Genomic DNA, 143,777 nt, shown 5'->3' on the forward strand with positions numbered 1-143,777 from the left:
ATGGAATGACCCCAAGCCATGCAGCATGTCAACCAGGTCACACACAGTCCTGCTGGCTGCTGGAGCTGCCAATCCCCCCCCCCCCTTGAAAGCCAGACCTCCTGGGTTCTTCCAAGCAGTTGCATCCACCCTCTGTCCAGCCCCACCTGCTTTCCATGCCATTGGCCATATGGCTCTTGGGTCAGTGCCCTCTTCCCACCAGGCCTCAGCAGAGACTTGGCCCAGTCAGTTCTACAAACTGACCTCTCGGCTCCACTCTGTCTGTGGGGGCTGACGGGTCTGGACTGAGAAAGAGCCGGCACAGGTCTGATTGACCCATTCGGGCAATGGAGGCTTACCCCAGGACTGCCCCCCCCCCGCAGGATGCAGTGGATGCTCCCATTTCACTGATGCATCATCAGTGGGGAAGAATTTAGTTAGGACTGGACTGCCAGGGAGCAAAGTCCCTAAATGGCCATTGCAGCAATTAACTCCAGGATTCCATGGAATATGTAGAGAAGCTCCTTGGTCGGGTGGTTAATTATCATTTTAGGAGGTGATATTAATTATTGTTCAAAACTAGTTTTTCCTGCTGTTGGTGCAGCCCACGCTTGAAGGCCAAGCTCGAGAGAAGAGCTTTGCAGCCACTCAGTTCCACGCCATTTCTGAGCCTGGTGGGCGGGGTCTCCTTCCCATTTCTGCAGGGCGGAGAGACCCATTTCCCAGCTCTGTGCCAACTACAGTGGCACCTACACCTTTTCTGTCTCAGATGCCTGCCTTCTGTGCTGGTGGCTTGGCACAGAATGACTTTATAATAGGACTTTCTCCAGTTCCAAACTTTTTGCCAGAACTGGAGGCAAGAGACTGCAAGGTGGAACAGGTGCCTGCGAGTCAATCGGAGAGAGGACTTCCTCAGCCCAGGGAGTCCGACCAGCAGCCACAGTTTGCAGCGGGGCACCAGCAGAGGATCCACTGAAGACCAGTGGCAGGCAGCTGGGAGACACCTGCAGCGCTGCACCCATTTGCAAATAGGAACGTTCCTCAGAGAGCAAAGCCTGGAGGAGGAGGAGATGCTGTCCCCTGCAGCTGGCAAGTGTGTGGGGCCCAGGCTGGGCTTTGCCCCAGAGCCTGCAGCAACAAACCACCAGCACAGTCAGGGAGGCTGGGCTGGCACCTGCAGTAGCCCTCTCTGACTGTCACCTGCAGGGGTGGCGCTGACATGCAGTGTAGAGCAAACCAGGCCCTCCCTCCACCTACAAGGCGTCACAGGCAGCAAAACGCCTGAGCAGCAGGCCTCCCCCCTTCCCGCAAAAGGCCTGGTGCCTGACCCTCAGAAGGGCCTCAGTGCGAGGCTGAGAAATGTCTCTGCCAAAGTTAGGAAGACTGGAGCCCACACAAGGCCCGCTTAGTCCAGCATCTTGCTCCCCACAGTGGCCCAAGCCCTCAAGCAGGTCATGGTCTCAGCATCTGGTAGACTGCTTCTTCATAAGGAAGTTTAGGGAAGCCATCATGATTAATAGCTAGCCATTGCTAGACCCGTTCCCCATGAATTTGTCTTTGAAGGTCATCTATGCTAGTGGCCATTATTGTTGGTGTTGTTATTTCAAATTACATGAAACACAATCAGCGATGAACAAAAAACCGAAAATATTGTTGACTATTGTTGAGTAATCGATACACGTCTAAGCCTGAGACCAAAGTATCAAGTAGATATCAGCACAGTGTGTATGAGGTTCCTAAAAGTGCCATTTTTTGCAGATCGGATTGTGTTATTTCCGTTTGCTGCAGTTGTTTAAAATAATTGACAAAATATTTTGAAATTGTTGCCCCAATGTCAGTGGGGAGCACTTTAGTTTGTTTTGACCATAGTTGTGTGATTTCGATTGCCAGGTCTCAGTCATCATTGGCATCCTTCAGTCTTGGGAGACTCTGGTATCGTGCTCTGAATGGTGGTTCTGGAACAGCGTCTAGTGTGGCTGAAAAGGCCGATTCGGGAGTGACAATCCCTTCCACACTGGGAGCAAGTGCAGTCTGTCCCTGGTCTGTCTCCCTGGCTATGGGCCTTCCTTCTTTGCCTCTTAGCCTCAGACTGTAGGCAAAGTGTCTCTTCAAGTGTCTCTTCAAACTGGGAAAGGCCATGCTGCACAGCCTGCCTCCACTCCTAAGGCCTTCAGATCCCTCTTGCAGATGTCCTTGTATCGCAGCTGTGGTTTACCTGTAAGGCGCTTTCCTTGCACGAGTTCTCCATAGAGGAGATCCTTTGGGATCCAGCCATCATCCATTCTCACAACATGACCAAGCCAACGCAGGCATCTCTGTTTCAGCAGTGCATACATGCTAGGGATTCCAGCTCGCTCCAGGACTGTGTTGTTTGGAACTTTGTCCTGCCAGGTGATACTGAGGATGCATCGGAGGCAGTGCACAGCGCATGTGGAAAGCATTCAGTTTCCTCTCCTGTTGTGAGCAAAGAGTCCATGACTCGCTGCAGTACAGAAGTGTACTCAAGATGCAAGCTCTGTAGACCTGGATCTTGGTATGTTCCGTCGGCTTCTTGTTGGACCAGACTCTCTTTGAGTCTGGAAATGTGGTAGCTGCTTTACCGATGCGTTTGTTTAGCTAGGTATCGAGAGAAAGAGTGTCGGAGATCGTTGAGCCAAGGTACACAAAGTCAAGGACAACCTCCAGTTCATGCACAGAGACTGTGTCCATATACAGGGAGGTGAGTCCATATCCTGAACCATGACCTGTGTTTTCTTCAGGTTGATCGTCAGTCCAAAATCTTGGCAGGCCTTGCTAAAACGATCCATGAGCTGCTGGAGATCTTTGGCAGAGTGGGTAGTGACAGCTGCATCGTCAGCAAGGAGGAAGTCACAGAGACATTTCAGCTGAACTTTGGACTTTACTCTCAGTCTGGAGAGGTTGAAGAGCTTTCCGTCTGATCTGGTCCGGAGATAGATGCCTTCTGTTGCAGTTCCAAAGGCATGCTTCAGCAGGACAGCGAACAAAATCCCAAACAAGGTTGGTGCAAAAACACAGTCCTGCTTCACTCTGCTTCGGATGTCAAAGGGGTCTGATGTGGAGCCATCAAAGACAACAATGCCCTTCATGTCCTTGTGGAAAGACCTGATGATGCTGAGGAACCTGGGTGGACATCCAGTCTTGGGGAGAATCTTGAAGAGGCCATCCCTGCTGACCAGATCAAACGCCTTTGTGAGATCTATAAAGGCTATAAAGAGTGGCTGTCGTTGTTCCCTGCATTTCTCCTACAGTTGTCTAAGGGAGAATACCATATCGGTGGTGGACCTGTTGGCTCGGAATCTGCACTGCGATTCTGGATAGACACTCTCTGCAAGTACCTGCAGCCTCTTTAGTGCAACTGGGGCAAACAGCTTTCCTACAACGCTAAGGAGAGAGATGCCATGGTAGTTATTGCAGTTGCCCCTGTCGCCTTTGTTCTTGTACAGCGTGACGATGTTTGCATCCCTCATGTCCTGTGGTACTCCACCTTCTCTCCAGCAGAGACAGAGGATTTCATGCAGCTCAGTGGTGTGATCTCTTTGCAGTACTTTAGGACCTCAGCAGGGATGCTGTCTTTCCCAGGTGCCTTGCCAGAGGCAAGGGAGTCCAGGGCCACATTAGGTTCTTCTAGGGTGGTTCACTGTCAAGGTCCTCCAACACAGGCAGGCACTCAATGTTGTTCAGCGCTTCTTCGGGAACTACATTTTCTCTGGAATATCGCTCAGAGTAGTGCTGCACCCAGCGTTCCATCTGCTGCGCCCAATCCTGGATGACCTCACCTGTGGCAGACTTCAGAGGGGCAATTCTCTTCTGTGTTGAACCTAGGGCCTGCTTGATACCATCATACATCCCTTGATGTTGCCCGTGTCAGCTGCTATCTGTATCTGGGAACAGAGTTGGAGCCAGTAGTCATTAGAACATCTCCTGGCAATCTGCTGGACTTTGCTACGAGCAGCTCAGAGGTTGCGCTCACTGGGACAGGCCTTGTATGCTGCTTGAGCTCTCCTCTTTTCCTCAATGACTGGTGTCAACTCCTCAGAGTGGGCTTCAAACCAGTCTGTCGTCTTGTTGGTCTTCTTGCCGAATACGGACAAGGCAGTGTTATAAATGGCATTCTTGAAATCTTCCCATCTATTGAATGCATCTGCATCGGCCAGGCCTTGAAGAGATTCCTCAAGCGCTTGTGCAAATTCCTCCACTTTTCCCTGATCCTGGGTCTTGCTGGTGTCAATGCAAGGTCTGCCTTCCTTGTTCGTGTGACATGGATCTCAGGTCTCAGTATTTTGTCACATTTTCTAGTTCTTTTTCATAGTTTCTGGCAACTCCAGGAATTTTCGATTTTGTGTAATTGTTACATCAGATTATTATGTTTGAGGTATTGGTCCATTTGAATTTTAAAGTTCCTCAGGACTGTGACTTGTTCATTCTCCAGCACCTTCTTGATCTGATGTCCTCAAGTGTTTTTCGATGCTGGCAAACTATACTTTTTACATAATGACCAGTGGATTAATTTTGCAACTCTGTCATGGTGTTCCTTCGAAGTGCCTTCATGCAGCAAAAACCAGGCCTTCCGTTTCCTTCTTTCTGTGCTGTGCTGTGCTGGTGCTAGGTTGCTGCAGGCTCTGGGGCAAAGCCCTGCATGGGGCCAGTCTCATCCCAAGGCCTGTTGGGCTCACCTTTTAAAGAGGCTACAATTTAAGGCAACCTCACCACACATTGAAGCAGTGAATCCCACAAATTAGTTACAAGAACAGATAATAACATACCTTTAGATCCTGACCAGAGTCACCTGATGATAAAGGGCCAGGAAGATAAATCATACAAAAAATGCTGAAGGAACTCTGGCTGAAGGCCAAAGAAAAGATTAAGGAAGGGATTAAGGAAGATGTGTTGACAAACCTCAGATGTTTAATGGTATGTCAGAAAGAAGAGACGAGACAGTCGCTCGTCCTGTTGACTGAGAATAGGATAAGTTATCATGGGTTGTTATTTATGGACCATCAATGTGCCTGGGACTTTGCAGAACACAGAAGCAACAAGGACAGGTCCCTGCCCTTGAGAAGCTTACAGTTTTACCAATAGAAAGGCAACAGGGAGAAGGGTAACACAGGTGAGACACAAATAACAAAGGATGAATAGGAACAATGCTCATTCCATTCACTTACATCTACTCTCACGCAAGAGCGTGGCCTCCTGATGTCTGGAAATCATGCAGTGGAGTATTTAGTGTCTCCACTTCGCAAACAAGGTACCCCAAGAAAGTATTGAGCGCACAATTGATGCATTTTGCATGATGCTGAAAGCAAAACTGTTGGAATCTGGTCATGTGCTATATATACGTACTTGGTCAACACCAGGACACGGTAAATCTCGCAGGTTTATGGTTTCACGTGAAGAGCAGGAGGAATTCAGGCCGTAGCACAGCTGGGGGGGGGAGTGCAGCAGGTGCTGCAATGTGCCATGTCAGTGGCCCCTCCCTCGCTTTCACTGCCCCAAATGGCTCCAGTGGCGAATGGCAGGGGCCACTGACACAGTGTGTTGAGGTAACTGTTGTACTTACCGTTCCGCCCCCCCTTTGGTTATGCTACTGAGTTCAGGTGGGTTTTGGCTAAATTATATTAATTAGTTATGCTTATTGGGTTGTCTGACTTACGTTTAATGTTTTGCTCATCATTCTATGCTCAGTCATTGACCTGATGTATTTGCATGTAAGGAGTTTATGTTGGCTGTTTTATTCCTGAGTTACATATTTATTTGCAACGTAATCATATGTGCCACTTAGAGCATCAGGCAAAGCGGTACAGAAATATTTTAAATACATAAATATTTTATGAATATTTTAAATACATGAGGAGAAGGCAAGTGGACCTCTGAGTTTTGGAGAACAAGAGGGAGGACTCTTTGAGTTGTGAAGAGGAGAGGAGGAGGACGACGAGAAGGAGAAGTTAAATGTACTCTTTCTAACTCTTTGTCTTTCTCTTTGTCTTCTAACTTTAAATCAACCTTAAATCAACATTGAAATTTAGCTTTGCCTTTAGTTTAGCTTTACCTAAGCTTTACCTAAATTAGCACCTAATCTAACCTGAGGGAGGGAATCTAAGGTCCAGCAAGTTGGGGCACAGGAGCTAGGTGAGGGCAATAAAAATAAATACGCAAGTGTGTACATCAGTCTACTCTGAGTAGGAGCATAGTCCAAGGGTCAGGCACTTGGAAAAATAAATAAATAAAAGGAGGATAAAGTGGAAAGCAAGTTTTTCTACTTTATTTAAATTAACCTTATTCTTAATCCAAGTTAAACTTAATCTAAATTAGAACATAATCTAAAAGGTTCAGTAAATTGGGACACAGGATCTAGGTGACGGCAATAAATAAATAAATAAATAAACTCAAATGAAAACTAGCGTGAGGTTAAAAAACAGTCCAGCCTAAGAGAACTGGATTAGGAGGGTAAGAACCTAGGAAGGGCCAGTTCCCAACCAGACAGGGCAATTTAGCATAGTCATTGTCCTTTAGGAGTTGATAAGAGCCCCATCAGGCAAATCCAAGCACCCCATTCAGGAGCCTGCAGAGTGGATTAAGCCCCTCAGCAGCCTACTGTCTTACTGATCTTTTGTAATCTCTCCTGGGAAGACCAGCCCCCTTTCAATCAGCAAGGAGGGAGGGAGGAGGAGCCAGCTAGGGGTATAAAGCTAGTGCCTGCCACTGTGTGAGCCTCTTTGCAGAAGCACGCGTGGCCTCTGGAAAACCCAGTGCCTCAGGAACAAACTGCCAGGTAAGGTACTGCGAGTTTAGCCTGGCTTGCCTCAAGTCCTACTGCCTCAAGCCTGCCTGCCTGCCTCAGGTCCTCAGGGAATTTGGAACAAGGTCATTTTGATTTGTTTGGTTCAGGTTCCATTCCTCCTAATAAAAACCTTAAAGTTAGCTTGGTGTCAGCCGTCTCTTTCGAACCTGTAGAACACTATACTGTGCAAGTTGCTGCCTCTGGAATCCATCCCTCCCCCTCCTTGTCCACCACACATCTCCAGAGCCCCCTTACCAACACTAACAGAGGCTGTTTTCAGCAGCAGCTGAGGGAGTGTCCACTTTTGCACCACCAGAAAGCACCCTGGGTTGCTTTCCAGCAGCACAGGGGCAGCCACAGGACTGGGCCCTCGGACTCTCTTTGTTCAATAGGTACATTTTAAGAAAACGTAGACCAAGAAGAAACGGTTTGTTAAAGAAACACAGATTGCCTGTGATCCATCAGACTCTGTTGGAAGGAAATGGATTGGGGGGAAAGCCTTTTGCCCTGGAACCAGAACGCCCTTGGCACGGGTGGATGTGGTGTGCACATCCAACACATCTTGATTGATCTGGCAAAGCAGCCAAATGGCAGCACTGATACATTAACCCAAAGTCCCAGAATGTATCAGTCATTTAAAATGGAAGAAATACATTGAGTCATTTCCAAGGATCTGAAAGAAAATCTCACAAACAAACATACAAGGCCATCCTGTGAGGGTTGCAGCAGCTCAGAATGCAGGTGGTGACCATGTTTTGAATGCCGCTACATGCAGGCCTTCCTGTATGTAGACAGAGAATGTGCCAGAAACAAGGATTCTAGCCTAAGCTCTTCCCTGACACGCTAACTTTGTGCATGCAGGAAGACTTGGATGCGAATGAGCATTTATCATACAGTGGACCTTTTCCATCCGTGGGTCCAGTATCTGTGGATTTAACCACCCACTGATGCAGAGGATCCACACATGTGCTTCTAGAATCTGCCTGCAATTACTTAGAGGCAACTTCCAGTTTGCTTCTGAAAACTGGAAGTAGCTTCTGCAGGCCATTCTGAGACCCATGGAGGCAAATAGAGTGGGTCGCTGGCCTGGCACAACCCAGGCCTCGGAGGCTCCAGGTGAGTAATTGCGCGAGCTTTTGTGCAGCTCCAGCATCCACAGAATTTCTTATCCACTGGGGGGTCTGGAACCAAAACCCTGCCGATAAGGACGGCCCATGATACTCAATTCCCTCACCTGCATTATTTTATTATTGGTTGAATTATTTGTCTCCATTGCGAACTGCCTCTCAGGGGAAGAAAGATGTCATACAGCTACAACTATAAGCATAGATTCGTGGAAAACTCCAAGAAGGAGCAAAGTGCCCACCTGGCCTGGCCTGGAGCCCCATGCTTGGAAGTGGTGCTGGCGTCTAGCCTAGACGCCTTTAAAAGGGGATTGGACGAGTTTCTGGAGGAAAAATCCATTATGGGGTACAAGCCATGATGTGTATGCGCAACCTCCTGATTTTAGGAATGGGTTAAGTCAGAATGCCAGATGTAGGGGAGAGCACCAGGATGAGGTCTCTTGTTATCTGGTGTGCTCCCTGGGGCATTTGGTGGGCCGCTGTGAGATACAGGAAGCTGGACTAGATGGGCCTATGGCCTGATCCAGTGGGGCTGTTCTTATGTTCTTAAGTGGCTCTGCTGAGTCTCAGTGGTGAACCCGGTCACTCGGCACCCTTCACGGACAGTGCCAGGGACCTTCTATAGCCTGTGCTCTCTTCCTCACCCTCAGCCATGGAGCGTTCTAATACCACACAATCATCTGCCAGTGGGTGGCATATAGTGGCCTACCCAGTGAGAAAAACCGATGCTGTTGTGAGAAGCAGCTGGAAAATGATTGCTGGGGGGGGGGGTACACCCCAAACTGGGATTTCTGGGCAAAGTCATTTTTTCTTTGGACAAATGTCTTTGCAAGGATGACCCTGGTGGCGTTCACAGGGAAAGCCTCACCGTGGCCACATCATAAGAACATAAGAACAGCCCCACTGGATCAGGCCATAGGCCCATCTAGTCCAGCTTCCTGTATCTCACAGCGGCCCACCAAATGCCCCAGGGAGCACACCAGATAACAAGAGACCTCGTCCTGGTGCTCTCCCCTACATCTGGCATTCTGACTTAACCCATTCCTAAAATCAGGAGGTTGCGCATACACATCATGGCTTGTACCCCATAATGGATTTTTCCTCCAGAAACTCGTCCAATCCCCTTTTAAAGGCGTCTAGGCTAGACGCCAGCACCACATCCTGTGGCAAGGAGTTCCACAGACCGACCACGCGCTGAGTAAAGAAATATTTTCTTTTGTCTGTCCTAACCCGCCCAACACTCAATTTTAGTGGATGTCCCCTGGTTCTGGTATTATGTGAGAGTGTAAAGAGCATCTCCCTATCCACTCTGTCCATCCCCTGCATAATTTTGTATGTCTCAATCATGTCCCCCCTCAAGCGTCTCTTTTCTAGGCTGAAGAGGCCCAAACGCCGTAGCCTTTCCTCATAAGGAAGGTGCCCCAGCCCCATAATCAGCTTAGTCGCTCTCTTTTGCACCTTTTCCATTTCCACTATGTCTTTTTTGAGATGCGGCGACCAGAACTGGACACAATACTCCAGGTGTGGCCTTACCATCGATTTGTACAACGGCATTATAATATTAGCCGTTTTGTTCTCAATACCCTTCCTAATGATCCCAAGCATAGAATTGGCCTTCTTCACTGCCGCCGCACATTGGGTCGACACTTTCATCGACCTGTCCACCACCACCCCAAGATCTCTCTCCTGATCTGTCACAGACACCTCAGAACCCATCAGCCTATATCTAAAGTTTTGATTTTTTGCCCCAATGTGCATGACTTTACACTTACTGACATTGAAGCGCATCTGCCATTTTGCTGCCCATTCTGCCAGTCTGGAGAGATCCTTCTGGAGCTCCTCACAATCACTTCTGGTCTTTACCACTCGGAAAAGTTTGGTGTCGTCTGCAAACTTAGCCACTTCACTGCTCAACCCTGTCTCCAGGTCATTTATGAAGAGGTTGAAAAGCACCGGTCCCAGGACAGATCCTTGGGGCACACCGCTTTTCACCTCTCTCCATTGTGAAAATTGCCCATTGACACCCACTCTCTGCTTCCTGGCCTCCAACCAGTTCTCAATCCACGAGAGGACCTGTCCTCTAATTCCCTGACTGTGGAGTTTTTTCAGTAGCCTTTGGTGAGGGACCGTGTCAAATGCCTTCTGAAAGTCCAGATATATAATGTCCACGGGTTCTCCCGCATCCACATGCCTGTTGACCTTTTCAAAGAATGTTGACCTTTTCAAAGAAAGGTCAACATCCACCCTGCACAGTGTCCCTGTGCTTTTCACATGCTTTGGTTCAGCCTGGAAATACTTTCTTCAACCTGGAAAGTCACTACTGATCTTCTTAACCCTTTCAGAGTGGTCCTAAAGTTGTCAACAAAATGGTTGGCAACCTTAAGTCTCGAAAGAGTATGGTATAAGCCTACAGCACCCAGTATTCCCAGACGGTCTCCCATCCAAGTACTAACCAGGGCTGACCCTGCTTAGCTTCCGAGATCTTGGTATAAGCCTACAGCACCCGGTATTCCCAGGCGGTCTCCCATCCAAGTACTAACCAGGCCTGACCCTGCTTAGCTTCCAAGATCAGACGAGATTGGGCATCTACAAAACTAAATCCCTGACTGGTTTGTTTTCCTTTACGACTCCTCTTTGCCAGGGGAGGCCACCCTGGAGCTGCAGCTCATATCCAGAGTCTTTTGGACGGCAACCCTATCAAGTCACTGGAGGAAGGGAATCTGCAACATGGAATGGGACTTCTGGTAAGAGGTGAAACCTGGACCAGACACTCATGGCAACTCCTGATAAATGCTCAGGATAAATCAGAGTTCCCTTTGATTGGAACCAAGGAGCTGGCTGATGGGGAACTGGCGAAGAAAAAACACCATGGTAAATGCCTAATTGTGCCACAAGTTGCTTAACCTTTAGGGTGTCAGAAAGAAAGGACTTTGTTGGGGCAGGAGAGAGAGAGAGAGAGAGAGAGAGAGAGAGAGAGAGAGATTTCTCTGGTCTCTTGATGGGCGAATTCTTTCCAAGGAGACCAAGAACTGTATAAGAAGTTGTGTGTGTTTCTTCCTTGCAAAGCTGGGGGACTGATTAATCTTAATGCCATTTCATTACTGATTAATAACTCTTGCTGAGACCAGTTATCTGATATCATCACCATTATTAATGCGTCAGGGAGTCTGATGCGTGACTTCATTTCTCCAAGGGCAGAAGACAGGCGGGTCTCGGTCTGCTCATTCGTGGCCCAGTCGTGTGGTCACTCCTGGGTGGCTGAACCATGCAGATGCCAGCCAAGACTCCCATTCACAGTGATCAGATGGTCAAACTCACAAGTCCCTCATGTGATCTGCTTAATTCACAACAGAGCCTGGCCAAAGTTGGAGGGGGCAAGCAGTTAAGAAGGAGTGGGAGAGGATGTGTGGGACTCCAAGACCAGCAATGCCCACAAGAGGGGACTTCTCTTGCTGCAGCTACAAAGTCACCTTCCCCCCACCTGCCTCTCCATTCACAGGGACAAGTGGAGACAGCTGCGACATCTTCAGCCTGCCAAAACTCCTCATCTGGGCTGGGCCAGCTGGCTGACATGTTTCCTCCCCCCCCCCCAACCTGGGAAAAACCCTTCTGCCCTTGTTGCCTCCTGCTGTCTGTGAACAGCCACCATGCTACCCTCTGCGGGAATGAGCTCCTGGCTGTTGGGAGGACAATGACCCCCCCTCTTGCACTGGAACAATTTGCGTTGTGAGCGGACAGCCTGGACTCTAGCTGGAGGGGGCTGGGCGCCTTTGCATGGCAGTGAGACTTTCACAGGGCCCTTCCTTCCCTGCTCATTCTCAGTTCCTCTTTTCATTGCAGCTTCCCTAATCATAACACACACAGTAGAGGCAAACCTGTCATTTCACTTTCTGCCTCCTCAGCTTCCTTCCCATACAGATTCAGCTCAGGCACCTGAACAGAAGTCCCGCTGATGACAATGGAGCCATCCAGGCAGGCTGTGTTCACTTCTCAGTACTCTGAGAGCAGCAGCTGGAGTGGCGAAGATAATTATCACCCAGGATCATGGCCGGTGGGGAGCAAGAGCAAGGGGGCTTTGAATGTTGGCAAGAGACTCTTTTCCAACATGAGAACAGCCCTGCTGGATCAGGCCATAGGCCCATCTAGTCCAGCTTCCTGTATCTCACAGCGGCCCACCAAATGCCCCAGGGAGCACACCAGATGACACCTGATGAAGAGACCTGCATCCTGGTGCCCTCCCTTGCATCTGGCATAGCCCACTTCTAAAATCAGGAGGTGGCACATACACATCATGGCTTGTAACCCGGTATGGACTTTTCCTCCAGAAACTTGTCCAATTCCTTTTTAAAGGCATCCAGGCCAGATGCCGTCACCACATCCTGTGGCAAGGAGTTCCACAGACCAAACACACGCTAAGTAAAGAAATATTTTCTTCTGTCTGTCCTAACTCTCCCAACACTCAACTTTCGTGGATGTCCCCTGGTTCTGGTGTTATGCGAGAAGGAAAAGAGCATCTCGCTATCCACTCTAGCCTTCCCCTGCATGATTTTGTATGTCTCAATCATGTCCCCCCTCAGGCGCCTCCTTTCTAGGCTGAAGAGGCCCAAACGCCGTAGCCTTTTCTCATAAGGAAGGTGCCCCAGCCCCGTAATCATCTCAGTTGCTCTCTTTTGCACCTTTTCCATTTCCACTATGTCTTTTTTGAGATGCTGTGACCAGAACTGGACATAATACTCCAGGTGTGGCCTTACCATCGATTTGTACAACGGCATTATAATATGAGCCGTTTTGTTCTCAATACCTTTTCTAATGATTCCAAGCACAGAATTGGCCTTCTTCACTGTTGCCACACTTTGTGTCGACACTTTCATCGAGCTGTCCACAAGCACCCCATGGTCCCTCTTCTGATCTGTCATGGACAGGTCAGAACCCATTAGCCTATATGTGAAGTTTTGATTTTTTGCCCCAACGTGCATGACTTTACACTTACTTACATTGAAATGTATCTGCCGTTTTGCTGCCTATTCTGCCAGTCTGGAGAGATCCTTCTGGAGCTCCTCACAATCACTTCTGGTCTTCACCACTCAAAGAGTTTGGTGTCATCTGCAAACTTGGCCACCTCACTGCTCACCCCTGTCTCCAGGTCATTTATGAAGAGGCTGAAAAGCACCGGTCCCAGGACAGATCCTTGGGGCACACCGCTTTCCACCTCTCACCATTGTGAAAACTGCAGAATGCAGCAAATGCAGAATGCTATTACTGGACAGTGAAGAGTCCCAGGGCCAGTGTGCTTCCTTGGCTTGGCTTGGCTTTCTTGGGATCCCTGACTCAGCTGCTCCTTTTGCAGGCAAACATCCCTCTGCTTGTGGGGGAGGGGCAGTCACTTCTTCCAAGCTCCAGTGGCTTTCCACATTCCAGAGAGATCTCTGAATATCTGCCAGTCTACTTGCCATTCAAGGATGGTGGCCATGCTTCCTGGATTTTGAACTAGAAATCTCTCCTTTTAAAATAAATGGCCAGCCAGCAGCCCAGAATAGTATTAGGTCTGGTAAGGCACAACCACCCTGGGCAGCTGGGCTCTGTACTCAAGGAAGGCCATGGTTGCCACTGTACAAAGAGCTGGCTTCACTGGGAGTCAACCTGGCCCTGCAGAGTCTGCCTTCATCCAGCCTTTTCCTAACGCCCCAGCATGGGAAGGGGACAGGTAGCAGATCCCCAGATGCAAGGGAGGGCACCAGGATGCAGGTCTCTTGTTGTCTTGTGTGCTCCCTGAGGCACCTGGTAGGCCACTGTGAGATACAGGATGGTGGACTAGTTGGGCTTTTGGCCTGATTCAGTGGGACTCTTCTTATGTTCCTGTGTTCCTGGATCTCTCCACAGCATGTTCTCTTGTGCCAGAAAAGTTTCTGGTCAGCTGATCCAGCCACCTACCCTTTTTGCACAGCTTCAAAGTAGCTGGTTGAAATTGTTCCCTAAGCAAGCTGGGGTTGGGGAGAAGCCGGGGAAAAAACTGGAAGCCAAGTATGGGGGTGATGTGAGTGTAAAAGGGGCGAGCCACAACCAACCTGGATGGGAGAATTTTCTGAGCTGGCTGATGGGCTTCAAGCTTTGTTCCTGTAATGAATGTTCTTAACAGGGCTGTCCAAATGCATGATCACAATTGTTAATGAGCACTAATTAATATTTGCCATTATGCTTGTGCTTGCAAGGTCTTGCAAGTCCCCTCCCACCCATGACAATGCAGATAACGAGGTCCCAGTCCTTTCCTGCCACAGTGTCCTCATGGGACTGAATGTCAATGCTGTGTTCTCTGGTAGGTAGAAAAGGGGGACATACAGGAATGCACGGGAGGAGGCTGGGGCTAAGCTCCTGGTGGTTCCTGGTGGTTCCACTCCTTGAAGGCTGTGCCTCTCTGCCTCCTTCCTTCATCTGCACAGCCCTGGTCTTGGTCACTAGGGCATCTGGTAAGTTGTTGGAAACTGCTCTGAGGCCCCAATCATATCTGGTGCATGCTGGTTCCACAAAGATTCCCCTCCTCCTCCCTGTCTCACCCCACCTCCTGCCCTTCCCCAATCTGTTCTGAAACTCTCCCCGCCCTCCCCACCCCCAACACACCTCTGCTCTCTGCAATGCAGACAGAGGAGTCACTGTCCAGAGCTGTTGCTGCGTGTGCCACCCCTCTGCTTGTTAATTGCCCAGACTTTGTGCTGCCAAAAAGCACCCTGCATTGCTGAAACAGAAGTTCTGCCAGCACTGGGCGACCATGGGATTGGGCCCTATACTTGAAACAACTGGGCCTCCCCCTGCTTGCAGCTTGCGTGGGTGGGACATCAGAAGCAAGGAGCCAGGGAAGTGAACCTGGAATCTAGATTTATGACCACTGTCAATTTAACTGATGCATGTTGCTTTCTTTTGCCAGAACTGCACGGTATGCCAAGATTGCACCTGCCTTTCCATGGGGAAGATTGTGCAGGGTCAGGTGCTCAGCCTCTGGTCCTGGCTTTCTCTGCCAGCATATGGGACCCCACTGCTGGCCCACATTTTCATCTCCAGTGTCCATGACGAAAATACAACATGGGCTTTTACTTTTCTACTGATTGCTGCATGTTGTGAGATCAACTACCTGCTTCTATGCAAACAAATCCTGACCTGGGTCAGATCAGGGCTTCTTTGTTGGGTGCGTCTCTTGTTTAGCTTAGGGACAGGGAACTGTCATTTCCTTTACTTTGCTGCATAAACCACTTCAAGAGTCATTACGCTCAAAAGTGAGCTTTCTGTGTGTATAGGATATACTAAAACACTATATAATTAGCGTTCAGACCTTTTGACTGAGAAGCCCTTCCCATTAATGAAGCAGATGTGGGCTGGTTGTGATTGCTGAGAAACACGCTTTGTGCACGCAGAACCTTCCCTCTGTTCCCCAGCTGAGACAGCTGTCCTGGCTACAGCAAGGAAAGGGTCACCTCTCTTTCCTAGGAGCAAAAGCTCTCTAGATCAGGGGTGTCAAACTCATTTCATACATAGGGCCGAAGTTAGCATTCAGGGCACCTGCTGAGGTTCAGAAGTGATGTAATTAACCAGAAAGTGACATCATTAAGCAGCTGATGGCCAAAAATCAGCACTTAGTTCTCATTAACTGCAAATGACAGCAGAGAAAATACCCACATCTTGATCATATTTCAAGATATGGAAAAGCCCAACTTTCATGTGGACTTCTGTTTCAGCATTAGTTCAGCACTGCTCAGCAGCTGAGAGCCTGAAGGCTGGATAAAAAGGTTCCTGGGGCCACATCCGGCCCCCGGGCCTTATGTTTGACACCCATGCTCTAGACAGTAGCTTCATAGTTTCTGGGTTAAAAAGTAATCCCTATGCTCTATAGAGATTATCCAGACAGACTTCCCCTTTCCTCCCACACCCCAAAGTGAGGGATTATCAAGGGTCAGCAGAAAGAAATGAAGTGGGTGGTACATTTTGGTCTGGGAACAATGAAGAGATTCATAAGGCTGTCAGGTTCTGTTGATGAGTGTCCCAGTGAGAAGCTGTCCTCTTTTTCCAAGCACCCCGTCCTTGTCATTTGGCACAAGTGTGCACACCTGTTCATACACACAAATTGATCTTTCATGTTTGTACTGAACCAGCACCATCTGTAAACATTCCATTGCAGACAAACTCACCTTAAGCACTTAGAAAGTTGGTGAACATTCAGTGATGTTGCAGCTGTTCCATCAACAAGCAGGGGACACAAGAAACAGCCAATTTTTATCATTCTGATAAACCAAAGAGCACTAACGCTTCCCACATTTCTTAATGCAACTGGGTATTACAGCTATCAGTTAACGATGGGGTTTGCTACACACACTTCTCTCTCAGGCACCTGACTTTCAACATTTTGTTATATGCAAACCTGTCCCACAGTTCCACTCCTTTGCCTCTTGCTAAGAACCAGCCCTCAAATCCATGCACCTTCAGTGAGAGCAACTGACCCCACTGAAAAGTGGGGTCACTTTTCACTGACCCCACTGAAAAATCTGCAGTGGCAAAAAGAATTAGCTGTAGCGTTATACGTCGCATGGGGCACTCAGAGTCCAGCTTAACTGGGGTCATCCTTGGTCCCCAGTGCCTTGTCTTCACTTCCTGATCCTGGATCACGTGCTCATAGGCCTGAGGAGAAGGAGGGGGGACAAAATCCCTGCGTCCAGGGAGCCCAGGCCATGACAAAACAAACTGGACAGTACAAAACAAATTTATTCAGGGTTGCATCTCCACTACAGCTTTAATCCACTTTCAATGCACTTCTGTTACCCAATGCATGCTCATCATTCATTGGCATCCTTCAGTCTCCGAAGATTATGGTATCGCGCTCTGAAAAGTGGTTGGAGTCTCCTCTCCAGTGCGCGAAGCCCGGGTAAAGAAGGTATGGAGGATAGGCTGTTACCCATGCAGCAAATCCCCCCTCTCCACGTCGCTGAAATGGTCCAATGGAAAGGCAGAGGCCAATACGGTTGGTTCCAGTGGCGTCGCAGGAGTTGCCAGAACGTGACTGTGTTCAGCCATGAACTGCCTCAGGGACTCCAGATCCTGATTTTGCCTTGAGGTTGACTCCTGAAACGTATTCCATAACTGGATGTAGCCACAAGGCAGTGGAGGTTTGGGATCAGAGTTTTCCTTCTCTTAGATGAGCTGCCTTCCCAGGCTAACCAGTCCCACCAACCCAGTGGCTGTTTAGTCGCCTCTTACAACAAATACAGTCAAACTGAGGGCCTATTCTTATCCCCAGCCTCCAGGGGACATGCATGCTACAGACCAGAGGTGTCCAAACATTTTGGCAGGAGGGCCACATCATCTCTCTGACACTGTGTCAGGGGCGGGGGGGGGGGATGAATTAATTTACATTTAAAATTTGAATAAATTTACATAAATGATTTTTTTAGAGATGGCACTTATATGAATGAATGAAGGTCTTGCAGTAGCTCAAGACCTATAAAAGACCTTGCACAAAGCAAGGCTAGCCTTTCCTTCTCTGCAACTGCTGCATCACAGATGTGAAACTGCAAGTAGTGGAGGAAGCCCTTGTCCCACAGCTCAGGTGAGAGGTCATCTGGCCAGCATGGGCTCCAGCAAGTCTCTGGAGGGCCAGAGGCTCATTGGCAACTGGGGGCTCCCTGAGGGCCTGATTGGGAACACCTGAGGGCCGCAAGTGGCCCCCCGGGCCAGGGTTTGGACACCCCTGCTACAGACTGAAATTTATTAAGAGTAGCTCTAACAGCTCTCAGATATCTTAAGCTATAGTCCCCCCTGAATGCATTAGTACAGGGTGTTAAGAAAGAGCTCATGAGTAACTGGTAACTGTCAATCAATCCCTAACCTGAGTGAAAACTAAGGGCCCAATCCTATCCAACTTTCCAGAGCTGCTGTAGTTGCAATGCAGCCCCAAGGCAAGGGAACAAAAGTTTCCTTACCTTGAGGAGGCCTCAGTGACCCCCCCCCCCCCCATGCAGCACTACCCTGTTGGCTCAGCCCTGGAAAGCTGGGCAGGGTCAGGCTCTGTGTTTCTCAGGTCCAGCAAGAAGGCCTTGCAAAGTCTACAAAAGGCCCTCAGGTCCAGCCTGAGGGGCAGCAGAGTGGCAGATCTTGACAATGCAGCTGAACTAAGAGCTGAAATACTTTCCACCTTGAAGGAAAGAGCCTGAGACCCAGCCTTCTAGCAAGGCTCCTGATGGCCTGAGCTGCAGCACACTATTCCTGGGTCTGCTTGCCTGTTCTACTACTTCATCCCGGGCAGCTGCTGAAGAGAAGGAACTACAGAGGATAGCTTGTAGCTAGTATAGCTGAGACCATCTTTTGAGATTCTATTAGGGGATGTTTATGGGCTCTTTTCCATGTGAAATGACTCAAAAATCTTATTTTTTCCTAGTTAATTAATTTTTCCATCTATTGTTCTGCTCACCTCAGTGCAGTTCTTGTTGTTCTGTCTTTCTCATGGGCCCATCTATTCTGGGATAGCCCACATTTGCCCCCAAGGGTGACCAGCTATGGAACACACTGGCTTGCTCTGCTCTAGATCCCTAAAGTTGAAAGTTTGAGCACCCCTGATCTAGAGCAACTTTAGGGATGCTGGACCTTTAACAAGTGTATAGAAGAGAGAATTGCAGCAGGTGCAACTTGTCAACCCACAGATGATTGCAAAGCAGATGCTACTACATATTTTAAACAAGTTTTTAACTGACAGTTTTAACTAAGCATGAGCAGGATTGAAACTACAGTAAATGAAGACATGCATCTGAATGGGATAATTTCCTTTCTTTGAGCTAGAGGAACCTTGTGGGTGGCTGCCTCAGAACCACACACACCCCACCACCCACCAAAACAAAATTCTGCTCCCCTTTTCTGATCCAAGACACCACAGTCAAGCACAGAGCTGCCTCAGTCTCCTGTGCAGATCAGCACTGAGGCTGGGATAATTGTCAGAGCCATATTTATTTTATTTAAAAATATTTATCGTCAGCCTGCTCATAAAAAAATATCCTAGTGGATGACAGAATTTAAAAACAAAATAAAATCATACAGTCACACTAAACTTTAAGAAAATAAAAAATGTAACAAGAAAACAGCCCAGCAAGAATCCATTCGGGGTGGGGGGGGGACCAGCAATCCCCCTCCAAAGGCCAGCTGAGATATTCTTCCTCACTTTTGAAAAGCCAGGAGGGAGCAGGCAGTCGGAAGTTTGGGAGCATGGGGGTAGTTACCAAAAGGGCCCTGCTCTTGGTGGAAACTAGCCTCTCTACTCTGAGGCAAAGCCTTTTCAGAAGGCACCTGGACAAGGGTCTCATGGGGAAGGAGAGTTCCTTTGAGGCCCGGGCCATGTGGCGCTTGAAGGGTAGGAAACAGCACCTGAAGTTAGGCCTGGAGACGACCCTGCAAGAGCCATCACTGGGTCTTACTGAAGACTCTTAGGACAAGAAGATAAGAACAGCCCCACTGGATCAGGCCATAGGCCCATCTAGTCCAGCTTCCTGTATCTCACAGCGGCCCACCAAACGCCCCAGGGAGCACACCAGATAACAAGAGACCTGCAAGGCATTCTGGGAATTGTAGTTAAGAACATAAGAACAGCCCCACTGGATCAGGCCATAGGCCCATCTAGTCCAGCTTCCTGTATCTCACAGCAGCCCACCAAATGCCCAGGGAGCACACCAGATAACAAGAGACCTGCAAGGCCTCCTGGGAATTGTAGTTAAGAACATAAGAACAGCCCCACTGGATCAGGCCATAGGCCCATCTAGTCCAGCTTCCTGTATCTCACAGCAGCCCACCAAATGCCCAGGGAGCACACCAGATAACAAGAGACCTGCAAGGCCTCCTGGGAATTGTAGTTAAGAACATAAGAACAGCCCCACTGGATCAGGCCATAGGCCCATCTAGTCCAGCTTCCTGTATCTCACAGCAGCCCACCAAATGCCCCAGGGAGCACACCAGATAACAAGAGACCTGCAAGGCCTTCTGGGAATTGTAGTTAAGAACATAAGAACAGCCCCACTGGATCAGGCCATAGGCCCATCTAGTCCAGCTTCCTGTATCTCACAGCGGCCCACCAAATGCCCCAGGGAGCACACCAGATAACAAGAGACCTCATCCTGGTGCCCTCCCCTGCATCTGGCATTCTGACATAGCCCATTTCTAAAATCAGGAGGTTGCTCATACACATCATGGCTTGTACCCCGTGATGGATTTTTCCTCCAGAAACTTGTCCAATCCCCTTTTAAAGGCGTCTAGGCTAGACGCCAGCACCACATCCTGTGGCAAGGAGTTCCACAGACCAATCACACACTGGGTAAAGAAATATTTTTTTTGTCTGTTCTAACTCTTCCAATACTCAATTTTAGTGGATGTCCCCTGGTTCTGGTGTTGTGTGAGAGTGTAAAGAGCATCCCTCTATCCACTCTGTCCATCCCCTGCATAATTTTGTATGTCTCAATCATGTCCCCCCTCAAGCGTCTCTTTTCTAGGCTGAAGAGGCCCAAACGCCGTAGCCTTTCCTCATAAGGGAGGTGCCCCAGCCCAGTCATCATCTTCGTCGCTCTCTTTTGCACCTTTTCCATTTCCACTATGTCTTTTTTGAGATGCGGCGACTAGAACTGGACACAATACTCCAGGTGTGACCTTACCATCGATTTGTACAACGGCATTATAATATTAGCTGTTTTGTTCTCAATACCTTTTCTAATGATCCCAAGCATAGAATTGGCCTTCTTACAAGGGGAGTGCAACATGAGCCTTTGTCACCGGATGCACAGACAAGCCAAGAGCTGACAGCTCCAACACCCTCTTGGACCAGCAGCCATCCCAACCCCAAGGGAACTCCTGCAGGGGCCTGAGGTTTGTGTGACCCAACCAGCAGAAGCACCAGGCTTCCTCTGTGAGCCTTCTGCCTTGGCACAGCTGGCCTTGGGGGAGCTGTTTGGAACTGGGGAGGAAACAAAGGCACACACAGGCACACAGCAGGCAGCACACTCTGGCACTCGCACAGTGGCTTCCACAGCAGAAACCGAGTTCAGACCTCCCAAAGCAAATCTCTTTTATTTTTAAAGATAACACCTTTATTATTATTATTATTTATTACTGTTATTTATTATTGTTAGATAATAATTATTATTTATTATGCAGAGATGAACAATTTTCCCCCCTTGATCACAGAGCAAACAGTTTTGCTGTTTTTAAAATGTTAATGGAGTCCTGATTGAAAATATATATTTTTCCCCTTTGCTTTGTGTGTGTTTTGTATTCGAAAACGTTGCAAGAGGCAAGATCTTCTCATCCTACACAAAAGAAAGGGTTGAGTTCAGAATCTTAGCCACTACTAGAAGCTCCTGCCTTGCTCAGTTTATCGCTGTCTCAGTGAGGGTTTGCTGGGCGGGATGGGCGGGCGGGCGGGCGGGCAGTCAGGTGGCTGAGTGGGGAGAAGTCGGATGCAGAGGTGGGTGGCAGTTCTCTCCGCTATGTTGAGTCCTGGTTGACGACTTTGCCTCCATTCATGGTGGGCGTCCCTGAACTTTTCCTGGAGCGTCCTTGCTTCTCTCCAATTTCATGCAGGGATGGCTCTCTGTACATGCACACTGCAAGAAACAAGAAGTCGTTACACTGAAGGCTCTCACCAGCGGGCAGCAACTACAATGAAGGATGATGAGTCAGCAGTAGAGAAGGTGTTTTCTGGGCATCAAGTCCCAGTTGCCACAAACAAGAGATTGAAATCCCTCACAAGCCAGGCAATTAGCAGGACTGTAAACCCATCAACTCTCAAATTAGCCCAACCAGCTTGGCTTCTGGTTACTGCCAATTGCTCTCTCAATAGAGGGAGCTTACAGACCATACAGCAGGTCAATTTGCAAATGCCCTCAAGCAGCCTAGACTTCCAGCCAGAGTGCCCACTTGGCTTGAAACAGGGAGTCAGGCACAACTTAACAGGGCGTCAGGGTAGCACAAAACCAAGTCACTGGATACCATTGACAACCAGTTCCCCCGTTCTTGTGGTTCCAAATAATCCACACAGCTGTAAGAAAATAGAATTTATTAAAGGATAGGAATAACATAAGACAGGTACTCCATTTAGGCATAGATTTACAAATTTAAGGAGAGCATACAATACACAACAAATAAAAAAAAATAAAAGCTAACTCCTAACCCTAACACTCACCAAAGACTCGCATCAATAAATCTCACTCCATCAGCTGGCCCAGCCGTGGTCAGGGTTGTCCATATTGGAATGGAATGGTCAAAGCTCAGACCCCACAGGCCAGAGAAGAACTAAGACAAAGGAACTTTCCAAAAGGTGGTTCTTATAACAAACTTGAACCCAGCAGCCAACCAGAAATCGGAACCAGCCAAACTTTTCAGAAGCTACATGATTCCCAGCTACATGGTGGTGGGTCCCCCTCCCAACCTAAAAACCTGCAGCTGGAATGGATTCGCAGTCAAGGTGTCCTTGGTGAATCAGCCACTCTGGGAACAGCTGTTTCCAGCAATGAAGACCAGCCACTCCTCTGTATCTCTAAGAAGCAAGCTCCTGTGGAATGCTCTAATTCAGTGGTTCTCATACATTTAGCACCAGGACCCACTTTTTAGGATGAGAATCTGTCAGGACCCACCAGAAGTGATGTCATGACCGGAAGTGACATCATCAAGCAGGAAAATTTTTCACAATCCTATCCACACCTACCCAAGAGTAAGTCCCATTTGCTAACATTGTTAAAGGAATATACATAGTAGCAGGTAGTAAAAGTACAGGTCTGTAACATTTGCCCAAATGCAGTCACAGACCATGGCAGCATCAAGTCTAATAAATTAAAAATAAAATATTGAAATGAATGGGGACCTGCCTGAAATTGACTCGCGACCCACCTAGTGGGTCCCAACCCAGTTTGAGAAACACTGCTCTAATCATTGAGCAACTTTCTCACAGCTGTTTCTAACTAACATGGCTTCAGGCAGAGGACTAAGCTTTGCTTTTACCCAACTTTGGCTTTTCTGTCTCACCAGGTTCAATTCCTGGAATCTCCAGTGAAAAGCATCTCTGGTGACAGTGCTGGGAAAGAACTTCTGCCCCCCCCCCCCAGAGGGGGGGATGAGGGAGCTACAGGGAGCCATGGCTTGACATGAGGGTGGCCAACTCTGACAGAAACTATTCCTGGAGATTTCTTCCCCTGTGATGTGATGATGCAAATTCTGGGTGGGGAGGGTGCTCAAAATCACCAGGATGGCTTTCAGTAGTCCCCTGGAGACTGATGCAGATACCTAGAGACTCCAGGTCAATCTCAGAGGATTCGCAATCCTACCTAACAGGAACTGAGGCAGCTTTTGGATTTGCAAGACAAATGGCCCAATCCCATCCAAGACCTGCAGGCTGCCATAAAAGCGCCATAATGCACTTTTTGGCAGTGCAGGCAGCCGGTGTGAAGGGCGGGAAGGCCAGTGTCTCCCCACATGTGAAGGAGGAGCAATGGAGGCCCACTGGAGCAGGTAAGCCCAGTGTAGGGAGTGGAACGGGGCAGGGGGAGGGCAGAGAGACGGATGAATGAGGCAGGGGGAGGCAGAGCAGGGAGTGGGTTGATCAGGCCAAGGGGGGGGGGAAAGTACAGCAGTGGTGGCGTCCGCCAAATCCAAACCCGTTCCCAGGCCTGATCCGCCTGCATGGATCAATGGTACATGTCCAAGTTGACCCATAACAGGTGCGGGGGCTTATCCCGGGGCAAGGGAACAAATGTCCCCTTTCCCAAAGGAGACCTTCAGCAGCTGAAAATATGCTACAGGATGCAACTGAGGTTGTGCCGGCACTGATGCAACACCACATGGTTGGGCTGAAAGACTGCAACCCAATGCCTATTTACCAGGGAGTAGGTCCCACTAAACTCAATGCGATTTACTTCTGAGTGGACCCCCCTAGGATTGTGTTGCAGTTCTCCCACTCCTTATTCTCTGTTATGGATGCTGTGAGGTTGGCCAGCCAAGCACCTCCTTGGAATCACTGGCAAAAGGGAAGATTTGAGTTTTTAAGTGTATCTCTCAAAGCTCAGTCTGAAAAGCAAAACTGAAATTCTGCTTCAAATTCGAGACGTCTGCCAAACTTCCATCTCAGTTCCAGTGTAGGCACAACTGCCATCAACTTGTGCAGCAGAAATGAGCCCAAAGGCTGTGAATCCCTCTTCCAAGACAGGCCTCCTGCAGCAATTACAGGTAACGAGAGAAAGATGATTCCAAAGGGAACGAGCCAGCCAAGGGGAGCTTAGAATAATCTGGCCAAGTGCAAGACTTCTGGTCAACCTCGCCACAGCCAGAGAGTCAAACCCTTCCTTCCTCTCCAGTTCAGGGATATTTGTAACGTTTGACACTCCAGTTCAGGCTAACTTTAAAAAGAGGTTCAGACACTCGTAACCAGTTTGGAACCACTTTCTACACACTGCATGCAGAAGGCTGCACTTTGTATGCCCCTTTCCCCACAGCCAGGGCCAGCATCAGCATGCCACAGCCCTGGGCGAATGCGAAAACCTCAGGGTGCCAGGAGGGCTGCCACCTGCTCTGCCACTGCAGCCTCACTGCAGTTCTGCGAGGAATGATGGCACTGCCGGAAAATGGAAGTGGCACTTCAGGGAGGGAAACAGCCCTTGCTAAGGAGCAAAACCTGCAGGATGAGCCCACAGGTAGTTGGTCTTGCTGGGCACAGACGGCAAGGAGCAGGAATGCCAGCTGGCAGCACCTGTCTCAGCACTGGGGTGACGGGGGTGCCATTTCGGTCGCTCCACACTGCCCTGCTGCCTGGCTCTGGATTGAGTCTACACAGGATCTTGGGGGATTAAATGGCATTTCCAGGCTTTCTTACTTTCATACCATTTCCTTGACCCTCACCTCTCTGAGGGCTCCCTTTTCTCCCACTACCTCCACTAACTCTGCCAAAGAAACGGAGTTGTCCTCCTGGGATGACTGGCAGCAAGGAGGAACTGCAGTGCCAAGGGCAGGCCAGGAGCCTGCATGCCCTGCGAGGTCCTAGGAGCCTGCACGCTGAGGCCTCCCTTTGGACAAGGGCAGTCTGGGGCTGGGCAATGAGCCTTCACCTGACCCCCCCCCCAGCCTGCCTGCCAGGCTTCTCCGCGGAAAAGTGGCTTCTCCAAATGCAGCTGGAGCCTGCCACCCCTTAAAAAAATCTCAAGCTCTCTATTCATTTTTTTATTTTTACTATTTAGTATGTTATTTATTTTGTATTATATTAATTTATTATTGAACCAGTTTTGAACAGTCATCGCTTTTGTTTTTTTGGGATCACTTCCGGTTTCAGACAACTAAGGGTGCAATCCTATCTTGAGCTGGAACAGGCTTGTGCTGTATCCAGTGCAGGATAGGGGCCCAAAGTGGCTTAGCCAGAGATAAGGGTAAGTCACTCCAGGTAAGTCACTGCAGCCCCTATGGGTTTCCTCGACTTGCGCCACCTCCTGAGGTGGCACAAGTTTGAAGAAAGCTGAGCGTATTGAAGCCAGATCCCAGCCCCACCTCCCGCACCTGCAACAGCCCTCTGCCTGCCTTCCCCTGCCCCAGAACGCCTCCCTCCGGCCTCCTCCCAAACCCCCAGATCCCTGCATCAGCCAACACAACTTATCTGGGGGAAGCTGCCACAGAAGCTGGATGCAACCTCGGTGCGCCGGCACAGCTTCCTCCTGAGAAGGTGCTAATGTGCTTTACAGAACGTTTGCGACCCTCCTAGGCTGGCGCAAGGGAGTTGCATGCAGTTAGGACTGCGCTGCACAAGTCTGCAGGCTTGGGTTCCATTCCAGTTAACTGGGAAAAGCCCTTCTCTGAACCAGTTTTGAGGTCTGGGTTTGGTTCAACCAGACCAGAGCAAAGGAAAAATTTGCAAGGACTAAGGAGTAGCCACAAGAAAAATAGTCCGGGTCCGATCGCAATCTCTGAACTACGAAGCTGAAGGTCTGAAGCGACTGGACAGCTGGCAGGACAGCAGAAGCCACCAAGGGACTGAGCAGCTGTGGAAGTGAGCAAGAAGACCCCCTTGAGGGGTGAAACAGAGCCAGGAACAGGGCGGGGGCCTGGTGCAAAGGAGCTCTGGATTTGGCGGTAAGCAGCTCATCTGGTTAAACCCAGGACCGGCCACTGCTCTTAGTACATCTCATCGCAGAGCTAACACAGGAACAGCCCCAGGTTGCCAGAGGAACTGGATCCAGGCTTGCAGGCAGCAGAGCAGCTGCCCAATGATCTGGAAGTCTGCCTGGTCAGGGGATCCCACTGTTTGAATTCCAGCACCTGCTGTGCACAGAGTGGTTGTCTGGTAGCCTGACTAACTAAGGGTGCAATCCTCACCCACTTTCCAGCACCAACATAATGGCAATGAAACAAACATTCCCTCACCTTGAGGAGGCCTGCGTGACTAGCCCCCAACTGCAGGATGCAGCACATGCCCCACTGGCACTGCTATGTCAGTGCTGGAAAGTTGGTTAGGGTTTGGGTCTAAAGGGCTGACGCACTTCATTGGCAGTCAGCTCATTCTTTCACCACCCTGGCTCGTTGACAAGCAAGGCTCAGCAAGGGAGGATGCTGAGCTCCTCGCCCCGGGGAGAGGGACACGAGAGTAACGTCCCCCAACTTGCCCATTAGCTTGCCACGGATTTTGACACACTCACCCACTTGCACTGTTCTGGAAGTAAAAAAGAGGCACTGGAAAGATGCTCGGTGTCAATGTCCGGCTGGTTCATGGTGCCGCTGAGTGAGTATTGTAGATGGTTTCAGCAAATGAGTCAAGCTGCACATCACAGAAGAAACTGCCCCCCCCTTCACAGGATTGCAAGTCAGTTTTGAAAAAGAAATTCTTTCCTAATATTTTGTGAAGTGTTTTAATTGTGTTTTTAATTGTGTTTATGTTTCTGTCTTCTTTTATTTATGTTGTAAGCAGCCTTGGGTCCCTTTGGGAAGGAAAGTGGGATATAAATGCAGTAAGTAAGTAAGTAAGTAAGTAAGTAAGTAAATAAATAAATAAATAAAATGATAATAATAAGATGCATCTCTAATATGAAGCAAAACTGGGACTCAATCTGAGCCAGGGCGGAGTGTTCCAGAGTTCCTCCAAGCACCTGCACACTTTCTTTCTGGGCAGGACGTCTGGTCTACAGGGTTGAGCCTCCATTTGCCTGAAGATAATATCCGAAGGTCGCTGGTTCGAGGCCACCGGCACCGTGCGACCTTGAAGCAGCTGAGCCGAGATATTCCATCTGCTCTGAGCGTGGGAGGATGGAGGCCAGAATGTGCGACCAGATCAAGAAAGAAACATCTGAATGTTGTGGTTTCTTGAAAGATAGAAACCTTCTTTCAAATTGTAAAAATCCCTATGGGGATTTAATTTGCCTGCCTATGTAAACCGCCTTGAATGAAGTCTAAGGAGAAATCTGGGGACCAAGAAAGGTGGTACAGAAATACCTGTATTATTATTATTATTATTATTATTATTATTATTATTATTCTTTCCCCCACCACTCAGTGAACACTGCCTGACAGACGGTGGTTTCTAAGGTGCCCAGAGCTTTTCAGAAAACCACCAGTGAGGAAAATACATTTGCCCAAAATGGACTTGACAAAACTTTCTTGCAAGTGGAACAGCCACTTGGAAGTGCTCAGCGTCTGGAAAGCTGCTTTCATCGCCTTGGCAGGTGGCTCTGCCTGCTCCCCCGCCCCCCGCTCACAGCCGCTTTCAAGTCCAGGCCTCCCCTCGGCAGAGTGGTGCAGACAGGGGCTCTGGTCTCTAACAGATAAGGCTCCTTAAGTCCTCTTGTGCTATGCTTGGACTTAAGAGCTTCGGCTGCAGGGCAAACAAAGGAGGAATCCCAGCCCGCAGCACTCTTTGCTTTTGAAATACATTCAGCAGGCTATTAAGAGATCAGGAAGGCGACTCTTCCCTGGGCCTCCGTTTCTTATCAGCCCCAAACATTTAAGGACACAGGCTGTGGGACCAGTGGGCTTGGTGCCCCCAAATGACCCAAACTGCCAGGGTCTTTCATCTGGATTATCTGCAGCTAAGACACAAAGTCATCCCCTTGCCACTTGGAGCCAAAGTCTAAAGACTTCCCTCTGGCTTAAGAACATAAGAGCCCTGCTGGATCAGGTCAAAGGCCAGCTTCCATCATCTCACAGTGGCCCACCAAATGCCTCAGGGAGCACACAAGACAACAAGAGACCTGCATCCTGATGCCCTCCCTGCACCTGGCATTCTGAGGTTTCAGGTGAAAGCACAACAGCAGGTCCAGGTCCAGCACAACAGCAGAAGGAACTGTGGCAGAAGGCCGCGGGTTCCATCCCTGGCTCCATCTCTGGTGAAAAACAGCTGCTTTGGGGGTAGGGAGAAAAAACCTTGCTGCTGTGGCTGCTGCTGACCCAGATGGCTGGTCTTCAGCTTTCACTGTCATCCAGCTGGGCTAAGAGAAAAGGGATGGGCAAAGGTGGAGTCAATCCCTGTTCATGAATGGCCACACCTGGCTTGTAAGAGTTTTAATCACAGGATGTCCACAGCATCCACTAGCTAGGCCCTAAGGGAGGTCATGACAGACATGCTGGCAACCTTCAGTCTCGAAAGACTATGGTATCGCGCTCTGAAAGGTGGTTCTGGAACAGCATATAGTGTGGCTGAAAAGGCCAATCTGGGAGTGACAGTCCCTTCCACACTGGGAGCAAGTGCAGTCTGTCCCTGGTCTGTCTCCCTTGCTGTGGGCCTTCCTTCTTTGCCTCTTAGCCTCAGACTGTTGGCCAAGTGTCTCTTCAAACTGGGAAAGGCCATGCTGCACAGCCCGCCTCCAAGCAGGTCGCTCAGAGGCCAGGGTTTCCCACTTGTTGAGGTCCACTCCTAAGGCCTTCAGATCCCTCTTGCAGATGTCCTTGTATCACAGCTGTGGTCTACCTGTAGGGCGCTTTCCTTGCACGAGTTCTCCATAGAGGAGATCCTTTGGGGTCCGGCCATCATCCATTCTCACGACATGACCGAGCCAACGCAGGCGTCTCTGTTTCAGCAGTGCATACATGCTAGGGATTCCAGCATGTTCCAGGACTGTGTTGTTTGGAACTTTGTCCTGCCAGGTGATGACGAGAATGCGTTGGAGGCAGCGCACGTGGAAAGCGTTCAGTTTCCTCTCCTGTTGTGAGCGAAGAGTCCAAGACTCGATGGGCTGATTGTACAGTTACCAGCCTTTTCTGACTCACCCCACCCACCTGCTTTGAGCTTCACTCCTCACTCTCACCTGGAGACTCACAAACAGAAAACTGGATGTGACCATAAGGTGATGCATACTCCTACCCCAGCACAGAGCACTCTGTAATTAAGCTTCCTTGACCCCCATGGGCCCAACCACCTGTCTTCCTCTGTGGCATGCAGCCTGGCTTACTTACTTGAGTAGTCCAGAGCCCTCTAAACGGTCAACTTTTATAAACAGAGTTCATCAGTCAAATGCATGCCTGGTCACTTCAAAGTCACTCTGGAAGTTGGCTCCAGCAGCCTCCCAACTCCTTGGTTCCCTGGCCCAAACTCCACTGCTCTGGGGCCTTTCTTGTCAGCAACAGATCTTGTCAGCAGCTCAGAGTGCTTCCTGTCCCTCTTGTTGGGCATCCACAGGTGCACTTACCCATGGGGGGTGGGGGTGAGCCAGACTCCCAAGAAGTGCCTGAGTGATATGACATGGAAAGAAGGAGCCCTCTGTGTGTGTGTGGGGGGGGGGGCATGCGTACACCCATGCTGTCTTGTCCCTTTTTGCTTCTGGCTCCATGGGTCTGGCACAGTTGTGGGCCAGACCACCAGCATCTTCCTCTTGGTTCCAGCCACTACACTGACTGTGCCCCCCTATGCTGGTGCTCTGTGTGAAAAATAGCCAGGGGAGTCCTGGAAGTCTGCGTGTGCAGCAAAGAGCATGCGCTCAGTGACAACCAGTGGGTGCCTCTGGGCAAGTGTGGCTGTTGGCAGTCAACCTCCCATGGGCACCCTTCATCACTGCAGAAAGATGGGTCTTGACAACAAGGCCAAAGCATTCAGTGGCGTCTTAGAGGAAGCCTGGCTAGTCCCCTCCTAAGGGCATCAGAATGGCTGCAGCAGTTCTGTAACAGCAGGGAAGCCGAAAGGGGCACACAAACAGTCCAACACACCAGAACCACTAGGACACACAGGATGCCTCTGGGCTGTTTTGAGGGAGGGCACGGTCAAACTGCAGAGCCCTTTGAAGAGCCAAAGTGAAGAGTGGGGGGTGGCTCAGTCCTGGGAAGCACAAGGGCCAAGGCGGGGCCTCTCAGTCAAGGTACCACACCCTCCAAGGGGAATGTGCTGCCATCACAAAACAGCAGAGGAGCACAGGGCGTCAGGACCACCAGAGAGGATCACAGGGGTCTGCTGCACTCTCCAGAGGCCGTGAGCTCCCTACTGCCTCCCCATCTGGAGCACTGGCTGCAACTGACAGCTGCATTCAGCAGGCTCCAGGGTAGGAGGCAGGACTGTCTGGGTATGGCAACGACCTTGAGGATGCAGCTCAAGGAGGGTTTATGTAGGCCAGTCTGCAGACAGCCTGGAAGCTGCTCTCCACCCCCCCACCACCATCTGTCTGAGGGGATTTCACCAGAGACCTTGTAGCTGCCTCCAGGACAGACGCCTGTGGCCTACTTCTCACAGCTGCTGGGGCAAGAGGGAACCCGAGAGAGGGGTCAGCTTCCCAGAAAAGAGGATGTGGTGTTATTCAGAGCAGAGCAGGGGCCAGGCAGCACCCGAGGCAAAATGAGGCCCCTTATCCTGCTCGTGAAGAAACTCTCCCTGACAACAGGCACAGGTGCCTCTCCACAGCACTGCTGGAGTCCTCTTCCCCCTGCCCTGGGCAACATCCACCCAGAGCTTTCCCTGCCACTACAGACTTACTTCTTGGTGGTGCGTGAATTAACTACCACCTACAGCTGTGATGACCTTCAGCAGGTGCATGGAAGCTCTGGAAGAGCACTAGTCTGCGCATGAAGGCAGGCGAAGTAGGGGTGGGGGTGTTCCAGAACAGCGGATTTCTTCATCCTCTCTCCTCTGGGCTGTGCTGTTCATCTTGCTGCCCCACCTGCAACTGAACGTGCAGCCTGTGGTGTTCGGGTGCCCCCCAGGCCAGTTGGGAGAGACAAGTGTAGCAGCAGCTGCACATGCTCAGTGCGTGGTGAAAAAGCAGACCAAGCACAGCGGATGACACTGAGCTGGGACCGGAGTGAGACAAGCCCACTGACACAGAACCGCCTTACGGATATTGTCCCTGCATTAGCCCTTTGCGAACTCTTTCAAAACAAACCCTGAAAGTCTCAGCTCAGGCTCACTGGCACCAGCTGGCTCCAATGTCCTTCTTATGCCCTTTGGCGCCAGAGTTCTCACCCACCCACAGGAGGGAAGAGACAGAGGTGCCCACAGGTGGTTTAACAAAATGGTTTCGGTTATTTGAAAAGGTCAATTGTGCTATTTTAGAGCGACCTCTGTCGGGATCCTTCTAGATCAAAAGGTGGAGTGGAAATGTGGAAACCTCAGTGGAAACATTTGAAGAGACTTTGTACCAAGTCAGGCTGTTCTGCCTAGTGCTGAGTTCTGGGACTGCACCAGAAATTCTCACAAAATAACTTCTGGCTCAGCGTATGGGTGCCAAGGTCGAAAGGTCTCCTGATATTCCTCTTCACCCTTTTTCTCTGCTGCCATTTCCTTTCCCAGCATCCTCCTCACAATGCATCCAGGCAGTCATGGCGTAGGGACTTCTGAGTAAAAATGGCTGCCACCAGCATTGTCACCTGGCAATAACGTAGTCACCTGGCTCTTGCTGGCCATATTCCCAACATGACTGTTCCCCAATTTTGCTGCCTGGGAACAGGGTGGACCAATGGGGATGAGAATTTCAGTTTGGTCCCTCCAAGGTCTCTGGTGAGATCTTTCTCCGCCCATTCCCAAAGGCACTTGTGCAGATGCTGGAGCGCAAATGGAATTCATATTCCTCCCCCTTGCCCCCCATACATTCCAGCCTGCCCTCTTAGGTCACCTGAGGGGGCTCTTCTACAAGTGCCACCTCTGTCCCAAATGAGAGGGGTGACAGCTCGAGGGCAAGTCTTCTCTATAGTGGCACCACAGCTATGGAATTCTCTTCCAGGGGAACTGAGAACTACTTCCTCCCTAGTGGCTTTTTGCCAAGGGCTCAAAACACACCTGTTTTGTCTGGCATTTGGTTGCTGAGTGGATATTGACCCTCTGCGCCTCTGAAATACTGTTGTGACTTGACTGCCTCCCTGGACTCAATGATATTGGTTATATTTTGCTTTATGTTTCACTGTTTAATATTAAAATTAATGTTTTTATTGCCTTGTTTGATGTTTTTTTCTTTTTACCTGCTATGATACATTGTACTTTATTATGGAGCTTTGTAAGGCACCTTGGGCATTTGCTTCAGCTTGGGAAAAGCGGGACAGAAATTTCTCAAATGAATGAATGAAATAAAATGAACTTTCAAAAGAGTGATCCCCAGGAATACATAGGATGAGACATCATCAGTGACATCCAGCCCCTTCCTTCTAAGGACAGGAGGGCCCCCTTTGCAATCGTATAATTCAAACCACAAACCAAGAGAACTAAACAAGATGCAGCCAAAGGCCCTTGAAAAGAAAAGGAGTGCCAGGTGCTTCCATTGCTAAAAGTGTGCAAATGAGTTCAGTCTGTGTGGTACGAAGGAAAGCAAATGAGAGAGGGCCCAGGCCACTAAGCCACAGTCCCAATTTACTCAGGTTTTCCCCAAATTTGTACCAAGCCATTATTCTCCCCACCTCACACAGAGAAGGCAAACTGCAGCACCCCATACCTTCTATGGGTTTCGGTACAAAATGTGATGATGGTTTGGTCTTTTTCACCCGGTTGCCCTTCATAATCTGCCCTTCTTTATTGAGTCCCAAGAACCAGGCTCTCCCAGACACCTGCTGCCGATACAGCGTCGAGGAATAAATAACGTAGTAGTTCTCAAAGACAGACTCCTTGAATTTGCACTCTGGTGTGAAAATGTCCTGCAGGGAGCAAGAAAGAGAACAAAAGGAAGGAAGGGATTAATCGGAAGTCACTTTAAAGTAGGCAACAGCAGAGAGATAATCAGTGTTCCTCTTAGTATAATCCCTTTCACAAAAAGGAAATAAAATTAAAGGGGACAATCCCAGCCTAGAGGAGATGAAAAGCTATTAAGAAATGCTTGTCTCAAATGGAAGGCTTGAAGAGTCCAGAATATGGAAAGAACCCTCCTAGATGAGTCCAAAGGTTTTGTTTTTGACAGTGGCCAGCTAGAGGCCTCCAGGAGAGAGAGAGAGAGATTCTAAAGTACAAGTTAAAAAGCTGGAAAAGTGCTCTGGGGAGCTAAGGTGGTAACTTCACCACCATCAGCCAATCAGAACGGCACACTTGGCGTTTTTGGTAAACCCACAGTACTGACAATGGAGAGAAGTTGATCCATCTGACCAGAACATGGCAAGTGCACCACAAAGCACAGCAGCTGCTTTTCTTACTCCATCTTCTAATCATTATTTGTACATACCCAAAGAGTGCTCTTTAACCAAAGTGCCAGTTGGTGTGAGCCAGGCCCAGTTCATCACGGGGCTGAAAGAGGAAGTCTACTTGGGAGTGTTCCTGTGGTCTGGCAGTTGGACAGATGTTGGGCTTTGGGCTACTCCAGGCTCAGCAGATGGTCTGGCCCTTTGCCCTCCTCGACTGTGGTGGAATTGTGGCAGTACCGACAGGAAAGCAACACTGCCTGTGCAAAGCCTGATGAGACGAGCCACAGAGCGGTGCTCTCAGGAAGGCTGCCAAGAAAGCTCTGAGGCACAGCTTTGCAGGCTCAGCTACTGCAACAAAACGGGGTAGCCTTATGCTGAAATCAAAGCTCCCACCAAACAAGAGGATGCTCTGTGGGGCTTTCCAGGCACAGGGGAGGGAGTGGTCGATTCAATGGGGGCTCTATGGAGTATGCAAAGTATTGGAAATCTGATGCACCAGAGAAGGAAGTCAAAGGCAGGAAAGCAGAGAGCTGACCTTTCCTCCCCCTTCCGGGGCATCCAGACCTGATCTGGCTGAGGGTTTGAGAAGTCCCACCTTCCAGAAGACATTCCCCCCAAACATATTCATCCATCGATTTATAACCCAACTCTTTTCACTTTTAAAAGATCAAAACGCCTTTCTCTTTACATTTGTTTAATGGGTTTAGTCAAAACTGCTCCCCGCCCGTTAGAAGAGAAAAATATTCAAAGGTGCTAAAAAATATATACATATATATATACACACACAGGTATGTGTTACTTAACAACAGGGAAGCATTTGTAGATTTAGTCAAAACTGCTCCCTGCTCCCATCACAAGAGAAAAATATTCATTTATTTATACACACACACACACACACATACACAAACAGGTGTGCGCCACTTAACAACGGGGATACCTTCGCCAACCCCAATTGCTATGCGATTAGGTCATTAAGTGAACATTCAGTCCAATCTATTGCCTTTGTTGTGTAAACAGACCCTCCCTGCCAGACACTAGCTGGCTGCACAAGCTACTGGAGATAGATTTACTTTTCTTTGCATGAAGAGCGTCTCTGTTGTGTAAACAGACTCTGCTGCAAGCTGTGGGAGATGCCATTGCCTCATTAAGAGCATCTTTATTATGCTTTGACCACCGTCATATATGCAGTCTGTCATTAAGTGGTCAAAGCACAGTGAAGATGCTCTTAATGAATTGGAGAACATAACCCCGTCATTAAGTGACGCACAGCTGTGTGTGTGTGTGCGCAACACCTCTGAATAATTTTCTCTTCTAATGGGGACAAGGAGCAGTTTTAACAATTATTATTAATTGTAGTAACAACAATTATTTGTGATGAGTAATATTAGTAATACTTTATAATTATTATAATTATAATTTATATATTTATAATTAAATTATATATAAATTATATATTTAATTAAATATATTTAATTTATATATATATATATATATATATATATTATAATAATTTATTATAATAATATTTGTAATTATAATTGTTTTAGAATGCAACCCAACTGGTCAAGCTTACAGCAATTTTTACAACAGAATAACCATATAAAAATGCAAACAGTTCCATTAAGATGGAGCAAATGTTTCCCTGGGCATCATTCTCTCCAAGGCTCTACAGACATGCAATGCACACAAATTTTTATCTTTCTTCAGTAGTTTGCACTGCTACTTTCACCTAGGATAACATGCCTTAAATACAACAGAAGTGTGAGAAACGGCTCCCTCTTATTGAGCGGAAAGTTTGCATAGCAGCACACTGGAGACAGGAACTGTCCAGCTTCAAGAGTGTCAGACCACTTGCTAGAAGCAAAACCAGTTTTCTGCAGTGCAACTGGATATTTTGAATTCCAGCCTTTGACTCTCATGTCCAGATTTCGATATTCCTCTTAACAGAACAGAGTCTGAGTATTAGAAACTCACAGAAAAGCTACCATTGATTCAGTGCAGAGTGACTGATCAAGGCCGCAGGCCTGACATATTTTATTTAAAATATGCATTTTAAAAAATAAATTTTATAAATATTTTTATTTAAAATATAAATCATTTTCAAATGATTTATATTTTAATTGTCGTGATCCTGGGTGTTAGCTTCAGGACACAATACAGAGAGCGGTCCTTGGGCCGACGCAAGTTCCTTGTGCAGGCCCATGACATAAGAACATAAGAACAGCCCCACTGGATCAGGCCATAGGCCCATCTAGCCCAGCTTCCTGTATCTCACAGCGGCCCACCAAATGCCCCAGGGAGCACACCAGGTAACAAGAGACCTCACCCTGGTGCCCTCCCTTGCATCTGGCATTCTGACATAGCCCATTTCTAAAATCAGGAGGTTGCACATACACATCATGGCTTGTAACACGTCATGGATTTTTCCTCCAGAAACTTGTCCAATCCCCTTTTAAAGGCATCCAGGCCAGATGCCATCACCACATCCTGCGGCAAGGAGTTCCACAGACTGACCACACGCTGAGCAAAGAAATATTTTCTTTTGTCTGTCCTAACCCTCCCAACACTCAATTTTAGTGGATGTCCCCTGGTTCTGGTGTTATGTGAGAGTGTAAAGAGTATCCACTTCATCCATCTCCTGCATAATTTTGTATGTCTCAAACATGTTCCTCCTCAGATGTCTCTTTTTTAGGCTGAAGAGACCCAAACACTGTAGCCTTCCACCATCTTACCTGGTATAGATGTTAGGCTGACCGGCCTATAGTTTCCCGGGTCCCCCCTCCTTCCCTTTTTAAAGATTGGTGTGGCATTTGCTATCCTCCAATTCTCTGGCACCGTGGCCATTTTAAGGGACAAGTTGTATATTTTAGTCAAGAGATCTACAACTTCATTCTTCAATTCCTTAATAACTCTTGGGTGGATGTCATCAGGGCCCAGTGACTTATTGATCTTTAATTTATCAATGAGGTCTGAAACATCTTCTCTTTTAACCTCTATCTGACTTAATTCCTTGGTCAGGAGGGGCCGTTCGGGCAGCGGTATCTGCCCGAGGTCTTCTGCCGTGAATACAGATGCAAAGAACTCACTTAATTTCTCTGCCATCTCTAAGTCTCCTTTTATCTCCCCTTTCCCTCCCTCACCATCCAGAGGGCCAACCGCTTCTCTGGCGGGTTTCCTGCTTCTAACATATTTGAAGAAGCTTTTATTATTCCCCTGAATGTTGCTGGCCATGCGTTCCTCATAGTCTGTCTTGGCCTCCCGTATCACCTTCTTACATTTCTTTTGCCACAGTTTATATTCCTTTTTATTCTCCTCATTAGGGCAAGACTTCCATTTACGGAAGGAAGCTTCCTTGCTCTTTATATCCTCTCTAACTTGACTAGTTAGCCATGCTGGCACCCTCCTGGACTTAGTCGAGCCCTTCTTCCTTTGCAGTATACACTTCCGCTAGGCCTCTATTACCTTCCCTTTCAAACTCCCTCTAACCAGCCTCCTCATTTGAGGGAAGTCCGCTCGTTGGAAGTCAAGGGTGTTTGTGAGAGATTTGCCCAGTATTCTTCCCCCGACGTGCATGTCGAAACGGATCGCAGTATGATCACTGCTCCCCAACGGCTCCGTAACATTGACATCTCTAACCAGGTCCTGAGTACTGCACAATATTAAATCCAGAGTCACCTGTCCTCTGGTGGACTCCATGACTAGCTGCTCTAAAGCACAGTCATTTAGCACGTCAAGGAATCCAGTCTCCTTTTCGTTCAGAGGTGGTGCAGGTCCGAGGAGACCCATTGGGGAGTGCAGCCCTTACCCAGGGGTAAGGGGAAGAGCTTCCCCTTGCCTCTGGCTGAGCCGCTGCAGCCAACGAACCTGCATTGGATGCAGCACAAGCCTCCTGGCTTGCCTGCTCCAGCGCAGGCGTGGATTGCACCCTAATTGTTTTAAATACGTATTGTATTTATGGTTCACATTGTTAGCCACCTTGAGACCCCTTTGGTGTGGGAGAAAGAGGGGATTAAACCTCCCCTACTTCATATACATAAAGTATGTACACTGATACCCTTCCCTGAAAAGGCCTGTCCTGTATGTGGTGCAGCAATTGCACTGGATCTAAGACCCCATCCTGCAGGAGCCCCAAGTGTTCACGTCTCAGGATGCTGAAGATGCTCCGCCCACCATCGCTCCCCCTTCCCCTTCCAATCGAGGGGGGTGGGCAAACATTTTGGCAGGAGGGCCGCATCATCTCTCTGACACTGGGAAAAATTTACACTTCAAATCTGAATAAATTTACATCAGTGAATACGTTCGAGATGTAACTCACATGAATGAATGAATTTTACTGAACTTACTTATAATACGCATGAGAACCATAATACAGGCAAGTAGAACCACATGAGAACTATGAACTGTTTGCCACACACCTCTTGCACAGTGAAAACATACAGACCAAGCCAGACGAAACCAGAAGCACATGGTGACATGTTGTTCAGAGGCAATGGGGGAGGGGTTAAAATAATGTCCAGGGAAAAGCAGAAAATGCATGGGGACTAGAAAAGGCCTTGCTCTGACTCGGCCCGCAGCTCACGTCTGGCAGTCACAACCAGAAGTCATGGGCCAGCGTGGGCTCCAACACTCTCTGATGGACCAGAGGCTCATTGGAGACAGGGGGCTCCCTGCAGGCCGGATTGGGGGTCCCTGAGGGCTGCAAATGGTCCCGAGGTGGGGTTTGCCCACCCTTGCAATAGAGTAGTCTTGCCACAGGCACATGCGTGGAGGAAACCCGCTCACACAGACAGCGCAGTCTGATCACGAAGTGCCCTTGTTGACGCTAAGCAGGTCAGTTCTGCCTGCAAGCCTCCCGCCTGCTGCCTTGAATTCCAGCATGGAAGAAGCTGGGACAGGAATGGAATCAGTCAAACCCAGTGGCAATCCCATAATTGCTTACTGGAAGGAAATCCCACTGAACGCGGTGAGTCCTCCTTCTGCACAGACATGCACAGACTTGCACTGCCCAGTATGAAATGGGAACTGGTCGAAGGGTGACAGCTGGAGCCCCGGTCCCTGAGTTGACCTCCTGGAGGAGACCCCTGTATGCTTAACATGCAAATCTGTTCTATCTTCTGACAGTGCAGGCCAACCGGAGTTTCAAACCCTTTCTTCAGAATGGGAGGTGAAGCACAGAAAGACTGACTGGCCCAAGGCCACCCAGGAAGCGGTGTGGCTGGACATGGGTCTCCCCAGCCGACACCAGGCACATGGCCAGCTCCCCACCACAGACCAGCCTCCTCCCCATGCAGGATCTGGTGAGAGTCCAGGCTGCTCAGTTCCAAGCAAATAATCGCCACTGGGACGCTTGAGCTCCTCTTACTTATTTTGTATTCCTTGATATAAAGGATGCAGTTTGCAGTTAAATTTAATTAGCAGAGATAGTTTGGAAATTGGTACTATTTAAAATACCTCTTCCTGGGGATGAAAAGGTCCCAACCAGCACCTCTCTCTCTTTCCCTCTCACTCATTTAAGACCACAAGCTGTTTTGTTTGCAACCCCAGGAGGAATCTGGCTGTTGTCTGAGTGGCAAATGCATTGTTAACATTTGCAACCCAGCAAGCGAGGAGTTTGGAAGCCTGCGGTTCCCAATTACTGCACAGGTGTCTGGAAGGAAATCAGATGAGTCTATTGAGGATGAAATTTGCTCCCAAGGTGGTCCTCCTGAGGCCTTCACGCACTCCACAAGCTGCTTTGCAGAAATCAGCTCCAAATTCCTGGGGTGGGAAGAAATGGAGATCCCTGAGACTGCCCACAGGGTTGGGAGCCAGTCTTGCTTCTACTACTCCTTTCTTACATTCCTTGCTGGATGTTGTGGAAAATGGCTTTGGGTTTCTGCAGGATGCCTGCTGCTGTGGCCCAAGAGCCTGCGAACGCAACGCTGCTGCAACACTAGTCTCTTTTGGAGCAACTGCTATCCTTTGTTCATGTGCCTTTTAGAGAGCACCTAGAATAGATGATGGTGGCATTGTCAGACTACTGCAGTCTGGCATTTTAGCATTTTGTCATCCCACATCTTTTTTTATGTCTTCAGTTGTGAAAGGTTTTTTTGGGGGGAGGGGGTCATAAAACACAATTGCAAGCCTAAGCTTGTTGAGCGTGGATGGGTAGAGTACTACTGAAGCTCCTAACAGCGCAAACTTAACTTGCGCTGGAAAAAGGCAGGCCACCAGGCCTGTGCTGGATCCAGCGCAAGTTTCGGGCGCTTAGTGGCTCAGCCCGGGGCAAGAGGAATCGCTTCACCTGACCCCAGGGAGAGCCACTGCAGCCCCAACAGGGCTACTTGGATCTGCATCACCTCAGGAGGTAGTGCAAATCCAAGCAGCCCAGGGCTGGCCCAGGCTGCCTGGGAATGGGGTTAGGATCTGGCATAACAGCTGAATCCTGGCCTCGCCCACCCACTCCCAGGACTACCCGCTGCCCACCCTCCCCCACCCCAAAATGCCTTCTCCCCACCCTCCCCAGACCCATGTTGGCTGAGCTCAGACGATGCAAACTCACTGTCCCTGGGGCCTGCGATGGCGCAGTTTAGCTGGCGCAAGACTTGCGCCGGCTTAACTGCCTCCAGGGTTGTGCAAAAGCGCTTTACGGCACTTTCGCAACACCCCTGGGTCAATAACCGTAAGTACCAGTTAGGATTGAGCCCTAAGATTCCTTTGGCTGTCGGTGAAACCCTTCCTGCTTGCAGGTTCAGCCTGCTTTATTGTTTCCTAGTGACTGTGGGTTGGGGAATGAGTGGTGAACAGTCTCTTAATGATGCTGTGAATGGCCCTGTGGCAGGTTCGGATCCCACAAGTGGTGGGGAGAGCCTTTAAGTGGTGATAGTTGAAACAATCAGCAGGGGGTTGGGGAGAGATCACATTTGCTGCAGTTCCTGCGTGTATCAAGCACTCGGGTGACAAACTCCTGCAAAGCAATTGTGTGTCGTGACACTCCAGGGCATCACGGGCTGCCTCCTGGCTGGAGGACTCTACAAACAGTGATAGAAGGCTTAGCCGTGGGCTGAGCTCCTGCATGCAGTTTCTGTGCACTGGGAAAGGCCCTCCCACCCTGACCATCTGATCTCCATTTGTTGTGTCCTGCACAGTCTCCGAACCTGGAAGTAACTGGCAAAGATGTCATCAACAGTCACTTCTGGGAGCCGTGTGCTGCATTTGCAGTGCATGGAGGCATCACAGGACACCAGAGATTGGGAGGCACTGCTGCGTTCCCAAACAAAGCCCCAGGAGCGCACCAGACCCATTATGTCCAGCTGCTTTGGATCAACTGGAGGTGATCTGCTGGAGTCCAGTCCTTAAATCGGAACCATGCAGGTCAGAGAAGAGCCTGCAAGGCTGAAGTCCCTCATTCTTTTCCCTGCCAGCAGAGACTCCTCGCCTCAAAGTCCAATTTCAGAGTTGGGAATTCAATTTTCCCGCTCACAAGAACTTTCACCCACCAGCCTCCTTTGCAACGTTTGCATTATGGCATTCTTGACAACCTGCTGACAGACTGGCTGGTCAGCCAATCAGCTTTGGGTGGAAAGGCCAGGCCAGGGGAAGCTCCTTCCGGACTGGCTGTGGGGGGTATGGAATCAAGGGGCAGTGCCAGCGTTTGGACAGCTGGTGTCTATGTACGCTGCAGGCCATGGCAGGCAGGTTCCTTCTGCAGGACTGCTGTGCTGTCCATACACACTGCAAGGCGGAGAGACAGACTGGCGCCATGTTCCTTCTCATACAGGACAGCATCTCAATCGAGAGCAAATGCAGTGCTGGGTGAGATGTTTAGGGGTTCCATGTGCTCTTTGACCACAAGGTCCATCTTTGGCTGAATCAGAGCAGAGGTCTTTCCAGCACAAGGCCCCTAAGGGTGGCTGACCAGGTGCTGAAACCTTTACTGCAGCCTTATAATGCAGGCTACTGTATCCATAGCATAGATTGGGGGGGGGGGGGCTGAGGATGAGAGAAAGAGAAAAATGCCTAAGGCTGCAATCCTAACCACACTTTCCTGAGAGTAAGCTCCACTGAACAAAATAGGACTTACTTCTGAGTAGCCCTGAGTAGGACTGTGCCCTAAGACACCCTAATGAGCTCAAGGCAGAAACAATATCAAAGCCTGATACCTTCTGATTCACATAGTTCAGCCACTTGGTCACTGTTCTAGACCAGCATTTATGACTTACTGGGTCCTCATGGCAGAGGCAAGATTTGAAGCAGGGACTTACCACAGCACTACACCGAACCAGCTCTCAGGTATCACAAATCTGCAGTGCTGGCCTCAGACATGGGAGGGCTGAGTACAAATTCTGCTATCTACTCACTGAGTGATTTTTGGGAAAACCTTCAAATCTTGGTCCCTCATCTGTCTCAATGGCCTACACTGCAGGGTTGTTAGAAGGGTGGGTTGTGCCAGAACTCTGCAGTACTAGACATACAAAAAGTGATAAAGAAATGACAAAATGTGCATCCCGGGGAAACATCCTTGCTGTACACAAACTGTGCCATGACAGCCCTCAGTAAGGAGCAAAGGAGCTGCTTCATCCTTCCCCCACTCTCTTCTCTACCAAATCCCCCCAGCTACATTCCTGCTGCAGGGTTCCAGGTGAGTGTTTCTGAGGGTGAACCTGTGATGGGAGAAAGCAGCCAAGGTTGGGGCTGATGAGTGGGAAGAGACACGAGGAAAGGGCCGAGCAGCCCCCCTTCCGCCCGCCTGCCACTCTCTCTTCAAAGCCTGCTTCTCGTTCAAAACAAAATTCCTGCTGGGGCCTCATTACGTGCACTTGTGTGCACTTTGCAGCTTGCTCCAATCAAGACTGAAAAGTGGGGTTAACTTGTGGGCTGCCCTTAATCTGGTTCCCACCCACCCCCTGGCTGAGCAAGCTAATTGCTGAGAGGGTTCGGGTCAGCAGTCAGTGGCTAAGTCCTTCTTCAGTTCAGCAGCAGCGTGCCCTCAATACCAGCTGCAGGAGAGCAAGGGCAGTGGGAGGGAAGGCTGCCTCTCTCTGCTCTCGGGGGTTTCCCCAAGGGGGCAGCAGGTGGGCCACCGCTGCTAGTGGGAAGCCACAGATGGACTAGGCGGTGCCCCTTTTGCCTGATCCAGCAGGGCGGTTCTTACAGGGCTGAACAAATAGTGGCAGCTGATCTTCTCCATTCAGAAAAAGCAAGTCTTACTACCTCGTTTGTATCAGGCCTCACTGCCTCTGAGGGAAACCAGCATCTAAACTACCAGGTGCTGCTGCTGCTGCTGCTACATTCCTTCCAGAGAAGAAGCTCTTCAGAATGCCGGTGGGAGAATTACCTGATATATCAAGGAAAAGCAACCATGTCAGAGAGAGAGAGAGAGAGAGAGAGAGAGAGATCTTCTTAAGGTTGCCCCTTCTTCTCGCTGATTCCTGGGATGCCCCACAGAACTCAGAGGGGGCACTGAGAACTAAGTTCTGCTTCTGGCTTGGTGCATGGAAACACTTTTACAAAGAGAGCAACAACTCTGGATGGGAATATCACACCTCCCCAATCACAATGCGCTGCAGAAAATGCCCTTTACCTCTGCAAGGAAAGCAGCTTCTGGAAGAAAGTCATCATTCAACAAGTGAATAACAACTGCCCATTTCCCTCTGCAAATCCATGCCTGTCCTTCCAGGCCCTGGAGGCGAAGGTCTCTCATATAAGCTCCATGGAAATGGACAGAAGCTGGGCACATGCACCAGAACCTCCTGGTGGGCTGTGCTCTTGGTTTGGATCACACAGCAGTAGGGCCGATGGGGGCGGGGGGGGGGTGTACTGAACAATGAACTGAGTGCCGGCAAGGTCCTAAATTCCAAACTGTACTGGTAGCAATAAGAGAAGAAGACAGATGTTGACTGGGGGTTCCAAACCATCAAAAAAAAGGGCAGACAAAGGTGACTGGATGTGCTCTGTTTCAAGGACCACCTTGCTGCTGCTCTGCAGAATCTGCCTGATAAAGAATGCCTGAAGTACTTAGGGCACCAGACACTAGAGAAAAAGGCCATGGCAGTGCAACCTGGCCAGAGAAAAGCACTTCTCCTTCACAGGACTAGAACACAGGCTCATCTGTTGAGCAGGAGAGATTTGGGACACTTTGCAGCACATGCTGGGGGTCTGGCATTTACTACTGCAGGAGGGGAGGGGGCCACTTGCTTAGACAAGTTCACAAAAGAGGATGAGACATATCAGTGGAGAAGAAGCAGAGCTTGGTCAGGGCTGCTACTGGTCAATGGAGGCTCCTTGTTGAGAGGCAACATGGTGCTGAATGCAGTTGTGGTGGGTTGTCTTGTGGCTGCCTTCAGGCTGTCACAGGGAAATGCAAGTCTGGGCACAAAATCCTAAGTCGGCTCCCCCACGCACCACATTGAGACAACCGTATATAATGCTTGGATCGCTCAAAAAGAATCAGGCACTGAAAGACCCTAAGAGCTTTATTTTCTTGGTGGGAGGACAGACCCCCCCAACTGGGTCACAGTGGAACAGCATCAGCACCTCCTCCGCCAGGCCCACATCTGGGGAACATTTGTGCCAGGGGAGGCTGTGCAGTTACCCTGAAGGCTCAGCTGGGGGCCAGTGAGCCGATTCCACGCGGCAGAGCATCTGCCTCTTGTGCAGGGCCTGGCTCGCTGGCGCTGATGAATGCAGGGCACTCTCAGGGCTGACGCAGAACATTTATAAGCCCTCCCCCCATCTCACCCCACACAGCAATTAAGATGGGCCACGAGCTGCCAGGAAGGTCTTCTGCACAAACTCACAGAAATGAGCAGCAGCTTCCCAAGTCACTCTGGAGCACTCCCGTCCACTACAAGGAGACCTGTACAGTAGCGCCTTCTGCCTGATGAATCCTGCCCATGATGGGTCACATGCACTCCTCTCTCAGAATCCTTATGGTGCCCTGAATCCAGCTCCTGAGCTGCTTTTCAAGGAAGGGCCATCTCTGGCAAACAGCAAGTGGTAAAGATAAACATTAATGGAATTCAGAAATGGTAATTAACTGCAATACAAATGAACAGGAAAGCTCTCACAATGCACCCCTCCCCCCAGAGATGCTTTTGATTTCCTAATGCAACTTTTGATCCTGGAAATAGATGGGCTTGGTTAGCCCAGAGCTGATTGCTATTCCAGATTCCACCCACTTGCTGCAAGTGTGTCTCCCTCTCCTCCTCAGCCCCCTCCCGGTTCCTCTGGGTTTGTCGATCAAGTTTTTGCAGCTGCAGCATCAGCCGAAAGATGAAAGGATCCTCTCCCAGGGCAGAGCCGCCTTGTGTCTGGAGGATGGGTTGGAAAGAAGATGGGAAACCCTCAATTTTCTAAAGTGGCATTTATCCAACGGCTGAATTGTTCTGTGCTAGCAGGAGGGGAGAAATCACACCGAGCCAGCAAGCAGTGAGAGCTGTGGCCCAAATCCCTGGCTGCACTTTAGACATGCCTCATTTCATTCAGCCAGGCACAGAAGGTGCTTGGCAAGGCTGCGGGGGGGGGGGGGGGCTGTTGGGTGTGCCTTGCTTCCTTCCTCCAGACTCCCTGGAGGTGCAAGCAAAGCAGACAGCACCTTCCCACTGGGCAAAAGGCACCCCTTATCCCCACTCCCTATCTATAGGCTTTACCAATCTTTGCATTTTCAAATGTGTGAAAAAGCACAGTGCCAAAAAAGAACAGGCTCTGGGTTTCTGTTATTTACCAATTACCCTGTGAAAATGTCAGGAAGAGCCTGTCTGGCGGGATCAGATCAGAGCCACCTCCAGTTCAAAACTGGGGACGAGGTTCTGTGACCTGAACTTCCATATCCTTACAGTCTTCAAACAGCAGAACAGAAGCAAAACCTATCCTGCAACTTTTCCAAAAGGGCATTTCCAAAGAGCCGAGCAAGTTGCACAAGGCTCATGCTGGACTGATTCATAAATAAATCAACCAAGCGACCCCTCCCTCCCATTAGGAAACAGCTTGCTTGATTTTGGAACCAGTGCTAGCTCAGAGCCTTAAGCTCCAGGCAGTCCAGTCCGACCCAACTCCCTCCCCGCTGATGCAGCTGCACCAACAGAATACATGCTGTATCTATGGGAGAGGGGAGATTGGAAAGGTCTCCTCAGGGTGCGTAACCGTTTGCTCACTTACCCCAGGGGAAGCTTCCACTGCCTTGGATCTGCCTGCTTTGCCCTGGCAGCAGGCCTCCAGTGCTGCCTCTGAGTGCAGCAGCGCACCTAAAATGACCAGTGGCGCTATGCTGTCCACACCACCAAAAGCCATTTTATGACAGTGGAACATGCCCCCATCTAGGGGCCTGTTCAGCAGCCTTTCAGCTCCAAGTGTCTGCTTCTGAAGCCAGGTGCTTGCGATAGGGTGGGGGTTTTGCTGGGGTGCTACCCAACACCATCCTGCCTTAGCTGCCCAGGATTGTACTGGCTATGTCATGGGTGTCAGCACTGGGAGACTTCTGTGTCCGCACTAAGACCCTAGTCCTTCGTGTGCAGATCCCAGAAGGCAGTGCTGGGAGGTTCCTGCTCTGTGCCCCAGTGGTGTACAAATGGGAAGGCTGTGGGCCCCAGCCGCCAAGCTGCAGGGGGGTGACAAAGGCTGCCTCCCCATTTTTAAAATCTTGGTATTTTTAAATAATAACATCATGTTATATATCATTTGATGCACAATTTCATGCAGAATGCAATGAATCAAACAGCATTCAAATATCTCCATTCTATCAAATGTTATAGCCAAAAAACCAGAAAAGGAAAACACAACTGCCTTATGTAACAAAAAATGGATTACACTGGAATTACCGTTGGGAATAAATAGCATGTTGCAAGGATTCCAGAAAACCAAATGTATTCTTTCATAAATCTATGTATGTTTTGCCTTTCTTCTGTACTACAACACAACTGCTTTTGTATGTACGACATACCACAAGCCCACTCCATATTATCATATTATCTATTATATTATCTTCCTTCCCTGTTTTGTTTTGGTTTATGATCTCTCATGTTAATTACATATGTGAAACCTACTATATAGAAGTTCAATAAAAGAAAATGTTCACTGTCTGCACTTCTACTCTGACCATTATTAATATTCATTTCATATAATGACTATTACCAAAAATAATTTTGTCGTGGGGAAAGTACCAAAAATTTATTGACCCTGGGTGCCAAATGACCTTTTTACGCCACTGCTAGTATGCCCCGGCCTCTGGCTCAAGGTGTCCCACAGAAGTCCATCTTGTCCCTTATTTGACTTAACGTGCTCATGAAACAACTGGGGGAGACATCCAGACATTTAATGTGAGGCGTAATCTGTATGCAAACTACAGACGTACTTCTCTCTCTCCATCTCTAGATGGAGAGATGATATGATGTCTGGAGTCAGTGAAGGACTGAATGAGGGCTGGTGTGCTCGCTGAGTCTCTTTCAAAAAGACCCAGGCATGGTTTGGAGCTTTGGGATGCTAACTCTGCACTTCTCCAGCCGGGAAGCTCCCAACTTCACAGATTTTTCCTGCTGCTTTGATGTCTAGTTTGTGCTTTAGTTGTTGCATGTTGCTTCGAGTTCTCTGACACTTCTTGGTTGCAAGCTGCCTGCGGTGTTGGGGGCAGGTTGCTGTCACCCCCATCATCTGCAAGCAGGAGTCAGGACAATGCTTCTTAGGCCACTGGGATGCTCACTGTTGCTCTGAATCAAAACGGCAGGCACGCTCTGAAACAGGTACAAGTTCACCTTTTTGCATCATCATGGCAAGTTAAGAGTGTTCTGGCGAACCAGCTGGGAACCAGGGGCACATGTCTGGAGCTCCAGGTCTGCTGCTTTACGGAAAATGAATGGCTGACTCCGTCCTGGGCACAAGCAAGTGACTGCTGTGCCATCTGCTTCTCTATGAAAGGGCTTCTCCTTTCAGTGGCTTCTTGGCACCTCCCCTCGATGCCAGGATAGCAATTTCCTGGTCCTGGGGAATGCCAGAGGCACCCTCAGAGCTGGAAGCAACACTTGGCTCCTTCCCCGGGTTTCTCAGATTATCATTTTCACAATCTGGGGACTGGTCTTAAGCTGTCATTTGAAGAGGCCAGACCATGGCTTCCTTTTCCCAACTTCCCCTCGCCACTCTGCTCTCTGGCTGAAAGCAGTGGTAGTGGTGATGGGGGGGAGAACATGGCTCAGACTTCACCGTGTGAGAAGAGAACTGAGTTCCCATCACGACTTCCTTCAAAACTGTCAGGGGGTGAATTGACACTGTCAGGCGCAATGAGAGGAAGTCATTCCCAAAGGTTTCTTCCAGGGAGCTAACAGCAAGAACTCCTCCGGGCATGGAGGTGAGAAACCCACTGCAAAGCTCTCCTACGCAGGCCCCACTGTGCAGAAGAACCAAGGCGGTTCCCGAATTCTGCTTCCAGCAATGGCAAACCGGGGCACTGAGGACATTCACATGGGCCTGAAGGCAAGAGCCCCTCCCGCTTGTATTCATCTCAGCACACACGACTTCGTGGCCCTGCACGGAATGCTCTCCCTGGCCTGCGGCCGGTCAAAATGCACAAGAAGCTGGATGAGCCCCACCCTTTCAGCACAGGTGCTGGAATTCACCTCATTACTGATTTCCAAGCCAAGACACAGTCCAGGATTCTGCCTTAATTAATCGGAGGCGAGTGCCACCCCCAGTCCTGTTCCCAGAGTCGTGAACGTGGACCAGAGAATCACCCTCACTTCGTGCTCAAAGTTTCCGAGACAAACACAGAGAAGCCCATTAACTCCGCTGCCCACCTGCGCCACCCGTGGCCTTGGCAGCTCCCCAGCTGACTCCTCCTCCTCCACCGCGGAAAGGGCTGCTGGATTATTGATGACCCTTTTCTGTCTCGTCTAACAGGAAGGAAAGAGCACCACCAAGGAGCTGGGAAGCTGATGAAATGGCCTCTTTGGACAGGTGACAAGCTCACCTTCTGCTCTGCTTATATAACTCACTGACCCCCCCACCCCCACCCCAAAATCAGGAGCTTTGCAAGCAAACCATCAGAAGAACGCAGTGAACCACGCTTTGGACTCAAGCAGCAAGCACACTTCGTGGCAGGACCAGCCCCCAACCTTACCAAGTGTTACCCCCCTCCCCACACACACACTTCGTGCATTGAATAACACGGGGCAGCAGCCACCAGTAGTTTCCCTGGTGCAAGTTTCACAGCAGTGAACAGAAAGGGGTATCAGAGCAGCCCCACGAGAGCGCGCCAAAGCCAGCTCCTGCTTCCCACCAAGGCCGGCCAGGTGCCCCTGCACAGCCCATCATCTCTCTGTGCTGGTTCCCAGCAGTTGGTGCCGGGAGGTTCGCTGCCCTGGAAACAGCCAAGGAACAGCTCCTGTCGCCTGGCCTTTCTGCACAGGGACTGGACACCCCAGAGACACACTGGGCCCTTTCACAGCTACCCATGACACACTGGGTGGTGATTTCACAGAGCTTTTGCACCACAGCATGAAGGGGAGCAGTGAGCATGCAGGATTTCCTGGGGTTCCCTGGCCGATGAGCTGCTGTGGGTGGTGGTTCCTTGCCAGAAAAAAGGCTGGGAGTCAGCCGCTCTCCTGAGCCCTCAAGGAGAAGACAGGATGACTTGGCAGGTGGACTTTGCTCCTGCTCTGGGAAGGACACCTTTCCCCCAGGTCCGGATTGCCCAGGGTGGGCTTCCTGTTTGGATTGCTGGTGGCACTTGGAGCTCTTTCTGCCTTGCAGAGCAGCATCGTCTCCAATGGGTGGCTGTAGGGAAGGGAGTGGGCCTGGCGAATGGGTGGTCCACCAACCTCACAGCAAGAGTGTTTGTGTGTGGAGGGGCTCAACCTTCCCCACCAAACCCATCGCTCCCCATTCCAGAGTTAGTTCTGGGGGGGGGGGCATTCAGTTCAGGCAGCATTATGTAAAACACATCAATATTCATGCGCAGGCCAAGGAGTCCCATTTCGGCTGCCTCCACCGGCCTCAGCACGGATGCTTTTTTGTCAGCAAACCCAAATTGATTCTTGGCTCAGTTTTCAGCCTTTGAGGGAAATGCCACAGCAGCAAATGTGGACGGACAGGGTGAGAAAGCAGCAGATGGTTTTAAAGAAACATGACACCCCATACAAGAAAGGCCTTGGAGAGCTGAAGTCATTGAGGCAGGTCGCCAGACATGATGAGTGCTGAAGACAGCCCTACCCTGCAGTTATACCACTACTCACCAGCCCCTGTTCTGCCCTTCTCTTTCCAAGCATATCCCACTGCCTGGCATCTTAGTGCCTGACTTCTAGACCAGAGGCAGTAGTGTAGCTAGAGGGGGTGCAAAGCACTAAGTTTTGTATTGCGCCTTACTGCGGCATGTAAGCAGCCCCTTGAAGTTTCCTTTGTTTTGCTCTAGCGGCCCAGAACGGCTCCGAAGGGGAGGGGGCCACGTGCATGCTGTGGTGAGGTGCCATGAAAAACTTAGTGTTTGCACCCCCTCTAGCTACACTACTGCCCAAAGTTGTGCAGAGCAGTGCTCCTCAGGACCACAGAGGTCCTGCACATGTCGTTGCACACTTCTTTTGTGCCTTCCAAACCCTTCTCAACCTCCTTTCCCCATGCAGTTCTTCCACTTCCCTCTGCCCTTCACCCCACTGAAACTAAACCTAACAGATCGAACCCAAGTCACCCGCCCCCCCCCACCAATGCAGCCATGGTGTGTGCTGCATCCCGCCTCAAGCTATGGGAATATTTTTCCCCATGACCTGGGGCAAGCCTCCACTGCCCCAATGGGTCTACTCAGACTGTGCCAGCTACCTTGCTGGTGCAAGTCTGAGTGGACCCGGGGAGGTGGATCAAGGTCAGAAAAGGAGGGCAGGATATCGGGGTGCTCAGTTCCTCATCGTTACTCAGCAAACAGATGGTGCTCTGTCAGTGAAGACGACATGGTGACACTTTCCTGGAGACATACGCTGGAGACTGCCTTGGGGGACTGGGCCGACCAGCCCTTAAAAGGAGAGGCTGTAGCCATTATTTCTCCTTTAGACACTCAGTGGAGTGCCTTGAAGGTGCCACAGGACTCTCGACTGGCTCTACTACAACAGCTAGCTAATGAAATGACAGCCCAATCCCATGCATGTCTACTCAAAAATTTCACTAAGTTCAATGGAACTTACTCCCAAGTAAAAGTGTATAGGACTGAAACCTGGCAGCCCAATATTAACTAACCCCCCACCCCACCGCGATGCAGCCAGGCCAAAGGAGAGTTGAAGAGATCTCGTTGGGGTAAGTGAACTTTAGTTCCCTTACTCTGGGGAAAGCCTCCACTGCTGGCATGAGACTCCTCTGCCCACCCGCACCACTAGTTTACCAGTCCCTGCAGGCACAGCAGACTCCAGTGGCGAGGCTGCAGTGCCCGCAAAATGGCTGCCGACACAGCAATGCGCGTGCCATCAGCAGCCATTTTACAACAGTGAAAGAGCTTTCCATGCCATAAATCCCTCCTCCCAACAGCCCAGTGCTAGTTAGGCTGTGAGAGTGTCGCCCCGGAATTTAGCTTAGGGACCTAGAAGAGAAAAAGATGACCAAAGAAAGACGCAATAGAGATGAAATCAGGAACAGGGCAAAAGCAAACAAGGAAAAATGATTCTCTCTCTCCCCCTCCCTCATCTCAAAATACAAAATCTGGTGCCATTAAAGATTTAGTGCCACTGAACCAGACAAGGAGCATACTTATAAGCACATATAAGGGGACACTTATGCATGCAATGCAATTAGCCAGGGGATGCTCTAACAGCAATCAGCACTTGGGGTTTTCCAGCAGGGATTCAATGAACTAGCTCGGGGCAGTTCCTTGAATCCTGACCGTCAGGCTGGATTCAGGCATTTCGGGATGCTCCCCCGTTGTCCCCCCTTTCTCTAAGTTTTATCTGCAGTGGGAACTTGAAACATCTGATGCGCCAGTCACAAGGACGACCACGTTGCGCCAGTAGAGATCGGGCCCAATTCATAATCTTGGGTTACTTCCAGGAAAAGAAAAGGCCTCCTCGTGTTTCAGTCACCTTGTCTTGGAAAACATCATAAGAAGAGGTACAAGACAGAAAGGATGGCGAAGGAGGAGGAATGCTCTGGGCGTACACTCTGTCCTTTGCCCAGGCCACTGCCACAAGCCTTGGGAAGCCCAGGAGGCACATGGGCATCCCACAAGACCTGGGTCCTTGTCATGACAGAGACAGCTGCCTTCATCTCCTTGTGCTCATTCTAAATGAGGCAGCCACCCAGCAGTGGCGTGTGCAAGTGCCACCTTCACAGGCACTGCTGCTCCTTCTCAGAGACACACCACCCACAGGGCTCCTGTTTCTTCAGTATTAGCATTTCATGGCAGTGACAGGTGGAGAAACCTTCATGCAGGATGCAGAGCTCTCTTGCATGCAGCAGGCAAGCAAAGCTGCGCCCACGTGCTTCTGAGCCACGCTGAAGGCCTCCCCCACATCCCCAACTGCTAAGCATGGATGATTTAAAGTGCAACTCGTGAAGCTGCCAAGACAGGCAAAAGATACCAGTCAACTGTGGGTGTAGGAACAGGAGCCTGGCAGAAGATTGTTGACCTGCCCTCCACAACTTAGAGTGGAGCTGCAGGTTGGCTTTCTAGGTTGAAAGCAGGGGATTAGGCAGGTTCATGGAGGAGGGGGAGGCCATTCTGCTGAGGCCTTCCCAGAGGCTCCTGGCTGGCCAGCCACATCAGACACTGGATGCTGAATCAGCTGGACATTTGGTCGGATCCAGCACCCAGGCTCTCCTTACGTGCAGTAGTCGGGGGGCTCATCCGGTTGTGTTACAGAAAGCTGGGGTGATGGCCGCAGCCTGGTTTGGGGAGAGGCAGGGAACTGGTTCATCAACAGCGGTTTCCAGGCTCAGCCTCTGCCGCTCCAGTCAAGAGGATCACTGGAGTTAGAGTTGAGAAGCTTCTGCTCTGCCTGAGAAGCCCAGTGAACCCCAGTCAGCCCCAGAGGTGGCACTAAACCAAGGGGACCAAAGCTCTGACTCAGGCTGGTTCAGCATTCCCAGGCTTGCAACATCGTTGCACAACTGGAAATTCCCACATAAAGAGAAGAAAGTTCTCTGGCCTCTCTAAGGGTGGGCACAGTGGTCAAGCCCTTCCATTCCCAGGTCCATCCCATTTGCCAGCAGAGACAAGCACGGTTTGCAGGGGCGCGATCCTGCTCATGACGGTCTGGGAGTATGCTGAGAGAGTGCATGGACTGAGAACATAAGAGCCCCAGTGGATCAGGCAAAAACCCCATCTAGCCCAGCTTCCTGAATCTCACAGTGGATCACCACATGCCTCCGGGAGCACTCAAGACAGTAAGAGACCTGCATCCTGGTGCCCTCCCTTGCATCTGGCATTCTGAGGTAGCCTAAAATCAGGAGGTTGCACATACCCATCACAGCTTGTAACCTGTGATGGACTTTACCTCCAGAAATTTATCCAATCCCCTTTTAAAGGCATCCAGGCAGTGGAGACACTAGGGTTTGTCACCTGGTGTGGGAGGCCAGCATGTCACCCCCATGATGGACCTCCTCTTATGCAGAGGGTGGGGCAAAACCCCTGGTGGTGGGCGTGGTGATCTACCATCACCCCACCTCCGCTGGTTTTTTGGCCACATCTTTTAATAGAATAGAGATATTTCAAAGAGATGCCATCACTACATCCTGTGGCAAGGAGTTCCACAGACTAACTACATGCTGGGTAAAGAAACATATTCTTTTTTTCTGCCCTAACTCTCCCAACACTCAATTTTAGTGGATGTCCCCTGGTTGTGGTGTGTGAGAGGGAAAAGAACATCCCTCTATCCTACCCCTGCATAATATTCTATGTCTCAATCACGTCCCCCCTCAGGCGCCTGAACATAAGAACAGCCCCACTGGCTCAGGCCAGAGGCCCATCTAGTCCAGCTTCCTGTATCTCACAGCGGCCCACCAAATACCCCAGGGAGCACACAAGACAAAAAGAAACCTGCATCCTGGTGCCCTCCCTTGCATTGGCATTCTGACATAGCCCATTTCTAAAATCAGGAGGTTGCACATACACATCATGGCTTGTACCCCGTAATGGATTTTTCCTCCAGAAACTTGTCCAATCCCATTTTAAAGGCATCCAGGCCAGATGCCGTCACCACATCCTGTGGCAAGGAGTTCCACAGACCAACCACACACTGAGGAAAGAAATATTTTCTTTTGTCTGTCCTAACTTTCCCAACACTCAATTTTAGTGGATGTCCCCTGGCTCTGGTGTTGTGCAAGAGGAAAAATAGCATCTCCCTATCCACTCTGTCCATCCCCTGCATAATTTTGTATGTCTCAATCATGTCCCCCCTCAGGCGCCTCTTTTCTTGGCTGAAGAGGCCCAAACGCCGTAGCCTTTCCTTATAAGGAAGGTGCCCCAGCCCAGTCATCATCTTTGCACCTTTTCCATTTCCACTATGTCCTTTTTGAGATGTGGCAACCATGTCACAATACTTCAGGTGTGGCCTTGCCGTCAATATGTACAAGGGCATTATAATATTAACCATTTTATGCTAACATGCTGGTGTGGGGGGGGGGCGCAAGGTGAGGCTTTCAGAACCCTCCTGTGGATGACTGAGATAAAGCCAAACAGGATTAGTGTCTCATGTAGAACTTAAAGTTGCACTTGCTGGGGGGGGGGGGGCATGTGCCTCATTACCTGTCAAGAGGTTACTATTCTCAGGAACACAAGAATGCAAGGAAAGCCCATCTAGCCCAGCATTTTGCTTCCCACAGTGTCACACCAGCTGCCTCTGGGAAGCCCAAAAGGCATCTCCTTCTCCTACCGTTGCTCTTATGCAACTGTGACTCCAAGGCAGACTGCCATTCAGTGGCATAGCTAGAAGGGGTGCGAAGCCCAAAGGAGCTCCCGAGCCCTCCTGCATGATCTTGCTGCAAGGGACTGGCCTGGAGACCCTCCCTTTGCCCCGAGAGCTCCAGCACCCACTGCTATTTCTTACTATCCCACAATGCTCGCACCAGTTGAGACCAACTCCTCCCTTGGCTACCTGGCTCCCAGAACAGCCCAGCAGAGACACTGCCACAGTTCCTGGTGCCAACTCTCGCCCTGTGAGACAGAATGTGGAATGACAGGATGTGTAGACTGGTCACAGCACCAGGGGCACATCCCCTTGTTCCTTCTCCAGTGTGATCTGGCAGCCACCTGCTGTGGTGGTCTCCTGGTTCCTGACCTGGGACCTGAGAGACGCTGCCCTGTCTGCCCCCCAGTCCCTCACTTGCTCTTTGTGAGTTCTCAAGCCCTGAGTTCAGCTCACCCTCTGGTCACCTGGGGTTCTGCCAGAACTTAGAGCAAAAGAAACACAGCTCTTCAGACCAAACTAGCCTTGCTGATAAGGACTACTTTGGCAGCAAGGGTGAGTGGATGTGTTTTTTGGACCTGCATTATTAACATGCGTGCATGCACTGGGGAGATCTATTTCATGCATTGGTCCCTGAGCAGAGGCTGATGGCACAGCCCAGGGTTGGTGGGGAAGGCAGAGGGAGGCCAGACTGGAGGTAGAACAAGGAGGACTTTATGGTGGGGATAATGGTGCGCATGCAGAGAAGGAGAAGAAAAAGAAGTGTAATGTTCCTTCGCCAGCCATAAGAAGGGCTCTACATGTCAACAGTTACCATGCAGAACAAGGAGGGGAAGAAAGAGGAAATCCTTAGCAAGGAAAAGGGGCAGGAAGGGACCCGGGGAGCTGCCTGGGGGAACTGTGGACCTGACTGCTGTGGGGTGGGAAGCAGAAAACCTGGAGGGGGGGAAAGAAGCAGGGGAGCGTCCCAAGGGTTTGGATCTGGCACAGCAAAGGTAGAAAAACTGCTGTGCAGCACCTGAAAGGTGAACTTGCATTCACTCCCACAGAAGCTTTTGAGGCCTACTACAGAGCACCTGGTGCATCTGAGGAAGAGACAGTCTTAGGCAACAGGCTTATATATGCACCTGGGGGTTGAGAAAAAGGGGGCTACCAGCAGCCACTGGTATGTCCAGCCCTGGAGGCGCTGGGTGAATTGCCTCGAGAACTGGGGCCGGGCTAAGCGGTTCCTATTTCAGCCCGCAAATGAAGCTGCCAAATGGCCAGGGGACACGAGAACTACAGTGGCCGGTCCCTCCTGGGAGACGGTGAGTGCAGCGCAAACTCTCTGGCTGAACTGCGCTGTTTAGCAACCTCGCGAGGCGAGGCCTTTCTGCTTGCTCAAGCCACGTCCAGTCACAAATCAAACATTCGAACCAGTTCTACTTCCTTTGTTCCTTCCTTTGTAATTCCTTTGCCGTGGAATGGGGCCTTCCAGGTCAGCACTACCAGAGCATTCTGGGCTGAAATATGCTCTCCCTGGTTCCTGATTGTTTTGCTGCCCGACCTGTGCCCAGTGGAGACTGACCAGCTGGACCTTAAGCCTGATCTAGCAAGGCAGGTCTGACGTTGAAGTCAGGAATGGAACCTCCGTGTTTGCAAGCACTCTACCTCTGAACACCAGCTGCTGGGAAGAGAGATGGGGTGCTCCCTCCATAGCCTGCTTGTGCATGTTCCAGTGGGCTTCTGGGTGCTGAGTGCAAAAGCTGGACTACAGGGACCATTGGTCTGGTCCTGTAAGACACTTCTAATACTCTTGACTGGCTTTCAAAATTAGGAGTGGCCCCTGCCTAATCAAAGACAGCCTGCCCTGAAGTCCTGGGGATAGCAGAGGGCTGGTGCCTTCACACATGATCAACCTTGGAGGCATCTGTAGGAGAAAACGGGAATGAGTGGGAGGCCTGAGAGTGAGTGATCTGTCTTCCAGTTTGCTTGCCTTGGTTGTCCTCCTTGTGCTGTGACTAAGCCCAGCTGTTTAAGTAATTTGCTTTGCATGGATTTTGATATCTGTCAATGTTTGCCTTTATTTACAAAAACAAAAAAGGCTTGGCTCAGTTCCTTGAAGGACCTGTTTTGCATGGATCTTTTAGTTCTCTTCATGTTCCCTTAATCTGTTTACAAAAAAAAAGAATTTTTTTTTAAAGACTTGGCTCACTTCCTTGAGTGACACCCTAACCCTAAGTTACAGAAAGCCTCTGGAAAATTGCTGAACTACCTGGCAGAGATTGTGCTGTCCCGTGGATTATAAGGGATATCACAGCTTTAAGTTAGAAATTCTTTTTGGTTGGAATGTCAAATGAAGACCAGCGTTCCCTGCAAGCTGCGCAGCTCCAAGCAGAGCTCCGTGAAGCATGGAGCTCAGCAACCCAGAAGGCTGGCAGTGGTGCATGACATCATCACTGAGTGCACAGGGATGGTGTTGCAACATAGTCATGACATCACATGCCAGGAGAAGGGTCTGCACACCAGTGTGGACCCCTTAGAGGGAGTATGATCTAGGTCAGTTCCATGAAGATCTGGGTTCAAACACATATTCAGCTGCAGTTGCTCAGTCTAATGCTTAAAGAAGCACCTAACTGGCTGCCACTGAAAGCAAGCAAAATACTGGACTAGGTGGGACTTTGGTCTGATCCAGGCAGGCAGGCAGACAGTCCTGGCACTCTCACTAGCAGCTATTTGACTTAGGAATAAAAGCTCCACGTTCAGAAGCAGTCTGAATACCTGATGGAGACAGAGGGCTGCCTTCCGGTTCTGCTTCACAGCATGCCGTAGGCACCTGACTGTTGGAAGCTGAAGGTCAGACTACCCGGCCCTTGGATTAATGGGACCCATTTACTACCACTATTTAATTTTGACAATCCCTTGCAACAGTTGCATTCGGGAGTATGACAAACTTCTGTGCACGCTGAACAAGTTGCTAGAGATGGATTTGATGCGCAAGTCACGCCTTTCCTCTGCAATATGTAACATGCCAGTGCTGCAATATGCAACATCCCACAATTCCAGCGTTGCACCCAAGCAGAAATTCCCCAACCACTTGCTAGAGATACTCCTCATGAACGTTTGCTAGCGGTTCTCTGCAAGGCTCTGCGCTTCCCCAAAATGCCCAGGCTGCATCCACAATCATTTGCCCCAGACTGCTGAGAGAATGTGCCATCAACTCAGGCAGCATGTGTGGATGCCTACAACATCCAGCCACGGTCCTCAAAGGCACCATCAACCCTGGAAAGCGGTCCAGGTTGAGACCAATTGGTGTCACTTCAGCAAAAAGTGGTATCAGCAGACACTCCATAGCCCTTGATCTTTATTCTGTCAATTGCTCTCCCTTCTGTTCCTCCTCTGTCAATCAGAGTCGCCACCTAAATTTGTTTTGTTCTCGTTTGTCATCCTATTGTAGGCAACCTTCAGTCTCGAAAGACTCTGGTATCGCGCTCTGAATGGTGGTTCTGGCACAGCGTCTAGTGTGGCCGAAAAGGCCAATTCGGGAGTGACAATCCCTTCCACACCGGGAGCAAGTGCAGTCTGTCCCTGGTCTGTCTCCCTGGCTATGGGCCTTCCTTCTTTGCCTCTTTGCCTCAGACTGTTGGCCAAGTGTCTCTTCAAACTGGGAAAGGCCATGTTGCACAGCCTGCCTCCAAGCAGGCCGCTCAGAGGCCAGGGTTTCCCACCTGTTGAGGTCCACTCCTAAGGCCTTCAGATCCCTCTTGCAGATGTCCTTGTATCGCAGCTGTGGTCTACCTGTAGGGCGCTTTCCTTGCATGAGTTCTCCATAGAGGAGATCCTTTGGGACCCGGCCATCATCCATACTCACGACATGACCAAGCCAACGCAGGCGTCTCTGTTTCAGCAGTGCATACATGCTAGGGATTCCAGCTCGCTCCAGGACTGTGTTGTTTGGAACTTTATCCTGCCAGGTGATGCCAAAAATGCTTCGGAGGCAGCGCATGTGGAAAGCATTCAGTTTCCTCTCCTGTTGTGAGCGAAGAGTCCATGACTCGCTGCAGTACAGAAGTATATGCAAGACACAAGCTCTGTAGACCTGGATCTTGGTATGTTCCGTCAGCTTCTTGTTGGACCAGACTCTCTTTGTGAGTCTGGAAAACGTGGTAGCTGCTTTACCGATGCGTTTGTTTAGGTTGGTATCGAGAGAAAGAGTGTTGGAGATCGTTGAGCCAAGGTACACAAAGTCATGGACAACCTCCAGTTCATGCGCAGAGATTGCAATGCAGGGAGGTGAGTCCACATCCTGAAACATGACCTGTGTTTTCTTCAGGCTGATCATCAGTCCAAAATCTTGGCAGGCCTTGCTAAAACGATCCATGAGCTGCTGGAGATCTTTGGCAGAGTGGGTGGTGACAGCTGCATCGTCGGCAAAGAGGAAGTCACGCAGACATTTGCCGACGTTTGTCATCCAAATATGCCATTATTGTATCCACTGTCACCGAGTTCCAGAGTTCGGTTTACAAAACAAGCAGTGCTGGCAATGGAGTTTCTTCAATTGGCGGACATGCTACCAACATATAATTTCTGAAAGCGTCTCCCTCCAGCGCCTTGGAGCAGATCAAATCATTGATCCAGCTCTCTACAGCCACTTAGCTCTGGACACCACTGTTGACTGAGACGCAAACAGCAGGTCTCAACCCAGATTACTTTCCAGGGCTGAGGCCAACATTCCATCCATCCATTAGACAAAATGATATCTGGTCCATGGAAGCTTCTACCACAACATATTGTTCCTTCTTATGGGTCACAAAACTCTTTGTTGTTTTCACTGCAGCCATGAACAGGTATGCCCCCCCCCCCCGAATCAGTCATTGGGGAACTACTCCTCTGCAGATGCACAGCCAGCCAGGGTGCTGAAGATTCCATGTCTGCATCTTGGAAGCACAGGTCCTGCTCAGGACACTGGGCAAATTCTCTCACCTGCTGAGAATCTTGCCAGGTGTTGTTTTGTCTGGACCAGGCAGCAATTCAACTGCCAGGTGTGCCTGAGGACAGCCATTCGGAGCAGGACTTTCAAGGCGTCAGCTGGCCAAGTGTCTCAGTGTCCTCTCTAACTACACACAGACCAGCACATTTCATGCAAATCAGAGCCTGGTTTTCTGGGGCACAGTTCCAATTTCTTTTTTGTGGAAACACCATTCTCCTTATGTCCTGCCTGTGGCACAAACCCTGCCATGGATGGTGGGCCAGGGCTGCCGACTCCAACTGAAAGCATTCCTACAGGCCTCTCTCCCACAATGCGATATGATGTCATTAGCCCTGTGAAGTCCTGCTCAAGTCTCTAGGGTTGGTTTCAGTGCCTCCTGGAGGGTGGTGCAGATTCCTGACGATGCCAAGCCAACCCTGGAGAGTGGGCCAGCAGCCTGAAGGCAGCCTGTGGGGGGCCACACACTACTGCACACCATGACTGGTCACTGCCTGGCACAGACTCTGCTGATGTGGTGTGAGCCTGGGTCACGCAGGTCTGGGAGACAGGCCTAGCAGCTTCAGCAACTCCTCCAGGCCGGCTCTGTTCCAGACCAAGGACTGTGGCAGCCCTGACACACTGGACCCTGCATGAGTCAAAGGCTCGTAAAGCAACGGCTGACAATACAGATCGCGGAGGACAAGCCCTTGGAACAAGCTTTGGCTGGATGCACGCAAAAGTCCTTCTAATGGCGCCTCAGGGACGTGAGGGGGTGGGGGTCATGCTTCATTTTAATAGACTGCAGCAGCAAGCTTGGCCTGGAGAAGTGAAGCAACTCCATTCGCTACCTGCCATGCTCAGAAGCCCTTGCAAAAAACTCACTCCTGTGCAGAAAAGGTGCCCACGGGATAGCCACAGGGCACAGTGAGAAGCCAGTCTGCCTTGCTATGCCCAGGAGGCACAGGCGGTTCTCTGAGGTCGGCGAGTCGAGTGAGAGCACAGGCCTCACATGAGGAAGGGCCCAGCTCTGACCACGTTTCTGACTATCTCCTGTACTTGGCCCAGCCTCCCCCAAGTATTGGTTTCACTGGTATGCCTTGTTTGCCACTTCCCTGTCAAGGCCAAAGACACTTAATGCGGGGCAGGCAGGCCTTTTACCATCCTTGCACGCTAGTAGTTTCTGTGGGTATGTTTGTCAGGCTGAACAAAATGAGTTTCTGCCCATCCCCACTCAAGTTCATCTTCCTCTTTTCTGTCTGTCCTTCTAAGAGGCATTGCCAACCTGGATCAGGACCAGCCCCTGGGGAAGGGAGCAGAAGATGCTCACCACACTCCTGAGTGCAAGGCACCTGACGCAACCATCTTGCTGCAGCCAAGCAGGCTGGGGTCTGGGGCGTGGCTGCCGGGGGCCTTGCGCCCACTGCCTTGAACCCCAGTGTAGAAGAAAGGTGGAATCTAAAAAACAGTGGCAGGGAGAATGTGGCAAGTTCTCTTTCAGTGGGAAAGCTTTAGCGGGAATGAGAGGTGGCACAAAACAACTGGTGTGTCAGTCCCGGGGAAGAGACAGGAAGGCTCTGCAAAGGCAGGAGCAAGAGTGTGTTCCACCTGGCATGAGTCGTCCAGGCGGGGTAGGCTGCACCCCTAAATGCAGCATTTGGCAATGAAACTCCTGCGGCTGGCCTCACGTGAATGCTCTGCTCTCAGCAACCCCCCCTCCCCAGTTTGGCAGGTGCCCAGCAAGGTTTTCTCCGGATGGACCACACTCATCTGCTACTGAGGAGTTGGACCCAATGGCAACCTAAAGACAGGGCTTAATCTGCTCCATTCATTCTTCTCAAAGGAAATATGCAGAATCTGCCTTCCTGTGCTGGTTTTTGATGTGTGGGCAATGAAAGGCCCTCCTCCTTGCCTGCCTCTAATTTCACCTGGTACAGTGGGGTGATTAATCACTCACTTGACCTTATCTAAGTTTGCTCCATGCCTCTAAGCCTCTCCACAGAAAAAAAGGATGGCATTTTACTGGGCTCAAGCTCTCCAATTAATACGCAAATCTGCTACAAATTTTACTTTCTGTTCACCCATTTGCAATGGGGTGACTGCAAAAATTTTGGCCAAGTTACCGAATATCTGGACCCACTGAACTTCATCCTATTCAGCAGGAAACCCCAAGTCAATGCTCCTTGGGAACAAATCCTTTCTGTAACAAGCGGAACACTGACTGTTGGGTGAACCCCCCTCACCTTCCTCAGCCATTGGCTGATCTGCTATGATTTCATAAGAACACAACATAAGAACATAAGAAGAGCCCCACTGGATCAGGCCATAGGCCCCTCTAGTCCAGCTTCCTGTATCTCACAGTGGCCCACCAAATGCCCAGGGAGCACACAAGACAAGACAACAAGACACAACATGTAACTGAATGTTATCTAGCTGCTGAGGGAGGTCAGTGCAGGAATGTTTCCAAATTCTACAGCAGTAGAGAAAGAAGTAGGAGGACCATTGAGTAGCAGGAAAATAACACAGTGAAGGGTGTGTTCAATTAAGGGTGCAACCCTAACCAACTTCCCAGCACTGACATAGATGTGCTATTGTGGCGTTCACTGCATCCTGCAGTGGGGAGGCAGTCAAGGGGGTCTCCTCAAGGTAAGGGCATGTTTGTCACCTTAACTTGGGGCTAGGTCACTGCTGGAAAGTTGGTTAGGATTGCACCCGAAAATAGACAGGGTTGTGTGCTGTTGGAGAAAAAGAGGAAGACAAACAAGAGATTAGAAAGCTCAAGAAATGTCTTGTGGGCAGAATGGGTAAGAGAGTATGTGTGTTTGTGTGGGGGGGATAAATTCATGTATTGATTTGAAACAACCAAACAAAGCCTTACAAATTAATGTGCGCATGGCAGGGAGCCACAACATTATTCTGTCCAATCCGTTTTTAAAGGCATCTAGGCCAAACGCCATCACCACATCCTGGGGCAAGGAGTTCCACATTCTAATTACATGCTGGGTCAAGAAATTTCTTTTTTTTGCCTGTTCTAACTCTCCTACCACTCAATTTTAGTGAATGTTCCCTGGTTTTGGTGTTGTGAGAGAGGGAGAAGAAAACCCCTCTATCCACTTTATCCATCCCCTGCATAATTTTATACCTCTCAATCATGTCATCCCTCCGGCACCTTGTTTCTAGAATCTAGATCAAAGAGCCCCAAATGCTGTAGCCTTTCCTCATGAGGGAAGTGCCCCAGCCCTCTTGATGTGCAGAACCAACATGATCACCAAGACCTGGATCCAGTTGGGTCCAATTATTGAGCACATGGGTGAATGGCTCTGGTTCCTGCCTGACCACGAGAGGCTTGCTGGTTTTCTGAATTTTTTACGAGTCCAAATGACCTCTAATTGCCATCTGTGCAAAGAAGTGCTTCTCCTTCCTTGCTTGAGGCACAGCAGAGGTTGATAATTGAACTGATGCAGGTAGAAAATACCCAGGGACACGTTTTGCTTTTTCATTTATTCACCGCCAGGTAAAGGCCAGGTGAAATCAATTCCTGTTTTTCTTGCTGATTCCACAGTTTTCCACTAAAAGAGCTATTCATCGGCTTTGATTGTCCAGATGTCAGCATACCCAACCCTGCCTGGCCAACGACTGTCTCCACCGAGGGTTCATGAAGAAAGTCACCTTCCTGACTGCTTTGCTACCAGGAAACATACTCAAGCTTTCCAAAAGCCCAATCAATGAGGAGAGAAGGGAGGAAAGTGCCTGTCTGTTTGGCAGGGACCTTGCTTGCAACTCCTGGCTTTTTTTTTTTCTTTTTTCCACTTGCATGTACCCATGCAGGCAGTTTCTCTCCATATCCAACTCCTGCACTACAGGTTTTGAGACTCTCCTGCATGTGCCCTTCCAACTCTCTCCCCTGTTCATCCTGCCTGCACATCAACAGCAAGGCTGATTCCAGACAGCTTAATGCTGGCTTCCTCTACTCTTTCCCACTGATGATACCAGGTAATTCAACCCCCCCTCCCCCCCCACACACATACACAATTCCATTCCAAACACACCAGAGAGACAAACAAACAAACAAAAGCAGAACTAGAGGATGAAACATCTTCATGGAAAGTCAAGTGAGATTTTTCTTGCAGATGGAATCAAGAAAACTTCTCTGTGTTGCTGAATGAGAATTGAGTTCTGTGCTGTAAAGTTCCTCACCCCAGGAAAGGGGAGGGGAGATTTTGTATCAACTCTCTCTGTTGTTTTCCCAAGGCTGAGTAAGGTAAGAGGGGAGGGGGGAACCCTTCAAAGACCAAACTGCAGGCACAGAAACCAGGAGATCATCTCTTGGGTGGGGGCTGGATGGTACCCGTCATTTTGGGCACAAATGATGCCTTGTGTCAGGGAGGGGGCAAACGACGGATGACCCCTCGCCTAGGCCAAGAGAGTTGGAGGGTTGGGGGAGGGAGAAAAGCTGCATTTTAATGGTGAAATGATCAATTCATTATTTCATTTAATTGTTATTAAAATTCTCACACATGGTTTCATTATATGTCACTCTGAAGGCCCTTTTTCAAGGGATAAAGCAGCTTTTACAGAAGGAGGAAAGGAAGGGAACGACAAGAAGGAAAGGGTGATTCCAGAGGGGTGAGATTTCTGTGTGACCAGCGCAGAAATAAATTCCTTCATTCAAAGGACTTCATTTGCCTTTAGACACAACTGTACAAAGCTAAATTTCATTGGTTACACAGCACTGGAACACCATCACACCAATGGAGTAATTCCCTAGTGGAAAATAGTGGCAGCACAAACATTCTAAACACTGCACCCCCGCAAAAAAAAAAAAAAATCACTGCTTTGAAGGTGAAAAACACTGGGCTGACTTCCAGCAACTCTGACATTTGCAACCTAAAACCTGAATGCAGCATCCCCTGAAATTTCCCAGTATCTCAATAGATGAGGAAAAGGTTCTCTGAAAGAAGAACTTGTGAAAGTCCGAAAGGTATGAGCCTTGAGAGCTGTAAGGCTGACAGCCTTGGAGATGGGGGAGGGGGATGAGTCTCTCAAGGCACCTGTTTTTATGATCTGAACTCCTGCAAGTCCCATATCATGAGTAAGACTGAAATCCAGGTAAGGAGGGCTTTGGACAGCAGTCCTCATTCTCCCAGGATCTCAGAACCTAACCTCCCCCTCCCCCCCCAGGGTGTGCACCTGCATCACCCTTCACCTGAGATCATCTCAGGACACATGCTTTGCTTACACCATCAAAGGCCCTTGGTTTCCATTTGGTCATGGACTGGCCCTTGATCTGCCAAGTAGGAAATAAAGCAACAAAAAGTCTTCTGACATGTGAAAGGCTAACAAGTTTGGAGTAACCCATGAAACTGAACACAACCTACCTGCCATTTCTTGAGTGCTCAAGAAACCCCCCCCCCATTTCTGCAGTCCCAGGAAGGCTTGGGCTAAGCAGAACATTCTCAGAAGACTTTTGACACTTATTATTATTAACAGTATTTATATACCACTTTTCAACAAAAAGTTCACAAAGCGGTTTGCGCTTGCAGGAAGAGGAGAGTTTGGGGGCGGGGCAAAACCAAGTTTATTGACCATCAGCAGCTGGCTCATGGGGTGGCCATGAGTTTCCTTCAGTTCCTGGTCACTGTTCCTCCCTAGAACCTCCTCTCCAAGCAGCACAACCTCATTACATCCCCACTTACCATGGGAGCTTCTGGACAACAAAGCTGTTTCCCACTGGCAGCTGACTATTTTTCCAAAACATAGTAACTGGAGGTGCTCAAAGAGGAGCATTTGGGGAAAGAAATTTTGGAGATCAAGAGGAGCAGAGTTGACACTGGAGGCTCATATGCACACGTCAATTCCATGCCTCCCAAAAGCCAACTAGGTAGGAGAAATTCCAACACAGCCTTTTTAAAGAAAAGTTTATTGAACCTGGTGGGCGGCATTCGACTTTGTAGATTGCAGAGCACTTTCCAATATATATATAAATATATATAATTTATTTTAGCCATTTATATCCCGCTTTTCTGTGGCAAAATCTAATGTCCATGGCAGCTCACCACAATCTAAAATCATAAATATAAAACAAAAGTAAAATGTCAGTTAAACAAGACCCAGAAACTTCAAAGTCAGCCATTAGCACAAAAGAAAAGCTGCAGATTAAAAGCTCTGGGGAAATAAGCTGCTCTGAGCCCACCACTCTCAGTACTGCCTTCACAGCAGCCTGACGGGGTGCTCCAACTTTTACAGAGAAGGGTCTTTTCTCACCTGGAAAGGCCACCAGGGACTGACCTGCTGCGTGCAGCGCAGGGCGACTTGGCAGGAACCTTGGAGAGGCTTCACTCACCCTGCCCGACTTGAAGGCAGAACACAGGATTTAAGGCCTGCGTTAGAACAGACTGCTCAGGCCTTTAAAAATTAATCACTCTTTACCTCTCTGAGATAAAACAAGACAAGACGCAGCCCTGTGAACAAATAAACTTAACTCTCAGAGCCCTTCCCCATGCCACAGAGCCTCGACTCTTGCCAGAAAAGAAGACACGAATGGAAGCAGCAGCCACCAAAGCGCTCAGCAATAAATTGGAAATACACTCCTGCAATTGGAAATACACTCCTGCAAATGACTCCGTGTTCGCTCAGACTACAAAGCAGTTTTTCAAGTCACAGAGGTGCATTCCAAGAAGCCCTAATCACCAGGAGTATGATCAGCGCTTTCCCAAACACACAACCGTACACCAGTTCTGCACCTGGGGGCACCTAAACCGGCGACCACGAATGTCCAAGGACCTCATCAGTACGCATAAAAATATAAGAGCTCTGATGGATCAGGCCAAAGGCCCATCTAGTCCAGTTTCCTGCATCTCACAATGGTCCACCAGATGCTTCAGGGAGCACACAAGACAACAAGAGACCTGCATCCTCGTACCACTGCCTTACATCTAATATTCAGTATAGGTCACCTCTAAAACCCGGAAGCTGCATACAGTCATCATGACATCATGACCTGTGATGGACTTTTCATCCAGAAACCTGTCCAATTCTCTTTTAAAGGCACCTAGGACAGACACCACCACCACATTCCGTGGTAAGGAGTTCCTCAGACAAGTGGCGTAGTTAATGATCGTGTAGCCCAGTGCAAAGCTCAAAATGATGCCCCAAAAGTGATATCACAACTGGAAGTGATGTCACACCTGGACTTTTAAATCATGAAAACTGGGGGAAAACCTGCCTCCTCCCCCCAGCAGCTAAGACATCTATCTGCTACCTGGGGTCAAAGTAGATTTATAGCCCCCCTCCTCCAAGACAAAATCAAATTTAATTAAGTAAATAAATAAATATAAAGAGTGCCCCTGATTGGTTCGAGACACTGTGCTGGGGTGAAGAGACCTCCCCAGCTATTCTCCCTCTGCTAAATATAAGAGGAGCACCACTTGAAAAAGTGCCTCTTTACCCAGCTAGCAGGGGTAACTGTATTATGAAATATGAGAATTAAAGCTGACTCACATTAACATCTTATTGGTTCCATGGTGTATCATACTAACATGTCATTGCAACATGTCAATAACATAACATGTCATTGGCTCTCAGAACAATCAGTCTCATAGGTCAGTTTTGAGTTACAGCAATCCACTTTTTGTTCCATAAGGCAGTTGTGTTTTCATTTTATGATTAAGTGGCCATAACTTTTGATAGAATACAGATACTCCAATGCAGTTTGTTTTATTGCATTCCGCATTAAATTATCTTTTCAATGATATACAACATGATGGCATTATTCATACATACCCAAATTTTCACAATTTTGGTTACTAGTGTCAAGCTCAGCTTGTTGCTCCCCTAAAGCTTGATGCCTGGTGCAACTGCTATCCCCAGCACGCCCTTGGCTACGCCACAGCCTCAGACAAATTACAAGCTGGGTAAAGAAATATTTTCTTTTATCCACCCTAACTCTTCCAACACTCAGTTTTAGAGGATATCCCCAGTTCTGGTGTTTCGTGAGAAGGAAAAGAAAGTCCCTCTATCCACCCGCTGCACAATTTTGTACGTCTCAATCATGTTCACCCCTCAGGCACCTTTTTTCTAGACTGAAGAGCCCAAAAATCTGTAGCCTTTCTTTGTAAGGGAGGTGCCCCAGCCCAGTAATCCTTTTCTTCACTCTCTTCTGCATCTTCTCCAGTTCCACTATATCCTTTTTGAGATGTAGCGACCAGAACTGGACACAATACTTCAGATGTGGCCTTACTATTTATTTATACAATGGCATTATAATATTAGCCATTTTATTCTCAATTCCTTTTTTAATTATCCCGAGCATGGAATTGGGTCTTCTTCACCGCTGCCGCACATTGGATCAACACTTTCATCGAGCTGTCCATCAGCATCAAGATCTCTCTCCTGATCTGTTACTTAGAACCCATCAGCCTATATGTGAAGTTTTGATTTTTTGCCCCAATGTGCATGACTTTACACTTACTGACATTGAAGCGCATCTGTCATTTTGCTGTCCATTCTGCCAGTCTGGAGAGATCCTTCTGGAGCTCCTCACAATCACTTCTGGTCTTCACCACTCAGAAAAGTTTGGTGTCGTCTGCAAACTTTGCCACCTCACTGCTGAACCCTGTCTCCAGGTCATTTATGAAGAGGTTGAAGAGCACCGGTCCCAGGACAGATCCTTGGGGCACACCGCTTTTCACCTCTCTCCATTGTGAAAATTGCCCATTGACACCCACTCTGTTTCTTGGTTCTCAACCAGTTCCTACTCCAGGAGAGGCCCTGCCCTCTAATTCTTTCACTGTGGAGTTTTCTCAGCAGCCTTTGGTGAGGGACCGGGTCCAACGCCTTCTGAAAGTCCAGATATATAACATCCACAGGTTCTTCCACATCCACACACCTGTTGATGCAGCACAAGGTCCCAGGTTCAACCCCCACCAGTGCCAGCTCTAAGGGTCTCAGTGAGCTTGAGTGAACCAGACCTCAGCTGAGACCCTGTCAAGCTGCTGCATCAGATCACTTTCCCTTTCGTGCAGGAATGTCGGCAGCAGATGCACTGCTCTGGCAGGTGTGAGAGGAGCTGTCTCTGCCCATCAACTCCCTCTTGTAGAGACAGGAGACTCACAGGGATCCTGATGCCCACCCCATGGCATCATGTTTCCCAAGGCACAGAGTATATTTGTTAGGGAATGACATACACCCAGCTGCTGCCCTATAGAGCCACAGCAGCCATCTGTCTGGAAGAGGTGTAAGAAAGACAGCTTTCCAAGTGGCTGTGCCGTTCCTTCTCTGCACCCCAAACCCAGTGGACATCCCTTTGAATGGGCCTTGAAGACAAGCCAGGAGAGTGTCTCTGCTCTGCTCCTCTCCAACTCCTTCTGAGAAATACCTCCTGAAAGCCCGAGTGAGGGGGGAGCAAGGCAACACCCCATGGGTGGCCTTCAGACCCAGAGATCCCGTGAGAAGCTCTCTTTTCTGCCCCTCACCCCTGCTGCTGCAGCCCACTGTTCCCCTCTCTACCACCCGTCCTCTTCCACTACATCCCCCACCTCTCCCCCCACTATCACATTCAGGGTGTGGGGGGAGGAGGAGCAGATGTGGAGAGGGGAGGGCAGAAGTGGATGCCCACCAGGTAGAAGACTAAGCCAGCCTCATGAATGGGCCAGCCCTGAGGAAAAGTGTCTCTGTGAGCATGCATAAAAGGCTGATCACCCAACCCTTCCAAAGCTTACGAGTCAGCTTCAAAAATGGGAGCATGGGGGAGTGAGACATGGGGGGGGGAGGAGACACCTTTTTAAGCAGTTCCAGTGGTGCCAGGGAGTTAGCAGGCTTTGACTGAGATTTAGCAAAGAGACAGAAACCGTTTCCCCGTTTCCTCCTAAATGGACATTTTCCACTTGCCCTTGGGACCTGTGTGCCCCTGGAACCTGGAACCAACTGAGAGATTCACTGCTTGAGGCAAGCAGTTAAATCATTCTTGACCAGGTACGTATTTAACCCTGAATGTAACAAGAGTCCAGCTGAGCTGAGCTTCATGGAGAAAAGCTGAGGAATATGTTGGTGTTAGGAGTCTGTGACTGTGAATATTGGGAGGGGGCATGTCTGTGAGCATGATCTGCTTCCTGCCATGAGGATTCTTGTGAATTGAAAAGGAATTCTGTGAACTGAAAAGCAGAAGATGAGTTTCAAAATAAATCAACCACCTTTTTAGTCACACTTTTCTTCCAAGGATCGGTCCCTCCCCTCTCGATTTCACCGACCCAACAAGCCTGCCAGATCAGTTGGCTCACAGACTGTGACTGGTCCAGGGTTACCCAGTGTGCTTTGCAGCTGAGATGGGATCTGTACATGCCTCCCCCCCCCCCCCAGTCTGACAGGTAGTCCCACATCCCAGGTGTGCACACAATTCCTCTGCTTGTAAAGAAAGCCTTTCCCGGTGCCTGGGAGTCTTTGGTACAGACCAAGGCTGCCAGCAGGGGAGAGCACACACTCATGGGCTAGCATGCGCCAAGTCCATTCACGGGTCTATCAAGCTTAGCATTTCCTACGGACTGGCTGGGAGCAACTTCACCACAGCTCTCCGATCCTGCTCAGAGATGCTGCTCGTTATTGCATCTGGGATTTTCTGCATGCAAAACAGATGCTCCACCACGAAGTTACAGTGGCTCCCATCCGCTTCACACCTTTGCTCCCTTTCCTGGCTGCTAACAATTCTACCTCTGCTAAATATAAGAGGACCCCACTTTAAAAGGTGGCTCTTTGTCCAGTTAGCAGATGTCTGACTTCTGTCCACCTCCTTATATGTGATAACAATTATATTTTCCATCCCAGTAAGATGGCAACAGTAGCAGGTCCCTCGTGCCTGCCTCCCTCTCTTTGCAGCCTTGTCACCCCCCAGCCCCGTTCAACTCCCCCTGGGCTCAGATCAATTCACTCTTGCTCCACTTATCAACATTCCACCCAAAACAGAACACAAACTCCCACCGCTAAAAGCACAACGCAAGGAGCTGCTTGTTTGCCGCAATTACCTGGTGGGGCTCAGAACCTGTGGTTTTTGCATATGCACGCCCAGCCCTGGCACCCACGCACAGCTATCAATAATACATGCTGCGTGGAGTCCTCGGCCCCTTAAAAGGGAAAAGCCTCACTTTCTCGGGAGGGAAGCAGCGAAGACACAGCAAGATTCACCCTCTCCCTGTCATCTCTCATTTCCATCAAGAGTGATGGCTGCATATTCTGCAAAGCTTTTAGCACAATGGTGCAGGCAGGCACGAGGGGCAGAGCCAGGAGGTGGAATGGAGGGGGCCCGCAAGTTTTCCCCTGGAGAGCATCAGGAAGGCCTGTCGAGCAGCGACGTGGTGGTGGGTGGGGAGAGCCTCCCCATCAGAGTCCTTCGAAAAGCGCCGCCACCACCACGTGAAGTGCTCAAGCACACTCAGCCAACATGCTCTGCATATGCTTTGCTCAAGGTGAAGAAGGCCCAACCCCAAAGCACAGCTTGAGGAAGGGGTGGGGACCAGTGGGATGCAGTTTTCTCTTGGACTAGGCCTGGTCAACAGGAAGAATCTGCTTGTGATGGGTGCTCCACCTCCGCCCGCCCCCCCCCCCCCCGTGTACCTCTAGCGCGGCAAACAGTTATTGGATCTGCCTGTGCCAAGTCACCGCTTCCCTTCTACTTATCCCCTGCCCAGTGACTTATCAGGGCACAACAAGACACAACAGGGGGTGATAAGATCTCTTGCAGGCTTAGGGCGCAGTCCTAACCCCTCATGTCAGTTCTCTCCAGCACTGGCATAGCAGTGCCAACGGGACGTGTGCTGCATCCTGCGGTTGGGTGTCACTCACGGAGGCCTCCTCAAAGTCAGGGAATGTTTGTTCCCTGACCTCAGAGCTGCACTGTCCTTATGTCAGTGCTGGAAAGCACTGACATCAGGGCTTAGGATTGTGCCCTTTGTTTGAAAAGTTCAGCTGTGGGGAGGGGAGCGCCAGTTCAGATCAGGGTCACAGCACTACTGGGGTCTGCTCCCCACCCTGCTTCTTTCCCCAAACCGAACACCCAGCTACAGAGATGACATTTGTCCTGACAAACAGATTGTGTAGCTGCAAAGAGTGGAGAGCCTCAACTGCCTCCTTTGCGTTGACCCTCAGACACTCTGGGGTCTCTGCTGAGAAGATGGGAAAGAACAGCTCTGCCTTGGGATGATCTCTCTGGGCTTCTCCCTAATGCTCTGTTGCAGAGTCAGCACTGACAGACAGGGCAGCATCACAACCACTAATCCCACCACTCCAACAGCAATCAGATCAGATCAATCCTGCACTGCACGGAGAACGGCCAAGCTGGCACACTGCTGAGTCTAATGCTCTCCAACACACAGCAATCACCACTGCAGCAATTAACATGCAAGGAGATTCATTTCCTGTCAGATAAAGAGGAGAAAGGGACAGGAAACCCCGATATTCTCATTCATCTCTCTTTGCCTGCACGGAACCCAGAATGCCCACATCTCAAATCACTCCATCAGAGGCTGGGGATCTGCTGCAGAACTGTGTTGTAGGCTCCCACTTCCTGTCACCTAAACCCAAACTGCTGCAGACAGGAAAACCAGTTCAATATCTTACAATAGCCTATGCCCAATAATGAACACTCATCAGGACCACAGGAAGAAAGAACGCAGGTCTGACGCTGTCCAAGGAATGTACAGTACTTGAAACAGTGCCACTGAATAAAACAGAGGAGACTGAAGGTTGCCAACTAACAGGAAATGGGAAGGAAGGAAGGAAGGAAGGAAGGAAGGAAGGAAGGAAGGAAGGAAGGAAATTTCATTTCATCACATGGAAAAATGTGGTTCCATTTTGAGATGTTTCACTAAGGGGGCAATCTCTTTTCAAATATTCTCCCACCAGGACAGTGCAGAATTGGGACTCATAGAATGTTGGATACATTTCTTTTCTCATATACTTAGGAGAAAACTCTTACAGAATTCCTCAAAAATGTGATACAGTTACACAGTCCAGATTTTGGCAACCAGATTTCTGGCCAAAATTGATTCCTGAATGAGGGAGTGCTGGCAATTCCGTTTCCACATACACACAAACTGCCTTGAAGATGCCCAGATTTCACCTCTGAACTTCAGCAAGATCTGCAGACTTCAGGGTTGCCCTCAATGCCTGTGAAATGCCACCTTTCTTTTTTTTTTTTTTAATTAATTTTTTAATTATTTTCCAAAATAAAAACAAACAACAAATATAAACAAACATATAACAAACACAAACTCAGTACACAACACACACAAAAAAACACAAAAACATACCATTGACCCTGCACATGCCTGATCTCGTCTGATCTTGGAAGCTAAGCAGAGTCAGGCCTGGTTAGTACTTGGATGGGAGACCGCCTGGGAATACCGGGTGCTGTAGGTTTATACCATAGTCTTTCAAGACTGAAGATTGCCAACCATACTGTTGACGGGTGCAGGTCATATATCATATATCAATCATATATCAATATATCTAATCAATCAATACGTATCTTCTAATCTTGTTCCTCTACTAGTTTAACCTCTTAATATCATTTATCATATCATATCCTGTATAATATATCATGTATGCAATATAGTCATCGAAATGCCTTATCTTACATCTGCAACTTCATTTTCAACCAAGCATGAAATGGTCTCCATTGCTCCATCTGTGTCGGTTTACGCTGCTGATCCAAAATCTCTGTAAGCCTATCCATTTCCGCCACAATCTTTATTTTCTCTATTAATTCATCTTTCGTTGGAATTTTAATATCTTTCCAGTATCTAGCATATAAAATCCTTGCAGCAGTTAATATCATAATAACTGAATACACATCATTTTCTTTATCTATAATATCTAAGGTGATATTAAGCAAAAATAACTCTGGTTTCAGCGGTATCGTAAATCCAACAATCTCTTGTATTAGATTCCTTACCATTTTCCAGTATACTTGCATTTTTTAACACATCCACCACATATGATAAAACATCCCTTCTTCACATTTACACTACCAACAATTTTTTGATATGTTCTGATTCATTTTTACCAGTTTTACTGGTGTCATGGATGATGGCCGGATCCCAAAGGATCTCCTCTATGGAGAACTCGTGCAATGGAAATGGAAAAGGTGCAAAAGAGAGCGACTAAGATGATTACGGGGCTGGGGCACCTTCCTTATGAGGAAAGGCTACGGCGTTTGGGCCTCTTCAGCCTAGAAAAGAGACGCTTGAGGGGGGACATGATTGAGACATACAAAATTATGCAGGGGATGGACAGAGTGGATAGGGAGATGCTCTTTACACTCTCACATAATACCAGAACCAGGGGACATCCACTAAAATTGAGTGTTGGGCAGGTTAGGACAGACAAAAGAAAATATTTCTTTACTCAGCGCGCGGTCAGTCTGTGGAACTCCTTGCCACAGGATGTGGTGCTGGCGTCTAGCCTAGACGCCTTTAAAAGGGGATTGGACGAGTTTCTGGAGGAAAAATCCATTATGGGGTACAAGCCATGATGTGTATGCGCAACCTCCTGATTTTAGGAATGGGTTAAGTCAGAATGCCAGATGTAGGGGAGAGCACCAGGACGAGGTCTCTTGTTATCTGGTGTGCTCCCTGGGGCATTTGGTGGGCCGCTGTGAGATACAGGAAGCTGGACTAGATGGGCCTATGGCCTGATCCAGTGGGGCTGTTCTTATGTTCTTATGTTCTTATGAAAGCGTCCTACAGGTAGACCACAGCTGCGATACAAGGACATCTGCAAGAGGGATCTGAAGGCCTTAGGAGTGGACCTCAACAAGTGGGAAACCCTGGCCTCTGAGCGGCCCGCTTGGAGGCAGGCTGTGCAGCATGGCCTTTCCCAGTTTGAAGAGACACTTGGCCAACAGTCTGAGGCAAAGAAGGAAGGCCCAGAGCCAGGGAGACAGACCAGGGACAGAATGCACTTGCTCCCAGTGTGGAAGGGATTGTCACTCCCGGATTGGCCTTTTCAGCCACACTAGACGCTGTGCCAGAACCACCTTTCAGAGCGCGATACCATAGTCTTTCGAGACTGAAGGTTGCCAACTAGGATATCTAATCAATCAATACGTATCTTCTAATCTTGTTCCTCTACTAGTTTAACCTCTTAATATCATTTATCATATCATATCCTGTATAATATATCATGTATGCAATATAGTCATCGAAATGCCTTATCTTACATCTGCAACTTCATTTTCAACCAAGCATGAAATGGTCTCCATTGCTCCATCTGTGTCGGTTTACGCTGCTGATCCAAAATCTCTGTAAGCCTATCCATTTCCGCCACAATCTTTATTTTCTCTATTAATTCATCTTTCGTTGGAATTTTAATATCTTTCCAGTATCTAGCATAAAAAATCCTTGCAGCAGTTAATATCATAATAACTGAATACACATCATTTTCTTTATCTATAATATCTAAGGTGATATTAAGCAAAAATAACTCTGGTTTCAGCGGTATCGTAAATCCAACAATCTCTTGTATTAGTATTGGCAACCTTCAGTCTCGAAAGACTATGGTATCGCGCTCTGAAAGGTGGTTCTGGCACAGCGTCTAGTGTGGCTGAAAAGGCCAATCCGGGAGTGACAATCCCTTCCACACCGGGAGCAAGTGCAGTCTGTACCTGGTCTGTCTCCCTGGCTGTGGGCCTTCCTTCTTTGCCTCTTAGCCTCAGTCTGTTGGCCAAGTGTCTCTTCAAACTGGGAAAGGCCATGCTGCACAGCCTGCCTCCAAGCGGGCCGCTCAGAGGCCAGGGTTTCCCACCTGTTGAGGTCCACTCCTAAGGCCTTCAGATCCCTCTTGCAGATGTCCTTGTATCGCAGCTGTGGTCTACCTGTAGGGCGCTTTCCTTGCACGAGTTCTCCATAGAGGAGATCCTTTGGGATCCGGCCATCATCCATTCTCACGACATGACCAAGCCAACGCAGGCGTCTCTGTTTCAGCAGTGAATACATGCTAGGGATTCCAGCACGTTCCAGGACTGTGTTGTTTGGAACTTTGTCCTGCCAGGTGATGCCGAGGATGCGTCGGAGGCAGCGCATGTGATCTGCAGAAAGGTGGCTGTTTTATAGATGGTACATTGTATTGGCAACCTTCAGTCTCGAAAGACTATGGTATCGCGCTCTGAAAGGTGGTTCTGGAACAGCGTCTAGTGTGGCTGAAAAGGCCAATCCGGGAGTGACAATCCCTTCCACACCGGGAGCAAGTGCAGTCTGTACCTGGTCTGTCTCCCTGGCTGTGGGCCTTCCTTCTTTGCCTCTTAGCCTCAGTCTGTTGGCCAAGTGTCTCTTCAAACTGGGAAAGGCCATGCTGCACAGCCTGCCTCCAAGCGGGCCGCTCAGAGGCCAGGGTTTCCCACCTGTTGAGGTCCACTCCTAAGGCCTTCAGATCCCTCTTGCAGATGTCCTTGTATCGCAGCTGTGGTCTACCTGTAGGGCGCTTTCCTTGCACGAGTTCTCCATAGAGGAGATCCTTTGGGGCCCGGCCATCATCCATACTCACGACATGACCAAGCCAACGCAGGCGTCTCTGTTTCAGCAGTGCATACATGCTAGGGATTCCAGCACGTTCCAGGACTGTGTTGTTTGGAACTTTGTCCTGCCAGGTGATGCCGAGGATGCGTCGGAGGCAGCGCATGTGGAAAGCGCTCAGTTTCCTCTCCTGTTGTATTGATCTCCTGTTGTACAGGGATCTTGTATTAGATTCCTTACCATTTTCCAGTATACTTGCATTTTTTAACACATCCACCACATATGATAAAACATCCCTTCTTCACATTTACACTACCAACAATTTTTTGATATGTTCTGATTCATTTTTACCAGTTTTACTGGTGTCATGGATGATGGCCGGATCCCAAAGGATCTCCTCTATGGAGAACTCGTGCAAGGAAAGCGCCCTACAGGTAGACCACAGCTGCGATACAAGGACATCTGCAAGAGGGATCTGAAGGCCTTAGGAATGGACCTCAACAGGTGGGAAACCCTGGCCTCTGAGCGGCCCGCTTGGAGGCAGGCTGTGCAGCATGGCCTTTCCCAGCTTGAAGAGACACTTGGCCAACAGTCTGAGGCTAAGAGGCAAAGAAGGAAGGCCCATAGCCAGGGAGACAGACCAGGGACAGAATGCACTTGCTCCCAGTGTGGAAGGGATTGTCACTCCCGGATTGGCCTTTTCAGCCACACTAGACGCTGTGCCAGAACCACCTTTCAGAGCGCGATACCATAGTCTTTCAAGACTGAAGGTTGCCAACTAGGATATCTAATCAATCAATACGTATCTTCTAATCTTGTTCCTCTACTAGTTTATCTTCAACCTCTCCAGACTGAGAGCAAAATCCAAAGTCCAGCTGAAATGTCTGCATGACTTCCTCTTTGCCGACGATGCAGCTGTCACTACCCACTCTGCCAAAGATCTCCAGCAGCTCATGGTTCGTTTTAGCAAGGCCTGCCAAGATTTTGGACTGACAATCAGCCTGAAGAAAACACAGGTCATGGTTCAGGATGTGGACTCACCTCCCTGCATTACAATCTCTGAGCATGAACTGGAGGTTGTCCATGACTTTGTGTACCTTGGCTCAACAATCTCCGACACTCATTCTCTCGATACCGAGCTAAACAAGCGCATTGGTAAAGCAGCTACCACGTTTTCCAGACTCACAAAGAGAGTCTGGTCCAACAAGAAGCTGACGGAACATACCAAGATCCAGGTCTACAGAGCTTGCATCCTGAGTACACTTCTGTACTGCAGCGAGTCATGGACTCTTCACTCACAACAGGAGAGGAAACTGAGTGCTTTCCACATGCGCTGTTGTCACTCCCGGATTGGCCTTTTCAGCCACACTAGACGCTGTGCCAGAACCACCATTCAGAGCGCGATACCATAGTCTTTCGAGACTGAAGGTTGCCAATACAATACTAGTTTAACCTCTTAATATCATTTATCATATCATATCCTGTATAATATATCATGTATGCAATATAGTCATCGAAATGCCTTATCTTACATCTGCAACTTCATTTTCAACCAAGCATGAAATGGTCTCCATTGCTCCATCTGTGTCGGTTTACGCTGCTGATCCAAAATCTCTGTAAGCCTATCCATTTCCGCCACAATCTTTATTTTCTCTATTAATTCATCTTTCGTTGGAATTTTAATATCTTTCCAGTATCTAGCATAAAAAATCCTTGCAGCAGTTAATATCATAATAACTGAATACACATCATTTTCTTTATCTATAATATCTAAGGTGATATTAAGCAAAAATAACTCTGGTTTCAGCGGTATCGTAAATCCAACAATCTCTTGTATTAGATTCCTTACCATTTTCCAGTATACTTGCATTTTTTAACACATCCACCACATATGATAAAACATCCCTTCTTCACATTTACACTACCAACAATTTTTTGATATGTTCTGATTCATTTTTACCAGTTTTACTGGTGTCATGGATGATGGCCGGATCCCAAAGGATCTCCTCTATGGAGAACTCGTGCAAGGAAAGCGCCCTACAGGTAGACCACAGCTGCGATACAAGGACATCTGCAAGAGGGATCTGAAGGCCTTAGGAGTGGACCTCAACAGGTGGGAAACCCTGGCCTCTGAGCGGCCCGCTTGGAGGCAGGCTGTGCAGCATGGCCTTTCCCAGTTTGAAGAGACACTTGGCCAACAGACTGAGGCTAAGAGGCAAAGAAGGAAGGCCCACAGCCAGGGAGACAGACCAGGTACAGACTGCACTTGCTCCCGGTGTGGAAGGGATTGTCACTCCCGGATTGGCCTTTTCAGCCACACTAGACGCTGTTCCAGAACCACCTTTCAGAGCGCGATACCATAGTCTTTCGAGACTGAAGGTTGCCAATACAATGTACCATCTATAAAACAGCCACCTTTCTGCAGATCATAAGGGGGGGGGGGTTTGCAGGAACAAAGCCAAGACCCTGCTCAGGCCAATCCCCGCAAAGAACGGAGCTGAACCACTAGCCAAACTGCACAAAGCGACATGCCTGCTTCCATGGCACAGCTTTCAGCCATGTCCACTCAAGCTATTGTTCTGTTCAAATTCCAGGTCCCAAAGGGGTGGAGGTCCTTCAGAGAGGAAGGAAGGGAGCAGGTTCCAAATGCTAAAGCAGCCCTGTCCTTCCCAGTTCCATGTTTGGAGCCAGACAGCACGGTGGGAATCAGCTCGCTGCATTTGATAAAGAATGCATAAAGAGCATTAAAACACTAGGTCATTATAGCTGATTCCAGCCAAGGACCTGAATTTGCAAAGATGAAACTGTACCAATCCTGGAGCACAAAGACCAAGTAGATCTGACAATCAAGAGAAGGGAAAACCCTTTGCTAAATACACTGCAAGATCCCGGGAGGGCTGTTTGTTATTATCATGCAAAGTGATGGAGTCCAATAAAGAGGCCAGGCCAGAGAGGAGATGAAAAAGGAGGAAGCGAAGCGCTCCACCCTCACAGGCGCAAAATGTTTTCTTTCTGAAAAATACTATTGCAGCTTTCAAAAAACCCTGCAGAGTAATTGTCTCTTCATTAGAAGCACAAAAATGATGCTATTATTTCTGCATCTCCAGCGACAAGCTGCATGTCCCAAATCCACAGCCCTTCCTCCCTTGGAAGAGAGGGAAGATTTTTTAATGCTGTCAGACGTGTTCTTTGCTTCCCAAACCATTTCCACTAAATAACTGACAGAGCAATCCTGAGCTGCACTTGGGCCAGCACAAGTCCCTTGTGCCGGCCCAGGAGGGACGCAAGTACTGCAAGGCACCTCCTCGTGAGCCAGCTAGGCTAGTGTGTGGAGGTGCACTGGCCTGCAGAGGCTGGAATACGCCTCCTCTGCCTATGCAAGGCTCTAGGGTGAGTGGGGAGGAGGCAGGGAAAAGGCAGCAGGGAGGCATTTCAGGGCAAGGGGAGGGTGGGTGGTGGGCAGCACCGGGGACGGGTGGGTGGGGAGTGGGAGGTGGGGCTGGATCCAGCAGTTATGCTGAATCCCAACCCCTGTTCCCGGGGAGCGTGGAGCGGCTTCAAGCCGCTCTGCAATCCTCAGACTCGTGCCACCTCAGAGGTGGCACAAGTCCAAGGAGGCCCATAGATGCCAGTGTGGTTTACCCAGAGGCAAGGGGAAAAGTTTCCCCTTACTGCTGGGCTCAGCCACTTTGGACACCTATCCTGCACTGAATACAGCCCAAACCTCTTGGCTTGCCTGTTCTAGCGCAGGGTAGGATTGTGCCCTGAGTTATTCTGTGCCTCCTTAAAAGGAATTCAGAGACCAAGGAAAGTAGTGTGGGGTGGAACTGCGCATCAGCAGCCAAACAGACCTGACTCCAAAAAGTCAACAGTTCGGGCCTGGCGTGCTGGGGGCCTGCACAGTGTCCCCAAGACCTCAAAAGGTACCGAGGAGAGAGAGCACCCTTTCTCTGGAATAACCGACCCTCTTTCCCAGGGATGCACAAGCAGTGATACGCTGCTTACTGGCACCGCAGGGGTCCATAACTAGCCTTCCTTCTCCTTCGCAAATGCTTACCCTGAAATAAACTGATTCATCTTTGAAGTTTTACAAGATTCTTGCCGTTTTGGCTGCAATGGAGTAACATGACTACCTCTGCAATAGCTTGGGGGGGGGGAGGAGTTGGGACAGGGCAAATCCTCCATGCCAAAGTGGATACTGGCTAGCCTAGCAATCATGCATATCACTAACCAATATCTCTTTTGCCTCTGAGATGGCAACTGCGGCGGGGGCAGGTAGCATTAAGGAAACAAGAGGGATTGAACCCGCTGAACAAAGGTCTATGAAAATCCAAGGCGACAACTGGGTAAGAAGGCTGCGTACACCCTTCAACCTTTTCTAAAAGGAGACAACTTTATAAATCTAAAATATCCAGCTAAAGAGAACAGTAGGAGTTTGTAACAGACACAGAGTTCCAGCTGCAAACTTTTTAACCCAAGAAAGCTACAGAATCTGTTCATCTCAAAAGAAAAAATACTGAAAATGCTCCCCACTTCTTGAAAGAAATGCAGGACCAAACTGCAAGGTGCCCTTCAACAAATTGCCAGGAAGAATCCGGGGGGGGGGGCCTCCAGCTGCTAATCCCCACACAGGAAGACAGACCAATTTCACTTTTCATTGCATTTGGAAGAGAAAAATCCTTTTACCATCCTAGCCACATCACAGCTCAGAGCAACAATGACTAGCAAAGGAGTAATAATAATAATAAATAATAATACAGGTATTTATATACCGCCTTTCTTGGTCTTTATTCAAGACTTTATTCAAGGCGGTTTACATAGGCAGGCTATTTAAATCCCCGTAGGGATTTTTACAATCGAAAGAAGGTTCTATCTTTCAAGAACCACAACATTCAGATGTTTCTTTCTGATCTGGCTTCACGTTCTGGCCTCCATCCTCCCACGCTCAGAGCAGATGGAATAACTCTGAGTACGGCTCAGAGTACGGCTGCCAAGGCTCATGCTCCAGCTGTGGACAGACCCACATGCCTTCCAGCGTCACTGCAAGTTGGCCCCTCACAACTAGTCTTGGTGCTCTGTCTGTACATAAGCAGGTCCCAGTGGGAGGCCCCTGCCCATCCCAAACGAGGCAAAGTCCGGTGCCCGTTCAAGGAGGCGAGGGTATTGGGAGTGATGTGATGCCCCTGCCTGTACAGCAACAATGAATGCCACGTTGTCCTTCAAGCCAAGCTGGAGACACAGGGTGCCATGTGGAAAAACGGATGGCTGAGCGGTGCCCCCACAAAAGCTCCTACACTCCCAGGCTTTTTATCTGTACAGAGCAGAATGAGGCGATCAGATCTGAGACTTCAGACAGCAGTAGGCAAGGACAGATTTTTTTTATGCCTCCATGCTTTTAACAACAACTCCTTGCATGAAGAAAGGCAGCACATCAACAAGAAAGGCTTAGCACAGCCCTTCTCCCTGATCTGCTGGCAGATCTTGAGATGGAGACTCCAGCAGCAGGGCTCAGGCATCTCACATCCTGGTCATGAAGTTGTTTGGCTTATCTCTACGACACTGCAGAGCCTCCACCCCTAGTGGCCCATGTCAGCACTGCACCTCTTCTCCCCCGTGGAACTGAAGCGCTCTCTCAGTTTCTCCAGGGCCAGGGGAAAGGCCACTTTCTGTCATGCTTTCCCCAGGGCCAGGTCTGCAGTTCCAGTAGCCACCAGTGTGGCCACATAAGCTGCCTTGACTCCTTTGTCACCTGACCTCTGCCTGGCCCTGACTTCACTTTCTGCTACTCTAGCCCTTCTGATTATCATCTATCCAACCATATTGACCCCAAGGTGCCTCTGGCCCCTTTCAGCTTCTCCTGCCCTTCCCCCCCCCCCACTGCCTGGCTCAAAGACACCAGCTAGAAGAGTTATGTACTGATTTTCACATAGAGGAGTGCAAACGCCCCCTACTCCACCCCACACTCTGGCACTGTAGTCCAGAAGTGTCCCACCTCATTTATGGAATATACAGACCAGGATCAATTCAGGTTTTTTTGCTGGGTTGTGAGAAAGTCGTTGTTCATTTAATTGTTGCATGTTTTTAACGTGAGAAGTTGTCCTGAAGTTTATGGAGGGACAAAAGTTTGAATAAATTAACACAGTGCAAAACCACATTCCTTAGTGACTTGCACCCATTTGGCGCATGAGATCCTTGGATGTCCAGCAAGAGAAACCCCACCCCCCACCCCAAAATAGAATGTGCAACACCTGCACTCAAGCCCAGTTGTGGCTCAGGGCAAGGTACTCCAATCAAGCAGCAATCAAGAAGAATTCCATGAAGCATGAACTCATTTCTAGCAAACGAATGGCCCTGCTTCATCAATCCGCGAGACTCAATTATTTGTTTTAAATGAGTCCGCTGATGAAAAGCCTCCCTGTGCCCTTCCACACCACTTCGCAAGAGCTGTGGAATCAGTCAAGTGGGCAGCTTGCATGAAGCCTCCATCTGAGTTTTCCTACAGCCCCACACAGCCTAGCCACCTCCCCATCAGCTCACCTGGGCACAAGGCAGGCTGCACTCAACATGCAACCTCTTACAAAATGCAGTTTGAATAAGTTACACTCTCAGGGTGTTTTGGTGCCTGCAGTGAAAAACTGAACTGACAAAACCCTTGCATTCATTAATTTGGAGCATAAGCCCTGCTGACATGAACGAGGGTTGCACCCAGGAAATTGGGCTTCACGCACACTGGGCTTCACCACTCTCTTACACACATCAGGCACTCCCAACAGCACCCAACATCAATTACTGCTTCATGGAATCAGCTTGGTACGTATATGGGATTTCTGGTCAGGATTCACTGGGATTACAATCAATCCAAGGTGAGTCCACCACATACAGAATATGGCCAGACCTCACTGCATTTGAGCAATTATTTGGCATGATAAATAACATCAGCTTCTGTGGAAACAGGCAGGTCTCAACCAAGAACACGAATACAATTTGGCAAATGAACTGGCTAGCAGCCAGAAAGGTGCTTGTGACTGAGTAAACAGCTTGAAGAGACCAGAGCCTACTCTGGATATATCATGTTTGTACCAAGCAAGCATGAAAGTGTTTTAGGAGCAGGGCAGACTGCTTGGAGAATGCCCTCACACCATCCAGTACAAATATAACTTTTTCTGTCATGGGACCAGTTATGAAAAATTGGTTCTGCAAGTTTTCATTCTGCTCCAGACTGGACCAGTGAAAGTCTGCTGTGCATTGGCTAGCATCCATGCCACAAAACCCTACTAGCAGAAATAATTCTGCTATTTTTTAATTTATTCTTGAATGTGCCCACTTCAACTTTTTTGTTTGTTTTTAAAACTACCTGCCTGCCAGAAGCATGGGGGCTACAACTTGTCAACAGGCTACAACTTGTCGACTTGTCTATGGTAAGTTGTCAGGCTCACACTAGGCAGGAAGGACCCTCCATCAGCACTCCTCAGAGTATTTCTTTATTATTATTATTATTATGAGATTTGTATTCCGCCTTTCTCCCCGAAGGGCACCCAAGGCGGCTAATGCTAATTCTCATGCTAATAGTACTGAGGTGACTTCATACTATTTAGACTGTCCAGTCAGAACGCTTGAGGAACAGAACCTTCTCGAAGTTGGCCTGGTTGTCAACCCCTCATCGTTCTTTACCCCTCCCAACTGGAGATCCACTCAATTACGCTTGATAAGGTGCCTCTCTGTCTGCTAAGGTGCTAAACATTCCAGGAGGTTTTAATTCTTGCTGTCTGTCCTTTCTGGCCAGCAAAGGAGAGACAACAATCCTTTTGTTTATTTACTCACATTCTGGCAGCTGGGAACTGCTAGCAACTTCTCCGTGACACTGTCTTAGTTTGGTTCAGGCTTCTACTGTCAACCTAGGCCTAACATGCACTTATTCATGACAGTGGGTTCTTCGATGCACAACCTAGAGTAGCTAACCTACATAACTCAGAGGCACCCAACATATCAATATGATACCTCCAGCATCCCCCTATCAAGATCTGGAACTTACTGAGCTGTAGAGATAGCCCTCGGCATTCATAGCCACATAGAGGCCTGCCTTCACGCCCTGGATTGCCACCACACGAAGGCCCACTGGAATTAGGTTGAAGAGGGCTGGAAGAAAGAAGAGAGAGGACAATTACTACGGATCAGTTGGCCAGAAGGAATGGAAACGTCATTGAGCAAACATGGTTTGATAGGAACTGCCACACATCCCCTCCCACCACAGCTTACCCTGAATTAATTTTGGTAAGATTTATCTTGCTTTTCCATGGAAAATACTAAAATGGCTTCAAGCACAACACTAATGGACAATCCTATTGGGCTAGTTGGGACAATGGAACAGAGTTGACCACCAGCCATTCTGGAGCTGCTGCCGCCAGTGGCAACCTGCTCTGGAGCAGGTAAGCTGCCACTGGTGGGCAGAGCATGGAAGGGGAGAGGAACTGGCCATTCTGCAGAAGGAATTGGGGTTGGGGAGGAGTGGATCTGGTAGAAATGGCACAGGTCAGACCTTATTCCCACTTCCAAAAAAATCCCATCCCGTTTCCCTCTTCAGACATAGGCCAGAAAAACAGGTGCTGTACGTCCGCGGAGACCCACAGGCAGCTCCAGGGCTTACGCAGAGAAGAATAAAAATATCGTTCCTTATCTCCTGTTTGCCTTGGGCCGCCACCTCCACCATAGGATGCAGTGCGTACATTTTTGACGCAGCTGCATCAGTGCTGGTGGCAGGAGATAGAATTGGCGCCTAGGCTGTTGGCAACCTTCAGTCTTGAAACAATAATCATATTTAAATATAAATAAACAAGAAACAGCATCAAATGCAGTCACATCAGTCAAACATCCAGACCCAGTTCTGATAATAGTCAAAGGTTCCTTGAAAGCAGTTGGGCGTCACTTTGCTCTGCAAACAAGCAATGATGGAGCCCGCCTCTGCAAAGTCTGGGCACAACTGTCAAAACAATAATGTCTCATCTCTCACTGCCCCCCTCCCCATCGTGTCAGACAGAGTTGGGACACAGAGCAGGGCCTCTGTTGTGGGTCGTTTTTCCAGCATCCTTCTCCCAGACCATCTAGGGCCTTAATGGTCAGAATCCACTTTGTGAATGGAACCAAGAAACAAGCTGGCAATCAGTGGAGGTGCTCTACGGCGTTTGGGCCTCTTAACATAAGAACATAAGAACAGCCCCACTGGATCAGGCCATAGGCCCATCTAGTCCAGCTTCCTGTATCTCACAGCGGCCCACCAAATGCCCCAGGGAGCACACCAGATAACAAGAGACCTCATCCTGGTGCCCTCCCCTACATCTGGCATTCTGACTTAACCCATTCCTAAAATCAGGAGGTTGCGCATACACATCATGGCTTGTACCCCATAATGGATTTTTCCTCCAGAAACTCGTCCAATCCCCTTTTAAAGGCGTCTAGGCTAGACGCCAGCACCACATCCTGTGGCAAGGAGTTCCACAGACCGACCACGCGCTGAGTAAAGAAATATTTTCTTTTGTCTGTCCTAACTCTCCCAACACTAAATTTTAGTGGATGTCCCCTGGTTCTGGTATTATGTGAGAGTGTAAAGAGCATCTCCCTATCCACTCTGTCCACCCCCTGCATAATTTTGTATGTCTCAATCATGTCCCCCCTCAAGCGTCTCTTTTCTAGGCTGAAGAGGCCCAAACGCCGTAGCCTTTCCTCATAAGGAAGGTGCCCCAGACCCGTAATCATCTTAGTCACTCTCTTTTGCACCTTTTCCATTTCCACTACGTCTTTTTTGAGATGCGGCGACCAGAACTGGACACAATACTCCAGGTGTGGCCTTACCATCGATTTGTACAACGGCATTATAATACTAGCCGTTTTGTTCTCAATACCCTTCCTAATGATCCCAAGCATAGAATTGGCCTTCTTCACTGCCACCGCACATTGGGTCGACACTTTCATCGACCTGTCCACCACCACCCCAAGATCTCTCTCCTGATCTGTCACAGACAGCTCAGAACCCATCAGCCTATATCTAAAGTTTTGATTTTTTTGCCCCAATGTGCATGACTTTACACTTACTGACATTGAAGCGCATCTGCCATTTTGCTGCCCATTCTGCCAGTCTGGAGAGATCCTTCTGGAGCTCCTCACAATCACTTCTGGTCTTTACCACTCGGAAACGTTTGGTGTCGTCTGCAAACTTAGCCACTTCACTGCTCAACCCTGTCTCCAGGTCATTTATGAAGAGGTTGAAAAGCACCGGTCCCAGGACAGATCCTTGGGGCACACCGCTTTTCACCTCTCTCCATTGTGAAAATTGCCCATTGACACCCACTCTCTGCTTCCTGGCCTCCAACCAGTTCTCAATCCACGAGAGGACCTGTCCTCTAATTCCCTGACTGTGGAGTTTTTTCAGTAGCCTTTGGTGAGGGACCGTGTCAAACGCCTTCTGAAAGTCCAGATATATAATGTCCACGGGTTCTCCCGCATCCACATGCCTGTTGACCTTTTCAAAGAATTCTATAAGGTTCGTGAGGCAAGACTTACCCTTACAGAAGCCATGCTGACTCTCCCTCAGCAAGGTCTGTTCGTCTATGTGTTTTGAGATCCTATCTTTGATGAGGCATTCCACCATCTTACCCGGTATGGATGTTAGGCTGACCGGCCTATAGTTTCCCGGGTCCCCCCTCTTTCCCTTTTTAAAAATAGGCGTGACATTTGCTGTCCTCCAATCTTCTGGCACCGTGGCCGTTTTGAGGGACAAGTTGCATACCTTAGTCAAGAGATCTGCAACTTCATTCTTCAATTCCTTAATAACCCTTGGGTGGATGCCCTCAGGGCCCGGTGACTTATTGATCTTTAATTTATCAATGAGGTCTGAAACATCTTCTCTTTTAACCTCTATCTGACTTAACTCCTCGGTTAGGAGGGGCCGTTCGGGCAGAGGTATCTGCCCGAGGTCTTCTGCCGTGAAGACAGATGCAAAGAACTCATTTAATTTCTCTGCCATCTCTAAGTCTCCTTTTATCTCCCCTTTCCCTCCCTCACCATCCAGAGGGCCAACCGCTTCTCTGGCGGGTTTCCTGCTTCTAACATATTTGAAGAAGCTTTTATTATTCCCCTTAATGTTGCTGGCCATGCGTTCCTCATAGTCTCGCTTGGCCTCCCATATCATCTTCTTACATTTCTTTTGCCACAGTTTATGTTCCTTTTTATTCTCCTCATTAGGGCAAGACTTCCATTTACGGAAGGAAGCTTCCTTGCCCTTCACAGCCTCTCTAACTTGGCTGGTTAGCCATGCGGGCACCCTCCTGGATTTAGTGGAACCCTTCTTTCTTTGCGGTATACACCTCTGCTGGGCCTCTATTACTGTTGTTTTAAGCAGCCTCCATGCACTCTGGAGAGATTGGACTCTTTTTACCCTCCCTTTCAACCTCCTTCTAACCAGCCTCCTCATTTGAGGGAAGTCCACCCGTTGGAAGTCAAGGGTTTTTGTTAGAGATTTGCCTGGTATTCTTCCCCCAGCGTGCACGTCAAAACGAATCGCAGCATGATCACGGTTCCCCAATGGCTCAGTAATGTTTACATCTCTAACCAGGTCCTGCGTACCGCACAAAATTAAATCCAGAGTCACCTGTCCTCTGGTGGGCTCCGTGACTAGCTGATCTAAGCCACAGTCATTTAGCACGTCAAGAAATCCGGTTTCCTTATCGTGACCAGAACACAAATTGACCCAGTCAATATGAGGATAATTGAAGTCCCCCATGATTACAACCCTGTCCCTCCTTGTCACCTCCCTGATCTGTTTCCTCATTTCAAGGTCTCTTCAGTCTAGAAAACAGGCGCTTGAGGGGGGACATGATTGAGACATACAAAATCATGCAGGGGAAGGACAGAGTGGATAGAGAGACGCTCTTTTCCCTTTCGCACCAACACCAGAACCAGGGGACATCCACTAAAATTGAGTGTTGGGAGAGTTAGGACAGACAAAAGAAAATATTTCTTTACTCAGCGTGTGGTTGGTCTGTGGAACTCCTTGCCACAGGATGTGGTGACGGCATCTGGCCTGGATGCCTTTAAAAGAGTGTTGGACAAGTTTCTGGAGGAAAAATCCATTATGGGTTACAAGCCATGGTGTGTATGCGCAACCTCCTGATTTTAGAAATGGGCTATGTCAGAATGCCAGATGCAGGGGAGGGCACCAGGATGAGGTCTCTTGTTATCTGGTGTGCTCCCTGGGGCATTTGGTGGGCCGCTGTGAGATACAGGAAGCTGGACTAGATGGGCCTATGGCCTGATCCAGTGGGGCTGTTCTTATGTTCTTAACTACAATTCCCAGGAGGCCTTGCAGGTCTCTTGTTATCTGGTGTGCTCCCTGGGGCATTTGGTGGGCCACTGTGAGATACAGGAAGCTGGACTAGATGGGCCTATGGCCTGATCCAGTGGGGCTGTTCTTATGTTCTTAACTACAATTCCCAGGAGGCCTTGCAGGTCTCTTGTTATCTGGTGTGCTCCCTGGGCATTTGGTGGGCTGCTGTGAGACACAGGAAGCTGGACTAGATGGGCCTACGGCCTGATCCAGTGGGGTTGTTCTTATGTTCTTAACATACGGCTGACTCATCCCAACCCGCAGTCCCAGCTGGAACATGGCAGATGCTTTTTTGACCAACAGAAGGTTCTGGACAGCCTTGTATGTGTGGAAGACATTTGAACCCCTGCATCTGGAGGCAACGAAGGCCTGAATGATGAAGGCCTGTCTCCTTCCTTGTGGAAATGCTGGGACGCTGCCTGGCCATCCAAGCTCACATATCCACCTCCCAAAGCAGGGTTTACTGGGGGGGGGGAGGCTTGACCTTAGTGGCAGCTAGTTTAGTTTTGTTAATTCAGGTGCTGCTCAATTCAAATATTTGCTCAAGCTGGTTGACAAACAGTCAATTAACAGTGAGGCTTAAGTCTACAGGTGACCTTTTGTCTAGCACTAGATTTTCAACCCTCCCCACTTCCCCCCCCCCCCCGCACATATAGCAGCTGCCCTTCTATTCAGGTGGGCCTGAATCCCAAGCCTGCAAAAATCCCAAGCCTGCAAGTTAGAAAGTTCCGGCACACAGCCCAGGCGTCACTCTCAGGGGTGGTTGGGCCAGTCTGGAGTTTCCTGGGCAGAGGTGAATCGCCTCTTGGTTAGTCTCCTTCTGGGAAATGGCCTATAGAGACAGATGCCCCTGCACATGCGCACAAAGGAGCAAAGACTGCCTTCTGCCCCCCTCCAAGCAGGCCATGGTTCCTCACACACCCCACTGCACCCCCACACAGGCCAGGATATGTACAATCACAAACATTGCCTTTCCTTGTGTGCAGAAGTACACCGCAGGCAGGCCTATGAATGTAGGGAGGGTTGGGGGCAGCCTGCCATCACAAAATCGCCCGCCCCACACACATCCAGTGAACACCAGGCACTCCTAGCAGCACTCCTGTGATGTGGGCAACTGAATCATTCCACACAAGGAAAAACAGCTCCACTCAGACGTGTGCGTGTTCAGGATGCGTGTGTTCAACGGCAGGTCTGACCAGGAGGGTGAGCCTAATTTTGAACTCTGTGAAAGAAAAGGGGCCAACTGTCACAGGAAGCTCTGCCAGTCCAGGCATGAAACAATTTCTCAACCTTTGGTGCGACATCAGCACACACCGCAACCTTGCAATTAACAAGTCTATTTATAAGCGCTCCTGACTGAGGAAAAAAATGGAGCACATCACTATAGATAATGAAGGCAAATGGCTGCCATCACTCACTCTCTGCCCGTCATTTGTCTTGAGATGAAGAACTGTCTTGGAGGCAACTTGAAACAGCAAGGGGAAGACTCCTCCAGGGCAACAACAAGGAGATGCTCACAAGGGCCAGAAGCTTTGAGACATCTGACTGTGGAGCTCCCAGTCTATATCCACCAGGATCACCAACACGCCACATTTCAAATCAGGACCTATACAATGTACATGCATTACAGGTGGTGATGCAGAGCCCTGAAGCAGGTACGCAGCCAACACCCCTGGGCTGCCAAAACAGAATGAGTTTGCCTCAAATCAGGAATATGGGACAATGATGGCAGGAAAAGGGACTTTTGTGGACCTTTCACCAGCCAGTTCTTGGGCTGGTGGCCTCAGCAGATGCGCTCCTGCCGGCCTTCTCCTGCCTCCCTCCTTCTCACTCACTACGAGGACCTCCTCCAGGCTCTCTGGTTGCCCAATCAGCTCAAGGGCTGGCACACCTGAGGCTGCCTCGCGGCAAAACCGCTGGTCTGTCAGGTTGAGGTGCAGCTATTTCCGCGCTATTCGAGTAGAGGACGGCCACTCCCACGGCTCCTATTTCAGTAATAACCGTTTGTCAGAATTGTTTAATTGCAGAGGGAGCATTCCAAGCACCGTGGTCAGGCAGCCCCCTTGACCATCTGCCAGTTATGTTTCCTGCACCAATATCCATCACCCACAAGGCTCTGTCACCTTCAGTCACTCAACTCATGATGTTCGTGTCTCAAAAAACACAACCTCTTCCAGTGACAGAGCAAGCAAGGTGGAGGCAAGAACTTTTCATCTGCAGCTATGGACGACACAAACACAACATTAAGCAATCTCACACACACACATACGTCAGTTCTAGTACTATAAAACCCCTCTCTCCTTTCTCCACACTAGACATCATGTGACAAGCATTTGTCATCCCCCCCCACCTAAATTGCCTGTCATCTAAACAAATAAGTCCCCAATAGGTTGCCCTTTTTGCCTAGGGAAAGTGCTCCAGACCACTTGTTGCCCACTTGGCCTTTTTAAGCCCTGGGATGAACACTGCACTGCTGTGTTCAGAAGCAAGACAGCGTCACTCCCTGCTAAGTAAGTGCAGTAACCACCATGCACAATGGGAGTCAGAAGAGAACCCAGAGGCTCCCTCTGCAAAAGCAAGGGAGACCTGGCAAGCACTGGGAAGAGACTTGACAGGGCAGAATATTGGCCAACTTTGAAGATGGAGAGTCATCCAACACCATTATTTTGCACCTGCAGGGATGGGGACCCAGAGCAAAGACCTAGGAAGAAGAGACATTGGCAATGAATGCCCTGTGAGCTCAAAATCAGGGTAGGAAATCCCAGTTGCTTGCTGGAAGACAAAGATCAGACAGCCAAACACTGACTCCAGTGTAACACCAGGTGACAGGAAGATATTACCTTGTCCACATTACTTCAACAAGTTTCATCACGGCTTGTTTCATGGGTGGCCAATTTGGCATCTCTGGGCTTATCTTTTAGGAGAACATCTTCCTTCCTAAGAGCCAATGAATTAAAATGTGTGTCCCATGCATAGTTAATTTTGAGAAGCTCTCAGTTATTCGCCATTCCTCTTGTTCAATAACAGCATTTCTGTTGTCTGGCAGCAGATGAGCAGGGAGGCGGCACCGTTTCTTCCTACCCCTCTTCTGAGAATCTCTTTGGACCAGGCAGAACAGAGAGGCTTTCAGTGGCCTTAACTGGTGCATGAAGAAGAGGCCATTTTTCCCACTTGGGGGTTAATTGTCTGAGCACAGCGAGACCTGGCAGAATTTGAGGGCTGTCTGGGGTTGTGGCGATCCAAAAGAGCAAGACTGTCTGTGCCACAAAGAGGAAACAGGGCAAAGAGTGAAAGTCCACACATGCACACCCTGTAGTCCCGATTCCTCCTCTTCTCCCTATGCAATGTATGCTGTACTTATCAAGAATGTCAGCCCCAATCAGAGGCTTAAAGTGACACAGGAGGGTAGTTATGCCTTGAGGGCCACATTACACATTGCCAGGAACATACAACACAGGCCTTCGTTTTCCATGGACATTTTGCATAGGAATGGCCTGAAATGTGGTGAAAATCACAGTAAGAGTTTGGGAGGGACTGAAGATTGTTGGCCCCACTGCAGTTCCCACACTGATTATGCCCTTCATCCCCCGCCGGGTTTAAAGTTCCTTGGAAAAAAGGGTGCAAAATTGTCAGACCCCCTCAACTGAGGAGCAGCTCTTTTCTCCAGAGAAGGAAGTGGCAGCTCTTCTTCAGTGGGCACTGAAGTGACTTGCATGAACTTACTTAAGTGAGCAGTGCTGGCTTTTGACGGTTGATGCTACCAGCACCTGGATGCATTTCACTGCTCCCAGGGAAAGAGTTTGGCAGGTAAAAGCAAGCCAGGAAAGGTGCAGGGGTTCGGGGCTTCTGCAGGGAGAAGCTTCCTCTGCTTCCTCTCTTGCAGGGAGAAGTGTTCTGGGCTGTGAAATGGGTGTCATTGCTTGTGGGGGTGCAGTGGTGCTCCCTAACCAGTTGTGCTGCAACTGATCGCCCAGGAGTTTGGGGGAAACAGAAAAATCCAGGATTAACCATGCAGGGACAACCACCAGCCCCAAAGCCCCACCAGAATTCCCTGGGAAGTGCAGAGGGGCACTGCAACTGTGCTGGATTCCCCACAAACTACAGGGAAAGACCATCACCTTCCTTACCTGCTTGCACCTGGCCATTTCCCCGAGCGAGGAGTGCGGGCAGACAGTGGCCCAGCAGGGCTAATCTGTACTGCTGGGTCTGCCTATAGGGACCATCTTCCTATCGACTAGTGGGGAGAGAGGCCCCTGCTCTTGCTTTGCTCTCTCGCCAGCCAGCCAATCTGCCGCTGGGCTCAATCTCACCTCCCTCTTTCTCTCTTGGCAGGCACTCAAAAGTCCGCCTTGGAAAGTGAGAGTTTTATCCTTCTCGCCACCCCCAGACAGCAGCTGCAGTGTCAGGGGCAGCAAATGTGAGAAAATGAGAGAGGAGAGATTTATTTAAAGGGGAAGTGCTGACAGGAGAGCCCAGCAACATCGGGAACAGCTGCCTTGGCGGTAATTTAACGCCTTCCCCACCAAAAAATAGCGGGGCCTGCTGCGTGCCAGGACAATGCCCATGATTTACAATCCGGTCGGGAAAGGAGAGAAAAAAGCACAGAAGAGACTTACTGTAGTCACTGTTTTCGTCCTTGGTCCCATCAATCATCCCATCCGGGTGCATCTGCAGGAAAAACTCCTGCTGGCTGAATAACCGTGTCACGATTCCTTTCAGCTGGGGTTCTGCAAGGCAAAAAGAGACATGGGTGTTCCTGTAGATCCCCACCCAGCAACAAGCAGCTGCCTGCAGCCTGTCCCTCTTCACCTTGAGCAAGTGAGGAGAGTCCCAGCCAGCAGCTGCAAACCCACGCACTGGCTGCTCAGGGACAAATGCTCCCAGTCCTCCGGGGAGGACACCCAATCCCCAGATGCCTTGTCTCCACTGCCATTCTGAGAAGGTGAGCCACAGCTGGAGTCTGCTCTGAGCAGTGGGAGACACACCCCACTCCTCCTGACTGTCTCCATATCCCGGGGCAAACGACAGCAGACGCGGTCTCCCTGCGAATCCTGGGGGCTTGCTTGTGGTGGGTGGAAGGGGGTTGATGGCAACCATGAAAAACAGCTGGCCAGTAAGACAAGGCAACACATGTGGACCCCTGGCCCTAGCCCTCCTCCCAATACTGGGGTGCAGATCATCCCCACAGCTGAAGGGCAATCCCTGTTCCCTACCCAGCTCCAAAGTCAGAAGGAGTGCTAGGAGTTGCCCTTGGAGATGGCAGATGGCACATGGTCCAGCCAGCAAGTCTCCATCTCCTCCTTCAGCTCTGGAGGTGGGAGCTGCAGAGAGCAGCAGGTTACCAAGCAAGACACAGCTCAGGCTCAGGGGGAAGGGGACCCGGCATCCCGGCAGCCGCAGTAATTGGTTTAGCAACCAGAATCAGCCAGAAATCACAAACTCCTGGTGACGAAACACAGAACCTGCAATGGGAACAAGCTGGGGGTCAGCAACGGCAGAGAGCTCGCTGAGCACCTCCTGACTTCCTCCCAAAGAAGGGGGTGGTCCCCATTCACAGGGCACTTCAGGAAAACACTGTCACCTTCCCTGACCGGGGTGGTCCATTCCAGAGCAAGAGCCTCCTGCAGGAGCGGAAGTACTTCTAGAGCAAGCATGATGAGACCTGCTGCATTCCGGGTTCTAGGCCTGCACTTAAAACACAAAGAGTCCTTAGGAGCAGGGAGGAGGAATTGGCTTTACCTTTCCCGTCCCTCAGAGACCTTGAACAGCAGTCGAGCGCAGGCTTCCTGCTTCCCTTCTGGGAGGCTGCACAGGCAGGCATTTGGCAAGGGCACACACACACACACACACACCTGCTCCAACCATCATGGTGGGCTGAGTTTGGGGTTTTGCTCCACCTGCACCTCGCTGCTTCTTCCATGTCTGCCTGCAGAGGGAACGATGGAAGGCAGCATCTGCGCTTCACTTGGAGTTGGGTATCAGGCAATTTTGCCTACCCTAGATGGCCTCACAGACAGGGTCCCACAAGGGGGTGCAGTCAGGCTCCGGGCGGGTGGAGAACTCTTCAGACTTGCCATGTACAAGCCCCCCAACACACACCATAATCACACTTTGCTCCTGCCTTGCGCTTTTCAAGCAGATACGGATTCTTCCCAAGTATTATCTTGACCCCGTCCTTACAACCGCCCTGTGAGGAGGGTCAGGACTGCTGCACAGCTTACTGGAACCAAGAGGGAGTGGACTGCATAAGGCCTCCTGAGGCGAGACTGAAGCCAGGGAATCCCAGCCGCGCAGCTGTCTGTCTCCTGCAGCCTGCCCTGAAGGAGTCGCGCTGCAGAATCTGGTTTCAATATTGACTGGTTGGGAGTCAAATAAGCTTTACAGACTCTCCTGTAAGGACGATTATTCCAATACTGGAGAGAGAGATCTGAGGCCTAAAGCCATTGACTTGGCTTGCACAATCCTACACAAGTTTGCTCAGAAGGACATCTTCCTGCAGTCAATGGGGCTGACTCCCGCATGAGTACACAGCGTTGCAGCCCTGGTCTTTTCAGCAGCTGAAGCGACATTGAAAGCAGCGATCACTTGGAGGTGCTCCTCAGGCCTGTCTTTGGAACACGGCTGATGTCGGGCATGTCCCTTTGCCCCAGACAGCCAAGGCGTATCAAGACACCAAGTGCTTTGCTGAAAGTGTCTTGCAACTGCAGGCAAATTCTCCTCAGCAGATGGAAATGCCAACTCAGGGTATTTTGCTCAGTGAGCCTGGCCAAAGTGCCTCCACCACCCCCCAGTGCTGACCCCCACGGAATCGCTGGACACTTACTTCTCCCTCTCAGCCTCTTTCAGCTCCTGCAGGTACTGCACGGAGGGTCAGTGGGTGAGAATCGCAACGCCCCAAAGAGCCACAGCAGTGCCCAGCTGCCAGAGAGTCTTGTGTCAACCCGCAGGGCTTGGGAGGCTCTCTCGTGGCACTCCCATTCACTTCTACTTGGTTTGTGCAGGAGAACTTCCCACCCACCAGGGGACTGTGCCCTCAGTTCTCAGGAAACAGTCAGGAGTCAAGCTGAGAAAACCACTCACTTCTCTGATGTTTCCAGCTGCTTGCAAATATAGCACAAGGGCAGTGAAAGATTTTTGGGTTAAGACTGTGGTCTAAGTAACAATTCATCAGGAAACCAAATAAACCCTAAACAGCCAAACACTCCACACTGAAACAGCCAAAAACTAAAACCACACTCAAAGCTAGAGCCTAAGGACTCAAACTGAAAACTAAAGGCTTAACTCTTACACTAAAAAACTAAAAGTAAAAACTAAGAACTAAAACCAGCAACTAAAAGCTTAAAAAAAAATGACTTGCCTTTTAACTCCCCATCACAGTGACAGCCTGCCATGTACACAAGGGTGCATAGCATACCACGTGGGCAAAACCACTGGATATCTGGGGGGTCAAGTCACTGACCATCTCTCCAGTCAGCTGAGAGTGAAACCCTCCTGGTCTAGGCATTAGTTCCCACTGAGATGACACAGTCCAGGCTGCAGAGGTGAGGGGAAAGAGATGAGACTGCTCCTCGAGTGTGACAGGTGACCAGCAGCGTGGGTGGACACAAGCAGTGGGCGTAGTGGGCCTGCCCTGGCCAGGGTGCCACCCTGAGCTCCACCCACAGTGCCAGCCAGGATCCTGCCTGTGGGTATCCAAGCCTGGCTCTGCTTGGTTGTTTATAGCATCCTTGGGGTCTTTCACAAATGAAAGCGAGGTGCACTTTCCAGTATGAAAAGGTGGCGCAAACCTGCCAGTGCACCACAACAGGGAATTCCCAAGGAATGCCACCACTGCTGAATCCAACTGCCTCAGGCTACAGAGTAGGAGATGACATCACCTACGCAGGTCTAGGCACAACAGTCAATCCCGTGAGAGCCAGAAGACTGGCTGCAGAAGAGGGAGTGCATCGCCCAGCAGTGCCACGTGCAAAGATGGGCAGTGTAAGTAGTATTAAACCACCAGAGCACTCGTGTCTGGCTCTGCATTGAGCAGCTATGGTCAGAAGCACTAGGCTCGGCACATAAGTGTCTGCAAGCCAGAAGAACCAACCTCTGCCCCACTAAGAGCGGAAGCAGCACTCACTTGCCCTCAGAGATGAACCTTGTTTAGAGTTGAAAGGTGTGTGCAGTGCAACCTGTGGCATCGCTTCACTTGCCCACGCCCAGCCCGCAGTTCTGCCAAACGCAGACTCGACAAGCGCAGCATCACCCTGTGCCCTTGGCTCCTTAAGGAGTCCAAGAACCCAGCGCCCCTGGGAAGACTCCGGTGGAGGAGGTGCTGCAGTGACTGGGGAGGAGACGAGGTGCCTCTCATGGACCGTGCCTGGAGACTGCAGACTGCTGGGCACAGCAGGTCTCTTCACCTCTGCTCCCAGGCAAAGTCCCTTCAGTTCTTTCCCAGGCTCCTGCCAGCACTTCCTCTGTCAAGAAAAAGCGCTCACTGCTTGCCACAGTCTCGGGTTCACATTATTTATTTACCAGTCTGTGCAAACTGCCGGAAAGTGCTGCACATCTCCATGCTGTGGAACAGATTAAGACAATAATATGGAGTGAAGCATCTTCTTCCTAGGCCAAGATGGATGTTATTGAGCACTGGTGAACTGGAGGCATCTATGGGAAAGGATCAGGGGCTGGCTGGGGGCCCCAGCAGAAAACACGGCACTCTGGCACATCAGAGTCCACCGGCTCCTTTCCCCCTGCAGTGGCTGCTTCTCTTGCCATCATCCAGAGTGGAAGACCAGGAGCGCACGCTAGCAGAAAGTGTGCCAGCACCAGCCTCAGGCACGAGAGCTCGTCCACATCCCCTGTGCATCAAGATGGGCTCGCAAAGAGCCTTCTCCAAACAGTCCCTCTGCAGCACGTACAGGGCATCCCTGGCTCTTGAGCACTGTCCCCATTTCTCCAGTGGATGCCGGTTCTTTCTGAATCATCCAAATGAGACAGGAGGGCTTTTTTTCCTGCCGAGTCAGGCCCAGAATGGCCTCCTCTGGCTGGCAGTGGCTCTCCACATGCCCAGTCGGAGAGAAGCCTTTCGTGGCCCTGGCCCTGGAGCTCCCTTGAGGCTGGAGTTGCTGAGTACTGACCCTGGGGCCTTCTGCTTGCAAAGCCAGTCCTTAGCTGCCCAGAGAGGAGCCATCCTCTTCCCACAAAGCTTCCCTCACATAAGAACAAGACTGAACATGCCTCCTAATCCCGGAGCACAACAAGGAACTGGAGGCTGAGGATACAGGCTGCACAACATACCCCAGATGCAGAGGCACCGACTTGTGGCTCAGATCAAATGCTCCAGCTCCATATGCAGCTGGGATTTCCCCAGCCCCATCACAGCAGATCCAGGACCGTGCCACCCCACTCCTTACTGAATTCTGTTCACTAACTCCATGCCAAATTCTGCATGAAGCTCAAGCTTCTAGTCCTGGCTGCTAAATTTCTCCAATGCCCCACTTGGACTGCATCTCTTCTCCTCCTGATCCCTTCCCACTTCACAGGTGTGCTTGGACTGGCAGTCGATTCCTCAGAAAGATAGCCTCACACTGCTTCTCATCCCATGGTGTCTCTCTTGCTCAATACAACAGTCCCTTTCCTGGTTTTCTTGCACAGTATTCCCAGGATTCTGGGCAACAGACCTTCAGCGGGCCCAAGAGAGTTGCCACTATCCCGGGGGAATTCATGGCCTGCTGCCTTAATCTACCCTCTCCTGCTAACCTCACAAGTACCACAGGAAAACTGGGGGTGGCTGATTCTGTGGATTTAAGGTTAAGTTGGCAACCTTCAGTCTCGAAAGACTATGGTATCGTGCTCTGAAAGGTGGTTCTGGAACAGCGTCTAGTGTGGCCGAAAAGGCCGATTCGGGAGTGACCATCCCTTCCACACTGGGAGCAAGTGCAGTCTGTCCCTGGCCTGTCTCCCTGGCTATGGGCCTTCCTTCTTTGCCTCTTTGCCTCAGACTGTTGGCAAAGTGTCTCTTCAAACTGGGAAAGGCCATGTTGCACAGCCTGCCTCCAAGCGGGCCGCTCAGAGGCCAGGGTTTCCCACTTGTTGAGGTCCACTCCTAAGGCCTTCAGATTCCTCTTGCAGATGTCCTTGTATCGCAGCTGTGGTCTACCTGTAGGGCGCTTTCCTTGCACGAGTTCTCCATAGAGGAGATCCTTTGGGATCCGGCCATCATCCATTCTCACAACATGACCGAGCCAACGCAGGCGTCTCTGTTTCAGTAGTGCATACATGCTAGGGATTCCAGCACGTTCCAGGACTGTGTTGTTTAGAACTTTGTCCTGCCAGGTGATGCCGAGAATACGTCGGAGGCAGCGCATGTGGAAAGCATTCAGTTTCCTCTCCTGTTGTGAGTGAAGAGTCCATGACTCGCTGCAGTACAGAAGTGTACTCAGGACGCAAGCTCCTTGCGCCTTGCGTCCTGAGTACACTTCTGTACTGCAGCGAGTCATGGATTTAAGGTGCAGACCGCGGAACCATTTAAATCTCTGAAGTCCTTGGTCTTGCCAGGTGCTAGGACTGATCCTGTTCAAGCTTTCCTGCTTCTGCCTCCCCTCTTCCCAGGCATTATCCTACACCCCCCTTTTTGTACTGGAACCTTTTCTCTTTTTGGTTATCAAAAGGTCCTTTAGCACCACTGCAATCAGGTGCACAGACACACCCTGCTGGCTTTGCCTGACAACTCCTTCTAGCAGAATCCAAGCCCAGCAGCTCTGTGTTGAAATTGCAAGGTGCTCAGAGCCCCGTGTCATATTTACCAGGGGAGCCTGGATGAACAGGGCACATGTGCAACATAGAAAGAACACACAGTGCAGCTGCTCTTCTTGAAGAATTCCCAAAGGCCAGACATCTGCAGCATCTCCAGTCAAAAAGCCCCCAGGCAACGCTGGGGGGGGGGCCTTTGGCAACACTGTTCCCAGCTGCAGGAAATCATGCAGGGCCACTGAAACACAGGCCTGAATGACAGGGAAGCCACTCCATGTGAGCCTGTATGTTCAGTAGGGGGAAACCTGTGCAGCGGCAGGCTTAGTTCGGGAAGAGTGAAATGAAACCAATCACAAGTTTGAGGGTCTGGCCAAACACCTGCACTTGGATCTGAAGACAACTGGACTACCGGGAGATTTACTTCAAATGCGTGCGTTGAGGACTGCTCCCTTGCTTTCTGGTGGAAATCCTGCTGACTCAGAGCATTGGACTCCTGGAGGCAGGAGACTGACTGCCAGGGATGGAGCACCTTCCGTCCTTCTAGCAACTCTCAAAATGGAACAGCCACAGGCTCTCTCTTGGGAGGCCTCCCTTTTCTGTCTCAGTTTCGGAGGCTACTGGGCACCTCAAGTGCTCCAGGTGTTCATTCTCCTTCCTTAGGGGGCTGCACAGCAATTCACCTGGCAAGCTTTTCAACCTGCACTTAATTTAAGTAAATTAGAAGCTGTTTACTTTCCAGGCTGAATGGCAGTTAAGGAGGTGAGGCTGTCCAGCTGAGTCATCAATCAACCTCCCAATCTGACAGCTCCGGCTGTAGCGCCAGGAAAGCAGGTGGAGATCACAGGCAAGAAGAATCAGAAAAACACAAAGAAAGATGCTGAGTCTGCTTTGGCAAAGCCACTGACTCTGGCAACATCTTCTGAGAGCTGCCAGGTCCTCACGGCAGAGAAGGCACAGCAAACGATACACAAGGAAGCCTTCCTTCGAAGTGGCAAACCTCTCTCTCCCTCTGTGTGTGTGTGTGTGTGTGTGAGAGAGAGAGAGAGAGATTCAGATGGTAGTATTCCAAGCTCCTCACCTGGCAATCTGGCCAGAGCAGTGGGCATTCTGGAATGATAAGCAGAGACTGATATCCAGCACAGAACTAGTCCTCAAGATTGCAAAGTGTGTAGAAAGCATCTGATGAAATCTTAGAAGCCCGGGGGGGGGGGGGGGGAGACAAATAAGAAAAATCTACAGTGCTGGTGCCCTGCATAGTATCTGCTTTCCACATTACCAACAGGAATTGAATAGATTATGCAAAACAGGCAAACAGATGCAAATGTACATGCTTTATACAGTATGTAGATTTCAGAATTCAGGGATTTTCTGATGCATACTGTGGGCACAGGAAGGAGGGGGGCAGGGAGGGGGACTGCACAGTCAAGAAAAGTGACTATGTCCTCCCTGAATGCACTCCATGTGAGAGATTCACTGCAGGAAAGTCAGCACACAAAGGCCAGATTAAAGAGTTCCACAGCCAGGTCTCTGGAGATCAGATGGGTTTTTCAATTTCCAGTTCTTTAGGGTCCACAGTTCCTCTCCATGGAGGGGTCTTTTTCTGCCCTACCCAGAGATGCCACCAGGGACTGCAGCTGGCCCCTGCTGCATGCAAAGTCATGAAGACTATTCTGCAAAATTGCTGGGCAACAGGCAGAGAGAGAGAGACATCATGGTCCTAATGGTGGCAGTTCAGGCCTTTGTGAAGCTAATGAACATCCAACCTTCTGGTTTCATTCAAGGAGGTAGGAAGCTCCTTGGGGCAGGACCCCTGAGTATGTATAGCAATGTGTCCACTGATGGCACAATAACAAGCAATAACAATCACATGCAAAGATGTCAGCATCATCAAGAGAGGGAACAAGATGGGAGAAGCTCAATGATGAGGACAGGAAGTGGGGTGGGTCAGAGGGCTCCTCAATGCCCACAGGTCAAGCCACCTGGAAAAGTCTTGGATTGCCTGGAGATTGTGCAGACCAAGCAAGCAGCACCGAGTCCCCCCAAATACATCACCAATCGATCTCTCCAAGCACAGATGGCTGGAAACGAGTAATGCTGAGGCAACAGGGATGGTCCAGCACGTCCAGGAGCACCTCACACAACTGCAGCAAGGCAGGGTGGGCAGACACAGGCAACATCTGCGAGTCCTGGTTAAAACTGCAGAGCTCCAAAAAGTGGAGAGGGATGTTCCTGCACTGTGCTAGGCTGACCCCTCCAAGTTATGGCTCCTTCAAATGTGGAAACATTGGGCATGGTGGAGTCAGAAGTACCACTGGAGCTGAGGCACAGGAGTCCTGTTCCCCCTGCCTTTTCAAGCCAAGCTGCCTTCCTGTCCTCTGAAACCTACTCTCACAATTTCACCCTTGCCTTCCCTCAAATCTCCTGCAGGAAAGTGCTGGCCATTGCGGCTTTCCAGGAACCAAGCTTCCCTGATCAAAGGACACTGCACAACACAACTCTGGTCCTTCACAAATCAGTGTGCTTCCTGCATCACAAACACACCCCTTGTGGACTTCCAAAAGTGGGCCACTCCTGAAGCCTCACATCCAGGGCCATCCCAGCTCCCAGGCATCATGAGGTGAGCAGAGTGTAGGCAGAGAGACCCGCCCTCTGCTCAGGCAGATGGCACATCCCTCCCCACCCCGCAGCAAAGCTCCTTCCTGCACACTGGAGAGAGCAATTTCCTCCACCCACATGCAGCTCCATAGTCAGCTGCATCTCCAGGGGAGGAGGAAAAGCAGTCTGATGAAATGACAGCTTGCAAAAGAGGCACACCATGCCAGTGTTTGCCACAAAGATTTCACCTTTCAGATATAAGAGATACGTCCCCAAAAGGTGCCCCACACTTGGGAACATCTGGATGTCCAGAAGCCACATGGGACTCCTTAGTCACTGACCATCTGGCACTGAACTGTGCAGCGATGTGGTCACTAGTAGCTTTAAATGATCAAGCTGAGCCACTCTCCCTACCTGTTTACTCCAGAACACAAATCCCAGGCGAGGGGAGTTTGGTGGGGATGCAGAGCTGAACTGTGCAGGCAGAGGCTGTAAACAGCCTCCCCAGAGGGGTAACTGGAAATTAAGTGGCAATTGTGTTTATTTCCTGGATGAATTTTACGATATTAATATCCTGCATCTCTACTGAAAAGTATTTAAAGCAACCTACAAAAAGAAACCAAAAGAATAAATCTGAACAGATTAGAAACTGCAATAGTCGAAGAGAGTCAAAACGCAGTCAAGTTGAAAGAGGTGGAATAAGGACAGCTCAAAGCACCAGAGAGATGGGTGCCTCCCACTGAACACCCTGCAGAACAGGAAAGTCTTGACCCCAACACCTGTCGCACACCAAGTTGCGACTTTGCTCATGCCTGCCTGGGGAGGGAGTTCCATGGCCAAAACTCCACCACCAAAAAGGCCCTGTTCTCTCATGGGGAGGAGTCTCCAAAGCAGGCGGTAAAGACCAGGCAGGCTCACACAGGAGAAGAGAGTGCTTAAGGGGCTATCTCCTGTCATCTGACCCCCTCCAGGGTCTCCAGAGGCACCCGAGGAAGAGAGATTGCCAATGTCATCCTGTTATCTTTGAGCCTGTTGGCTCTTGGGATAGCTGCTCAACACCCACTAACCCTGAGGTATCAAATCTGTGTGTCCTACCTCCCTAGTGAGGTGTGGCTAGCCTCCAGGGATGTCCCCAGGCATGAGGGAGAGAGGTGCCACAGCTGCTCTTCTCTGTTGCAGGTGTCTCCCTCCCTCAAAGCCATTCCAGGTGGTGGGAGCAAAATGAGGCAAATGCAGGGAGACAAATGCCACAGCCCAGAATGGCTCCAAAGGGAAGGGGGAGGGGCCACTTGCATGCTGTGGTGAGATTCCCTGCAAAATCTAGTGCTTTGCACACCCTCGAGCTATGCCATAAGCCCACTGGATCCGGCCATAGGCCCATCTAGTTCGGCTTCCTGTATCTCACAGCGGCCCACCAAATGCCCCAAGGAGCACACCAGATAAGGAGCACACCAGTCCCGGGCAGGCAGCAAAAAATGACGCTCATCATACCGCTGCTGGGACGCCACAAGTGGCAGGTGAGCTGAGACTGCTGTGCTGTGTCACCAGTTGCACAAGAACAAAGCTGGATCTTTCCATGCCGTAAACCGATTAACCCTCGGGTCTTCTTCTCGCAAGCTGTGCAAGGCCCGACTGCGGCTGGAGTCGTTGTTCTGGAGCACGTGGGGACAAAAGTCTCACATGCCCCCCCCACCACTGAGCTTTCGCTGTCGTCACCTTCCCCAACCTCCAACATTCCCTCCACTCGATATAATGTCCTCAAGGGAACAGAGTGGTGAAAGGACGGAAAAGAACCACCTGCCGCTCCAGACTCAGGAGGCCTCACGTGAGCCCCAAGCACACTCTGCGGAGCCACCAGGCACGCCCTGGCCACTGCTAAGCCTTCGGGATGAGACTCTGAACCTGACCAGTACCCTTCAGGCTAGGTTCTGCAGTACCATCAAGCTGTCATTCAGCCTCCGACTTGCACGGGCTTTGGCCAACAGTTCTGGCCACGAGGCAAAGAGCAAGCATTGCTGGCACAGACCCGACGCCAGGAGGGAGTCCTGCACCTTCTCCTGCAGTCTGCCTGCCTCCAGCCAGAAACAGAGCACAACAAACCCATGTTTAGATGTAGCTCCTCGCAATACAAGTACACCTCTCCATGTACACCAGGCATCCCTGCATGCACACACACACACACACTCACACCAAACTGGAACCTGCAACTTGCCAAGAACTCAGAGTCAGCACACAAGTAACGAGCTTCCCCAGTGCCTCAGCAGTGTGCAAACACTCTCTAGCAACAGCCTCACGGGGCACAAATCGAACAACAACACAAGCACAAAGCACTCCAGGAGGGAAGCATCCCTCCTCCGGGAGAAAGAAAAGGGCCATTTCCAGATGACCGTGTGGCTGGCTGGCTGGCTGGCTGGCTGCAGACAGCTGGGGTCATGGCAGGCTTAGCAGAGACAGGCGTCCTCCACCCCCGTCTCTGCCTGCTAGCAAAGTGCTTTCTCAAGCCCTGTCTATCCACGGGTCATTCTGAAAACGTCTGTGGAATGTCTAACCTGCCTCAATGGGAAAACACCCAAGAGGGCAGTGGCCACAGGTAGTAGCAGCACTACGGGCATCCTCGGGGTTAGAGACAGCAGTAAGACCTCGAAGGCAAGAAAGCAGTAGGGCATGCCATCCAAGAACCCCCCAAGACGCCTGCTTCTGAGGGTGCTCCAGGCCAGCAAGACGGTGGTCCTTCCCAACCCCACCACCCTCTGGAGAAGCCTTGGCAGCAACAAGTTAGAAGGACAAAAGACTCCATAATGAGCAGAACAGAATACAAGTAAAAAATAATCAGCACTGCAACAACATCCAACTGACCTCAGCAACAGTTGCAGGAACGTTTCCAGTTGCAAAGGAGCAGCATCATATTTCCGTGTGCCCAAGAAGCCTGGACCACCCTTCTGAATGATGACACAGACCAATTCCCAGGTTATCCTTCTGATACACACAGGCTAAGCAGGGTAGCAAACAGGAGGGAAATAAACCTGAACACCCTCCTGCCCCACAGCTTCACACTGTGTCACTGCAAACAGGAGGGCAAAGAAGCGCACCAGCTGCCCGACTGCATCTGCAAACAGGATTGCCGAGGGGTGACAGCCCAGGCCAGCCTGATTTGGACCCCGATGTGGAACATCTCAGTGGTGCACCACACACACACACACAGGGTCACTGCCCACGGGGGGGGGGGGAATTCTCCTTGAAATGAGTGGGAGATCAGCAAGAGCATGTGAGAATGCAGGCAGGCAACACATGACACGCATCTTGGTGGCTAAACACAAATGCAACATGCTGGAGACTGGGAAGCAGAACGTTTTCTGGTTCAGGAATCTGCTGGGCTCCGTTTCTGACAAGGATGTTCACATTTCGCTTCTGTGGACAGTTCCCTCAAACTTCCTGATGTCCAACCATATCTACTTTATTTAACTTAATAACTGGATGTTTCACACAGAAGCTCTGGCATCAACTTGGCTGGACTTGCCTCAGAATGGAACTGTCTGGCTGCCCAGCAGTCCTGCCAGTCTCACGCACATCCGTGCAGAGATGAGCACTTGCAAGGACCTCACAAGAGAGGAGAGGACACCATCTTTGGAGAGGCATCCCCTCCCCCACTCTCACACAGTAGGAAATGCCTCTGTCCAGATCAGGCCTGTAAAGCAAAGGAAGCCCAGCTCCCGCTAAAGAACGACTTTGAGAGATTGACTAACTTTCTTCAATTGTGATAGTCCTAGATCATTACTTATGAGTAACCATCTTCCTTTGTTCTGCTTCTTAGCTGAAAGGGGCCTTAAGTTTTAAGTAATCCTTACTCAACTCTGGGACACTGCAGCCCCCTGCGTATTTGCCTCCTCTGAACCCGCAGGTTCTTTTCAAAATTCTTCAGCTTCACTTTCAATAGCTGTGTCCCTGAGTGGGCAGCAAAACATGTGAGCCCGGAGCTCACGAATCTCAGCCTTGGCAATGCTGTGCGTGCCAGTTACATTACTTGGCAATTTGCATTTCAACATCTGTTCACAGAAGCAGGAAAAACGTACACCCACCAGATCATCTGAATTCAACAGCCATCTTCCAGGGGCTATCACTCAGATCTGACAATGGCTGCCTTTGAGGTATTTTTGCAAATACAGTCCCCTGGGAGACCCGGGGTGGTGACTTGGTTCCGGTGGTAGCCTCAGACCAGGAAGATCCAGGTTCAAATCCCCCACTCAACCAGGAAGCTTCCTGGGTGACCTGGGGCCACTCAGGGCCCAATCCGATCCCGTTTTCCATTGCTAGTGCAGCTGTGCCAATGGGGCCTGCACTGCATCCTGTGGTGGGGACACAGTCGCAGAGGCCTCCTCAAGGCAGGGGAACATTTGTTCCCTTACCATAGGGTTGCACTGCAGTTGCATTGGTGCTGGAAAGTTGGATAGGATTGGGCCCTCACTCTCTCTCTCAGCCTCACCTACCTCACAGGGTTGTTGTGAGGACAAACAGAAGGAAGGAACCACGTATGTCACACACCACCCTAAGCTCCTTGGAGGAAGGGTGGCATTAAATTGTGAAAACTAAATAAACCGTATTCACAAGACATGCCAAGGGTGCCAAAACTGCACCAAGCAGCAACACAAAAGTTGGGTGGAACCACAGCCCCACAGAGATGACTCCACACGCCCTGCTCTTTGCATGAAGCAACCACCCTGGGGCCCCACAAACATCTCCACAGTCCCTGGTTTTGAGCTTCGCAAGCACAGGCAACAGGGTGTCGCCATGTGCAGCAGCTTTCAGGAGGTGGCTGCTGCATGTGCCAGAACTGCTGCCAACTATCTGGGTCAATCAAGTTTTGGGGCAAGGAACTGGGAGTCAGGTGCCCAAGGATTTCCATCTGGACCTCTGCATGGCTCCTGCTTCTACGGCACGTCTGCTTACCTGAACCTGTGTCATGCACCTCTGCAACTTTTGCCAGCACTCCTTAACCCCTTGCCTCCCTGTATGAACAGTAACACAGGCTTGCCACACAGCTCAGTGACTGACTCTGTGCACACAGGCCCAGCATTCAGCTGAGAAGGCAGTGGGAGTCATGCCGCTGTTGCTGTTCAGACCAGGACACAAGGAACTGCAGAGACTTCACCACTGTAGAGGCAGGGGCTTTGGGAGGAAGCCCTGGGCAACACACCTGAGGTAGCTTACAGGGGGAAAAGAGCCAGACCACTGCAGGCCTGTAGGAACTTCCAAGGATCTTTGCTATGTCCCAAGGCATGAGGACCTGATGGTTATAGTGCGTGACGTAGCAATGGGGTTGGAGTCAGACAGAGCCTGGTCTGACCAGTATCCCCACACATGCTGCCCAGAGCTCCATGGCAAAAAGATATGCTAAATTGATGCGCCAGGGTGCCAGCAAGCCAGGAGGAACTATGTGGGAGTGGAGAGCTTCTGGGCAGCTGGTGTGTGGAGATAGGATGTGGTGTCAGCAGTGGCCCTTAAGAACATAAGAACAGCCCCACTGGATCAGGCCATAGGCCCATCTAGTCCAGCTTCCTGTATCTCACAGTGGCCCACCAAATGCCCCAGGGAGCACACCAGATAACAAGAGACCTGCAAGGCTTCCTGGGAAATGTAGTTAAGAACATAAGAACAGCCCCACTGCATCAGGCCATAGGCCCATCTAGTCCAGCTTCCTGTATCTCACAGCGGCCCCACCAAATGCCCCAGGGAGCACACCAGATAACAAGAGACCTGCAAGGCTTCCTGGGAATTGTAGTTAAGAACATAAGAACAGCCCCACTGGATCAGGCCAGAGGCCCATCTAGTCCAGCTTCCTGTATCTCACAGCAGCCCACCAAATGCCCCAGGGAGCACACCAGATAACAAGAGACCTGCAAGGCTTCCTGGGAAATGTAGTTAAGAACATAAGAACAGCCCCACTGGATCAGGCCACAGGCCCATCTAGTCCAGCTTCCTGTATCTCACAGCGGCCCACCAAATGCACAGGGAGCACACCAGCTAACAAGAAGACCTGCAAGGCCTCCTGGGAATTGTAGTTAAGAACATAAGAACAGCCCCACTGGATCAGGCCATAGGCCCATCTAGTCCAGCTTCCTGCATCTCACAGCAGCCCACCAAATGCCCCAGGGAGCACACCAGCTAACAAGAGACCTGCAAGGCTTCCTGGGAATTGTAGTTAAGAACATAAGAACAGCCCCACTGGATCAGGCCATAGGCCCATCTAGTCCAGCTTCCTGCATCTCACAGCGGCCCACCAAATGCCCCAGGGAGCACACCAGATAACAAGAGACCTCATCCTGGTGCCCTCCCTTGCATCTGGCATTCTGACATAGCCCAGTTCTAAAATCAGGAGGTTGCGCATACACATCATGGCTTGTAACCCATAATGGATTTTTCCTCCAGAAAGTTGTCCAATCCCCTTTTAAAGGCACCTAGGCCAGATGCCATCACCACATCCTGTGGCAAGGAGTTCCACATCTTAATTGGACCACTTAATTAACCAATTAACCAATTAACAGACCACTTAATTGCGTGAAAGATCCTGGAAGTGGAGGTGGCTGCTGGCAAAGTCACACCTGGAGCATTTGAGGACCTGCCGCAGCCTGAACCTTCCGGCCCTCCTGCAGGCAGCCACTGCCTGTGTGGAAGCTGCCTAGCCCAGTTTGCAGGTTTGATAAATAAATTTGCTCCTGTTTGCCTGCCAGCCAGCCAGCCCACCCCCACACCCTGCAGTGCCTGCCTCTTGCTTGACTTGGACCAGGTTCTTTTCCTGTGCATTCAGCTGATGCAAGGAGACTAGGAACCTGGACTCGGAGTGGCCACGTTCCCTTTTCCAGAACATTATTGTTTCTTAATACAAGGACATCTGCAAGAGGGATCTGAAGGCCTTAGGAATGGACCTCAACAGGTGGGAAACCCTGGCCTCTGAGCGGCCTGCTTGGAGGCAGGCTGTGCAGCATGGCCTTTCCCAGTTTGAAGAGACACTTTGCCAACAGTCTGAGGCAAAGAGGCAAAGAAGGAAGGCCCATAGCCAGGGAGACAGGCCAGGGACAGACTGCACTTGCTCCCGGAGTGGAAGGGATTGTCACTCCCGGATTGGCCTTTTCAGCCACACTAGACGCTGTGCCAGAACCACCTTTCAGAGCGCGATACCAGAGTCTTTCGAGACTGAAGGTTGCCAATATTGTTTCTTAATAATTGGCATTTTCCCACACCAACAAAGCTCTTTGTACCACCCAGTACACCCAGGACGGCAGGTGGAGGTACAGGTTTCCCCAGACGAGCCCCAGGGAGCACACCAGATAACAAGAGACCTCATCCTAGTGCCCTCCCCTGCATCTGGCATTCTGACATAGCCCATTTCTAAAATCAGGAGGTTGCGCATACACATCTGGCTTGTAACCCATAATGGATTTTTCCTCCAGAAAATTGTCCAATCCCCTTTTAAAGTCGTCCAGGCCAGATGCCATCACCACATCCTGTGGCAAGGAGTTCCACAGACCAACCACACGCCGAGTAAAGAAATATTTTATTTTGTCTGTTCTAACTCTCCCAACACTCAATTTTAGTGGATGTCCCCTGGTCCTGGTGTTATGTGAGAGTGTAAAGAGCATCTCCCTATCCACTCTGTCCATCCCCTGCATAATTTTGTATGTCTCAATCATGTCCCCCCTCAGGCGTCTATTTTCTAGGCTGAACAGGCCCAAACGCCATAGCCTTTCCTCATAAGGAAGGTGCCCCAGCCCAGTCATCATCTTAGTCGCTCTCTTTTGCGCCTTTCCCATTTCCACTATGTCTTTTTTGAGATGCGGCGACCAGAACGGGACGCAATACTCCAGGTGTGGCCTTACCATCGATTTGTACAACGGCATTATAATATAACTAGTTCACCAGAGCTCTGCAGAATCAGCTCCCATATCACATGGCATTTTGCACAGCACTCTCCCACATGCCAGGATCTAAAGGGACCATCACATGTCTGAGTAGGCTGAACAATCTGGAATCCACCCCAGGCAGCTGTGCCCTCAGAAGGTGCCGCATTCTTGGTCTAGCTGCAGCAGTACCGAAACATGGCACTGGAATGGAGGGAGAAGCCCCACCAAGCCACAGAAAAATTCCAAGCCTAACACTTCCCCACATGCCGCAAAGACGTGGTTTGCTCCAAGCAAGATGTGATCGTGCCCCTCCCCACAGGGAGACTTCCACGTTTAGAGCGGCTTACACAGCTGGCATCCCAGAGCAGCCAAGAGCTGGGAAGCTTTCAGCAAGTCTGCTAATGTTCTCCGGCACCCTTCTGAGCTGCAGCCAGATGAGGATGAAGAAGGCTGGCCTGTCTTTGCAGGACAAACCTTAGTGAAATAAGGTATGGAACTCAGCTCCCTTTAACACCTTCTGGGACTGCTCCGTAACATGCAAGCACCTCTGCTCTCCACAGGAACAGGCAGCACAGTGGTGTAAGGAGAAACCTATGGTCTGATCACATCCACAGGTCTCTTGTTATCTGGTGTGCTCCCTGGGGCATTTGGTGGGCTGCTGTGAGATACAGGAAGCTGGACTAGATGGGCCTATGGCCTGATCCAGTGGGGCTGTTCTTATGTTCACAGCAGCAGAATGCACCCTGCTGCCTCCAAGCAGTGCCCTTCTGGGACTGCCGCCTGAACCACCTGTTTGGATGACGCTGGAGAAGCTTCAGCAACTAAAGGTCTCATCCTGCCATGGGGGATGCTTTAGGCTTCCCCTCCCCCTCCTAGAAAGGCAGGTTGCCACAACCCCCCTCTCCAGCAGCACCACTTATGCCACCAGGCCAACAGCCTATGCGGGGCTCACAAAAATATCCATGCAAAAGGTGTGTCCCTCCCAGACCTTGGCTGGCCAGGATTTGTACCTCTTGTGATCTCTGCCAATCAAGCAACAACAAGTCCTCTGCCAGGTGATGCCCCCTGCAGCACTCTCAGGCTCTTTGGCCACACTCTGAGGCTTTTTAGCCAAATTCACAGGAAACGCCACCAGGAGCCATCACGTCCTGCACAGACATCCATCTGCACTCAGCCCAGGCCTTGAAGCACAGCACAGAAAGCACAACGCTGTCCATTAAAAATTCACGCCTGAAAGAGGCCATTTAGAAGATCCCAGTGAGGGATTCTGGGGCTCCTCAAGTCAAACCCATGTTCTGCTTCTCCAGACCTGCAGATGGAGAGCATTGGGGGAGGGGGGGCTGGCAGACCTGTCAGTCCACACAGGGTCAGATCTGCTTCACACAGACACTGAAAAGCAAGAAGAGGAGCACCTGCAGCTATCTGGAAAGACAGGAACACACACAAAGTGGCAAGAGGGGAGCGCACCTCACAGGGAGAGAGTCTTTCCTGTCACTTGTGGTGATTAGGAAAGAAGGGCTCAGAAGCAGAACTCACTTGAATTGCGACTGCAGGTCAGGATCCTGAGACGGGCAGAGGCAACTGGTGCTCCAGCCCTTCCAGCTGCATCTGTCAGCAGCCAGGGGCCTCCTTGTCTTCTGAGGGATCCTTTGTGGAGTTGGGAGGAGCTTAAAGTCTTCTCCGTATTTGGGAGGAAGGAGCTGCCCAGGCAGGTCCAGCCCCAAAATGACCCAAATGTGAAGCAGCTCTGCTCCCTTTTGGAGCTGCTTGAGGAAGTGGGCTGCTGGAGGGACCTGGAGACAGGAAGGAGTAAACTCACTAAGCTGTGGAGGAGTGACAAGTCAGGGAAGGAGCAGGGGCCATGCTGGGCCCTTCAGGACCAGCCTTCCCTTCTCTGACACACTTGACCAGCTCCTCTGTGCAGGCTGTAGAGTGGGGGCACAAGGCTGGCACTGCAGAGAAGGTGCTGCTGCCCTGAGGGATGTGGGCAAGAAGTGAGGAAGGAGCAGGCTTGGGCCCGGTTCCCACCAACCCAGAGGAGTCTCCCTCCCCACAGCCAAGACCTTCTACACCAGACAACTCGTTCCAAATCACAGGCGACACAGACAGCCTGTGCAGGCGATGCAGTAGCTTGACCCATAACAACAGGTGTTTTCAGAACCAGGTAATTCCTTCCTGTCCCTACGGAGAGTCCTTTGGAAAATGGGGGAGGCAGTTGGAGGAAGTGGGGACAGCTGGAGGTGGACGATATCTTTCCTGCCTTCAACTCTGATCGTGGGAAGGATTGTGCAAATACCGCACTACTTAAAACCAGTGTTGTGGCAAGTGGGGAGGGGAATGGGGAGAGGTGGAAGGGGGATTTTTCTGTACCTTTGATGCCAATGGCAGCAGGATCAGGAAGGGGCCGCACTAGTTAAAACTGGGCTTCCCTCTGCAGAGATTGAGCCACAGAGCCCTCCAAAGACTGGGGCAAGGAGGATGTCACATCTCTGCAGCAAGCAGAAGCCAGAACATCTCAGGCTCTCCAGGGAGTTCTTGCTGGCTTGCCAGGGAATGAGCATGAAGCTCGCAGAAACCTTCAACCTCGTGGCATGGGGCGCAAGCGGGGAGAGGGCAGTGGCCAGTCAGGAATGAACAATGGACCACGCTCAGGGCCTGGACTCAGCCAAGGCCACAGGACAGGCAGGTGCTGGTTGGGGCTGCTGAATATGACTCAGAATATGACGAGGTTTGCCTGTCCAGGCATGAGCCTGCACACGGGGGGGGGGGGGGGAGGAGGCTGCCTCACTAGGGGCCAGGCAATCCCCCCCTTCTGTGAGCCCTTCTGGCAGCACTTCTTTTGGGTGCACTGATCCACAGCAGTTGTTGCAATTACCTGCTGTTATAGAGGAATTCAGCCCTTGTTTAGTGCAGATTTTAGTAACCTGTTCTTCTGTTGGAACATGGTAAACATGATGCCGAAAAAGTATTCTGGACAGGTAGCAGGGCACTGAACTGTTCTGAAAACAAAGCCTTCCTCGTTCTGAACAACACAACTCATCTCTTCATTTGAGCCCCGCACTGCTCCTTCTGCTGCTGCAGAGTACCCCAATCTTTGTGCAGATCCAGTGGGATCATGCAAACCGCCTGAACCACACAGTGGTTCCCAACCAGCCTGTTGCTGGGGTGACCCACAGTCAACAGGCTTGGGGAGAGCCCTGCCCTCTGGGCCAAGTACCAGAACATGGGGAAATAACTTCCCCATTGAACCTGGGCTGACCAAACCCTGACTGAGTTTGTGCCTGGAGCATCTGCTGCTGAAAAGATGTGCCAAGTCAAAGCAGGGCAGTCATCATTATCCACCCAATGGCATGCAGGTCCCTAGAACAGCACTCAGCTGGGAGGGACCAATAAACTCTTTGCGTCCATGTCTTTTATAGAAACGTGTAGACACCACAGAAGGACTGGTGGCAAAGGAGGAGGGACTAGCACAGCTTCTGCTATACAGACAGACCTGGATCACAGTGAACGTTCGGTCGCAAATCCCACCTGAGCCGACTCTCATGGCTGTCCCCTGGGGAAACTCTTTGCCACGGAACAGCTGCTTATCTGGGGTAGATCTGACTCTGCAATGACTCTTTTCCATCATACACACACGATGATGCAGAGCAGGCCTGGGACACACTTTTAAAAACAACCATTTGTCATGACCCGCTAGCCAAAAAAAGAGATCTAGAAAAAATACGGTATTTATTAATAAGAATTAGTGGATTACTAATTAATAATTGGGGTCCTGTGCTCCCAAGGCTGCTAGACATCTTACATATGTGGACATTTGCTAGACTCTCCCTAGAAATGGAGGTCAAGGTCTGTGGCCCCAAACCTTTACAGTCATTCCAGGCTACCCAGAAGGCTGAGCTGGAGGACAAGATGTGCAGTTAGGGGCTTTCAGGCCAGGCAAAAGGCTGAAACTGGATTCACATGCGATTCACACCAATGAAACAGGAAAATGTGACATTTCAATTTGGGGGTCTGAAGATGACCTCATTCCACGTTAACATTCCAGCTAACAATTTTCTTACACAAACTGGACAAAGATGCTTGCAAAGGTCTTTTTTGAACGTTTCAAAAACTTTTCACAACCGACCAACAACTGGCTTGTGACCCACAGTTTAGGAAACACTGATGCAGAGTACAGCTTATGAGAGCCGCTGTATGTATAGTGACTGTAAAGTGTGACCAAAGTGCATGGGCACACACAAACTATCTGTATACTGCACAGGCTCCCAGCATCACGTGTAAACAGCCTGAATGTTGCAGGTCAATGAATTCAACTGACACTGTGGCAAGGTGGAGCAGGAGATTTGGACTTCCTTGAACACAGCAGCTCTGGGGACAGCATCCGGTGCCAACCACCAGACAATGGCTCTTGTGCACCAGAATGAAAGAAGAACAAGCAAAAAAAAGAGAAATGAAGGAGAGAGCAAGAGAAATTGACTTGGATCTGAAGGAGGGAGTTTGCTCGTGCCACCTCTAGTCCCACATTCTGCGCACGTCACCTGTGGCCCTGCACCATCCCATGGCAAGCAGCCTTCTGCTGGGTCCGTCTAGATTCCCTCTGCCTGTTTGGATGGGCAGCAACCCTTCAAAGTCCTCCCCAGGCCAATAACAAGACAGTCTTTTCACTGGAAGCACCAAGTCCTAACTGGGAGGCTGCCTGTGTCCGAGGAAGGCGTTCCCCTGTGCTACGGTCACCTGCTGGGGGTCCTGTGACACAGCCGCCTCTGCAAGCACCTGACAGACAACTCACACACAATAGTACTATTGCTGCTGAGAACGAGGCTGAAGACCTGCAGACTCTTCCTCCCAGTCTCCACTTCAAGCAATGGCCCACAGAGGCTAGGGGGATGGTCACTCTTCCCCACAACAGCCATTCCTTTGACCCAGTCTACTCCTCCTGCCTCCAGTCAGCCTTCTGTAGGTCTGATCTCACTGTACAAACTGGGCTGCCCAGGGCTAGACCACTTCTCACACATACACACACATGCACAAGATCCTTCCACTACTCACACCAGGCCAGATCCCATGAATCTGAACTATCCTGAGCCAGACTGCTGAGCCACCGTTTCTAGACCAGTCATGTTTCCTCCTCTGACGAGCTGCATCAGCTCTCCAGGCAATGCAGCCAGCCTGAGTGCCCCCCCATCACGCAGCAGTGCTCTCCTTTCCAGTTGACTTTCCGGTCACACCGAAGAAAAGTAAGAGCCAGCTCCCCAAAAAGTCCATCTTTATCTACTGTGCAGGGTGGGTGGGGGTGCAAAATGCCAGCAGCAAGCAGTCAGGTGGCCAGAAGTCCCTCCAGGATGCACTGAGTTTGGAAACGCATTCAGGAAAACACCTTTTTGTCATCACATTTCCCAGGAAGCCACAGAGTGGTGGCTCAGCATGAGAGAAAGGGCACCTTTTGCCACCAAGCCTTGAGGCAGGCAGAGACCTACCAGCTTTGAGTGCAGGATGCCACAGATTTTATGCCTCAAAAGCAAGGGGGAAAGATGACATGGACCAGGTGCGCCTTGCTGTAGGCATGCTGGGCACCCCAGCGGATTCACACTTGCCCTCCAGGCCTGCAGAGGGACAAGTTCAATTGTTGCACATCCTGGGCAGTGAGCCCCAAACAGAGGTTCGGAGTGCCACAGAGAAGAAGCCTCTGAAGAGGTGCTGGGAGAGCATCAGGGCCAAGAGCCTGAGACACGAGTCAGGACTTCCCTTGGATGAATCTTGCCTCTGCCTGAGTCCCTGGGCAAACACAAAGTGGAGACAAGCACTTCTTCACTGCAGAGGCTTTTGCACAACACAATGCCGGGCTCAGGACCCAGAAAGGCAAACCAACCACGCCCGCCCGCTGTCCGATCTTGAACCACAGGCAGGGCTGCATTTGGTACAGATTTCCTGTAAGATGTGAGGGAGACATGTGCAGTGGCAGCTGGGAAACAGCGCTGCATACTCCACATGCTTGGTAGCCACACTGCCTGATATCTGGGGTGACAATAAAATCAACAGCTAAATTAAGCAGCTAGAACAAGCTGGCATTACAGATATGAAACAGTTTCTATATTTTAAAACTAGAGTTGACACAGTAGAAGGTCCAGCAACAAATGCTTCTCCTAACTTTGAGCCACTTGGTTTTGCACCGGAGTCTGTCATTGTTCCCTGCCCTGCTTGCTAACAGCCTCATCCCAAAAGTGCCTGCAACATGAGCACTCTCTACTGATCCTCGGGGAAAAATCAATTCCCAGGAAAATTTCTGTGCACGGATGGGCTTCCGTTTGGACCACTGAACTGAGTTAAGGGAAAGCGAATCCTCAGTGCCAAGGGGCACAGTCCCAGGAATCTGTGCTGGACAAGCCTGTGGCTGACCTGTAGGGGAGCCTCCTGTCATTTATGGCTTTGCAGTCAAAGCAGTGGTGCAGTGGCATAAGGTCCATTTTCAGGGGGCACAAAGTAAGCAAAACTCCTCTGGCCATACATCCCAATACCTAGAAAGGTCAGAAGTAGCTGGTGGCCCCAGCCTGATGCTCCCTAAAACTCAAAAATCGAGTGTAGAAAAGACTGGAACAGAAGTCAGGGACCTGGGGGCCAAAACGAGCGTAGTGGGTCACCTACTCTGTGGCAGCAGCTTCAGGCAGTACCACTGCCCCAAGTGGCCCCGTGCTCAGTCAGAGGGTGCTGCTGGGATCAGGCTCAACCCTGGGACGATCAGCCTCAGCATCCAAAAATGCCTCTAAGCATGAGATGAGCAACGAACCAGACAGGAGCCCAGTAAGTGGTCTCATTCTGACTCGGACCCTGGAGCTGCCAAACTCAGTGCTTGGGAGCCGGTGGGCAGAACTCTCCAGGGTGTCAAGCGAGCCTTTTTCTCAGGGATTTGCCCAGGACCTCCAGTGCACAAGGTAGGGGCTCTACCACTCTGCTCTGCCCCTCTCAGCATGGCTCCCCCCCTGCAATTATAACTCAGGGCAAGGAAGATCCTCGTGCCCCAGCACTGCTTTTTCACAGACTTGAAAAGAATCAAGCCAGAAGCCAGCTGAAATCACTTCTGCCAAGACAGAGATAACTGGAAACTAAATAAAGCTATTCAACAGTATTGGTCAGAGGAGGAAGGCCGCACTGCCCTCACTGGTCCACCCAAAGGCTAAAAATGCCAGAAGACAATTCCCTCCCTAATGGGGGGAGGCAGGAGAACATCCCGGCTCAGTGTCTTCGTGAGGACCAGCTACTCCCCCCATCCTCAATACGCGGGACCAGATCTTTGTGTCCAGACACAGGACAGCCCTCTCCTTGTCCAGGGAGGCCAGAGAGCCGCAGGCGAGGCTGGGCGGAGGCCGCGCAAAGGCAGCGGGGATCGGGCTCCCGCTTCACCAGATTCCTCCGCCGCCCGCGCCAGCCGAGGCCTCCCAGCCCCCGTTGCTGCCACCGCGCGCCCTCCGCTCCGCTGCCCGGCGCACTCTGCACGTGCTCCGGCGCCCCGCCGGCCACTGACCTGGTCTCCGGCGGACGTGCCTCTTGCGGCCGCTGCAGAAGCGCACCTTGCTGAAGACGCCCAGCACGTGCCTCTCGCAGAGGGAGCGGCCGTCCTTGCTGGGGCTGGAGCGGCGCTTGGAGGCGGACACGCGGTCGCTGTTGGACTCGCGCGCCTGCCGCTTCTGCCGGATCAGCGAGCTGGCGATGGCCGCGGCCATGGCGGCGCGGGGTCACGGGCCGGCGCCCGCCCTCATCGGCCCTCGACGGGCCCGGCCCGGCCCGGCCCGGCCCCGCGTGCGCCCCGTCGCGCCCGCCCGCTCGCTCGCGGCACGCGGACAGCCCGGGCCGCTCAGTCTCCCCCGGCGCCGGCGGGGGCGGGCAGGGAGGCTCGGCCCGACGGGGCGGCTGCCAGCAGAGTCCCGCTCCGGCCCCGGGGGGCGGGCCCGGCGAAGGCGGCCGCGACGAGGGGCTGCGCCGGCGCTGCGCGGCCCGGGCCGCCCCTCATGGCCCTGCGGAGCTCCCCGGCGGGCGCCCCCCTTCCGTCGTGGTCGCGGCGGCTCCGAAGGCGAGGCGAGGCGAGCAGGCGCCGCCGGCAGCTTCCCGGGCGGGGAGGAGGGACGAGGGCGGGCTCCCCCCGCGCCGCTAGCTCGCTCGCTCGCTCGCTGGCTCACACGCCCGCCGTGCCGCGCCGCCGCCTCTCGGTGCTCGGCGCTGCTGCTGCTGCCCGCTGGCCGCCCGCGCCCCGCCACATCGTCCCGCCTGCTCAGCCCGGGCGCCGCCTCCTCCTCCGGCCGCCGCCCACCAGCGCTGCGGGAGTCGCTCACGGGCCGCCCGGGGGCCGCCGGGCAGCTGCCGCCGCCATGCCCGGGGAGGGGGGCGGGGGGCGGGCGGCCCCGACCCGCCGGGGGGGGGAGGCTGAGCGCGGCGCCGGCAGAGTCGCAGCCTCTGCCCGCCACCGGCAGCCTCGCCGCGCCCCCCCTTCTACGCAATCCTACGTGACCGAGGTTTGGATGAGAGGCTGGCCGGGCGGAGAGGCCGCTGCGGGCGCGGCTGGCCAGCAGGCTCCTCGGCAGCGGGCAGGCGTGGCCGGGAGCCTGCGAAGACCGCCCCTGAGCATGTGCAGAGCGCTCGGCAGGGGCCGCGGGGGAGGGTGCCCGAGGCGGCGAGGCTCTGCCGGCAGAGTGCGGGTCGGGCTCGCTCCGAGCACCAGCCGGGGGGGGGGCGACGGCTTCTGCCTGGCCGAGGGCCTCCTGCAGGCACTGGGGCCGCTCCTGGGAGCACCGGGGACCCGGGCCTGGTCCGCGGGCTGCATTCGGACCCTGCCTGCTTCTGCAGGGCTCGGGCGGGCAGGTGCAGGGACGCGCCGGGCGGAGACCCGAAGGGCTGCCGAGGGCCCGATGCGTGCGCCGTCCAGGCTGCGGCTGCACTGGTGCAAACGCTGCCACCAGCCACTGTCAGCCGGGCAGCCTGCGGGCGGCGCCCTCTGGGGATCCCGCGCGCCTCCAACCACCGCCCAGCTGGAGTCCAGCCGTCTGGTGGGCCGCTCGGAGCTAGGGAAGCGGGACTAGATGGGCCTGGCCCAGCGGGGCGCTGCCGATGCGCAAGGCTGAGGCCGCCATCTGATGCAGGCTTTCCTGGTGCGAGTCCCACTCCAGCCAATGGGACCAACCTCCGAGTGGCCGAAGGGGATTGCACTGGAGCAGTGGCGTAGCTACGGGGGGCACTGCAGGTGTCAGTGTTCAGTGCAAGCGGCCCCTCCCGCTCACCCTCGCAGCCATTCTAGGCAGCGATGGCAACATGCAGGCACTTTGCACAGTAGCTGCAGCACCTGCAGTACTTAGTGCCCCACCCCCCCGTAGCTGTGCAACTGCCCTGGAGTCACAGGTTTCTGTACCGTGTGCCTTTCTGGCAGGTACAGGGACACTCCCAGAAGACACTGAACTGCACAGCCTGCCTGCCTGCCTGCCAGAGAGCAAGGCGCTTGCAAGCAGCCCCCTCGCCAAGGCCCCCTCCAGCCAACTGCCCCCAGAACACTCTCAGTCTCTGGGCTGCTTTGGGTGTTTAGAGGTGGGGTGTGAGCCAGCCTGACCCTTCCCCCCCCACACACACACCTTATTGTCTGCACAGTCAGGTGGGGGTTAGACTGTCCAACAAGCACACAGTCACGAGGCGGCAGGGCAGAGCACACTGAGGCAACGCAGTCCAGTGCAGGGGTGTCAAACTCCTTTCATGCCGAGGGCATTCATGATGCCTGCTGAGGGCTGGAAGTGATGTCGTTAGGCAGGAAGTATTGTCAATAAACAGGTCATCACCAAAAATAAGCACTTTTTCTCACTTAGGAACTCATTAGCTGCAAATGACAGAAGAGAAAACAAGTAAATCTTCATCATATTTCAAGATACAGGAGAGCCCAATTTTTGTGCGGCTGCCCTTTCAGCAGTAACACCTCAGCACTGCTCAGCAGCTGAGAGCCTGAGGGCCGGATGAGAAACTTCCGCGGGCCGCATCTGGCCCCCGGACCTTACGTTTGACACCCCTGGTCTAGTGCATCATCCCAACTGGTCGCCCCTCCACCCAGTTCAAAACCACAGCTTGTGCTGGTTCTCTGTTCCCTGCCTCAGCCTTTGGGCACACAGCACTCATGTCTGGTCCCCCTGGCAGGGTTCCTGTTGCCTCCACTCTATTCTGCATGTCCGTTTTCAAGAAACAGCAGTCTCCACCAGGCAGCTCTCCTGGTGGCAGCACTTCCCTGGGCTAGCGAGAGATTTGGCCATCTCTTGTCACTATGGAGTATCACTCAAAAGGCTGAGGACAATGCCCAGTGGGCCTCTGAGGAAGCCCTTCCTCTTGTATGCTTGTCAAACCCTCTCCCTCCCCATGCTGCCAGCCTCAGACTGACTCGGAGACATCTTCAGCCATTTTGGAAGGATTGGCAGCAAGGGGCCTGGCAGCTCCATGGGGCTGGGGTCACCACTGAGAAAGCTGTTGCCTGAGGCACTGCTAATCACAACACAGAAGGAAGCCACGCTTGCATAACCAACACCTTGAATGGCTCACCCAGTTGAATGTCCATAAAGGACAAGCACAGTTTGTGAAGGGCCCTGATAGTTGCGGGTGACAAGAAGGGGGGAGCTATAAACCAATTCTGGTCTTCATTTCCAGGATGGGCCACACCTCAGAGCCAGAGCAGATGCACACAGCTAGTCTGAGCCCCAGACCCCGGCAGGTCTCAGGGAGTGGGGCTGGCAAAGATCTCCACCTTCCTGAGGCTTTGGAAAGCCATTGCCAGCCAGAGGGGCTCAGGCTGGTCTACCTGACCAGGTACAAGGCAGCCTCACTCATTCATGGGTAACAGAATGAAAAAGCCCTATTGCTAAAGTCTTGAAAAGGGACTGGCCAGGGTGACACTTGCTGAGCCTGCCCACCTGGCTGCTGTTCTCTCCTGAACCCAAGTCACATATGCATCAGATTGCAGGATCCAGATCAATAGCAGTGACCTCCACCCCCATCATTTGAATATGCCTTTTTTCATTTTGTCTGCCATTATGTGGTGTTGCCTAACAATAGATCATCCTGTGGTGCAGAGGAACAGGTGGGGGAAGAGAAAGAAAGGAAGGTTCTGGATCTTGAGAATCTGGTTCAGAAACTACATTCTGTAACTGACTTTGCAATATCCTTCGGAGGAAACAGAAGCATCTCTTCCACAGTGCTGGAAGCAACCCAAGGTCATTCATTGCCCAGCCTGCTGCCAAGCCTACTGCCCTCCCCAGACATCAGCAGATACAGTCCATGCCATGTTGCTGAGAGGAAGTTCACCTGCACAACCCACTGGCTCAGATGCCTCAAGGCAGTGAGCCCAGCTAGGTGCGACCTTGGTAAGGCAGTGTGGGGAGTAGAGAGCCTTTGGTCTCCACTCACTGTGCTAGGAACAAGTACCTTCCCAGTCCCAAGTGGATCAGGCAGACTGAAGCGGTGAGCAAAACGTGGGTGGAGGGCCTTATTCAGTCTCCAGTAGTGCCTTGGCACTCCCTGGTTCTACAGAGGAAGAAGCATGGGAAGAGGAGGCCCCTTGAGGCTAGAACAGAGACCTGCCCCACCTTTCTGCAACTCTGGCTGAGACAAGCAGGACTATCCGATTGCTCCCACCCGCATAGCCACTGGACCCTTTCTGCAGGAAAAGGCAATAAATGCTCTGTGCGGGGGAGGGGGTGAATGTCTCCCTTGCCACTGCTCCCAGCAACTGGTCTTTGACGTTTGGCTGCCTCTACAAGTGGCGGTGCCACATCACGTAGGAGCAAATCCCACAGATTCACAGTCACCAGCTATGAGGAAGAGGACGGAAGAGAGTGGAGGCCGCACAAGCAGGGGATGGTCTCCCTCCAGCAATAAGGAAGCGAGGCCTTCATTCCAATGGGCGTTGTGCTCATGAGTACACCTGAAAGGAAGGTGGGGGGGCAAGCAGGCCTCAGCAATGATCCTGCCAGGGACCTGCTGGCAAAATCTGGCCTTTTGCCAGAGTTTACCACCTTTGGAAAACAAAAACACCCCCCCCCCCAAAAAAAAAACAAAAAAAAAACTGGTCCAGTAAAAGTCATCCATCAACCACATCCAAGACCAGGTCTTGGTTTAGACTCGAGGCAACTGTGCCATGGAGGGGCCAGTACTGTGTCAATGCAGCTGGCCTGCTACATTGCCAAGGCTGCTTACCCAGTAGAAGCAAGGCTGCTGTGTTGTGTTGTGTTAATCTTGCATCCTCTGCACGGCAGCCCCTTCTTGCCTATAGCTGAATAATTAACATTCAGGTTGCTTTGGCGCTCCTGGCTGTTTCCTTGTGGGCGGAAGAGTTTTTAAGTCGGCACAGGTGGGTAAGCCCTGAAATTACTGCCCTTCTGAGAGTGTCTCCTGCGTGGGGAGTTTCCTCCCCATTTGCTTTGGAGGAGAGATTTTTGTGCATGACCCAAGAAGGAGTTTCACAATTGTTTGAGGCTACGAAATGGGGTGCCTGGACTTTGGAAACCCCATCTGGAAATTGAGGGGAGGCTACTTTAGGATCTTCCCCGTGGCTTCCGTCTACCCCCCCATAAACACTATACAGACACTATCTACCCCCCTATAAACACTATACAAATACTCATTTATTTAGTATTGTTGCTGCTATTGTTTTTCCAAATGGCATGTTGAAGCCAGAGCCCTTCCACTAAGGACACTTGCATTTCTGTTCCATGAGGTTCACTAGCCCCCTGGCTAATCTTCTGCCTTGCCAGTTGCAGCCTTGCCCACCTGAGAGGCAACTCCCCCAGACCTTGGTCAGACTTTCCTAAACAGCAGACTGCAGAGGGGCTGAGTCTTTGCCACAAGGTCTGCTTTGCTCCACACAACTCAGACTCTGCACCTCCAGGCTGGCTTGAATGGTTTGCTTTTCTGCTTGCATTCTTAAGACACACTGGGAAAATGGGGTGAGCAGAAAGAGACCTCAACCCACCAGTTCAGGTTCTTGGAAGGCTCAGGAACTGGAACAACTGACAGGGCACACAACTGACAGACCACCTTCCAGGCACCATCAGGGTCAAGGCAGAGGTGACCACCAGCAGTTTTGCAAGTTTAAACACAGAACCACCGAAGTGGGAGGGGTGGCAGGGTGGGAGGGAGAACTGAAAAGCAGAAGTGCCTTGTTGACAAGGTTCTCCCAAAGTGTTTACATCTCAGTTGTGCTGGTTCCCAAGGCTGGCCATAGGGCAGTTTAACCAAATGGGGCCCCACAGCTGGAGGCCCTCAGTCACAGCCAGCAGCTCGCTCTGTAGCTGATGCTCTAGCATGGAATTGTCCATGCAAAGGTGTTGTGAGGAGCACAGTGAGAAGAGCATGACCACTGGACGGCCCTCCCTCCTGCCTGCCCTGGGTGTGACTGGCATGAAATTGCCCCCCCCCAGCAGTTGGTGGTGTTGCCGTTGCTGTGTGCCCTGCCATTCATCCTGGCATAGGGGGGCCTGGGGTGGGAGCCTCCGCAAAAATTTTGTGCATTGGTCCCCACAGCTCCTAAGGCCTACCCTGCTTGTTCCTGGCACGGCATCTTTGGCTGTGAGAAAAGTGCCTTGCCTCACAAATCTCTGAGAGTTTCTGGAAAAGGTCAGCAAACATGGACATGTGGACAAACACAGGGATATTATGCACCTGGACTTTCAGAAGGCATTCAACACGGTCCTCATCAAAGTCTGCTGAGAAAACACAGTCAGAGACTAAGAGGGCAGGTCCTCTCCTGGATTAGGAACTGGTTGAGGACCAGAAAGCAGAGAGTGGGTATCAATGGACAATTTTCACAATGGAGAGAGATGAAAAGCAGTGTGCCCCAAGGATCTGTCCTGGGACCAGTGCTCTTCAACCTCTTCATGAATGACCTGGAGACAGGGGTGAGCAGTGAGGTGGCTAAGTTTGCAGACGACACCAAGTTTTTCCAAGTGGTGAAGAGAGAAGATCAGAAATGATTGTGAGGAGCTCCAGAAGGATCTCTCCAAACTGGCAGAATGGGCAGCAAAATGGCAGATGCATTTCAATGTGTGTTGGCAACCTTCAGTCTTGAGAGACTATGGTATCGCGCTCTGAAAGGTGGTTTTGGAACATCGTCTAGTGTGGCTGAAAAGGCCAATTCGGGAGTGACAATCCCTTCCACAACGGGAGCAAGTGCAGTCTGTCCCTGGTCTGTCTCCCTGGCTACGGGCCTTCCTTCTTTGCCTCTTTGCCTCAGACTGTTGGCCAAGTGTCTCTTCAAACTGGGAAAGGCCATGCTGCACAGCCTGCCTCCAAGCGGGCCGCTCAGAGGCCAGGGTTTCCCACTTGTTGAGGTCCATCCCTAAGGCCTTCAGATCCCTCTTGCAGATGTCCTTGTATTGCAGCTGTGGTCTACCTGTAGGGCGCTTTCCTTGCACGAGTTCTCCATAGAGGAGATCCTTTGGGATCCGGCCATCATCCATTCTCACGACATGACCAAGCCAACGCAGGTGTCTCTGTTTCAGCAGTGCATACATGACATGCTAGGGATTCCAGCACATTCCAGGACTGTGTTGTTTGGAACTTTGTCCTGCCAGGTGATGCCGAGAATGCGTCGGAGGCAGCGCATGTGGAAAGCGTTCAGTTTCCTCTCCTGTTGTGAGCGAAGAGTCCATGACTCGCTGCAGTACAGAAATGTACTCAGGACGCAAGCTCTGTAGACCTGGATCTTGGTATGTTCTGTCAGCTTATTGTTGGACCAGACTCTCTTTGTGAGTCTGGAAAACGTGGTAGCTGCTTTACCGATGTGTTTGTTTAGGTTGGTATCGAGAGAAAGAGTGTTGGAGATCGTTGAGCCAAGGTACACAAAGTCATGGACAACCTCCAGTTCATGCGCAGAGATTGTAATGCAGGGAGGTGAGTCCACATCCTGAACCATGACTTGTGTTTTCTTAAGGCTGATCGTCAGTCCAAAATCTTGGCAGACCTTGCTAAAATGATCCATGAGCTGCTGGAGATCTTTGGCAGAGTGGGTAGTGACAGCTGCATCATCAGCAAAGAGGAAGTCACGCAGACATTTCAGCTGGACGTTGGACTTTGCTCTCAGTCTGGAGAGGTTGAAGAGCTTTCCGTCTGATCTGGTCCGGAGATAGATGCCTTCTGTTGCGATTCCAAAGGCATGCTTCAGCAGGACAGCGAAGAAAATCCCAAACAAGGTTGGTGCAAGAACACAGCCCTGCTTCACGCCGCTTCGGATGTCAAAGGGGTCTGATGTGGAGCCATCGAAGACAACAGTGCCCTTCATGTCCTTGTGGAAGGATCTGATGATGCTGAGGAGCCTGGGTGGACATCCAATCTTGGGGAGAATCTTGAAGAGGCCATCCCTGCTGACCAGGTCGAAGGCCTTCGTGAGATCTATGAAGGCTATAAAGAGTGGCTGTCGCTGTTCCCTGCATTTCTCCTGCAGTTGTCTAAGGGAGAATACCATATCAGTGGTGGACCTGTTGGCTCGGAATCCGCACTGTGATTCTGGATAAACGCTCTCTGCAAGTACCTGGAGCCTCTTTAGTGCAACTCTGGCAAACAACTTTCCTACAACGCTAAGGAGAGAGATGCCACGGTAGTTATTGCAGTCACCCGTCACCCTTGTTCTTGTACAGCATGATGATGTTTGCATCCCTCATGTCTTGAGGTACTCCACCTTCTCTCCAGCAGAGACAGAGGATTTCATGCAGCTCAGTGACGATGATCTCTTTGCAGCACTTTAGGACTTCAGCAGGGATGCTGTCTTTTCCAGGTGCCTTGCCAAAGGCAAGGGAGTCCAGGGCCACGTGAAGTTCTTCTAGGGTTGGTTCACTGTCAAGCTCCTCCAGCACAGGCAGGCACTCAATGTTGTTCAGCGCTTCTTCGGTGACTACATTTTCTCTGGAATATAGCTCAGAGTAGTGCTGCACCCAGCGTTCCATCTGCTGCGCCCGATCCTGGATGACCTCGCCTGTGGCAGACTTCAGAGGGGCAATTTTCTTTGGGGTTATGAAGGGGTTATGCCCTTTCTAGTGTTTTGGGGTTTCTTCTTTACTGATTGTTTTATAGGGGTTTTAAACTTTGCATCCTACCTAGAGTTTTCATCTAAGAAGACAAATGGAAAATGTGGATTAAATAAAAATGCAGAGTGCAAAAGTAGCACCAGAACAATTCTGTATATTGATGGCTAACTTTCAGCACAGATGAAGCCGAGCCTTGCACAGTTTGGTTTCCTCTGCCATCTCAGGTTTTGCACAGTTTACCCCTTTACATCTTTCTCAGGAGGGAGATCAGACTGAACTTTCAGCACCCTGGACACCTTCTAGAAAAACAGGATAAAAGGAGACGGGAACTGTCCCTCTCCAGTGGCAGGGAAGCCCACCTGACACTGCTGGCTAGCCTGCCAAAAGTTCTTCAGCACCCTGCTCTCTGGTCTAGAGACAAAAGATGCCGTCCTCTCACTGGGAATTCATTAGCTTGTGCTACATCATCGCAAACAACCCCAGTCCTCTGTGGATTCATGCAGGAAGGTGCCTGCTCCATCTTAAAGCAAACAACACCCTAACCATGGACGTGCAGTGCAGGAATGAACGAGGAGGAGACCCACTTGCCAGCAGAGCCAGCTTGTGCAAAGTGAGTAGCTGCAGAAGACCCATCCCTTCTGAAGCTGGAGGAAAAGGTTTCTGTCTGAGAACAGGAGCTTTTATTCCTCTTGAGTGACTTTTCATCACCTAAATCAAAGAAGGTGTTATGAAATGAAGCTTCGGCTGGCTGAAAGGCAATCTCAGCAGCCTGGGAATGAGACTGTCAGGCCGCATTTTCCTCCAAGGAAATCCAATTGGGTTCATAAACCCCCAAGTGCATCTTGTTTTCACAAAATCTGTGCCAGAGAAGGCTCTTTCTGATTAGGCTGGCATGGAGAGGACAAACGCTATTTGCAAACAAAGGAGAGGGGTGCACAGAGACAGCATCAGGGGTCAGGCACCACATGATGTGCACGGAAGTGAGGATGGGAGCCACAGCCTGCAGCCTCCAGCACCCCAGGAACATGAGGCCACAGAAAGGGTGCCGCAGAATGGAACTGAAGCAGGGAGGCACAAGCCCTGCAGAGGCTGAGAATCCTATGGATGGATCCTGACATGAGTGGCGAAGGCTCCAGCATAACCGGCTTTGGGAAGGGTGAGAGGACAGATCACTCAGCAGCGATGGGCCATTACGAGGCTCACACAGGGCCTCCTCCACACTCTGAGGCAGCATCTCCACCTCAGCTGTGAGGGAGGGGCCTGCTGTCTTTGCGCACTTGCACACACGCGCACACACACTGCTGGTTGGTCACTTCTGACAGAGATGAACCCTCCTCCAGCCTGATCAAGCAAAGGGTGGGGTTAGAACTGCCTTAGGGAGTCACTGTCTTCAAAAGTGGTTTGGGGGATGAGGTGGCAAAGGTGCTACTTGCACCTCTGCTATGTCAGAATGCGAGCCATTTGCAGCCAAGCTTTTGGGAGGACTTTCTCCTGAGATCCCATCTCTAACATTTCTTTCAGCCCACCTCTCCTGACATGACCAAGTCCAAGGTCCTTTTCAAGTCCAGGGCGGCAGCCCATCAGAAGGCCCTGAAGACAAGGGACTTCAGCCTGCCTCTGCCATGCCTACAGCTTTCAGCACTTCACACTGCCTTCAGACAGAATCCATCTCAAATGATCTCTTTAAGGTTCACTGATAGAGGTGCCAATGTTTTTACCGACCTCTGCTCCTGCACTGCCAACAGTAGTGTATACAGCTAAGTACTGAATACCAAGCTGCCATGAAAGGCAAAAGAGCAAGTCAGACCATTTTTCTGATCACTTGGCGACTCTACTCATTGCCTGGTTCAAAAAGTCTCGTCTAACCTCTGATTCTCCAGACTGGCAGAATGGGCAGCAAAATGGCAGATGCGCTTCAATGTCAGTAAGTGTAAAGTCATGCACATTGGGGCAAAAAAATCAAAACTTCACATATAGCCTGATGGGTTCTGAGCTGTCTGTGACAGATCAGGAGAGAGATCTTGGGGTGGTGGTGGACAGGTCGATGAAAGTGTCGACCCAATGTGCGGCAGCAGTGAAGAAGGCCAATTCTATGCTTGGGATCATTAGGAACGGTATTGAGAACAAAACGGCTAATATTATAATGCCATTGTACAAATCTATGGTCAGGCCACACCTGGAGTATTGGGTCCAGTTCTGGTCGCCGCATCTCAAAAAGGAAATAGTGGAAATGGAGAAGGTGCATAAGAGAGCGACTAAGATGATTACGGGGCTGGGGCACCTTCCTTATGAGGAAAGGCTACAGCGTTTGAGCCTCTTCAGCCTAGAAAAGAGGCGCCTGAGGGGGAACATGATTGAGACATACAAATTTATGCAGGGGATGGACAGAGTGAATAGAGAGATGCTCTTTACACTCTCACATAACACCAGAACCAGGGAACATCCACTAAAATTGAGCATCGGGAGAATTAGAACAGACAAAAGAAAATATTTCTTTACTCAGCGTGTGGTCGGTCTGTGGAACTCCTTGCCACAGGATGTGGTGCTGGTGTCTACCCTAGACACCTTTAAAAGGGGATTGGACAAGTTTCTGGAGGAAAAATCCATTATGGGGTACAAGCCATGATGTGTATGCGCAACCTCCTGATTTTAGAAATGGGCTATGTCAGATGCAAGAGAGGGCACCAAGATGCAGGTCTCTTGTTATCTGGTGTGCTCCCTGGGGCATTTGGTGGGCCGCTGTAAGATACAGGAAGCTGGACTAGATGGGCCTATGGCCTGATCCAGTGGGGCTGTTCTTATGTTCTTAACTACAATTCCCAGGAAGCCTTGCAGGTCTCTTGTTATCTGGTGTGCTCCCTGGGGCATTTGGTGGGCCGCTGTGAGATACAGGAAGCTGGACTAGATGGGCCTATGGCCTGATCCAGTGGGGCTGTTCTTATGTTCTTAAACTACAATTCCCAGGAGGCCTTGCAGGCCTCTTGTTATCAGGTGTGCTCCCTGGGGCATTTGGTGGGCCGCTGTGAGATACAGGAAGCTGGACTAGATGGGCCTATGGCCTGATCCAGTGGGGTGGTTCTTACGTACTTATGAGGTGTTGTTTCTCATTGTGCTGGACCAGGACACTTCCTCCAATCACCCACCCCTGAATTTTTGTCCGTCCCTTCAGCTCAGGGTCACGTGGTTCCTCCTCCTTCTCCATTTTATTCTCACAACAGCTTTGAGCCTGAGGGAGAGCAATAAGCCCCTCACCTCTTGCTCCCCATTCAGGAAAGCTCCTTGAGTGACCAGCAGTGTCACTTGCCTCCTACAGCTCCATTGGTTTGGCTGCTGCCCACTAAGCCACAAGAGGGCTTCTGCCTCTGCCAGTGGCACCCCTTGGTGCCTGAGAAGAGAGTCCAGGAGGAGGAAGGCCAAATGGTTCTGCTGGCCAGTGGCCAGTGCTGGACAGGAGAGCACTGGATGAAGCCAGTGCTAAGAGAGGCAACACAAGGCCACCCCTTGGCAGAGGTAAACCTCAAGGCTCTGGGGGCACAGCCGTGTCCACCCTCACGCATGTATCAGTAAGGCAGTGCTGCAAAGCACTTGGGAGCCAAGTTCATTCAACTGCTCCCAAGTCGTCTGACCTGAATATGGGGTTTCCTGGCCCTTGTGTGCCTGCTCTGAAAGGCAGATTTTAAGAAGGGAAGAGAGTGTAGCCAGAAGCAAAATTTAGTGCTGAATGATGCATCAAAGGTTTCCAGTAGGAAACTGGGAGTGGGAAACCAGGCCAGCAGCACTCTCCATGTGATCAGCACCATGCTTCGCAGTGGAACCTCCACTGGAGTGGAAGCTCCAACCCCAGTTCCACTTTTCTGCCTGAATCAGCACCAAGTGATCCAGACTGGGAAGCTTTCCTGACTGATCTGCCCAGCTGGCTGAGTTTGAAGTCTTCCCAGCATTTTTGCCAGGATCCATCCTGGCTCAGGACCCCCCGCCCCCTTCTTTACCTGGGTTTTTGTTTTTGACTTGCAAAATTTCTTCATCTGAGACACAAGGCTGCCCCCCTGTGGCACAACTGTGGAACCGCAGTGGTCATCACAAGAGGCCTTTCTGCATCAGTTTCACCACTGACGGATCTTGCATCTGGCACGTGAAGCGCTTTTGAGCATCGTCCCACAGGTGTGAATGACACATGTGAAAGGCAAGAAATGCAGTTGTGTCCTGTCTGTTAATGCACTGGCCAAAAGGAAGGTGGATTTCTAGTTGCATTTCAACCTTGCAGCGTTTCTAGTTCACACACACCATTTTCCCCCCTTACAGAGTTCAATGCAATTGAGAACATGACTTGATACCTTTCTGCCTCTTTCCCTCCCATACAGAAATGCCTCCTTGATTGCTATTGGCAGATGCTTGGCAATCTTGCCCAATTCTTCCTGCTCCATTCCTCTTCCATGACTGGGGACAACTAGGGCCTTAGCTATTTCCTTCACTGTGTCCTTCCCATAGTCTTCAGCATCTCTGACAAGGGTGTGCAAGCACTCTGGAGAAAATGACATGGTTGCAAGAAAGCCTGTAAATTGCCCCAGTTTAGTCTTTTTTTTCTTCCAAGGGGCATGCACTCACATTCCAGCATACACAGTAATATGCAAAAATAAACAAAAATAAAAAAGAACCATCCCAATAGAGCAATGGTGAAACTCACAAGGCTTTCCTCCCCCTGTGCCAGTTATGCTGGTAATAAGGGTAGGAGGCCTGGGGTGGGAATATTTAAGTCTTATGGGATCTGCCAAGCCCATTACCTGAAGCGGGGGGGGGGGAGGGCATCCAATTGGAATTAAGACACAGGGTGCCCCCTGAGCAGCGTGCAGCACAAAGTTTTGTTTTTTGGTGCCAGACATGAATTCCCAGTCCTATCATGCAAAAACCCACTCCTGATCCATTTTCTTTATTTCCAGAGGTGAGGAGAAAGCCTGCCACCCCACGGGTGCTCCTTGCAGCATGGCCTTCCTCAGTTCTTCCCCCACAGGCTCTTGTTTGCCCCCACCTAATGCACTGGAGCTCCAGGCCTCCATTACACTAACAGAGAGAAAATTCAAAGGTTGAGAGGTGTCCTGTTTTCTCACCCTTGAACACTCAGAAAAATGATCCAAGATCTCATGATTCCCCCCCCCCCCCCAAAAAAACAACTTCTTGGGTGATTTCCTGATTAATCCAAGGCACACCTGAGAAAGTGCCCATCTCTCTGCACTGGCACTCAGGGCAGCGGCTGGATCACGTTTCTGCAGCACTCACAGTACTTGTGCCTAGGCAAATGTTGGTCTTCCCACAGAGAGCTCTTCAACTGCTATTGACTGATTTGGTTTCATGAACGTTGCAGGTTTCCTTAGAGCACTGTCTGTGATGTGAATGATAACGAGCAAAGCTGTCCCCCCAACCTTGTTCCAATTTGCACTTTATACTTCCATTTTTAGCACAATCTCCCAATCCTCCTGCACAAATCTTACTGGAATGAATGGGAGCTGTGAGGTCTCAACTGGAATCTCCTTCCAAAAGTTTTTGTCTGGGGTCCACCTGCCAATTGCTTCTCACAGATGTCCAGTGCTGCCTCCTCAAGTCTGCCTCTGAGTCCCAGTTCAGGGGAGCCATGGGGAGAGAGAGGTGTCGCTTTCCTCCTGCTTGTAGGCTTCCCAGCGGCAACTAGTGGATGCTGGATTGGGTGGGCCTTGGCACTGATTCAGCAGGGCTCCGCTTATGTTCTTCGCTCTTTTCAGACTGGAACAATCACCAACTGCTGTCCAGAAGCAGACACCAATCAGTAATCTGAGCCAAGGGAGCCCCCTTGTGTTCGCCTTGCAGTTGCTTTGCCTGCTCTTGGATGCACCTTGGCAGGGGAGACCTTATTGCAAGAGGTGGCCTTCTGCAGCCCCGCCAGTAAGAAGCAGCAGAACCACAAGGAATAATTCAACTACCCTACACAGATTGCTGCGGAAGTGAAATGAGATCCTTCAGTCATAAGAACAGCCCTGCTGGATCAGACCAAAGGCCCATCTAGTCCAGCTTCCTGTATCTCACAGTGGCCCACCAAATGCTCCAGTCCTTTATCTTTAGCCTGGAAAAAACGGATTCTGCCTTTGGGCCACATGCAGCTCCTTTGGGGCAGCCAGAAGAGGAGAAGGAGAGATGGCTCACAAGCAGCTCCTCAGTGACCCTGATTTTCTCTGCTGGGAATCTGCCCACTCTGTCACCCTGCCTGCCTGTCTGCCTGATGAATTTTAACCCAGCCTTTCTCCTGGTGAGGGCACTAAAGTTGGCTTACAAGCATCTAAAACACACACACATGCACACGCACACGCACAAACACACATCAAAGTATGCAACAATAAATTTTTAAAAAATTAAGAACTCCCAGTGGATCAACATCGGTTAAAAAAGTTAAATGCCAGCCAAGTTGCATGTCACCATCAGCCTTCGCCATTAAGGCCACTTTGAACAAAAGTGGTTTAAGACCTTGCTAGATGGACTCCAAAAAGAGAGCAGTCCGTAATTCCAAGGGGAAAGAATTCTATGGTCAGCGTGCCATCACGAAGAAGGCCCTATTCCTTGCCCTCACCTCCATCAATCAGAGCATGGCTAAAAGAGCCCCCACCCCACCCTGATGGCCTCAAAAGATGGGGTGGACTACTGTAAATATAAGGAAGAGGTGCTTCAAATATCCTGGCCCTGAGCCGAAAAGGGCCTTAGAAGTCAAAACTAGCACCTTGAATTGTGCCTGGAAACAAAACAGCAGCCAAGGCAGCCACTGGAGCAGCAGCAGCTAAACTGCACTGATGCAACCCCATGAGCGGCTGCCCCTGCACTAACTGCAGTCACCAGACAGCCTTCAGAGGCAGCCCCACATAGAACGTGTTACGGAATCTGGTATCTAGTCAGCAAGACATGGGTCACTGTGGTCAAGAGGCAATCCAAAGGATGTGCTGGTCCGGCACAAGTCCCTTCAGCCGGCCAGGACTGTCCCAAGGCCAGCGCAAGGATGCGTGATACAGACGCAGGCCCTGGGCCCCGTAAGTTTGTGCCGGCCTTTCCAAGCCAGCATAGGGGTCTGGGGGTGCATGGGGCATGGGAAGGAGATGTTTTGGGGCAGGGGGAGGATCTTTACTCAGCGCGTGGTCGGTCTGTGGAACTCCTTGCCACAGGATGTGGTGCTGGCGTCTAGCCTAGACGCCTTTAAAAGGGGATTGGACGAGTTTCTGGAGGAAAAATCCATTATGGGGTACAAGCGATGATGTGTATGCGCAACCTCCTGATTTTAGGAATGGGTTAAGTCAGAATGCCAGATGTAGGGGAGAGCACCAGGATGAGGTCTCTTGTTATCTGGTGTGCTCCCTGGGGCATTTGGTGGGCCACTGTGAGATACAGGAAGCTGGACTAGATGGGCCTATGGCCTGATCCAGTGGGGCTGTTCTTATGTTCTTATGTTCTTATGATAAGCAGCGGGAGAGCAGAGGTGGGGCCAGATCCGACACTTATGCTGCTTGAATCTGTGCCACTTTTTTAGGTGGTGCAGATCCGAGTAGCCCCATTGGGACTGCAGCAGCTCTCCTCAGGGTAAGGAGAAACAATTCCCCTTGCCCTGGGCTGAGCCACAGGCAGCCCCAAGCTCACGCTGGATATGGAGCAGGCCTGCCAGCCTCCCTGTTAGGATTGCGCTGTGAGGATTGTGCTGTCAAATCAGCTGAAGCTGAGAAAGGCTCCCTTAATCACAACCATCACTGGGAAATCCTGGAGCAGTTGCACATCCTGGAGAACCCCCAGACTGCGAAGCTGCTCCTTCAGAAAGGGCAACAACTTTCAGAGCACAGTGATAGTCCAATCCCGGCATTGTGCATTTCCGGACCAGGAGAACCACTGGAAAACTCATTGAATGGGTTCCACCATCTCTTCTGGGCTTTGCAATGGCAATCACAACAGTCACTAAGTTTCAGTTCATGTGTGTGGATGACATCATCAGCCCATCATCAGCCCTGCCTGGCAGTGCAGGGACTGGAGGCCACAGTGAATGTGCAGCCAAGCCTAATGGTACTAGCCCTTGCTTGCTGGGCTAAGAGGCACCTTATCAGTGGCAGGGGAGCAACTGTCCACTTTGCCCAGCAGCACATGATTCAGTGGCTGCTCACTGAAGCATCTTTGTTTTCATTTTGTGAGCCCTTTGGGGACAGGGGACTGCTTCCTCATTCCTTTGCTATGCATACTAATTTGTGGACTTTGCTTTAAAAATGGCACATACATATTTTCAGTAATAGCAAAAACTACAATATGTTGGGTGGACCAAAGACTCTCTGGGACATGCTTGGGCACCAGTGGTCCTGGGAAGAGGTCCCCAGGCCATTCCATTTGGGTTCTCACTTAGGTGACCCCCACCAACATTTTGGGTGAACCAAAACTCATTAGCTGAATTTACCAGTTTCCATCAGATAGCGTGACTGGGGAAAGGCCAGACATGGCTGACTTTTAGGCAGCCAGTTTTCCACGTGGAAGGATCCCTCCTTTCTCATGGAGGAGAATGCTACATTCTGTGTGGCCCCGCTTGCAGTCTGAGATGGATGTGAGCAATCAACCACGGCGCAGGCCAGAGGCAAGTTGTCCACCTCCATGAGAACAAGGCCCTGAACGGAGATTGTGGATTTGGGAGGCAGTCTAGGGTCTTGTGCCAGAAACTCTGGCACCGCCTGCTTCTGAGCTCCACAGGCACTATACAAACCTGCCGAGGCACCCCACAAGGACATTCAAACAACTGGGCAAGGCTGCCTCCAGCATCTGTTCATGTGACAGGGGCGTTGTCCAATGCCTGGCAGGTCCCAGGGTATGAGGGGCAGGCAGGCTACATTCGGCTTGGTGAGTCACCAGCTTGCGAAGCCCTGCTGGGAGCTGGGATCCAGGAGGCCCTACCTAAGATACCTCCCAGTAGCAGAGCCCCTGGCCAGATTCAAAGGGAGTTTCCAAGCACTGGCTCCTGGCAACTACAGAGTCTTCCGAGGAAAAGCTGGCTCACAGTTCCTCGAGACTCTGGGGGCTGCTGAGCACACTTGGGTTTCTGAGGCTGGTGCCTACCCTTTAATCCATTTAACAGAGACCTCTGGCTGGCAAACCTGCTAAAATATTCACCTCCCATTAATTCCCTGGTATTAGGATTAGGTCAACGTTGCTGCCTGCCAAAGGGTTGGTCTTCTGCCAGCCACCAGGCCTCCCACTGGATGCCACAACCAAGAGCATTTCAGCAGAGTGTCCTTCAACTGTCTCTAATACGTTTGTGGCAAACAGCAAAGTGCAGGAGTTTGTTCTGACACACACACATACCCCTACCAGATCCCACTCAGGTTGCAACCCTATACACACTTCCCTGGGAGCAGTGCTTTTTTTGTAAAAAAAATAGGTGCAGGAACTCACAACTTTTTATTTATTTATTTTTAAACCATTTTTATACACGTGCACGCGCGCGCGCATGCGCGCACACACACACACACACACACACACACACACGTCCATCCCGTGTGAGCTCCCTGATAGCAAAAAGCACTCCTGCCACAGCTGGAGTGAAACGCCCCATTTTTTTTAGGTGGGGAGGTGCTCCATTGGGCTATAGGAAACTCTCTCCATTGGGCTATAGGAAAGCCTATACAGTAGTTAAAGTGTTCAGAACAAATATATAAGGTCTTGAGCCCAGCTGGTGGCCATCAGTGCCTCAAGTGTTAGTTCCAAACACTTTGAGCCTAAGAGCTCTGGTGGCTCAATGGATAAACTGCAGGTCTGTGGAGCCAGAGGCTTGGGGTTCAAATCCCTATGAAGAATAATTTTTTTTAGGTGGGAAGGTGCTCCATGGCTGCAAAATATAAAGGTTGGTTGCTAGTTGCCAAAAGGGGGGGCAGTTGAGGCTGCAAAACTCCTCAAAGTTCAGTCCCAGGCAGGCTCTTTTTTGACCTTTATTTTTTTTTAAGTTCCAGTTAGGACTTAACCCACAGTTAAGCTCCTGGAGTGAGCCCCCTGCTGGAGGCTGTGGGTTAAGTCCTACCTGGGACTTAAAAAAAAAAAGTTCAAAAAAGAGCCTGCCTGGGACTGAACTTTGAGGAGTTTTGCAGCCTCAACTGGCCCCCCTTTTGGCAACTAGCAACCAACCTTTATATTTTGCAGCCATGGAGCACCTTCCCACCTAAAAAAAAAAAAAATTATTCCTCACTGGGATTTGAACACCTGCAGTTTATCCATTGAGCCACCAGAGCTCTTAGGCTCAAAGTGTTTGGAACTAATACTTGAGGCACTGATAGCCACCAGCTGGGCTGAAGACCTTATATATTAGTTCTGAACACTTTAACAATAGGCTTTCCTATAGCCCAATGGAGAGAGTGCTGGGCTGTGGAGCACACGGTTGGAGGTTCGAATCCCTCCCTAGCCAGCAGTGTGGAGTGGGGTGGTGCAGGCAGGGGAAAAAAGGGGGCGGGGCGGTGCAGGCAGGGGGGAAAAGGTGGGGGCAGAGAGGAGGGGAAAAAAGGTGCCGGAACGTTCCATTACAAAAAAAGCCCTGCCTGGGAGGACACCCCACTGAACACAACAGACCTTACTTCTGAGCAGGCACATACAGGCATGCCACCATATCTTCCATTCTGAACCTCCCACAGTCACCTGAAAATGCGCATACTGGTGAATACTTGCCTCCCCCCTCTGGAGCTGAGGGAAGCTCTGCTAGGAGACATGCATGGGGGACCCGACAGACCCAATCTGCAGTTAACTGAATCTTTATGCTTGTGTTTCAAGAGAACTTTAAAAAAATCAACATTATAGGCACAACCTTTTTATACACTGATTTTTTATCCATCAATTAGACTCAATGCCAATGGCCATTGCAGATAAGGAGGACCCTGCAAATCCCTGGAGAAGAGGAATCTGGAGTTCAGATTGGAAGAACAGCTAGTCTCCGCTCACTCCAAGAAAAACAAGCCCTTCTCTTCACCCAGGCCCACCAAGGAATGGAATGTGGAAGCAACTCATCACTTTTGCATTCCACTCCCCAGTCAGCCAAGATGAAGGGAGGCCTCCACTCTCAGAGGGAGCTGAAAACAGCAGTCCAGTTGACTGCTTCACTGACTCGTGTTTTGTGTTATTTAACACAAATAAAACACAATATTTATTTTCTTTTTGGTATCTGCAGCAGACCCCAGCAGATACAGAATCAGGATAGTACACTTTTTCACTAAAGTGTTTTCTTCTCCTCTCATTTATTTCTATTTTGAAATTCATTACACTTCATTTAAAGATCTAGTTCAAACTTTAGGAGTGGGTTGCAACAGGTTTGAAACAAATAAGTGCAAATTGAAAAATGGGATTAAAAAAAATCCCAGATAAATATATTAGCTAGCCTATGTATAGTTTCTTGCAAGTAAGTCCCACAGCGGGTTTAGTCTCAGGTAAATTAGCAAAGTATTCTAGCCTGAATGTAACATGTAATATTACTATTTCTCAGGCAGCCCTTAGGAAAGTAGGGCACAATCCAAGCCTGCGCTGGAACAGGCAAGTCAGGAGGCTTGCGCTGTGTCCAGCGCAGGATTGTTGCCAGAAGCTGCTTAGCCAGAGGCAAGGGGAAACTCTTCCCCTTACCCCTGGGTAAGGGCTGCCTGTCCCAATGGGTCTCCTCGGACTGGCACCACCTCCTGAGGTGGCACAAGTCAGAGGAGAGCGAAGCGGTTTGAAGTCAGATCCCAGCCCCGCCTCCCTCTCCTCGGCCGTCCGTCCGTCCGCGATGGGGCCGCCCATCCCCCTCCCTCCCCCCGCCCAGGAACACCTCCCTCCCTCCTCATCCCCGCCACCCACACCTACCTTTTCCACTTGTGTCAGCTCAAGCGGGCCGACACAAGTGGCGGAGGGGAAGCCAGCGCGTGGGGGGGGAGGTGTCTGTCAGCCTCCGGAGGCCGGTGCTTCTCCGAGTGCTGGCCTGGCTTCCCCTCGTTTGCACGCTCTCAGTCTGGCCCAAGCGACCTGGGCTGGCCTATCTAAGGCTTTGGATTGCTCCCATAATGACCTAGAGATATTAACACCTGCAAATGTATGGAGGCAAATTTCTCAGTTTGCCTCCTGCTGAGACTGATGCTTCTTCCCATCTAAGGTCCTTTGAAAAACATTTCTCCAGCAACATCTGAGCGCTCTTGCTGATGACCTGACGACTCTTGCTGTAGGAGAAGACACAGAATTCTGTTTTCCTCCCTCTCCCCTTGACTACACCCCCCCCCCACTGTCCTCCCTTCCATGACCCTATCACAAATCTCTTGGCCCCCTATATGATGGGCAGGGAGGGAAAATATGTCTGATTTTTCTCCACAGGCACTGCTTTTTTGTAATCAGCTGTTGCAATCTTAATTTCCAAGTCCTCCTGCCCCTTTGGTCAATAGTCCAGAGTATGTAAAAACAAAACATTCTAAGATGCTGGAGGCAGCCTTGAAATCTTCATCTATGTAATTCCAAAGGTCATTTCCAGCATTTGTATGAAGGGCGAGTTCACAAAGGGTCTCCTCTCACCAGCTCTGCAGGATCAATTGAAACCCTCCCCCCCAGGACATTCAAACAACTGGGCAAGGCTGCCTCCAGCATCTGTTCAATGACTATCAGTTCCAAAGGCCAAGGATTTGTCCAAAAGAAGAGTTTGTACTTAAGAACATAAGAACATAAGAACAGCCCCACTGGATCAGGCCATAGGCCCATCTAGTCCAGCTTCCTGTATCTCACAGCGGCCCACCAAATGCCCCAGGGAGCACACCAGATAACAAGAAGACCTGCAAGGCTTCCTGGGAATTGTACTTAAGAACATAAGAACAGCCCCGCTGGATCAGGCCATAGGCCCATCTAGTCCAGCTTCCTGTATCTCACAGCGGCCCACCAAATGCCCCAGGGAGCACACCAGATAACAAGAAGACCTGCAAGGCTTCCTGGGAATTGTACTTAAGAACATAAGAACAGCCCCACTGGATCAGGCCATAGGCCAAGGGTGCTCAATAGGTGGATTGCGATCGACCGGTAGATCGCGAGGCAAAATGAGTAGATCGCGGAGTGCCGATCCCCCCTTCAGGTGCCTCTGGGAGGAAACGCCAGGAGTAAGGCCCATTGTACTCAATGGGGCTTACTCCCAGGTAAGTGTGGCTAGGATTGCAGCCTCAGAGCCTAATCCTAGGCATGTCTACTCAGGAGTAAGTCCTGTTATACTCAGTGGGGCTCAAGGTACACCAACATACATTGTACACATAAATGTTACATGTTATGATGGCGTGAACATTGTAAAAAAAACTCTGGTAGATCTCCGGGCCTTGCTGGGTTTCAAAGTAGCTCTCGAGCCAAAAAAGTGTGAGCACCCCTGCCATAGGACCATCCAGTCCAGCTTCCTGTATCTCACAGCGGCCCACCAAATGCCCCAGGGAGCACACCAAATAACAAGAGACCTCATCCTGGTGCCCTCCCTTGCATCTGGCCTTCTGACATAGCCCATTTCTAAAATCAGGAGGTTATGCATACACATCATGGCTTGTACCCCGTGATGGATTTTTCCTCCAGAAACTTGTCCAATCCCCTTTTAAAGGCGTCTAGGCTAGACGCCAGCACCACATCCTGTGGCAAGGAGTTCCACAGACCAACCACACGCTGAGTAAAGAAATATTTTCTCATGTCTGTTCTAACTCTCCCAACACTCAATTTTAGTGGATGTCCCCTGGTTCTGGTGTGATGTGAGAGTGTAAAGCGCATCTCTCTATCTACACTGTCCACCCCCTGCATAATTTTGTATGTCTCAATCATGTCCGCCCTCAGGCACCTCTTTTCTAGGCTGAAGAGGCCCAAATGCCATAGCCTTTCTTCATCAGGAAGGTGCCTCAGCCCCGTAATCATCTTAGTCGCTCTCTTTTGCACCTTTTCCATTTCCACTATGTCTTTTTTGAGATGCGGCAACCAGAACTGGACACAATACTCCAGGTGTGGCCTTACCATAGATTTGTACAACGGCATTACAAGACCCTCTGTTCTGGTAGGACTGATCATGACTCAGCTAGCAATGAAAAAGGACAAGAAAGAAAAATCCAAGGCCAGGTTTCCTATTGCCAACAACTGCCCTCATTTACTCCTCAAAGAGCCTCCCTCTCAACAGATTACCCTGGGTGTTACCCAAATGAGCTGTGCTCAGTTTGATGGATGGTATGGAAGTGTGCAAGTATTAGCAGGACCAACTTGTGTCCTCCTTGAAGGAAAAACCCAGGCTCTCTCCAGCTCCCAGGGAGTCAAAAGAGTTGTGAATAAGAAAAGGAACAAAAGCAAAAGTTGAAGCAAGAAAAAAAATCAGGTTTGGCTGACTGTAGTGTGTAAAGTTCATGATGTGTTCCAGTTTTCCTCTGCCTTTATGGTAAGAAATTGCACTCAATCAGAGGTAGCTCTGGGCAACCTGTTTACTTTATCTGTGGAGAATGTTTTAAAACACCTAATCTTTTGTGCTCAACAAGAATGTAACCAAAGTCAGCACAGTGTCTTTCTGCTACTGTATTAAATGTTATTCCTCTTCTCTAATTGGTACAGCAAACCAACTAACAAGCAAGCCATGTACAGAGTTCTGTAACAACACCAGCCCTTTAAGGTTGAACAGTCCAAGAAAAAAGAGAGAGAGAAAATGGAATTAAGAGCCACATGGCCTGACCAAAGGAACACTGAGCTAAGAGAAACTGACTAGGAGTACCAGACATGGCCAAGCAACTGGCATATCTCTCTCAAAACAATTGATTGTATTTTCTAAAATCTAAAGAGGACTCCTACAGTAATATTCTATGAGACAAAGCTTGGCCTGTTACCTTCTCAAGAAGAACGATACATGTACAGAGTGCCTTCATGGCGTTTTGGCAGAAGTCACCCATAAGAAGCAATCAATTTTACTCCTACCCTTTAGGTAGAGTTAGAACAGTTAGGGGAAATGGGAACAGCACTGTTTTGAGGAACAGTGGGAGGGACCAAATTGCACAATTGTATTTCAAGGAGATTAGATAAGAATATAGGAAGACCCGTAACCCCCCCCCCCAAAAAAAATGTATTATTGTCTGTTGTAAATCAATGTCTGTGTGCAGGTTTAAAGCTAGCAAATTGCCTCTATTCCAATATTGCACTCCCTGAACTGCTATTCTTACAATGTTTTAAGTTCCCTATGTTTAGTAAATAGTTGCATCGTATCTTTGTTTTAGACCAAAGCAGCTAAAAGAGTCTGAAGTATGTGCAGTATCTGAACATTTGATATCAACAGGAGGGTCTAGATAAAGGAGGGTGAGAAAACATGGACAGGAGACCTGCATCCTGGTGCCCTCCCTTGCATCTGACATAGCCCATTTCTCAAATCAGGAGGTTGCACATACACATCATGGCTTGTAACCCGTAATGAATTTTTCCTCCAGAAACTTGTCCAACCCCTTTTAAAGGCATCCAGGCCAGATGCCGCCATCACATCCTGTGGCAAGGAGTTCCACAGACCAACCACACGCTGAGTAAAGAAATATTTCTTTTGTCTGTCCTAACTCTCCCAACACTCAATTTTAACAGATGTCCCCTGGTTCTGGTGTTACGTGAGAGTGTAAAGAGCATCTCTCTATCCACTGTGTCCTCCCCATGCATGATTTTGTATGTCTCAATCATGTTCCCCCTCAGGTGTCTCTTTTCTGGGCCGAAGGGGCCCAGGCGCTGTGGCCTTTCCTCATGAGGGAGGTGCCCCAACCCAGCAACCATCTTAGTTGCTCTCTTTTGTACCTTTTCCATTTCCAATATATCCTTTTGAGATGTCTCAAATGTGTTCCAATGCACAGAAGGTGTACCCTGAGATGCACTACTCAAGAAGAAAATAATTTGCATGAAGATAATGTTAATAGTTAAAAGTACTATTTACCACATTGACTCCTTGAGTATGTGTTTTGCTTTATTAAGTTTTCTTTTCTGCTTTATACTCAGAAATCATGAATGCTTCAGCATTATCACCTGCAGTGAGCTCCAAAGCAGGGTCAGTGTGGCTAACTCCAGCCAACACATTCACTGGACAAGCTCACGCAAATCCAGTGCAACATGGACCTAACTTCCAACCAACGATAGTTCAGACCTGAAGATGGTTCCTGCCTGTGCTCCTCTGAACTGATACAAATGGTGAAGGCAACTTGGCTGTGAAAGAGACCAGACCTCTTTTCCTCAACCTGTGTGCACCCACTGAAGGAAGAGAGGGCAAGATAGAGGATACACTGTGGCAAGGAGTTCCACAGACCGACCACACGCTGAGTAAAGAAATATTTTCTTTTGTCTGTCCTAACCCACCCAACACTCAATTTTAGTGGATGTCCCCTGGTTCTGGTATTATGTGAGAGTGTAAAGAGCATCTCCCTATCCACTCTGCCCATCCCCTGCATAATTTTGTATGTCTCAATCATGTCCCCCCTCAGGCGTCTCTTTTCTAGGCTGAAGAGGCCCAAACGCCCTAGCCTTTCCTCATAAGGAAGGTGCCCCAGCCCCGTAATCATCTTAGTCACTCTCTTTTGCACCTTTTCCATTTCCACTATGTCTTTTTTGAGATGTGGCGACCAGAACTGGACACAATACTCCAGGTGTGGCCTTACCATCGATTTGTACAACGGCATTATAATACTAGCCGTTTTGTTCTCAATACCCTTCCTAATGATCCCAAGCATAGAATTGGCCTTCTTCACTGCCACCGCACATTGGGTCGACACTTTCATCGACCTGTCCACCACCACCCCAAGATCTCTCTCCTGATCTGTCACAGACAGCTCAGAACCCATCAGCCTATATCTAAAGTTTTGATTTTTTGCCCCAATGTGCATGACTTTACACTTACTGACATTGAAGCGCATCTGCCATTTTGCTGCCCATTCTGCCAGTCTGGAGAGATCCTTCTGGAGCTCCTCACAATCACTTCTGGTCTTCACCACTCGGAAAAGTTTGGTGTCATCTGCAAACTTTGCAACCTCACTGCTCAACCCTGTCTCCAGGTCATTTATGACGAGGTTGAAAAGCACCGGTCCCAGGACAGATCCTTGGAGCACACCACTTTTCACCTCTCTCCATTGGGAAAATTGTCCATAGACACCCACTCTCTGCTTCCTGGCCTCCAACCAGTTCTCAATCCATGAGAGGACCTGTCCTCTAATTCCCTGACTGTGGAGTTTTTTCAGTAGCCTTTGGTGAGGGACTGTGTTAAACGCCTTCTGAAAGTCCAGATATATAATGTCCACGGGTTCTCCCAAATCCACATGCCTATTGACCTTTTCAAAGAATTCTATAAGGTTCGTGAGGCAAGACTTACCCTTCCAGAAGCCATGCTGACTCTCCCTCAGCAAGGCCTGTTCATCTATGTGTTTTGAGATCCTATCTTTGATGAGGCATTCCACCATCTTACCCGGTATGGATGTTAGACTGACCGGCCTATAGTTTCCCGGGTACCCCCTCTTTCCCTTTTTAAAAATAGGCGTGACATTTGCTATCCTCCAATCTTCTGGCACCGTGGCCGTTTTGAAGGACAAGTCTCGCTGCACAAGCCTGGTAATTTAACCCACAGAGATTCTACGGTGGAGTCGGACCCACCTTCAATCTCTACTTTGCTGGATTCTATCCCTTCCTTAACATAAAGTGCCACCCCACCTCCAACACGTCCCTGCCTGTCCCTCCTGTAGAGCTTATAGACCGGGATTGCGGTATCCCACTGATTCTCCGCATTCCACCAGGTTTCCATTATGCCCACTATGTCAATATTTTCCCTTGTCACCAGACATTCCAGTTCTCCCACCTTTGCTCGTAGACTTCGGGCATTCGCATAAAACCATTTGTACACGGAATGCCCTAGGATGGGCTGCTTATTCGCTCCTTTGTCCCCGCATCCTCTCATTGTGCCAAACCGTCTATCACATCCCATCAACCTACCTTTCCCAATTTCTTCTCCTACCCTGCCTTTGTCTTGTTGTTCTCTAACCTCCCCATCCTCATCCCATAGGGATGAGGAGTCCCGAACCGGATGCCCCTCGGCTCCTGTCGGCCTTCCCCCAGGGATCAGTTTAAAAGCTGCTCTGCCACCTTTTTAATGTTATGCACCAGCAGTCTGGTTCCATTCTGGTTCAAGTGGAGCCTGTCCCTCTTGTACAGGCCCCGCTTGTCCCAAAACGTTCAGTGCCTAACAAATCTAAACCCCTCCTCCCTACACCACCGTCTCATCCACGCATTGAGACCCCTGATCTCCGCCTGACTAGCTGGCCCTGCGTGTGGAACAGGCAGCACTTCAGAGAACGCTACCTTTGAGGTCCTGGCTTTCAGCTTCCTGCCTAAAAGCCTAAATTTGGCCTCCAGGACCTCCCAGTTACACTTGCCCACGTCG

General features: G+C 50.4%; 1 protein-coding gene across 1 annotated transcript; it reads right to left on the minus strand.

Moving 5' to 3' along the window:
• Positions 1 to 21,374: 21,374 nt before the first annotated feature.
• On the minus strand, positions 21,375 to 117,058 carry FGF12 (fibroblast growth factor 12). Its single transcript, XM_066620242.1, has 5 exons — positions 116,860 to 117,058; positions 92,730 to 92,840; positions 83,770 to 83,873; positions 32,775 to 32,973; positions 21,375 to 21,515 (listed from the first exon to the last, which is right to left on the minus strand). Exons 1-5 carry the CDS (start codon positions 117,056 to 117,058, stop codon positions 21,397 to 21,399), a joined length of 732 nt encoding a protein of 243 aa, XP_066476339.1. The 3' UTR covers positions 21,375 to 21,396.
• Between the last annotated feature and the right edge of the window lie 26,719 nt (positions 117,059 to 143,777).

Source organism: Tiliqua scincoides, chromosome 3, assembly GCF_035046505.1.
Source record: "Tiliqua scincoides isolate rTilSci1 chromosome 3, rTilSci1.hap2, whole genome shotgun sequence".
Classification (NCBI taxonomy): domain Eukaryota; kingdom Metazoa; phylum Chordata; class Lepidosauria; order Squamata; family Scincidae; genus Tiliqua; species Tiliqua scincoides.

Coding starts and splice junctions, on each gene's coding strand:
- FGF12 (XM_066620242.1), bottom strand. CDS start 117,058: ATGGCCGCGGCCATCGCCAGCTCGCTGATCCGGCAGAAGCGGCAGGCG. Junction 92,841..116,859: donor GCACGTCCGCCGGAGACCAG/GTCAGTGGCCGG, acceptor TTTGCCTTGCAG/AACCCCAGCTGAAAGGAATC. Junction 21,516..32,774: donor TGTACCGAAACCCATAGAAG/GTATGGGGTGCT, acceptor TGTTTCTTGCAG/TGTGCATGTACAGAGAGCCA.